Source organism: Peromyscus maniculatus, chromosome 8 (genome assembly GCF_049852395.1).
Source record: "Peromyscus maniculatus bairdii isolate BWxNUB_F1_BW_parent chromosome 8, HU_Pman_BW_mat_3.1, whole genome shotgun sequence".
NCBI lineage: Eukaryota > Metazoa > Chordata > Mammalia > Rodentia > Cricetidae > Peromyscus > Peromyscus maniculatus.
This window is the reverse complement of record NC_134859.1, coordinates 81,378,098-81,502,500: the sequence shown is the minus strand read 5'-3', so window position 1 is coordinate 81,502,500 and position 124,403 is coordinate 81,378,098. Positions and strand designations below refer to the sequence as shown.

Below are 124,403 nucleotides of genomic sequence, written 5' to 3'. Positions count from 1 at the left end.
GGAATCAGAGGCCCTGGGAGTGAAGTTGCAGGCTGTTGTGAGCCGCCATGTGGATGCTGGGAACCAACTCCTCTGCAACAGCAGTAAGTGCTCTTAACTGCTGAGCCATCTCTCCAGGCCTAAGATTGTTTTGTCTTATTTATTTTGAGACAAGGGCTCATGTGGTCCAAGTCTGCCTCTCACTAGTTATTATAGTTGAGAATGACTTTGAAATCCTGATCCTCCTGCCACCTCCACCCAAGTGCTCAGATTACAGGCCCACAGCACCTTGCCAGGCTTCTTACGGTAGGTTCTTGCTGCTGCCACCACAAATGCCCACAAGCTGTGGCTTAAGACCTCACAATGCCTTATCTAACAACCCGAGGTCCAAGGTCTGGAGTGGCTAACTCAAGACATCAACAGAGCTGTGTCTCTCCTAGGGGGCTCTAGGAAGAATCTGTTCTGGCCTATCTGAACTTCAGTCTGTGGCTTCTCCTGGCCCCAGGCTACAAGGTGTGCTGGCATTGGCCAACAGCAACATGCCCTCTGACCCTGGCTCTTCTCTCTCCCTCCTTAATGAGTTTGTGATGAAAAGGGTCAGTGGATAATCTGGGATAAGCTTCAGAGCCTTAATCACAGCCGCCAAGTCCCTTTTGCCTTATAAGGGAACGCATTTCACAGCTTTCTGCAATTAAGATAGGCACATCTCTGGGAAGTCCACAAGCTGCTTAAAAGAGAAATTCTAGTGGAGTTGAGTGTTCTGGGCCTTAACTATAATCCTTTTCATCTGTGCAGGGTTTAGAAGCCTTCCATATGACACTTTTTTTCCCTCCTTGAATTGATCCTGGGAAATCAATGAGGTAAGTACTGAGCCTACACTGTAAAAGAGGGAACAGTACACAGGGGTGGCCCTGGGCCTGGCCACACAGCTACAGAGAGACCCAGGTTTGGAGCTCTTATTGTTTTGTCTCCTTAAATATTTACTCATTTATTTTGAAGCAGGGTCTCAGTGTGTATGTATGTCAGGCGGGCCTGGAACTCACAGAAATTCTCCTGCCTCCACCCCACCCCCAAGCACTGGGGTTAAAGGTATATGGCACCATGCCTGGCTAATATTTTGTTTCTAAAAGATAATACACTTTATAAATTTCATGTAGTTGTGGTGTGTGTAAGCGCACACACACCAGGATCGCTGAGGGCAGTCTGCGGTGGTCAGGGATTTCCTTCCACCACATGGAGTCCAGGGAAGGGACTCAGACCCTCAGCCATGGCGCGCTAGCACCGTGTGGTTGAGAATGATCATGTTAGGGCCACAGGTACAGCAACTTTGTGCAGCGTCAAGAATGGAAGCCAAGACTTCATGTATGCCAAGCAAGCACTCCACCAACCAAGTCTCACCCAGGCAAGCACTCTATCACCATGTGATATCCTATAGATCACTATGTGATATCCTATAGATCACCGTGTGATATCCTATAGATCACTGTGTGATATCCTATAGATCACTATGTGATATCCTATGAGGATTTCAGAAGTTTTGATTCAGTTCCTCCACCCACAGTTCCCAGCCATTTGCTTCCAGAACAATGTGCCCTTGGTGCATCGGGGTGTTTCCTCGGGTACCTGACAACCTTCAGGATAAAGCTCCCCAAAGTGAGCCTGTTTCTGTTCCCATGGCCTAGATGTGTCCTCAGCAGGCAGGCCTGAAACCAGGAGGGTGAGATGTGGGCAGAAAAGCTGTTGTTTTTGGATTTTTTTTTTTTTGTGTGTGTGTGTGTGTGTGTGTGTGTGTGTGTGTATACCCTTGGCCCAGAGCCCCAGAACTGGGTGTCCGTCCATCTGAGGCGTGTCCTCCACAGCAGCTGAGGCTGGGACCCTGCTTGCCTGGAGCACTCTTCTTCTTAGAAAAGCCTTAGTGAGAATCTCTCATAATCACTCCAGTGTGGTTTATGGTTTTGCCTTGGGTGCTACTACTGCATGGGAGGAGAGCTCTCCCGGCCCCACAGATGCTGGGGGAAGCTGCCACGGAACCTCCTGATGCCTCTCTGAGCACCTCTCCCCCACCCTACCCACCACGATGATGGTCTTTGTGTGCCTTCCCTGTTCCGGGAACTGGGTTACATTGGATCTGAGCAGGGCCCTGTTCCCTGGTGCATTTGCCTCAGTGGAAGGAGATGGGGCCCGTGGAAAGGCGTGTGACAAGGAATCAGAATTGATTTGTGGGGTGGGAGAGGCGGTGAGAGCGATTTTGTGGCAGACAATGTCTCCAGCTCTAAAGATGAGTTCAGACGGGCAGAAGTGAGATACAAGCACAGGCCTTGACCAGGGGGTCCATGAGCCTCACCCTCACTCACTCTAGGTGGCCCCCACAAAAGGACTGATTGTTAGGTCTTTCCAGCTCAAGAATGGAAGAAGCATTATGGCATGGTGGCACTCATCTGTAATCCCAGTCCTGAGGAGGCTAAGCCAGAGTCACCTGTGGTTGGAGGCCAGCCTGGACTACAAGGCAAGAGTCAACCTGAGCCACATAGCAAGATCTTGTCTAAAGGAATTAAATAGATAGATGATTGATAGATAGATAGATAGATAGATAGATGATAGATAGATAGATAGATAGATAGATAGATAGATAGATAGATAGATATAGAGAGATAGATGAGAGATAAACAAACAAATAAATAAAAAGAAAAGGTAAGAGAGGAGTTTGAGCCTGAGAGTAGTGATCAGTGTGTCATCTCCGAGGCCGAGTAAGTCCACTCTGGAAACGGTGTCCAGCTGTTTTCAGGGCTGAGCATACCATAAGGTTCCCACTAAGCAAGGGTCTAGTAAGGAGGCAGTGGCCTGATGTCAACTTTAACGAGGGTGGCAACCAGATGTGAGACCAGCTGTGGAGAGCGAGTGAGCTCTGTGTGTGGGTGGCCATATGGAGGGAGGCAGGAGGATAATCAGGGAGTGGGGCGAGCATCTGCAGAGACAGAAGTGGGGAGCCGGAGGGCAAGCCATCTGTGACAGGCTTGAGGTCAGGCTACCCCGGCTCAGGCTTTGGGAAGTGACTGTCCCCGGGCAACTAATGATGCTGTTGGGTGGATCCCTATCCAGGGAGGCTGTTTAGCCTTTGGAAAGAGCAGCTGACAAAATACTTTGCACTTGGCCGGGTAGAAATACATAGGGACATGAAGTAAGCCTTGACATCATCTGACAGCCCAGTCACCAGCTCCCCCTCCCTGGGCTGGAGGAATTTGCTCAGGGTTGGCACCTGGGCGGAGGCTGAAGGAGCCTCACCCGCTAAATGATGCTGCTGTGCCTTTAACTGGCACTTCCTCACTTCCCCTCTCTGGGCTTTGGCACCTGTCATGTCACTGCCCTGGGTGCCTGCCCCCCAATCCTGTCTGCTGCACTCTCACTGGTTAGTCCCCCTCCTCAAACTGTGTCCTCTACTGCTCATCTGCTCTCCTTCTCCAGTCCACATGACACCCCCCACCCCCCCCCCACCCCCCCACCCCCGTGATCATGTCTGCCCCTCTTCCCAGGATGTACAACCTGGTTGTTTGTGGGTTTGGTTTGGTTTTCGAGGCAGGGTTTCTTTGTGTAGCCCTGGCTGTCCTGGAACTCACTCTGTAGACCAGGCTGGCCTTGAACTCACAGAGATCCACCTGCCCCTGCCTCCCAAGTGCTGGGATTAAAGGCATGGGCTACACAGAGAAACTCTGTCTTGAAAAACCAAAGAAGAAAAAAGAAGAGGAGGAGGAGGAGGAGAAAAGAAGAAACATGATTAAAAGAATAAAACGTGCAGATGAATGGATAATCAAAACAATCAATGAAATGACTCTTAATGATGTTCTACTATACTCATAGATTGGTGTCTAGCTCAGTCATCATCAGAGAGGCTTTCTCAGGCAGCTGACGGGAGCAGGTGCAGAGACCCACAGGCAAACATTTGGAGGAGAGTGAACCCAGGTTGGAGGTCTCCACTGGGTCCTTTCCCTTGGAGCTCAGGGAACCAACCCCAAGGAAGGAGGGAGGATGGATTGTGGGAGCCAGAGGGATCAAGAACGTCAGAGAGCATGCCCACAGAACCAACTACACAGAGCTCATGGGGGCTCACAGAGACTGAAGCGGCAATCACAGAACCTAAACGGGTCTGTGCTAGGTCCTCTGCATATATGTTATGGTTGTTGGCTTGGAGTTGTAGTGGGTAGCTGTTCCAGCCTTGACCTTGAAACACTGCCCCTAGAGTGACAACAGGTAACTGCCACACCTGCCTATGACCTGCCCCTGGGGCGTGGCTGAGAGGGAGCCCCTTAAGACTTGATGTGGTACTTGCTTGGCCCCCTTCTGGATACCTCATGGTCCTGGAATCTGGATGGGAGACCAAGCCAGAGTTCTCTGCTGGATGGTACCTCATCTCTCCTGGATCCTGTAACCAACCCCTATTGGCTGTAAGTTATCTCAGAAATAAACCTCTCTTGATTACCAGATAAATTACGTGGAATTGCCTCTTTTTTAAAAAAAAAATTTTTAAAGGTTTATTTATTTATTATGTATACAGTGTTTTGTCTGTATGTATCCCTGCAGGTCAGAAGAGGGTACCAGATCTCATTATAGATGGTTGTGAGCCACCATGTGGTTGCTGGGAATTGAACTCAGGACCTCTGGAAGACCAGCCAGTGCTCTTAACCTCTGAGCCATCTCTCTAGACCCAGTCACATAATTTTTTCTCACTTTTTAAATTTATTTTTCTATTATCAGCTTGATACAGTATAAATTCTTATCCTAATTGTGAAATCTTTCATTGAGGCTTGCCCAGTAATTGAGTAAAACCAAAACTTATTATAAGCCACAGTCATCCTAGGGTCCCCCCCCCTATATAGTCTCCCTGGTTCTGTGGGTTGTAGTCTGATTGTTCTTTATTTTATATCTAGAATCCACTTATGAGTGAGTACATACCATGTTTGTCCTTCTGGGTTTGGGTTACCTCACTCAGGATGATTTTTTTCTAGTTCCATCCATTTGCCTGCAAATTTCATGCTGTCTTTGTTTTTCTCTGCTGAGTAGTACTCCATTGTGTATATGTACCACATTTTCTTAGTCCATTCTTCAGTTGATGAGCATCTAGGTTGTTTCCAGGTTCTGGCTATTACAAATAGTGCTGCTATGAACATAGTTGAGGAATTGCCTCTTGAAATACAGTTATATGGTGTTTTTGTAGGGCTCTTGACAGTGGCAGTGAGGGGGCGGGGTCTCTGACTCTTTTGCCTGCTCTTGGGATCCTTTTCTTCCTACTGGGTTGCTTTGCCAGACTTGATGTGAGCTTTTGTGCCTGGAATTATTGTACCTTGTTGTGCCATGTTCTGTTGATGTCCCTGGGAGGCCTGCTCTTTTCTGGGGGAGACAGGGTGGGGAATGGATCTAGGGGAACTGGGAGGAACTGGCTCTGGTGGGGAAACTGGGAGGAGTGGAGGGAATAAAATAAAATAAAAACTTTATTATTTACAAAATAAAAAAAGAATAAGATAATTCACAAAGTAAGTTCAGAATAAACCTAATAAACTTGAAAACTGTTTAATCTCAATAAAAGTAAGTGTGCAGATGAATGGATAATAAAAATGTGGTATCCAGTGGAACATGGTTCAGCCATGAAAAGGAAAAGAACTGCCTGCTAAACAAAGCAACAGCAGAGAGTATGAGATTCCATTGACACACAACATCCAGAATAGGCAAGCCATTTAGGCAGAAAGTAGTGTGTGGTTGCTAGAGTCTGGAAGAGAAGAAAACGTGTGGTGGGTGTGTGACTAGTGAATACAGGGTTTCCTTCTGGAGAGTGAACATATCTTAGAACCAGATGTAGCGCTCACCCAATGCAGTGACTGCACTAAATGCCACCAAACTGTGCAGGTTAAAATGGCAAATTTTATGTCACCCCTGTTTGGCCACATTAAAGAAAATCAAATGCACATTTCCAAGAAGAATTTTAATTTGATCAGATTCTCAAAAGGTTAAGAAGCCCTGGTCTGATCCAACACTTTCATGAGGTACAGAGGAAGGGAGACCCATGGAAGGTCTCTTGGGCTGGTGGCAGAGCCCAGCCACCTGCCCACTTGCCTGGCCATGCATCCTGCCTTCCTCTGTCCTTTGATCCCACTGAAGCCTCCCAGCCGGGCTACCCAGAAGCTGTTGGAACTCCACAGACTTAAAAGGCCTTCCAGAAGCTGGGTGAGGATTGGAGTTACAGGAATGTTTGTCTTTCCGTGGACCCCCAAGCATCTAGAGTGCAAGAGGAGGCATTTCTCACTTTCCCCCATATTGCGTACAGCTTCTGAAGTAACCTTGGGAGTGAACGGGCCTGTCTCTGTTTAAGAAAGAACTTGTGTGAGTTCCAGGACAGCCAAGGCTACACAGAGAAACCCTGTCTTGAACCCCCACCCCCAAAAGAGCTTGCTGTTTGCTTGGAAGGAGGGTACTTAGCTGACTGCCTCAGAGGACAGAGGACTGTTCTTTATCCAGATGCCATTGCTACCTTGACCTAGACATCGTAGATGTGCCACAGTGTGGGGTTCTCCTAGCTGACACATTCATGTTTTTTAAAGTTATACTTTATTCTTTTGAGATAGGATCACATTGTGCTGACTAGGCTGCCCTGGAACTCACTATATAGCCTCGGGTGGCCTCAAACTCAATATTCTCTTGCCTCCTCAGTGTTATTCCAGACACACACCACCAGTCCTGCTTAAGGTTTATTTTAATTGACGAGTGATCATTGCATGTGTTTATAGGGTCCATGTGATGTTTTGATGTCCTCCCCATCGTCTTTCACTAGCTTGACTGAAAATGCACACGAATCCCCCCCCAACACTGAGACCCACTCTCAGAAATTTCTCCCTTTCTTGCTGATTAACCATACAATATAGTTAGGAATGCAAAAACGCTCCCTTCCAGAGCACTCCCTTGTCCCAAGTTTAAAAAAGACATACCTGGAAAAGTGCTTGCCAGAGATGCTGACCACAGCAAAATCTGTACACCAGTCACTGTAACCAACCCGGACACCTTGGTTGGTTGTTTTGTTGTTGTTGTTGTTGTCACTTTTCTCTCTCTCCATTCTTTCGCTTTTAGGTTTTTTCTTTCTTTCTTTCTTTCTTTCTTTCTTTCTTTCTTTCTTTCTTTCTTTCTTTTTCTTTCTTTCTTTCTTTTTTGGTTTTGTTTTTGTTTTTGAGACAGGGTTTCTCTGTGTAGTTTTGGTGCCTGTCCTGGATCTCGCTCTGTAGACTAGGCTGGCCTCGAACTCACAGAGATCCTCCTGGCTCTGCCTCCTGAGTGCAGGGATCAAAGGTGTGCGCCACCAACTGCCTGGCTTTAGTTTTGGTTTTGGTTTTGTTTTCTTAACAGGATTTTATGTGGCCCAGGCAGGTCTAATGTCCACTATGAAGCTGAGGATGACCTTGGACTTCTGATCCTCTTGCCTTTACCTCCCAACAAGGGAGTTATGTCTTCTTTTGATCCACTGGTCGACAACTCTCACCACCATGAGCATAAGATGGAGCGCCACCACATTCCAGAAGGGCTATTAAAAAAAAAAAACATTGCATAATTGAAATGACTGTCTGGTACCTACATACCTTCTTTTGAAAAACTATACGGGCCTCGGCAAAGGTCGGTGACAGAACACTTGCCTAGGGTGCAACAAGCCCCTGAGTTCAATTCCCAGGGTTGGAACACACCACCATCTTTACCCAAGCTCTGAGGAGATCCAGCACATCTGTAGTGTCTGTGTTTGGGAGGAGAAGACAGGAAGACTAAGTTTGAGAATAACATGGGTTTAAAAAAAAAAATCACGTCTTTAAAAATCAAAAAGAAAAACCATGAGACTTCTTCCTTAGGTAGGTTGTCATAAAGGTCACTGAGGGTGAGCCTGCCCGTTGGCTGCAGGAACACTTTCTTTCCTGCTCCTGTTGTTAGTCGGGGACTCCACAGTTCCTACAGCGGAAGCGAATTTCACCAGTGCAGATTCCTAGGCCCCATACCTCACTTCCATAAGCCCTTCACTATAATTGGCATCCCAGAGCCCTGGAAGACCCTGTGGGGGTGGAGGGGAGCTGGTGCCTGGGTTGGAGTAGGAGGACTGTCCTTGGAGCATGTATCAATTATGGGGAGCAGGATCTAGAGGAGCTTGTAGTAAAGTCCCGGGCCTGGAGAGGGGCCCAACGTCAGAAACAAAGCAGATAATTCCAGAATGCATTAGAGCCCTAGGTTAAAAAAAATTAATAATACAGATACACTTAGAAATTTAAAAAGCTGGGCAGTGGTGGCACACGACTTTAATCCCAGCACTTGGAAGAGGCAGGAGGATCTCGGAGAGTTCGAGGCCAGCCTGGTCTACAGAATGAGTTCCAGGCTACATAGAAAAACCCTGTCTCAAAAAAACCGAGAGAGAGAGAGAGAGAGAGAGAGAGAGAGAGAGAGAGAGAGAGAGAGAGAGAGAGAGAGAGAGAGAGAGAGAGAGAGAGAGAGAGAGAGAGAGAGAAGAAATTTGAGATAACAGGAAAGGACATCTTCACTGGGGAGGGAACCAACGGTGATATCTACATGCAAAGACCCCAAGTTTGGGAAAAATTAGGCTGGCTTAGGAAGTGAAGTCCCAGTGGCTGATGCGTGGGCAGGGCAGATGACAGGCGCGTGGGGCAGGCAGAAGGATCTGGAGCACCTACGACAGAAGCGGTCAAGGCGTGGTCAGCCGGGGGTTCAGGGAAACCTGAAGGTCGGCCAGCGAGTGGTGGCCAGGGGCAGGAGTATCTGCAAGGAGTCTGGGTAGGGGATCACACGGGGCAGCGGAGTCACTACTGTCCCTACTCCAGCCGCTGGGTCAGCTGCTGCAGCTACCCTCTGGCCTACCCAGACCTGCTGATGACGCCTTGGAGCTCTCTAGCGCCTCCTGTGACGTCAGGAGTCTGACCCGGGCATTCTCCGGGTCTGCGAGCGAGCGTGAGGAGCCGCTTGCGGCGCGCGGGGTCGCATCCTGATGAAGAAGGCTAATGACAAGCAGTCCCCGCCCAAGTTGCTCGGTGGGTGCGCGCCCCCGCGCGGGGCACTGGTTGCTATGGACGCCGCGGCGGCCGCTTGCGGGCGGGGTCGCAGGGGGGTGCCGCGCTGCGCAGTCACCCTGGGGGCCGGACGCGCAGGGCCACGCTGGTAACCTGGGGCGGCACCATGAAGGCCCTCAAGAAGGAATCCCGTCTCAAAATTCCAACCAGCAGGTTCTTGGAGGCCGCAGAGAGCGTCAAAGGTTGGCGCTGGAGGCCTTGGGTGCTCAGGAAAACCCGACAGGGATGCTTGGGCTGGGGTTAGGACACTACAGATTCGAGGGAGGGTCACTGAGACCGTGGGGGTACACCACACAGGGCAAAGGAGGGAGACGCAGCGCTCTGGACTTCGGTGGTGGTGATATGGCAAGTGAGGGACTAACAGAGGGACTTCCGGGATCAGTGACAGGGGGACAGCCTTGGACAGGAGGAGTAGGCGACCTCCAACTCAGTTACATCTTAGAGTGGTGCAGGGGACTCGCTGCGTTACGTGAGAGGCCCAAGAACCAGCGAGTACCTAATGAGGTTCTTGGGTATTGAAGCAGGGTCACCTAAGAGTCATGCTAGGGAAAAAATCCACTAGTAAAAAAAAAAGAAAAAAAGAAAGAAAAGAAAAAAAGAAAAAAAAAGACCACGAAAACCCTAACTCTGTTGGCTTCAAGTGACATTTATTTCCTACCTCTTGGCCTTTCCAGCTTCATGACAGATATTCAGTCTAACATGGACTAGTACCATGAGTGTTTCCATTTCCCATTTGCAACCTACTCCCCTTTAAAAAAAATCCTGCTGGGGATGGACCCCAGGGGGCATGTGCATGCTAAGCAACGCTCTGGTACTGAGTCATCCCTTCCCCTGCTTTCATTTACTGAGGTCTATCCTATGTGGACACTGGTAGGCACCTAGGTATCAATATTGTGTGACTCCAATCCTCCAGAAACACGATCAAGCGAAGACCCAGGGGAATACGGAAGGACTTAGAAAAGCAAATATGGAGGCCTATGGGAGTTAAGGCCCCTCAGAGCTTCTGAATTAGGCCTTTGTTGGTGGACTTAGAGGGAAGGGTTTTCTGAAGTAGATGACTTGTAGGATAGATTAAAGAAAAAGACAAATAAAAATATAAAAAGGAAGGCTTTGCTTCTCTGGGTTGGGAGAGCAGTGTGAATTTGTGGCCCAGTGAACATAGGAACCAGAGGACTCTGTGCAGGTGTGCAGGGGCCAGACCATGAAAGGGCTTCCCGTGCAAAGTCAGAAAGTCTTGTTTGGTGACCTTGTAGGCCCTGAGGGGACCCACCCTCCTAGGCCTGGTGCAGCACACTGTGAAGAGGGGGGCGGGCCAGGAGTCAGTGGAGCCCCCTGGGAGGCCCAGAGACCTCAAAAGACCCGAGTGGGTTTTTCTTTCTTTCTTTCTTTTGGATATGGCTTTTATGTTCCTTCATAGTATAAAAAAGCTGGTGCTGTTTCATGACATACTTTTAATAGTTAAGAGAGAAGGAGAGAGAGAAAAAAATAATAGGTTCCCTTTCCCAAGGGCAGCCAAGGGCTCTCCTAGCCACTGCCTCGTGCCTACCTACTTTCAGGGTAATCTTAATCAGATTTGTACTCTCTGCTGTAAACAGATCAAGGAAGGATTTTTTCACTGTGTATTTGTTTTTAATAAGGGAAGGATTTGATTTGTTAAATAGTCTTTGACTTAAGAACATGCACCAGAGGGGGGGGGGGGGAACAAAACCAGTGTTTCACATGGAAGGTCCCTTTCTCCTGAACCTTCTTAGAAGCCTCCCCAGTGTCCGGTCCACAAGTGTGATCCTGTAGTCTTGTGCTATGTGCCTCTGAGGTCTCTGATTCTTGAACATAAAGGCAGGCACACATGACTGGGGAACCTGTTTAGAAACCTGAACTACCTACCCAGGCCTGTGGCTCTCCTTGGCCTTGTTGCTAAGCTACAAGTAGCACCAGCTGCCCCTTCCATTACAATGACAGTTCCTTCTGCAAGGGACAGTTCCTGCCTTGGTTCCCTCAGCTCAACCCTCAAGTCAGTTTCCCCAAGACTTTCAGCAACACTGAGGAACAATGACATTTGTTCAAGAAGTAGAAAAAAAAATCAGATCCCCTCTTCTACCCCCTCCCTGGGTCCCCCTCTTCCTGACCCCCTCAATAACTCCTCTTGCCTTAGCTCCATCAGGGGTATTGCCCGACTGTCCCATTCAAAGAGGCTTGTGTCCGACCCCTGTCAGCACGGAGAAATGCCAGCTCCGTGGCTCACCAACAGCCCCACTCAGCTTGGGTTTCCAGAACAAAGCACATGGGCCTCAAGTTCAGTAGTGACACACCCCTACCCTGTGGGGTCCTCCAGGACACCCCGAACTGCCCCCAACCTAGGACTGGTCCTTCCTGCCAGGTCTGCCTCCAGTCTGTCTGTCTGTCTGTCTGTCATTGGATGGGTCATTCTGAAATGTCAGCACTCCACTCTCCTGTTGCAGGGGTCAGATCTCTGATCTGGATTTCATTTTTCCATTACACACACACACACACACACACACACACACACACACACACACACACACACACAGAGAGAGAGAGTTAAATTCATGCCCAAAAATATTCACTGAGCACCTTTGTTATTGTGGTTCTTTTGTTTGGGGATAAGGTCCCAAAGCCACCACGCTGTTTTCCTTCATCCTGATCTGCAGCCCTGCTTCCCCAGCAAGCTTCCCATGCCGTCATGCCACACACACCTGCCACATTCAGCCTTGCTCACACTGTGGCCTTACCTGTAACACCACCATCTGCAGGTCCATCTCTGCAAAGCATTTGTCCCTGTCCACCTCTTCCAGGCTGGATAGCTGTCATAGCATTAGGGTCCTCAACTCTGCAACTGGCATAGTTATTCTTTGAATATCTAATCAGATCTATTAGCATGCTTTCCACGCAGACATTCACATTAAGATCCCTGTGTGTTTGTTTCTTTCAAGAGGAACCACATTGTAACCTCATATACTGTCTTCTCTGTCCTTTGCAGCACATAGAACGTGGATGGTGTGCCAGGCATGGTAGCTCACATCTGTAAAACCAGCACTGAGAAAGCTGAGGCAGGAGAATTACCATGAGTGTGAGGCAAGCCTGGTATAGATAGTGAGTTCCAAGTCAGCCTGGGCTAGAACGAGACCCTGTCTCAAAAGAAAACAAAACAACAAAAGAAAGTGGATAGTCTCTAAGATGGACTTCACTTTAAAATGCATACGTCAGTTTAATGAATATTTAGTTAACCAGAGCAGGCCCCATCCCCCAACTGTGCAGAGTGGCAGCATTTATGGTAATGCACTCAAGATAGTTCAAACCTCAGACCAGAGCTTTCAAGGGCTGCTTCAATCTCAACCAATCAGGGTCTGTGTTGCTTGCTGAGCGTGGTGGGAACTTTGGCCCCAGGATTCTTCAGCAGTGTTGAAGGTTTGTGTTTATATCTATCTACCAGTAATTCTATACCCATTGGTGAAAGGCACATCTGGGACTGTTTAGTCCCTAGGGAAGATGTACACCGATCAAGGTGATGGGTAGAAGAAACAAATGTCCTAGAAAACATAAATAATGTGGAAATGCTTCTAACATTGGATGTCAACTGGCCTCAGTTCCCTCGTGGGTTGCCACCTGCTTTGATGTTTGTATAGAAGGGAAGAGAATTAAAAATTGGAACCTAAGCCCATCTAGATGGGGGCCAGTAATCTCAGGGCTCAGGTGGCTGAGGCAGGAAGATGGCAAATTCCAGACCAGCCTGGGCTTCAATCGGAAGATCCTGTCTCAGAAAGAAAGCTTGGGCACACGCCAAAGGTCGTGTTAACACACGCCTTCGATCCCAGCACTCGAGGCAGAGGCAGGCTGGTTGAGTTTGAGGCCAGCCTGTTCTACAGAACAAGTTCCAGGACAGCCAGGGCTACACAGAGAAACCTCTCACAGGAGAAAAAAAAAACAAAAAAGAAAAAAAAAATCTAAATTAAAACTCAAGGCTGCTGCATCTTCAGGTGTGGTGGAAGATCAGACCAAAATGGGGTCACACTGCTCAGCTCTGCGTGTGTCTGTGTGTGTGCACTTTGTGCAGAGACACCCTGAGCTATTTTTCCTGTGGAGGAGACGGACTTAGAGTTATGTTTGGAATGAGGTTTTTTTTTTTTTTAAACCACCTGCAATGTGGACATTTCCTTTAAAAAACAGTTTGACTGTGTAAACCAAAGCCCCGTGATGCTGTAGTGGTGTGGTCTCTGACAGATTAGAGAAGCACTAGATAAAACCAAAATGTTGTTCTAAACACCCTGACAGCTGAGTTTAGCTTCTCCTTTGATTGTTTTGTAGAGATGTTTACATCAAACCCTCCTCAGCCAGAGGGGGAAAAGATGAAATGACCAACCAGAGCGTCGAGGTGTACATCTAAAGGAGTTAAGCTACCTCTCTGGCGGCAGACAGGACGCGTCCTGGCCAGAGGGCCGCTGGCTGTCACTTAAGTGGCGTGAACTCTGATCGCTGCATTTTTCTGCAGTCGCATGGGCCACTGGTGGCATCTGGGTTCTCTGGCTGCAGTAGACCCTTAAATAATCTTGTCCTCAATCTTGGCCCCCTGGGCTGTTCCTGGCCCTGCCTGCCTCTGTCTGTCCTCAGGGTAGGCTGAAATCCCTCGCATGGATCACTAAGCTCTCGGTGCGTGACTCCTATTTCCTCCTGCCTTCCTGCCTCTCACCAGCTCTCACTCCACTCCAGTGATTTCACAGTGCATGCTTGGAGTTCCAGAGGGTTCTCCCTCCTCTCTGGCCTCTAGGCCTCCACACCGTTCCTTCTGGAATGTTTGTTTTGTTTTGTTGTAGGGCTTCTCTTCCTCCTTCACTCTCAGTAGGAATATCACCTCTTTATCGAAGCTCCTCTAACCTCCCCTGGGTTGGGGCCCCTGAGTGCCTAACTAGTGGTCCCACACTCAGTCAGCCTGACCATGCTGTCTCCTGCAACTGTTTGCACCCCAAACTGAAACTCTCTTCCCAGGACCTCACTATATAGTTCTGTTTGGCCTGGTCTCCCTGTATAGACCAGGCTGGCCTCAAACACAGAAATCCTCCTGCCTCTGCCTCCCAAGTGCTAGGATTAAACTTTACTTTCTTTTTAAAAAATTTGTATTTATTTTACGTATATGAGTGTTTTGCTTAATGTATATATGTGTACCACATGCGTGCCTGGTGCACACACCTATCAGAAGAGGGTATCAGATCCCCTGGGATTGGCATTACAAATGGTTTTGAGCTGGTATGCAAGTGATAGCAACCTAAACCTGGGTCCTCTGCAAGAATTACAAGTACCAGGTCGAGGGTCTTACAACGCTGGTTAAAACTGGCATTGTAGCAGAGGCAGGTGGATTTCTGTGAGTTTTGGGCCAGTCAGGATGACATAGTGAGACCCTGTCTCAAAAAGAGAAAAAGAAGCCTAGTGCCAAGCCACTGCATGTGGTGGCATACACCTGTAACCTCAATGCTTGAAAAATGGAGTTAAGAGCGTCAAGGTTATCCTGGGCTACATAGTGAATTTGAGGCCAGCCTGGGCTACATGAAACCTTATCTCAAAAAAAAAAAATCAAAATTAGCAGGACGGTGGTGTCACATGTCTTTAATTCCAGCGCTCGGGAGGCAGAGGCAGGCATATCTCTGAGTTCGAGGCCAACCTGGTCTACAGAGCAAGTCCAGGACAAGTAGGGTGGTACCCACCTTTAAGTCTAGCACTTAGAAACAGCCTTGGACATGTGGTGTCAGGAATTGAACCCAGGACCTCACTAACCTGGACATGCTTGCTAGGCAAGCACTCTACCACTGAGCTGCATCCTGAGCTCTCAATCTGTCATCTTATTTATGTATGAATCTATGCAAACAGCTCTTGGAACATATCTCTTTGCTTCTCTCCAGAAAAGAAGCGGACAAAGGCACCTGAGCAGCCCACTCCCCCCATTCAGGAAGAGCCTGAGCCTGTCAGCAATGTCTTGCAAGGAGATGACATTCTTGCCTTGGCCATTAAGAAGGAAGACCTGAAGAAGGTAAGGCTGAACACCAGGGATCCCTTCGAATACCCAGCTACTCTTATGGTCCATCCCTCCCTTGGCTTCCTGATCCCAAGGAGTCACCAATTCCATTTAAAAAAAAAATCCATCAAATATAAAAATACAATTTTTTTTTCTGAGTCAGGGTTTCTCTGTGTAGCTTTGGTGCCTGTCCTGGATTTTGCTCTGTAGACCAGGCTGGCCTCGACCTCACAGAAATCTGCCTCCCGAGTGCTGGGATTAAAGGCATGCGCCACTGCCAACCGGCTAAATACAAATTGCTTTAGCATCTAAAGGAACTTACAGGAAGCTAAGTTTTCAAATTTTGAGATTCTAGTGGAGCCACAAAATAGTGAGATACCTTGGGGCAAGTGCCATCATGCCCATTCCGCAGATAGGCAAGTAAGTTAGAAAGCATGGTTAGAAAGGAGCATAAGGCTGCTGAACTCCAGCGATTTCCCTTACCTGTCAGTCACCCTTACTTAATCTGTCTGGACATGCCAGGTGCCATTTCTTTCCCTCCACGTTGCTCCTAAATCTCAGGTCTGTCACACAGGCATTTCCAGGACAGGATATATGGATGGAGCTGGGGGAGCCAACTAATCAGTCCTCAGGAATTCTACCAAGAAACGGTGTGTGTGTGTGTGTGTGTGTGTGTGTGTGTGTGTGTGTGTGTGTGTGTGTGTGTGTGTGTGTGTTCCTCCTCTGCTTCTGCTTCCCAGGTAGCATTTTCTTCAACTTTGTTTCTTTTTAGCAACACATTCCTCAGTTAGTAGAAACAGAAGGAAAGCCTGTAGTTACACAGAAATTTATCATCCGTAAGCTCAAACCGAAGGACTCCAGCAGGAAGGTCTACCACTTGGTAGCACATCCTGCTCATCCTGACGCTGCCACCAAGCCTCTGGACTACTCTGGTATGGGTTCTCCAGACCTTGCATTCTTGGGTGGGTCGTGAAAGCCCACTGTCCACCAGACAGCTGTTTCTGTTTCTCCTCCCCAGGTCCCGGTGACAACTTCTTAAGCGGTGACCAGATCCTGCCTCACCAGATCCTGGGGAGTCTCCAGGACTTTAAAAGGATTGCAGTTGCTCGAGGGAATGCCCAGGTTTGTTCATAAAGAGCTGTGTGGCCGAGAGGAATCACTGAGGCCGCTTTGCTCCCCCGCAGGGTGAAAGGGGTGTGTGTGGAGGTGGAGGTACATGGGTAGGACTCAAGAGATAGGTCAGTCTCTGGGCTTAGGTGATAAGTGACCCTTTGGGAAGTCACAGAAGCCAGTTGCCAGTCTGAACAACCTCATGCTGAAGTGGGAATTTACTAAAAGGAATTCAGAGCTCGCCTTGTGGAACTCTGGGTCTGGGTAGACTGAACCCCACAAGGCAGCAGAGCTCTAGGCCCAGCTCCTCATCTCCCGTCTCTGAAGACTGGATTGCTGGAGGGAGATGTCCCCCACTGTTCTCTGTGCTACCTTCCTGTCACCTAGAAAACCTCTGTCACAGATCCTCCCCTTCTATTGGGTGTGGGTACTAGGGGCCCAGCTCAGTCACTCTGAGGGAAGTCATCCATTGGGAAGAGGAGCTACCCTAAAGGATGTTGACCTTTCTGGGCAGAGGGAACTGTCACTGTTCGTGAGGTCCCCTGGGTGGTTTTCTGTTCCTTGCCACCCCATTGGTCCTGAGGTGAGCAGGATGGAAGCCAGGGCCTGGGCCCAGGTCAGTCTTCCTCCGCACTTGTGTGTTCCAGCTGGCTAAGCTGATACACATCCGGCCCTGTGTGATGACTCTCATCTCAGCTAAAGACGAGCCAAAGCCAAAGGCCCCAAAGGAAGAGAAGAGACCTCCGTGGGCCCCACCTCTTCAGCACAACTTCCTGAAGAACTGGAGACGGCACGTCACTCTGTGGAAGAAGCAACAGGAAGCCCTCAGTGGTGAGCCGAGCTGACAGGGACCTGCCAGGCCTCCACCTGGCACAGAGGCTCCTCTGTGACTTCTCCCCCACCCGTCCACAGCCTGGACGCGTACTGACTAGCATTTGTGCCGTCGCTCTGAGAGCCCCTGGTTCTCGGGCCTCAGTGGGTCCAGAAATGAGCCGGAGAGTGGGCCACCCGATCCATAGCGCCAGAGCCTGCGGGTTCTGTTTTGGGGCAGTGGTCACATTCTTCCTTCTCCCTGTCTAGGGCATCTGAAGAAGCCAGTGAGTGAGTTGCTGATGCACTCTGGGGAGAATTACCGAAAGATCCAGGAGGAGCGGGAACTGATTGACCGTGCACTTCCAACCCAGCATGACAGAAAAGTGAAGACACTATTCCCAAGCACAGAGAGAGGGAGACAGGGGGGAGAGGCGGACCGCACATGGCGAGTGGTGCCAGCTGGTCTCCAGTTACACGGGTCGGGAGAAAACAGCCTGTCCATTACCAAGCACTGTCAAGCCCTTGGGATCTTCATGTTTCGGAGCTATGCACTTTAATAATTTAGCCTGTGGTGGTCCCTGGCGGTCAGTTTATCATAAGATCCTAAATGTTTGTCTCTGAAGGGCTTTGACTAAATATATATATATATATATATATATATATATATATATATATATATATATATATATATTTGTCTAACCAAGGCCAAAGCACTGGGCTGTGTTTCGGCACATCAGTGAATGCCTGGGTTGGGACCAGCTTACACCACCTTTCTGGTATCTTTTTTTTTTTTTTTTTTTTTTTTTTTTTTGGTTTTCTGAGACAGGGTTTCTCTGTGTAGCTTTGCGCCTTTCCTGGATCTCACTCTGTAGACCAGGCTGGCCTCGAACTCACAGAGATCCACCTGCTTCTGCCTCCCGAGTGCTGGGATTAAAGGCGTGTGGCCACCACCGCCCGGCTCTGGTATCTTGAAAACAAGAAAATAGTTAGATGCCCACTCTTCTGCCATTGGGTCCCAGTGGATGCCCCCACCAGCCTCTGACTGAGGTACGGAGGTGACCTCACTGTTCCGTCCCTCTTTGCCAGATTTTTAAGGCAGCCAATTGCTTCTGGAGTCCACTGGAGTATCTGGGAGATGAGATGACAGGTCTTCTCATGACAAAAACGAAATCTCAGCGTGGCCTGGTGGAACCCATCACACACGTCAGGAAGCCCCGCTCCATCCAAGTGGAGACTGGTGAGAACAAGGCCTGAACCCATTCACTTCTGCCCGATGAAGGCGGCGGAGGCTGCGGGGCAGTATGGTGTGGTCAGCGTGACTCTGACCCAAATCCTGGATCACACTTGGCTTTGAGCAAGTCCCAGACTCTACCTGGGATCCAGTTCCTTCCTCAGTGAAACTGATAGGAAGTGATAAAGGAGGCAGGGTAGATAGGACCCTGGGCATAGAGCTTCCACCAGCCCCAATGCAGCTACCTGAGTCCCTGGAATGTGACTAGTCTGCATAGAAATGAGCTGTCAGGGTAGACCAGTCAGTAGTCATTTCTATACTGGTTGCATTTCTGTATTGGTTGTGATAATAGTCTTCGTATATGGAGTTAAATGAACTATGTTACCATGAATCTCACTTAGAGTTGGTGAGATTTACCTTTTCAACATGCATCTAGAAAATCGGAAGTGACGCACAAGGCTTACATTTGTGGTCTCTACTATACTCCCATGGGGTAGCCAGGCTTTAAAGCCCACCAGCCTGTCCAGACTCACCCCCCAGCTGTGCTGGCTTTCTGAGTTTCTATGAGGTATTTGGCTCCCACTGTTCTGGATTTTCTATCATAAGCATTGTGAGGGGTTAAAAGAGACATTATATGCATCTAAGGGTTCCTGGCTCCCTTGCTAAGACTCACCAGAAGGGAGTTGCTGCTGTTACTGCAATCCAAAGATTTGGCTATCTGGTGGCTTATTTTGTGGGATTCCTGTAGACGGCTGCTAAGGAGGTAGAGGACCTTCCGAGACCTGAAGTGGAGCTGTCCTGCAGAGGCTGTATTCATTCCTCAGTCCTCCTCAGGAGTGCTGCTGGGATGGGTGTCCTCAGGGCCCTCAGGCAAAGGGTGGGAAGCGGGCATGATAGCAGTCTGTCCCGAAGGTCTTCCATCTCTACTCTAGGATTACCAGAGCAGAAGGATGCTTGGTACCGTTACACCTGGGACCGGAGTCTGTTTCTGGTCTACCGGCGCAAGGAGCTGAGGAATATCATGGCAGAACTGGATTTCAACCAGCAGGTTGCGAATGCCTTCATACCCTATCCTGAGGCGCTCCGGGTGACCTGCCAGCCAGCTTCACCCTGCCTCTGTTCCTCTTAGGATATCGACGGCCTGGAGGTGGTGGGTCGTGGGAAGCCCTTCTCGTCCATCACGGTGGAGGAGTATTCGCCGTTTGAGAAGAGCATGAAGAGCTCCTCTGAAGACACAGCGTTCCTGTGAGTCTGAGCCCCGAGGAGAGAGGGAGGCTGGAGAGCGCAGGCGCTCTGACATCCACCAGTGTTGGAGGGCAGGTTTTCCTTCCCGAAGTCAAAATCGGAGTGGCCTCACCCCAGCCTTGCCAGAGGCTGCCTCCCTGTCCTCTGATGCATTACCGCATGTCTGCCAGCTGTCTGCTGCCACCTTCTCCTTCCCCGCAACTGAATCCGAGTGGGGATTGCCCATACATCACTGTGGTACTTAAATGTCCTCACCCCCAGAACCCTCCACAGCTATTAACAGGGAATGGCCTTGGAGAGAGACTCAGCAAGGCTGACCAAGTCTCTAGATTTCCTGACAACTGTGTCCATAGTTCCAAGTGGTGTGAGCGCTCAGCCTCCAGGAAAATAAAGAATCGTTTTTTGGTTTTTTTGTTTTTTTTTTTTTCTTACAGAGACTCATTGACCAATGTCTCTGACATGGTCCCCATGCCTATTCTCGGCCCTTCACTGCTGTTCTGTGGGAAGCCAGCTTGCTGGATCAGAGGCAGTAACTCAGAGGACAAGGTAAACTGCCTTTTCAGCTTCATGCACTTGCAGGAAGGGCCTCCCTGACGGGCCAGGCCCCAAGGTGACCGTGACAGTCACAAGGAGTCCACAGTTTCTGATAGGTGTTTTTATCTGATTGCACATTCCACATGCCTGGAAATGGTAACAGCAGCACTAACTGAAGCAAAATGAGATCACAAGGCTGAAAAGGCTGGCAGCGGTGGCGCACACCTTAAATCCCAGCACTCAGGAGGCAGAGGCGGGCGGGTCTCTGTGAGTTCGAGGCCAGCCTAGAATAGAGCAAGTTCCAGGACAGCCAAGGCTACACAAAGAGACCCTGTGGTGGGTAGGGGAGAGAGAGAGAGAGAGAGAGAGAGAGAGAGAGAGAGAGAGAGAGAGAGAGAGAGAGAGAGCGCATCACTGATAATACCTAGTTTTCAACTAGCCCTCCAGCAGGCAAATAACCCCTTTTACATAGATGGGGCTAGATGGAGGTTTTAGGATAATATTTATTATTATTATTATAGTTTTTGTATGTGTATGTGAATGTGTGGAGACTTACACACATGTGCATTGCAAATATGTGTGAGCACAGATGTTGGGTGCAGTGCACCTCTTGTGTGAACGTCTTTGTGTAGGCCTGAGGCTGACAGAGCGTCTCCATCTCTTTCTTTCCACCTGTGTCCTGAGGCAGGGGCTTTCACTGAACCTACAGCTAATGTTGGGGTGAGTCTGGCTGGCCAGCTCACTCTGGGGATTCCGTCTTCACCTCCTATGTGCTGGGATAACAGGCAGACTGTCACACTCAACCTGGCTTCTGGAGATCAGATCTCCAGTCTTTGGGCTTGCAAACTAACCTCTGAGTCACCTCCCCAGTACCTGTTCTAGAACATTCTTCAGATGCTAAGGACCAAAAACAATACCGGGTGTCAAATACTTCTCTTCTTAGTGTTGGTGATAACCTCAGAGGCAATTACTGGTGTAGGGTTGACACCACTCAGGGTGACCAAGCCCAGAGGAACAGTGTCAACACTGGACTTTCAGAGAAGTCATAGGAAACAGGGATGACTTGGTCACCCGAGGGTGAAACTTGTAGCCAGCACAGTGCTTGTGCCTACTTCCTCCACAGCAAACCATTGGCATTGGTGTTCGCCTGACATTTGAGACCCTCGAAGGGGAGAAAACATCTTCAGAACTAACTGTGGTCAATAACGGCACTGTGGCCATTTGGTACGACTGGCGACGGCGGCCCCAGATGAATTTTTTCCAAGACCTAAAGAGAAACAGGACGCAGCGGTTTTACTTTAACAACCGGGAAGGTACCCCCAAGCTACCCTCCTCACCAGCTCCCCATTTGCCTCAGTGACCGGGACACTCCAGTGTTTGGTTAGTACCTACCGGTCTCTCCCCTCCTTCTGCCTTGACGCTCCCGTTTCTCTCATGAAGTGTGTGGTCTAACTATTCACATTTGTTGAGAAAACAAGAGAATTCTTGAGAATGCAGAGAGGGAGGAGCCGTTCAGGGAGCACAGACCTGGGGCCAGGATGACCATCTGTTCCTGACTGACTCGCTCTTTCCCAGCTGTAACACTCAAAGTCACCCATTCCGGGAAACCTTATGGTCCTGAGAAGCAGGGCTGGCTGGCTGGTGACCAGATGTGGGCTGGGCTGCAGTGGCCTTTCTGCACGTAGACTGGCGGTTCGGCCAGCTCCTCCATCACAGCCTCTGCCTCTGTCTCTCTCAGGTGTGATTCTGCCTGGGGAGACCAAACACTTCACCTTCTTCTTCAAGTCTCTGAATGCTGGCATCTTCAGGGAATCTTGGGAATTTGGGACCCATCCCACCCTCCTGGGAGGTGCTGTCCTCCAGGTCACTCTCCATGCTATCTCACTGACCCAGGACACTTTTGTCGAAGAGAGGAAGTTGCTGGAGGTAGGGGACTTAGAATGTCAGCCATGGGGGCAGCACATGGGTCACTCAGGGGTTCCTCCAGGGATCTTTAATTTTCCTATCTTGAGAGGTGATTTTTTTTTTTCTCACCACACAGACAGATAACTACTCTTGCTTAGGAAACAATACCCAGGCCTTTATGATGGAGAAGATGAAAGGACAGGCTAGGGCAGGCCAGCCAGGGACCCTACCTTGCAGCCCTGAATTAGAAGGGAACAAGATGAAATCCTGAGATACAGACTTCACAGAAGTATGTAGGGGTCCCTAGTGGGAGCTTCCACACTGGGACTGTGAGTCTCGGGTGGCTATGGGAGACCTTAGGGTGGGGCTGCCTTTTGTTCGTGGCTGTCTGCCGCTGTGCGGTAGAGTGGGACTGAACTGACAAGACTTCCGGCCCAGAGACCGCGACTTAAATAACCAGCTTCAGTACCCTTCTCATTGTCAGCCTCCCTGCAGAGTCAAGGTGAGAGCGGGAGGCTCTTTGTCCCTGTTCAGTCTCGGTGTGGTTTTCTTGTGCCCTGCTCTGTGGGATTCTATGGAAAGCTGGGCATTTATGTGGTACCCTACACACAGCTGCCTGCTTCAGGCTGGGGCTTGGCCCGTGCCAATTAGATTGTAACTTTGACAAAGGCCAAGTTCACTGTATTTGCTGACTCTAGGACCTGTGTGTGGAGAGAGATGCCCTTCGGCTGGGTTTCTATGACACTATGTGGCCAGGCCAGAGGAAAGTTCACTACCATCCTTAATGGCACCCAAACTGTGGACTCTGACTCTACGCCTTCTTCCAATAGGGGATTGGAGGGTCCAAATCCTGTGCGGGAGTGGCTCTCCTCTGGCACTGGCCTCTGCTGGTGTCTTTTACCTTTTTGAGGGGAACATGGATGTTTAGAGAGACCTGGAGATTTTTGTGTCTTGCAATAATAGGTGTCTGTGTAAGTCAGAGGGACTGACGTCCAGGTAGGAACTCAGACCCTACTCTAGAATGTTCTGACTCTCTCCTTGAGGATACATGGGCAGTGGAGAGCCCAGGCTGCCATCTTGTGCCGTCTTTCTTTCCCCAGAGTAAGCTGGCTGCCCACGAGGCTGTCACCATCGCACAGAGTGTGCTGCAGGAGTTGCTGAGGGGTGTCTCGACTCCAGAGCGTGTACCATCCCCCGTGGATGCCAATCTCACCGAGGAGGACTTGTTCCACCACAGGAATCCTCGGGTATGGGTTGGCCCTGTGCACTCTGGGTGGTTGTAGTAGCAAATCCTTCCGCATGCCGGAACCTGTGCTGGGCACATCTTCCACAAGTAATTCGCCCCCTCACAGCGATCCTAAGAGAGAATGAGCGTGGTTTATACCCTTACAGGATGTAAATATGGGAAATGAAGGCCTAGAGGAGTTAAGGAATGTACCCAAAATAGTTGACAAGTGGGCGGATGCTTAGTGAGACCAGAACATCATGTGATTCTTCATTTAAACCTTGCCTGTCTTGGGAGGCCCAAAGGCATGTGCCTCTGTGTCTGTGTCCTCCCTCACCTGGGCTGCAGTTGCATTACCAGCATCAAGTGGTGCAAAACCTGCACCAGCTGTGGCAGCAGTGTTCGCTCCTGCCGCTGAAGACTGACGAGGCCAGGGCAGGTCAGGAGGATGCCCTCAGCCCCAGAGCCCGGCCGGGTCCACTGCCGGTGGTGTTCGTTGACAAGGCCCAAGCAGACCTCGAACACTCCATGAGCAGCCGGAGCAGCCGGAGCAGCAGGAGTCCAGTCTTGGATGCCTCACAGCTGCAACTGAGGCAGGAGTCGGAGACGCTCAAGGAAACCCGGGAGTCCTTCCTGTCTCAGAAGACTGGCGTGGGCAGCAAGAGTTTTCCACGGAAGAGCATCATGGAGGAGATCCTGGTGGAGGAGAGTCCTGACAGGGAGAATACCAGGAGCCCTTGGGAGCTGGAGAGCCTTCCCCTGCCCAAGTGGAACCTCTGCCTGGAGGACTTCAGAAAGGTGCCCCTAAGACTCTGGCGGGGTTGGTGGAGAAGGTCCCTGGGTGTGTTGCTCCAGCAACTTCCCTTGGCCCGTGGGCATATAGATGAAACCCAAGGGCCCAGAAAAAAGTAGTCTCTTGAGTCAAAACTTTTTTTTTTTTTTTTTTTTTTTTTTAAAACAAGGAGCTTCTTTGAAAACTGAGGTTCATGGGAATAGATTTTTTGAGGCAGGTCACTGGTTCCCAGAGAAGGCATCCTCTATAGACTCCATAGCTTCTGTTCCATGTAGCCAGGTCCATTGCTAGAGAAAACACAGGGACCCTTGGAGTTCTTCTGGTCCAGAATGGTTGCCCATGGTGTCCATGGCCCTAACCAGGCAGTGATTACCTTTCCTGAGGAGATCCAGAGAGAGGATGCCCTCATCCGGCTCAACAAGGCAGCCGTGGAGCTGTGCCAGGAGCAGAAGCCATTGCAGTCTGATCTCCTGCACCAGATGTGGTAGGTACCCTCCTGGGGACCACCCCAGATCTCCTCCTTCCCTTGGTAGTGCCTGGCCAGGGGCCCTGGGAAGGTAGCTCCGGACGCCAGGATGCTAAGAAATGCTGCAAACATCTCATACTCTGGAATCTGCTAGAGCAGCCTCACAGCTGCCCCTTGCTCCTCTGGGGAGCAGTTTGCCTCCCCGACCCCATTCCCTCCCCCTTGTCTTGTTCCTTCTCAAGCAGAAGAATGGGGGCTGGGGTGGGAGGGGGCAGGGGACACTTGAAGGGAGAGGGAGCCTCACAAAAAGCTTCACTTGTCTGTGTCACCGAGCGGTCACCTGTTTGGACTTAGGTGGATAGGTTTTTGAAAGGTCCAGAACACAGCCTCAGGAGCCTCATGCCGGGAATCTTGTGCAAGGCTCAGTCAGCCCTTCCCATGGAGCCTGACCGAGTCTAGCCATCACTCCAAGCTGGAATTTAGACTCTCAAGCAAGACTGAGTTCATTCAGGCTTCTTAATACCAGTCCTGGTCCTTGTCTCTTGGTTGCCACCACAGGGAAGCCAGATTTCCGATGTGAACACTTGCATGGTGTCAGGGAGGATTGGCTGCTTGGTAACATGGCATTTTCGTGGTAGTGTTTCCCCTGTGCTGGAGTCTTCAAAGGGAGGCATCCGAGCCTCCGAAGGTTCGAGGACAGATGAAGAGTGATGGCTTTTCTCCAATGTGTCTTTTCCTCTAGTTTGCAGCTGTGGCGAGATGTGATTGACAGCCTGGTAAGCCAGTCACTGTGGCTAAGGGCTCTTTTGGGATTGCCTGAGAAGGAGACCGTTTATTTGGATGTTCCAGAAGACCAAGGTCAGACATTGTGAGGGCTCACCTCATGTAGTCTTCTCTTCCTCAGCCCTCTGCCCTGAAGGCAGTAATACCTTGACTGTTTAACCCCTTATGGTAGGTACTTGAGTCCCTAGTGGTGGGTCTCATCCAGCTTGGTTTTTGTGTTTTGTTTTGTTTTTTTTTTTCATCCATCTTTGTGTCTGTTGCCAGGACTTGAGACTCAGATTCTACCTTGGTGGAGTCCCCTTGTTTAGCACGCTGAATCACAGGGAGTTTAAACAGAGTGGGGCTGGGACTGAACTGTCTCTTGCCCTGGTCACACAGCCTTGTTCCCTAAGGTCACGTGGAGGGCTGGAGGAAGTCTTCTCCCTCCCCCCCACTTCCTTACCCCCTCTGCTCTCAGCCTGCAGGGATTCTCTATTTTCCTCATCACCCAGCTTACCTTGGCATAAGCCTGGGATGTAGACCAGGCCATGTGTTCGCGGGGGTGGGGGGGTGGGTGGGGGGGGGGTGTGTGCTTCTGGATGTCTCCCACTTTCCCCCTCTTAGGTCAAAAGTCCCCCACAGTCGTAGAAGTGAAGGTGGCGGTGAGTAAAGTCGGGAAGGAGGAGCGGAAAGGGGCCACACAGGAAAAGAAAGTGCTGGGCGCCAGAGACAAAGAGGAAAAAAAGGGGGCCAAGGCATCAGGGAAAGAGGTATGTGCGGCTGTGATCTGCACCCCGATGGGGCTGGGGAGTGCTGGGGGGGTGGGACATGGGAGGGGGGCGGTCGCTCCAGGAGAGCCACCGGAGAGAACATCAGACCTCCCTCAGGAGCTGTTGAGGTTGTGTGTCTCCATTTCTCCACGCAGGATCGCCTGAATAGCAAGAAACTGAAGGCAAAGGATGACAAGAAAGTGGTGAAGTCTGCAAGCCGGGACAGGCTCTCCTCAGAAGACCCTACCCCTGACAGCACGGTCCCTTCGCAGGAGCCCATAGACCCCCTGGTCATGCAGAAATATACCCAGAGGTTGCATGCTGAGGTGAAGGGAAGAGGGGGCTACCATACCTCCCAGCCCTCACCCCTGCATCTCTCCTTCCCTTTATTCCACTGAGGAGCACCTGCATTTACCTACAAACAAACAAACAAACAAACAAAAACCAGAGAGAAATGAAGGTTGGCCAAGGAAGGGTGCCTTAGGCAGAGGAAGCAGCTGATGCGGAGGAGGAAGTGGGCCAGGAGAGTGGCAAGGAAGAGAAGCTGCAGACAGGGCATGTGGGTGGTCAAGAAGGCCTTGGCTGGCCCATGTGAGGCCTCGCCTCGGAGTTTCCTCTGGGTGACCCCGGAAGTCATTGAGAGTGATATGATCGGACGTAGGGTGCCTCTAGCTGTCCTTTGGAAAACAGACTCCCGGGAACACACCAAGGGTGAAGGCCTTCCCTTTGTAGAGCTGCGTCCACCTCCCCACAGGTACACACTGGTAAGAGGTGTGTTTCCTGGGAGAATACCGTGGAGGGTTGTCTTAGTCCTCTTTCTGTTGCTATACCAAAATACCACAGATCAGGAGATTTATAGGAAAAGTTTATCTTGGCTCACAGCTCTGCAGGCCAGAAAGCCCAGGGGTAGGGCACTCGTGCTGCTTCAACTCATGGTAGAAGGCAGAGGGGCAGCTGGGCTTGTGTGGAAGGTACACAAAAGGAGACTTGTTTCCTGACAACCGCCAGGACTCACTGTGGTGAAGGTATTAATTGCTCGGTGCAGGTGGGGCCCTCCTGACTCAAAGACCTCTTAAAGGTCTCCAGATTTCTCAACACTCATACCGGAAGCAGATTTTAACATGAGCTCTGGAGGGGGCAATGTACATTCAAAGGAGAGCCAGTGTGCATTTGCTGAAAAGACTTCATCGTGATCTGGTCTTAAGCAACAGGTCCTCAGAGATGCCCCAGGTCATCTTAGTCTTTGGTTACTATGGTTTTTTTTTCAAGGTGTGTGGGAGGTCTACAAAACCACGCTGACTAAGTCAGCATATCTAACAGGGATGCTTTGTCTTTCCCTGATAAGGCATTGCGAATCTGGGCTTGCATTACTGTGCACTGTGGGACCACCCCAGGGTCTCCTTTGACCAGAAATAGTTTGCTGCTGCCTGTGACATCATTGAGTCTTCTGATGGCTGATGGGCTCCAGAAGGGAGTTTTGGGGCGCTGGGGACTCCGGGGTATAAACACTTCTTCGACTCTATGGTATTAAGAGTCAATTTTCTTAAGCTGTGTGGTCCAGCCGCAGTGGGGGGGGGGGGCTCAGTCTTGGTTTTTGGAACCTTCAATATGTAGAGCTATGATCTTACAGGAAGGAGAGTTGGCTTCTGGAAAACCAACACAGAATTGGAACTGATTCCCAGACCCACTCCAGATCTGAAAAACAATTACATGCAGCAATACACTATCCAACTTTGGCATTCTGCTCTCCGTATTTCCTCTTTTAGTAAGGCTGGTCCATCGGTGCCTTCTGCAGGCCAGCCTTGGCCTCTGATGTTTATCCCATTCTTGCAGGTCTATGGGCTGCTGGATAACTTGGTTACCGACATGATGATCCTGGCTGATGAGCTCAGCCCCCTAAAGAATGTTGAAGAACCTTTGCGTTTTTGCAGCTGATTCCTGGGCCCACGGTTCCTCCTGGGAAAATGGTTAGAAGAAGTCAATAAAGAATCTTTAGGTTCCTACACCCGTTGTGCCTCTGGGGACGCTGGGTCTCAACTGTGTCAGGTGATGGTCTAGGACCTCCTGTATCCCACCTGCCCGCATGTGGTTCTCAGAGCCACCCACATGGAGGGAGGCGATGTGCAGATGACAAAGCAGGAGAGCAGGTCAGGTGACAGGGCAGATCGATGCATCTTTGGAGCAGTCGCTGCCTGCCTCAGGCCCACACTTTCAGGGTCATGCTTCCCGGATCCAGCTCAAGTGGCCTCACACAGTAGGGACCGAGTGAGGGACTAGGAGGAGAAGCAGGGCTGATGGAATCTGACTTTCTGGAGTCTTCTACTTCAGCTCACCTCATCCTTCAGGATGGCACTTGCCAAGCTCTTTAAACCCCGGAGGAATTGGGGCTGAGCCCAGACCCACCCCAGGTCTGAAGAAAAACAAAAGTACAACTATTTGCAACAGTCCAAGAAACTCTCACATGTACAAATTTCCTCTCCCCATCTGCTCTCTTTAGCACCCTTGTCCTAAGCAGACGTTAGTCTTTGGGGCTCTGGTCGGCTTCATCCCTTCCGCCAGTCAACTCCTCTGGCCCTGAGCCATTTTCCTGCTACAGTGAAAAATGTAATCTCAGCCGGACACCGAAGGTTGTAAATTCAAAATCAGCCTGAGCTACATAATGACTTTGAGGCCAGCCTGGGCTACACGGGGAGACAATGTCTCCAGGAAAACAGCTTTGAGAGTTCCCACTCCTTCCTGGACCAAGGAATGTGGGCCTTGTCAAATGGGTGAAGGGTAACAGCTGGGCAAGACAGGCAGCGCCTGCTCAGGTCATCCTGGGGCTTCTGTTGTAACAACTGCAAACAACTTGTGGGCTGGGGGGGTCTCTAGGAGCCACGGAGGATTAAGGGCAGCCGGTAGCTTGGGAGTAGCCAAGTCCTGTGGGATTCATACTGACCTCATGAGCCTTCAGCACACTCCAGGTGAGATGTGGAAGAAGGAGTTTGAGAGGCGGCAGGGCCCTTCCAGAGCTGGAGAGGCAGAGTCCTCAGGACCCTTGTGGTAGCAAGGGGAAGCCAGCTGGGAGCAGGAAAAGACAAACCCCAGGGGGTGTTCTGCCTTCTTGTTTTACTGTCGCCCTGACTAGGAGGGGTAGGGCGTGGTGGTGGTGGTGGTATTGGAGTTGCCTCCACCCCTACCCCATTCCCCTTCTAGCTGAGGAGGTAGTGGAAAGGTTAACTCCCGGCAGGGTGGGCGTGGATCAGCTCCAGGTCTGTACCCCTGAGGTCACCGGCAGACAAACAAGCAGGTCTCCTCCCCTGAAGGCACCGCCCGCCCGCCCGCCCGGCCGGCCGACAGCAGGAAGGGGTTAAACACGCCCGGCCCGTCATCCTGTGTCCTGTTACTGCTGAGGCAGACCTGCCTGGCCAGCTGAACAACTTTCCTCCCGAGACTGCTGGCCGGCAGGAGTCGGAGAGGCAGCCGCCGGAGGCTGAGCTCCAACCCGCTGAGGGACCCTGCTGTCCTTCAGAGGGCCCTGGTGCCTCTCGGTCGAGGGTGGGGCTCCCGAGGCCAGGGTCTATGGTGGATGGCTCTGGAGCCGCTCCTGAGGCTGTGCCATACCCTGCAAGTCAGAGGGTCACTGCAGAGCCTGCTGGGGCTGGGGCGAGGGAGCCCACACTGGAGGTAAGCTCCCTCCCGCGCCGCTTCCGCCGCCGCCGCCGCGGTGGTGCCCTGCATGAGGGCGGGGGCTAGAGTGGGCTCAGGACTTAGTCTCTCTCCCAGGAAAGGCAGGACTGTGGAGGACCTGGAGGCTTCTTACCTGCAACCCCCCCCCCTACCTTCCTGCTCCCTCCGGAAAGGGACAGGGACGTAGGGCCATCCAGAGGTTCTTGGTGGCGGTCCCCTCAGATCCTGCATATCTCTGTGTTTACACCGCTAACCTCAGGATGCCCCCTTAGTCCACTCCAGTGCTCTACCGGACACAGCCAACTCAGATCTGATGAAGCCAGGCAGCCTGAGGTTAGCTACCATCCAGTCCCACATCCCTCTAGCAGCAGGAAGGATATTGCCACTCCCCCATTGCTCACTCTGGGCTTGATGGGGACCCACGATGGGGAGGGTGCTGGCTGGTGGAGGTGCGCACATTCTTTGGCAAATTCGTGCATGTGATTGGTTCTTTCCATCTCTCTGAACCTCCACCCTGGGGATGCCATCTGCTTCCTCACTGCTGACTTTTAGGAATTTCTCCATCCCCCACCCTGGCACCCTTCTGGACTTGTGTCCTGAGAAGTTCCACCACTCCAATTCCTCCTTGGGGACCCGTGTGGAGGAGGGAGTCTCTACTCTATGTCCCCACCCCCAGACCAGCCTATGCTCCCTCTCTGCTAGTACCCTCCTGCTTTCTTTCCATCTCTGAAGTGGCCTCCCAGGTTCTGGCTTCTCAGTGTCCTTCCCTCCACCTGGCAGGGTCTGGCTCAAGGTCACTGCAGTAATTCCATACCCGCTGCCCGGGGCTGCCGCTGCCGCACCGTCTTATCGGCAGCTGGGTTTGTGTTTCACTCCCTTTTTATTCCTGGGCATATTGTGTTCGATAAAACCTTCTGCTTGTAACACCGCTGGCAGGGCTCCCAGGCGCTCCTCCCGCCTCCCTTTCCTCTCAGCTTCGTGCATGCCCTGGGACCTCACCCTGGCCCTCTTGCTCCTGTGTCCCTACTGTGTTCAACTCCACGAGAGCACAGGAATGGCTGGGGTGGAGGAGGTTCAGGCATCTCCTTTTGTTTCCGGTCCCTTCCTTTCCCCCAGCTCCAGCAAAGGTGTGCAAGCAATGTCCACCTTGTTCCTGAGAGAGGAAAGTCCACGGAGGGTCATGGGGCCTTCAGAGAGGGTCCCTTCCCGCGGAGGCTGGTTGCACCCACCCTGGCAAAGTAGGAAGGCCTGGGAAGCCAGGCCCAGGTAGGGCTCTGGTGGAGTCAGGATGTCTGCTCTGACTGGTTCTGCCAATTCCAGCAGCCAGCAGGGAGGAGCATGTACACCAGGGCGGGCTTTGGGCACAATTATTCCCATCTTGACTGCCACTGCCAGCCCGCCCTCCCACTGGGGAGGTGAATACAGGTCTGAGTCACTAGCGAGGGGGAGGGCAGGAGTTAAACAAGTTGTGGCTGTGGCATTCCCACAGAAGGCCGGCTGGACAGAAAGACATAAGGTAGGCAGCTCTACGGGCCAGGGGGTCCACTTTCCACAGACTCCCATCCTTCGGCTCAAGATCGGGACCGGCCAAGGCCTGTGGGTACTTTGAACTGAGCCAATCATTCACCTGCGGGTGCTGGAAGGACAAACTTCCCATACTGCAACTCCTGCCCCCACCTCTCAGGAGGCTGGGACAGCTGAGGTCAGGCCGGAGGGTGATCTGGGGAGGCGTGATCTCTATGGTGGTGGGGGGCGTTCATGGAGAAAATGGAGGTTCTGCTGACCCAGCTTCTGTGTGTGTGTGTGTGTGTGTGTGTGTTTGTACACATGTATTCGTGTGTAAAACTGTATTAGTGCCATGATGAAGGCAGGAGGCTCCTACTTTGGGTTTCTGGCAAGGCCTTGGGGGACTCTCCTCTGCCTCCCGAGGCTGTGGAAAGACATGTGGCCGACCGTCCCTTTGAATCTGCGTCTATGGGACTATCAGAGGTCTTCTGTGTGCCTAAGGCCTTGGTAGTTTGCGTGGACTGCCCCTGCCCTCAGGGAACTTCCATTCTGGCTGAAAAGGTGGTTCTGAAACAAGTAATTAGATGGATTAATTAACCAACTAGGTGACGTTGACGATAAGTATTGAATTAGTCTCAAGGAAACAGGTGGTGTTCATCTCAGCCCTGCCACCTACATGCCCTTTGACACAGGCGGGTACAGCACTCCTGGGCGCGTGTGGCAGAGGCCAGCAGGTGCACCCCTGATGCTCACAGATTCCTCACTTCGCTGGTCCCCTCCATCTCCTCACCCTTCTCTCTGTGTCTAACTTAGTGCCACCTCCTCTAGGAAGGTGCCCACTATCCTCTTTGCTTGTGCCTTCTTTACCTCTGAGCACGCCCACCGTGGGCTGTGATCGCCGGACCCTTCCACTTGGTTGTGGGTGTTCTACAAGCATGTGGCGGGGCTTGGGGAAGACCCCCAGGAAATGGGCGTTGAGTGAATTAAATTATGAAGAATGGCCATCAGAGGAAAGAGTGAAGGGCTGAACTGGAAAGGTTGAGGCACAAATGGAGGAGGAGACAAGCGTGAGTGGGGCAGGAAACTGACATTCCTGGTGGTCACTTTATGATCCTTGAAGCCACCCATTCAGGCGGAGGGAGGACTGCCCCCACTTACCAGCTCTGTGATGTCAGAGGAATAATCATGGACTCATTCTTTGAGTCCCACCTGTCCCCCTATGTGACTAGAGATAGGGCATCTCAACATCTTGGTCTGGTGGTCGTATGGACAAGCATGCCAAACAAACAGGGTCCATTGAGCAGTGGGTACAGTAAGAAAAATAAAAGTTAAGTGTTGGCCAAAGCCATTCCTGGCAGCAGGGACTCTCTGGCCAGGTCCTACTCGGTGAGTGAATGAACGGTGAGGAAGCCACCGATCCTGAGTCCCAGGTCCTCTTTTTCTCAGCCCCATGTGGAACCCAAGGACGCAGCCGCCCTGCTGAAAGCACGGCGGCCCATCCTTCGAGACAGTGACCTCAAGACGGTGGCCCTCAGCCCTCTACCTCCGGCGGGGGTGGGGGCTGCCCACCTCCAAGTCCCCGACCATGACAACCTCTGCGCTCCGACGCCAGGTGAAGAACATTGTTCACAACTACTCGGAGGCCGAGATCAAGGTGCGCGAGGCCACCAGCAATGACCCCTGGGGCCCACCCAGTTCCCTCATGTCCGAGATCGCTGACTTGACCTTCAACACAGTGGCCTTTGCTGAGGTCATGGGCATGTTGTGGCGGCGACTCAATGACAGCGGGAAGAACTGGCGACATGTATACAAGGCTCTGACACTGTTGGACTACTTACTCAAGACGGGCTCGGAGCGTGTGGCCCACCAGTGCCGTGAGAACCTCTACACCATCCAGACGCTCAAGGACTTCCAGTACATTGACCGCGATGGCAAGGACCAAGGCGTCAATGTCCGTGAGAAGGTCAAACAGGTGATGGCCCTGCTCAGGGACGAGGAGCGTCTGCGGCAAGAGCGAACCCACGCCCTCAAGACCAAAGAGAGGATGGCCCTGGAGGGCATGAGCATTGGCAGTGGGCAGCTGGGCTTCAGCCGGAGATCTCGGGGATCCCCCTCCTCCTACACCTGTGAGTAGACCCGAATGGTATGGCTGGAGAGGGTGGTGATGGTGGTGGTAGCCCAGCCACAGTCCTGGCTCTGCAGCCCGCAGCCATGAATGAGAGAGAGTCCCTACCCCAGAAAGGAGGCTGGGAGGACCCATCCAGATAAAGAACGTAATGTGAAAAAGCACCATGCTTGCACACAGTAGGTGCTCGGCAATTCGGATGAGATAATGGCATTATCAATTGCTTGTCCTTGTTATTAGTTAGCTGTTGAGAGGGTGGCAGGGAGGTCGAAATGCAGCCTCTGGAGTTGCATACCATTCATTCTGTTCCTTCCAAGCTGCGTGGCTTGGGCAACCAGCTCTTTGTAAAACAGAGGTACACTTACCTCCCTCTATTGTTTGATCTGAGAACTGAATGAGACAAGGCCCAAGAATGCCCTTGACCCTTTTACTCAAGACACCTGATGTTTTTGTAAATCCCCACCACTCAAGAGTATTGTCCTTGAAAACAAGGGTGGCTGGTGATGAAACATCCTTCCTGATGGCTTGCCACAGTGGTGTGGAGGCCTTTGTGACCTTAGGAATACCAGAATGGCCCTCCTCCATAAAGCCCATGATGGCCTGCTTGGGGCTCCGAGGCTGTGATTTTGTTTGATTGGCAGATCCCTTCCTCTTAATCCCCGTGGCCCCAAGCAGGCTAGGGTCCCATTGGAAGAGTTCAAGAGCTGATGTCAGGGACCTGCATTAAGTTCTGACTTAGGGCCCTGAGTGGCCAGGCACCCCCTGCACTGTCTACTCCCTGCCAAGGTGACCCTGGCATCTGCCTTAGCAGTGGAAACCCACATGGGCTGCCCAGTGCACTGCCTGGCTCCCGGGAGCCTGAAGAGCCAGTCTCCTTTGGCTCCCTCTCTGTGAGGCCCAGCTTCCTGGCAGGCAGAGGAATGTGGGGACCGTGGGGACCGTGGGGACCGGTGTGCTCACGGGAACCACTCTTGTTGCAGCTGCATCCTCGTCCCCGCGCTATGCCTCAGACCTGGAGCAGGCCCGGCCCCAGACATCCGGAGAAGAAGAACTGCAGCTGCAGCTGGCCCTGGCCATGAGCCGTGAAGAGGCTGAAAAGGTGAGACCTGGGTCTGGACAGGATGCCTGCGGAGGAAGGAAAGGGCTCTGGTACTCACCAGCCTCCACCTGGGCTCTCCACCCTGGACCCGAGACCCACTCGAGCTCCCAAGACAGCAGAGGGCATGCCGATGTTCCTGATCTGTCCCTGTTGTGGACTCCGACTTTCGGTGTTCTCAGGCAGGGCTCAGAAGAGGGCGTGTGTAGCTGGGGTGTGTGTGGTGCACCTTAAGGGGTCTGCTCTCTCTTTGTGGTTCGGGAGAGGTGTGTGCTGAGAACACACTCTGAGAAAACTCTGGGACTACAGCTCCCTCCCGCCAGCCGTCCTTTGGAAGGACAGGGACAACACCTCTGATACCTCATCATCTTTCATTATCTCTGTGGATCCAGGCAGACCAGGCAGGAAACATTTATGTCTCTTACATGGGTGGGCTAGAGACGTTCTCAGGGTACCTAGAAGAAAAAGATAGGTGAGACCTGAGACTGCACAGGGTGGCTAAGGAGCAAAAAAAGCAGGTGGGTGCTCACTAGCCTCTGCTAGGGAGGCTGATTCTGAAGCTGCATCTCAGGCCCAGGCAGGGAGACAGCCACTCTTTCAAAGCCCATCCCCTGGAGCAAGGGGCATCTTACGCTTGGGCAGGACTGTGTTGGCCCTCCGGCCCCGGGGTGGGGAATACCGGGCCAAGTTCACTCCTCTCTTCCTCCCTCACAGCCAGTCCCCCCAGCCTCCCACAGGGATGAGGACCTCCAGCTGCAGCTGGCTCTGAGCCTGAGCCGGCAGGAGCACGAGAAGGTAGAACAGGGGCAGAGTCACCTGGGCCACAGGTGCCAACCACGATTTTGGTGCTGGTGAAGGCATTGGTGGCGGATCCAGGGGCACTCACTAATCAGCTTCTCTGTGCTGCGCTAACGTGGGTGCCTCCCACCTGCTCTCTGCTGATCTCCCCCCGCCCCCTCCCCACCGCATCACCTGCTCATGCCCTACCTGTCCCTTCGGCAGGGGGCGAGGTCCTGGAAGGATGATGACTCTCCCGTGGCCAACGGCGGCACAGAACCCGCTGGCCGACGTCGACGGGACAGAGAGCCTGGGAGAGAAGAGAGAAAGGAGGAGGAGAAGTTGAAAACGAGCCAGGTAGACAGTGGGCTGAGGAGTGCGGGCTAACGGGGTTGGCATCTGTGCAGTGCACAGAGCGGAGCTCGCTGCAGGCACCAGGTGGGAAATGAAGGTGTGGCGCTCCGCAGGGGCTGGTGACGGAGGTGACATGAGGTGGCATATCAGAGTCATGATGGAGACTCCTTGGGCTTCCTGCCACTTAATGACTTGGGACATTCTTACTGGCCTCAGTTTCCCTTTTTGCACAGTGGGTGTTTGGGACAGTTCCAGCTCTCATACAGTAGGATCATGTGATAGATACTGTGGGTCTGGACCAGGAGCTGGTTCAAGCACATGGTGCTGAAAATATCTCAGGTTCCCTGAGAAGGGGAGCAGGTGGCCACTGAAAACAAGATCACCTTCCCAGGCTATTCATTCTGTCCCTGGGGAGCCTCTCTCTCTTCTTCCTCTCCTTGTCTGTGGTGGCCAGTTTCTCTTGGGTACTGGGCTAAAGAAGTAGACTCAAAAGAAAAAAAAAAAATCATCTGTCTTGACTCCCCCTTTCTGCTGGCCTGGGATCTAACCCAGCTCAGCCTCTCTGACTATGTAACTCCGGACAAATCATTTCCCCTCTCTGGGCTTCAACTAGTTGGTTCATCTGTAAAACGGGTACATTACCTACCTCACAGCGATGGTATGAAATGGGGCACTACATGGATGAGGAAACGTTGTATAAATGGGAAGTGCTGATCAGAGGTGAGGGGTCATTAAAAGATGCCTGTGGAGTGAAGAAAGGAGGGGAGTGAGCTGGCTTCTGGTCAGACCTCCCCTCCCTCTGCGCCCCACCCACCTCTGAGCCACGGCTGACTCTTCCCTCCACAGTCCTCCATCCTGGACTTGGCTGACGTCTTCGCACCTGTCCCAGCCCTGCCTTCCACACACTGCTCTGCTGACCCATGGGACATCCCAGGTGGGCACACAGGACTTCAAGAGCCCCACCCCCCACTCCCGCGCGCCCCAAGACTGGCCTCTGAAGAGTCCCTTCCTTCCAGCCACTCGCTGGCAAATCACCTCCTCTCCAGGGTCACTGTGCTGCCTCTAGAATAGGGTCTTGCAGTAAGGGCCAGGGGTGCACACCTGCAGATCTCAGCTCCTGGGAAGCTCAGCAGAAGATCTAGCTGCCCTCACTGGCTAGCCAAGCCCTGACAAGGCCAATACTCCCAGGTTTGGGGGTCCAAGTTCCTAGGTTTTGTTTGTTAAACATGGGCTCGAGAGAGCCGCTTGCTCCCAATTTAGCATCCCACGTGTGAAGTGGGTACCACGCCACCCAACCTGGGCTGGGCAAATGGGAAGGGCCCTGGACAGAGGGTGGGGGAGTGTTGAGATACTATCTGCTCTATCTCCCTCTCCTTTCCAGGTCTCAGGCCGAACACTGAGCCGAGTGGCTCTTCCTGGGGCCCTTCTGCAGACCCCTGGTCTCCAGTTCCCTCTGGAAACGCCTTGTCCCGAAGCCAGCCTTGGGATCTGCTTCCTACCCTTTCCTCTTCTGAGCCCTGGGGCAGGACCCCAGTGCTGCCCGCCGGACCCCCCATCTCAGACCCCTGGGCACCAAGCTCCCCCAACCACACACTCCCCAGCACTGGAACAGACCCCTGGGGGGGCTCTGTGGAGACCTCTGACACCTCTGGTAAGTGGAGGGCACGTGGGTGAGAAGCTGGGGACTTCTGGGTCCCCTGCCCTCCAATACCGAGGACAGTCTATGGTGAGAAGGCCATATCCCAGACCGTACCTTTCTTCTAGTTGACTCCATTTCCCTCTTCCTCCTGGCTAGCTCTAGGTGGTGCCTCATCCTTCGATCCATTTGCCAAACCTCTAGAATCCACAGAGCCCAAGGACAGCCAGGCCCTGGCCACGGGGAAGTCCAGCAGCCCTGTGGGTGAGCAAGAGGCCAGGGGCTACAGCTATTTGGTTTAGGGGGGACTCCAGGGGCGCCTCTGCCCTCTTCCTTCCCCACCACTGAACTGATCCCCTTTCTCTCAGAGCTAGACCCATTTGGAGACGCAAGCCCCAGCTGCAAGCAAAATGGCATGAAGGAGTCTGAAGCCCTTGACCTGGGTGTGCTGGGGGAGGCGCTGCAGCCAGGAAAGGAGGCGCGCCCCTGCCGGACTCCGGAGTCCTTCCTGGGCCCCTCTGCCTCTTCTTTGGTCAACTTGGACTCACTAGTCAAGGCACCCCTGGCTGCAAGGACCCGGAACCCCTTCCTGACAGGTAGAAGGCCCTGGCCAGGCGTCTGGGACCCCGTTGGGCCTCCCCACTTTCCGCCGTGGCAAAGCCCTTATCCTCTGTTCTCTCGCCCGCAGGTCTGGGTGCTCCGTCCCCCACTAACCCGTTTGGCTCGGGCGAGCAAGGCAGGCCGACCCTGAACCAGATGCGCACCGGCTCGCCCGCGCTGGGCCTGCCGCCGGGGGGACCCGTCGGGGCGCCCTTGGGCTCCATGACCTACAGCGCCTCCCTGCCCCTCCCGCTCAGTAGCGTGCCGGTCGGAGCGACCCTCCCTGCCTCCGTCAGCGTCTTCCCGCAAGCCGGAGCCTTCGCCCCGCCGCCCGCGAGCCTGCCTCAGCCGCTGCTGCCCACGTCCGGCCCGGCGGGGCCGCTGCCCCCGCAGGCTGGCACCAACCCCTTCCTCTGAGACGCTTCGGCGCCTGCGCGCGAGGCCCCGCCTCCTCGAGGGCGGTCGTGCAGGTTGAGCGTTGATCCCGGCCTCTGTGGACCCCTGACCGATGCTGAACGAGCTAGGGACTGACCACATCTAGGGGACGAAGACTACAGCCGCCTAATAAAGACTGGAATCTACGTCTTCAGCTCTTACCAAGTGGACTTTTTGAGGGGTGTGGCAGCTGGGTCCGGACCACAGCACTGATTACCAGCTAAGGCGGAAACTACTTGACAGTGAATTCCCTCATCTCAACCCTCCATCCCCATCTCACGTCGGCCTGGTGCCTTCCTTCCCTATGCTCTCACTCATTCAGGCTTTCATTCACTGTCACACACGGGATACTCCAATAGTAAGGGGTAACAGCCTTTGCTCATTCTTTGATGCGCTATGTCTATGTACCTTAGGCAGAGAATTTCATGTAATCAATTGTGTTGCAAGGAGCCTCCGCAGTTATACTGTTACTCAGGACTTCAGCGTTTGTAGGGCCCCACCCAAGCTAAACATGCAGCGCTCCTTGTCCAAAACTGGGTTAAGAATTTCAAAACAGAGTTGGATGGATATGGTGACACATACCTGTAATCCCAGCACTTAAGGAGGCTGAGGCAAGAGGATCCTGGGTTCAAAGCCAGCCTGGGCTCAATTTCTTTCTTTCTTTCTTTCTTTTTTTAAAGGCAAGGACAGGAGAACAATACACTAAGGGCCCAACCCTCCCAAGTGAGGTGACACTTGGGAGGTCTTTCTAACTACTCCTGTTTAATAGCCAACTGAGGCTTTGAGAGGTACAGTGGCATGCTCAGAGCCACGCAGCAGGAGTGACATGGGGCCGGAATTCAGAGTCAGGCAGGCCGGCTCTCTGAGCTGGACCAGATTTAATTCAGCAAACATTGACTGTCTTGGACAAAATGCTGGGCTCACCTAGGGGGAACCAAGGAGGTCTGAACCCGCATCTCCCAGGAGCTAGGAAGGCAGCAAGGTAGATGTCCCACTAACACTGGGTGTGGCTGCAGCCTCGGCAGCCACAGGAAGCCCCCTTCTCGTATGTCTGACTTCGTCTTAAACCCAACTCTGCCCCCCCACCCCCCCCCACCCCCGGCCGCTTCACCAGGGCTGAAGGGAGCCACCTTGACCACCAGAGGTCTGGCCCTCTGGAGGGTTGTTGTTGCCGCGTTTAGGAAACCAAAGAGAGGCAGGTTCTGGGATTCTGCCCTGGGGGTTACCATGGTTATCCATGTGTCCTCAGGACTCAGGGTCTGGCCTGGCAGGCAGCCTGGTGCTGGCCCCTCTCTCTTTGGGGTCACAGAGTCCACGTGGACTTCCTCAGCCTGGACCACCACCATTGGTGGAGGTGGTACAGTATCACTGTCCCTCCTAGGTACACACACGGGCAGGAGCTGTTCTGCTGGGAAAGGGAGGAAGGGCAGGAGCAGCTGCTTGGAAGTCGGCTGGGTCTGCCGAACTCTGCTCCAGGGCTGAACTTAATGATAATCGCTTGGTAATAAGTGGTTAGGCGCTCTTGAGTAAATGACGTCACCTCTCTGTGTCTCTGCCTCTGTTTCCTTGCTTGCCAGAGATCCTTCCTCGTGGGTTTGCTATGCAGGTGTTTCCAGGCCAGTGACCATTCCTCCCCTTCTGGCTTCTGCCCCACCCAAACCCAGAAGGTTCAATGCTTCTTGGCCCCAGGCTTCTGCCACCACCCCCCCATACCTCTGCCCCTCCACCTCCAGAGCCCCGAAGAACAGGTTGGTGGCCTTGCTTCCTGAAGTTGCTAAGCTCACCTTCCTCCCCAAGGCTGGCACTCTGCTCTGCCCTGTCTGGGGCACTCCCCATTCCCAGCATTCTTTCCCCATGGCTCAGCTCTCACCCCAGTTCCATATTAACTCCCTGATTCGGGCCTCTCATCCATCTCCACGCTGCCAGCACCCCAAATCCTTAGCACTCATGGCAGCGCTCTTGCTCCCCCTTGGGAACTGCTCTTCTGGAGCCGAAGTATGTCATATAGGGCAGCCCCCACCCCTTCCCCACCCCCACCCCCCACCACCACCACGTCTTTTGCTGCCATCCTCAGACTCATATCAGGAACCCTGTCTCTCCTCTAGGCCTCTAGGTCTTCAAATCACTTTCTTCCAGCCAAGTCCTGCTCGCCAATATACAGCCTCCTTCCGTGGCTTCATCCCTCTGGAAATCAAACCTATTCTCTTCCCCTCTTTCTTTCGTAGCTGACGGGCTGCCTGCTCTCAGCCTGATGTTACTGGGACAACACTCACCAGGGCCAGCTTGCTAAAGCCAGGGGACATTTGTCCTTTCTTTAGGCACTTCATCCTGCTCTTCTGCAGTGTGTGTGTGTGTGTGTGTGTGTGTGTGTGTGTGTGTGTGTGTATGTGTGTGTGCACATGGGCACATGTATATATATCTTAGGCCAGAGGACAGCCTAAGATGTCATTCCTCAGGTACCTTCCACTTTGGGAGACAGGATTTCTTTTTATTTTATTGTGTGGTGTGTGTGTGTGTGTTGCTGTTTTGGCTGCTTATGTCTGTGCACCACACACATAAGTGACAGTTGTGAGCCACCATGTGAATGCTGGGAATTGAACCTGTGTCCCCTGGAAGAACAGCCAGTGTTCTCAACCATCAGGCCATCCCTCTAGCCCTAAGCAGGGTTTCGTATTGGCCTGGAACTTTGCCAAGTAGACCAGGCTAGAAGGCCAGTGAACTCCAGAGATCCATCTAGCTCCACCTCCCTCTCGCCATTGCTGAGATCACAAGTACATGCCACTGCTTTGGTTGCTGTTTTGTTTGTTTTGTGGGTTCTGGGGATGGAACTCGGGTCCTCAGGCTCTTGATTGACTGAGGCACCCCTCCACTGTGCTCTCTCCACCCCACTTTCCCCACCACCAACTTTTTCAGACAAGGTCTTTTCTTGCAGCTCACGTTTGGCCTTGAACTCATGCTCCTCCCGTCTCAGCTTCCAGCCTCATCTTCTCCCTTAGCTTCCTGAGCACTGAAATGTGCAGGTGTGTGTTACTGTGCCTAGCTGCTCTTCAGATCCTTGTGGCTCTGCTCCCGGGCTGCAAACTCTCTGAGTTTATGCATGGGCCCCTGCCTGTCTGTGCTGTCGACATTGAAGGTATACGGGCCTGAGCTCTCCGCTCCCAATATGCGATTTCCTTAATGGCTGTCTGTATAGAAAATCCTTCCTTTCTCCCAACAATCTCCCCTCTATCCATCAATCCTCTGTGCCTCCATTCTACCCAGGTGTCTCAAAGGCATTCAGACCAATAGGCCCCAAAGTGACCTCATGACCTCCTCCAGCTCCATACTCTTCAGAGAACGGCCTTATCTCTGATGCCCTCTCTCTTCAAAGTCAGAAGACCCTCCTTCTGTAGCTTTACCCCGCCCCCTGACAAGCCTCCTGTCTCCCTTGGGTGCTGCCACAACCTCCTCACTACCCTCGCTTCCACCCTTTCTCCTTTCCAGTGCATTCCCTACCAGAGAGAAGCGGAGGAGCTTTGCAAAATGCAGACCTAAGGGGCTGCTCTTCTGATTCAAGCCCTCCGACAGCTCTCTTGACCTGTCATCAAAACTCCCTTTCTTTCCTGAAGTGTGACTCTGTACTGGATCACCCGGGTAGCATGGGACAAGATTCCATCCCTAGCAAGCCTCCCTTTCTCAGAGTTCACTCTCTCCCCTGGTCCTACCCACCTCCCCAACCTCCCGCGATGGCTGGTTTTATGTCAGCTTGACGCAAACCAGAGTGATTTTGGGAGCAGGAAAACCTCAACTGAGAAAATGCACCCCCACCAGAGTGGCTTGTGGATAAGCCTGGGGTGCATTTTCTTGATTGATGGTTGATGTTTGAGGGTCCAGATCACTGTGGACAGTGCTACCCCTGGGTCAGTGGTCCTGGGTGCTGTAAGAACACAGGCTGAGCAAGCTATGGAGAACAAGCCAGTAAGCAGCGTTCCTTTATGGCTTCTTCTGTGGTTCCTGTTTCCAGGTTCCTGCCTTGAATTCCAGCTCTGATGTCTTGGGTGGTTTTGTGTGTCAACTTGACACAAGCTAGAGTCATCAGAGGAAGGAGCCTCAGCTGAGGAAATGCCTCCTTAAGATCCAGCTGTAAGGCATTTTCTCATTTAATGATCAATGCGAGAGGGCCGCCCAGCCCATGGTAGATGGTGCTATCCCTGGGCTGGTGGTCCTGGGTCCTATTGAGAAAGCAGGCTGAGCAAGCCAGAGGAAGCAAGCCAGTGAGCAGCACCCCTCCACGGCCTCTGCATCAGCTCCTGCCCTGTTTGAGTTCCTGTCCTAACTCCCTTCAGTGGTGAACAGCAAGGCTGAAGTGTGAGCCAAATAAACCCTTCCCTCCCCACTTGCCCTTTGGTCATGGTGTTCCATCACAGCAATAGAAACCCTAACTAAGACACCTGACTTCCCTTTGAGGATGGACTGTGATGTGGAAGTATAAGATGAAATAAACCCTTTCCTCTCCGAGCTACTGTTGGTCATGGTGTTTCGTCACAGCAGTAGAAACCTAACTAAGCCAGTTCCTGTCTGTGTTCATTACCTACCTTTTTTTTTTCCCTTTTTTTTTTTTTTTTTTTTTTTTTTTTTTCGTTTTTCGAGACAGGGTTTCTCTGTGTAGTTTTGGTGCCTGTCCTGGATCTCGCTCTATAGACCAGGCTAACCTCGAACTCACAGAGATCCGCCTGCCTCTGCCTCCCGAGTGAGTGCTGGGATTAAAGGCCTGCGCCACCTCTGCCCGGCCATTACCTATCTTTTTACTCCCCGCCCTCCAGCCGTGCTGGCCTTCTGCTGTTCTTCAGGCCCGACTCCAAGCCACAGGACCTTTACACATTCTGTTCCTTCCGCTACTTCTCTCACTCACTGCAAGTTCTCTCTCGTTCTTTCTAGCTACCACACGAGTAGGATTTCCTCAGCAGGGCTTTCCTCCTTGTCCCGTCTACTGGATCAGGTCTCTTGCTAGATTATACCCACTCGAGGCGCTTGTCCCAGGGTGCGGTTGAATATTGACTAGCCACAGTCTGTGAATAAGCGGTAAGAAGGAGCACACTGGTGTCCACTGCCCGGCAGAGTAGACGGCAGTGGACACGCCACTGAGTAAATAAAGTGAGTGAAGCAAGCGCATAGAGCGTGCAGTAGGACGCATTGGCTCAGCGTCATCATTCAGGGAGAGCTTCCCGAAGTGGGTGGGTTCTAAGCAGGACCTTGAGATGGGCAGACTGAACCAGGCAAATTGTGCTGGCCGAGCAAATCCTTCGACTGGAGCCTCATTTTTCGCTTGTAAAAGGGGCAAGGGTTAGGCAAAATGATCGGATGCTGGGATCTCACGCCCTCCCAAGGGCGAGGGTAATTTTTCCCGCCAGCACTCTAAATCTAACCCATTTTTTTTTTTTTCCTATTTTAGGCGCGGAGCCTGATGGATCGTAAAAAGCACGGCAGGTCTGTATTTCCGCGCTCTAACGCCGGGCGGCGCTCCGAGACCAGCCACAGGGCCCGAGACTCGGCGAGGACCGGGTCCCGGGTCCGCCCCTCGCCAGTACCGCCAGCACCGCGACCCGAACAGGAGCAGCCACACTGTGAGAGCAGACCTGACTCGGCCCCAGCCTCCCAGCCCCTCAGGTATGAGCAGGTCACCGCAAGATGCCTTGCGCCTGTGGGGGCCCTTGATCCATCTCGCAGGCACCCGTCTGTGGTGTCTGCTCAGATTCTTCTGCATAGCTGGTCCTCTCCAATACCATCTGCTCCTTGGTTCCCGCAAAAAGGCTTCTTTCTGCGCCTCCCCTTATCTGCTGCAGGGCTGGCTCAGGCTAGCTCTGGGGCTACCCTAACACCACCTCTCGGTGTTAAGCCTTTCTAGAATAATGTGCTGTCCAAAGGCCCTTCCCTTGAAGGCCCATGCATTTTGCCACCGTCTTACATGGCTGCACTGGCCCGTTATCATTTAGCCGTGTTCCCAGGACCACTCTCTCAGGTTGAACCCCCTGAGACAGGCCTATTTGATTCTGCGTGTTCTGTGTGGAGTACAAGACCTGGTCCCACAGAGTGCCCTGTGTTCTCTTTTTGGTTGTGGGCCTAGCAGTCTCTGCTCACTTCTTCTGGTTGTCCCTCACCTGGCCCAGTCCTGGACCTAGTTCCTTTTGACCTGTCCAGACACCGGGGGAGGGGGGGATAACTATTTCCTTGCACAGGTTCCCCACATGCATGCTAGGGATGGCTGCACTTCAACCACCCCAGGGAGGGGCCCTCCATGGGTGATAGAACCCAGCTGGAAGGACCATTCTACTCATTGTGACCCGCCCTGACCTCACAGACATCCTATCTACTGCCCATCCAAGAAGCTGGGGGAGCCTACCCTGGCAGGGAGCCCCTAATGAGCCACCTTTCCTCACCACCCCCAAAACATAAGGGGGAGCACAAAAGCCACAATCTCCCCCGTGGTTCAGAAAGGTGGACTGGGCTGGGGGTAGGAGTTCCCGAGGCTGGGTGGAGTTGAGCTGATTGGGGTGCACCAGGGAGAAGCGGTCCTCATTAGCGCGACCTCTCTGCCCGTCCTAGGGGTAGCTCCTCCCGAGAAAAGGACCGAAGTGCTACAGTCAGCAGTTCAGCGCCCATGCCCGCTGGAGGGAAGGCTAGCCGAACCAGCTGTGCGCCGTCAGCACCCGAGAAGACCCCCAACCGCCTGATCCACGAGAAGTCACCATACCTCTTGCAGCATGCCTACGACCCGGTGGATTGGTGAGTACTGTTCCAGGGCTGCCCTTGAAGCCGCTGGGGTCCCAAGCTCCTCTGAGACTCCCCAGGTGACTGAGTGAGGCCTCTTCCTGTCGGACCTAGGTACCCCTGGGGACAAGAAGCCTTCGACAAGGCCAAGAAAGAGAACAAGCCTATTTTCCTCTCAGGTATATACTCACCTTTCCCAGTGTGGGCTTCAGTGACGGGCAGCAGGTTAGGGAAGGTCTTCTGGGTCTCAGGGACCTTTTCCTGCCCTCATGGCTCTCTCCCATCTTAGTGGGCTACTCCACCTGCCACTGGTGCCATATGATGGAGGAGGAGTCCTTCCAGAATGAAGAGATCGGGCACTTGCTCAATGAGGACTTCGTCTGTGTGAAGGTGGACCGAGAGGAGCGGCCAGATGTGGACAAAGTGTACATGACTTTCGTGCAGGTGAGCCAGCTCCTGCGGCAGTCTACACCTGTGCGTGACAGCCCCCCTGACCTTGGTGTCCCCCCTCTCTCTCTCAGGCCACCAGCAGTGGAGGGGGCTGGCCAATGAATGTGTGGCTGACCCCCAGCCTTCAGCCTTTTGTGGGGGGCACCTACTTCCCGCCAGAGGACGGCTTGACCCGCGTCGGCTTCCGAACAGTGTTGACGCGAATCCGTGATCAGGTTGGTGGATAGCAGAGAGGGGAGATGCCCGAGTCCAGGCCGAGGGGCCCCAGAGCCTGCAGCACGTGCTGACCTCCAGGTGTGTGCTCACCTCCTGTAGTGGAAACAGAACAAGAACACCCTTCTGGAAAACAGCCAGCGCGTCACCACAGCCCTACTAGCCCGATCTGAAATCAGTGTGGGTGACCGGCAGATGCCACCCTCCGCGGCCACCATGAACAGCCGCTGCTTCCAGCAACTGGATGAAGGCTATGACGAGGAGTATGGCGGCTTTGCAGAGGCCCCCAAGTTTCCCACACCTGGTCAGTGACCTCTGACCTATATGATGGCCATGTTGACTTAGTTAAGTGGCCCAGTGACCCTGGCCTGTCTTGTGTGGCTGAGCGGCTCAGTTCCTTGCTGGTCCCCTGTGGACCAATAATGATATTCTGACCTCTGACTGGGGCAATGGCCTGTGTCCTCTGAGTAGATAGTGAAAATCCCGTCATCCAGTCAAGACCGCCGGGCCCTCTCACCCTCTTCTTCCCGCTCCACAGTGATCCTGAACTTCCTGTTCTCCTATTGGCTCAGTCACCGGCTCACCCAGGACGGCCCCCGGGCTCAGCAGATGGCCTTGCACACGCTGAAAATGATGGCCAACGGAGGCATCCGGGACCATGTGGGGCAGGTGAGGGGGAGGCCAGGTTCCCTGGAGGGGCAGCAGGACTGGTGACGGAGGCTGAGATCAGCCTAGCCCCGCATCCTGCCTGGCACAGGGCTTTCACCGCTACTCCACCGACCGCCAGTGGCACATCCCCCACTTTGAGAAGATGCTCTATGACCAGGCACAGCTATCGGTGGTCTATTCCCAGGCCTTCCAGGTGACTTTTGCCCCTAACCTCAACCCTGGCTGCCAGTCCCAAGGCCTTCCAGGTAACAGTGGCTTCCTCCTAATTTCAACCCCTAATTCCTTCTCACATCCTGGATACCTGGGCTTCCCCCACCCCACCCCGGCTTTCCTGGGAGAATGTGCTCCATGAATCCCAGCTGCCCCAGCGCCCTCTATTTACAGCCTCCATCCCCCACAGATCTCTGGTGATGAATTCTACTCGGATGTTGCCAAAGGCATCCTGCAGTATGTGACCCGGAGTCTGAGCCATCGGGTGTGTGTGCACTGAGGCAGGCGGACCTGGCTGCAGGAGGGCTCAAGGCCTCCGTTGCCTTTTGGATGGTGACCATCCAACTCTCCTATCCCCACAGTCTGGAGGTTTCTACAGTGCGGAGGATGCAGATTCTCCCCCAGAGAGGGGCATGAAGCCCAAAGAGGGTGCTTTCTATGTGTGGACAGTCCAAGAGGTCCAACAGCTGCTCCCAGAGCCTGTGGGAGGCGCCAGCGAGCCACTGACCGCCGGCCAGCTCCTAATGAAGCATTATGGACTCAGTGAAGCAGGCAATATCAGCTCCACTCAGGTGAGGACCTCTGGGGACACACGAGAAAGACCCCAGGCCTACCAAGTACAGGGGCTCCTTCCGACGAAGGCTGTTTTTCTCAGGATTCCAAGGGGGAGCTGACTGGCCAGAATGTCCTAACAGTGCGGTATTCACTGGAGCTGACTGCAGCCCGCTTTGGCCTGGATGTGGAGGCTGTGAGCACATTGCTCAACACGGGGCTGGAGAAGCTCTTCCAGGCCCGGAAACATCGACCGAAAGCACACCTGGACAGCAAGATGCTGGCTGCCTGGAATGGTGGGGCGACCCTCTCTGAGCACTGATTCTATTTGCCCCTTCAGTCTGCCCAGTTTTTTTTCTTCCTAGGCCTTCTTTTCTTTATTTTGATTTAGAAAGAAATAAGCGGAGACTTAGGGTCTAAGTAACCTGCCTGGGCTAGGCCTTTGGAGGCTCAGGTGTGTGGTGGGGGTTCCCCGCAGAGCTTTCGATGGCCTCTTACCACCCCTGGCGCCTCTTTTCCTCCAGGCCTGATGGTGTCTGGCTTTGCTGTGACCGGGGCTGTCCTGGGCATGGATAAGTTGGTCACCCAAGCCACCAATGGCGCCAAGTTCCTCAAGCGGCACATGTTTGACGTGGCCAGTGGCCGCCTGAAGCGAGCGTGCTATGCTGGCTCGGGAGGAACTGTGGAACACAGGTAGGACAGACCAGGAGGCCACCTCCTTGTGTGATGCCAGTTCTTGTTCTTCCCCTTCAATCGACCCGTCAGTCACTCCCCCACCGTGGGCACACTGACTACTCAGTGGACCCCTTGACTCTTTTGGGAAACGGGCTAACTGTAGCCACAGGAGAGGCGGGTGGGTGTTGCGAACTAACAGAGAGAATGTATGGAAAGCGTGCTGTCTGCATATTCCTAGGCCTGTCCTCAGCCTTCCCTTCTCTCCTGTACCCCTAGTAACCCACCCTGCTGGGGCTTCCTGGAAGACTATGCCTTCGTGGTGCGGGGCCTGCTGGACCTGTATGAGGCCTCCCAGGAGAGCTCCTGGCTCGAGTGGGCGCTGCGTCTGCAGGACACACAGGACAGGCTCTTCTGGGACTCCCGAGGCGGTGGCTACTTCTGCAGTGAGGCTGAGCTGGGTGCAGACCTGCCTCTTCGTCTGAAGGATGGTCAGTGTGGCTGTGGGCCAGCCTTGGGTCCCGGTTCTAGTCAGGGCAGGGCATTTCCCGAGGGAGACATTTGCGCAGCCTTGCAGCGAAAAGCTGGCGTGGGGCTTCTGGCTTCCCGTCTTTGTTCCGTGTGACTTCGGTGGTCTCCCGTTATTTCTGAACCTGCTTCTTGATATACAGGTGAACGTAGTGGCAGTTATTCCTCCGAGTTGATGCAGAGGTGGTTCTAGCTGGCCTGTGAGCATGCAGTGGTCTTTGAAACCCACAGATTCATTTGTTAAACAAGAATGCCTTGGTCTCTGCCTGCAGGAAGTTTACAGTGTTGTGGTGGAGATAACCAGCAATTAGTGCAAAATGTAACACCACCTGAGCACTGGAATGGCAGTAAACCTGTGACAGGTGTCAACCAGGAGGAGCTGTGTGCTCATGGAGGCACGTTGGAGAGAGTTTAGGCAGAGGAGATAGTCTGAGAGAGAGCCCTAGGGGGACAGGCTGAGTGATGAAAGACCGAGAGACTGGGGGGTGGAGAGAGATGCTGCTGCCCGCTCGGTAAGGAAGTGAGGACTCTGGGGGTTAAGAGGGCTCCGACCAGAGGAGAGAGATGGCTCAGTGGTTAAGAGCACTGACTGATGTTCCAGAGGGACCGGGTTCAATTCCCAGGCTGTCCGGTGTCTGTCTGATCACACCAGGATAAAATTAAAGGGAAAAAAAAGGGGGGGGGAGAGTTCTGACCTGCTCTGGCTTGAATGTAAAGTGGTAGAGAAGAATAGGAACCGGGAAATCAGGATGACCCACTAAGAGGGCCTTGGTGTTTAGTCTTGGAGGAACTGCTGAAAGCAGCCAGGGATGGGGGACAGGGAGGGACTGGGGCCTCTTCAGGCAGCAGCCTAGAAGGATGTGTAGGTGGATTAGAAGAGATGAAGGAGTTGGGTGATGCCTGCCTGGCCCCAGCAGTCAGTAGCTGGACAAAGGCATCAGTAGTGGGGTAAAGAAACTTGGATACCCACAGTTCAGAAGGACACAGGGTCTGTAAAAAAGAAACCATCAGACCAACACCACATGTGCTTCCCCATCCTATCTCTGGACCTCCTAACCCAGATCCAGTCTCGGGGCAGAGCCCTAAAGACCCAGTGACCTCCCTTCCCGCTTATCCTTTGCAGACCAGGATGGGGCAGAGCCCAGTGCCAACTCCGTGTCAGCCCACAACCTTCTTAGGTTGCATGGTTTCACCGGCCACAAGGACTGGATGGACAAGTGTGTGTGCCTGCTGACAGCCTTCTCTGAGCGCATGCGTCGTGTCCCTGTGGCACTGCCTGAGATGGTCCGTGCCCTCTCAGCTCAACAGCAGACTCTCAAGCAGGTAGGGAGGCGGTGATACGTGGACCGAGACCCAGGCCAGGAGGGAAGCTGGTGATGCAGCAGGGTCTGAGAGCCAAGAGTGGAGTTCCGGGGCTGTCCCCAAAGCTCACTTACATGTGTGCAGGCACTTATAAGGCCAGGAGTCTTTGCTCTGTGGAGTGGAGATATCTGTGGAAGGGTAGTGTCAGAGGAGACAGGCCTCTCTGGCCCAGGGACATGCCTGTGAGGGCTTGTGACTGGGCTGTCCCGAGTAAAAAGGCAAAGTGGAGGGGCTAGATGTGGGTGGTTGTGTGGCTGGTGAAGTGTTTGAAAGGCTCTGATGAATTCTGTTCCTATGTGCTTTATTGCTATTTCAACCCTTTAGTATACACACCACACACACACACATGCACACAGAGAGAGAGAGAGAGAGAGAGAGAGAGAGAGAGAGAGGGAGGGAGGGAGGGAGGGAGGGAGGGAGGGAGGGAGGGAGGGAGAGAGAGACTCACTATTTTTCTGATTTGTGAGCTGGTGTGTGTCAGAGTGTTTGCCTCAGGTTCACCTATGAATACTCGTGAGTGCCTGTATGTGTGTATGCGTGCAAGTATGTTTGTGTGTATTTATATGTGTGGCGTCCACTTCTCTGGGCGTCTTCTGTGCATGTATGTAAATACTCTATGCCTCTTGGTGTGTTGTGTGCCATCCAGTATATCATCTCCTGAGCACCCTCCCCCCATATTTGTATACCCACTACAATGTGTGACATTGCCACTTGTGTGCATTCGTGTGTGTGTGTGTGTGTGTGTGTGTGTGTGTGTGTGTGTGTGTGTGTCTACTTGGTGAGCATTGAATCTGATGAATCCTCTTAGTGGTGGCTAAGGTGAGTCCTTTCCCTTCTTAAGAATACTGGGTGGGTGGAGGAAGGACAGGGAAGTCTTGGCAGTTCTTGGGGTCTAGTTTCTCCCTTTCTGACATTGGATGATTTTTCTTGTACTGACCAGATTGTGATCTGTGGAGACCCCCAGGCCAAGGACACCAAGGCCCTGTTGCAATGCATCCACTCCATCTACATCCCTAACAAGGTGCACATCCCTGGAAAGTTGGGTTCACCCTCTGCCTCTCCTCGCTGAGTCTCCCTACTCAGCTCCCAACTTCCTTCCTTTTGGAGGCTTAGGGGAGAAGCCTTGTCCCATTGGACTGTGCAATGACTGGTTCCTTCTCTCAGGTGACACTTTCTGCTCTGCCACTACCCCAGGTACTGATTCTGGCTGACGGAGACCCATCGAGCTTCCTGTCCCGACAGCTGCCCTTCCTGAGCACCCTTCGACGAGTAGAAGACCAGGCCACAGCCTACATATTTGAGAACCAAGCCTGCTCCATGCCTATCACTGAGCCCTGTGAACTACGAAAGCTGCTACACCAGTGACTGCCCAGAACCCTTGGAGCTGGGCCGGAAGGCAAAACTTTTCAGCTGCTCAGAGACTCAGGCCTTGCCAGACTATGCCAAACCTACAGCCACCTCGGCGAACCCTGCCACCAGATGATCACAACCATCTTCATGGCTCCCCCATGGGCACCTACTCACCATGAAATAAACCTAACAGTGTCCTCTGGTGACCTTGGGACTCTAGCCTCTCTTGTGAGGGAGGACCCTCTGCTCTAGCCTGGGACCAGCCCTTCCTCTGAGAGTCCCCGCTGTCTCCTCCGTCTCCTCACATTGCCCTTCACCTTCCATGGGTCACTAGACTGGTCTTGCCTCTGTCCGTGATTAGTAAGCTTGAATGTAACTGAGTCAGTGGACCAAAAGCAAGTACAGGAACCAGAGTGAGGACCAGGTGTGTACTGTCCCAGGAAGGGAAGCCCCTGGTAGGAAGTGACCTGCCATCTTCCCCCTGGCCCCTTCATTTAAAGCTAGGGCAGTGATGGGGGCTAGTATGGGCTTTAATCTTCAACAAAAAGACAACATTTTCATTCACTGTAGTGTACTGTAGAAACTGCTATGACCAGAACCAAGACATTCCTTTTGGGGTACCCGTTCAACCCTAGCATCACTACAGGAGGTCATGTTCATCCTCTGCTTCCAGAAGGATGGTCTGGGAAAGGGCTGTCTTGCGTGCGGAGCATCTGTTGTGTTGGAAACCCTTTCCCAAATCCATCTGACTCCTGCTACAGAGAAGGCTGGCACCTTCCTAGGACCTCCTCCTGTCCTCTCAATGTGGGGAGAGATGCTCTTGAATCCCATCCTTGGCAAATGAATCTTCCCAGAAAACTCCACGTAGTTGCCGTCAGGGAAGGAAGCTGGGAGACGTGCTTGGGATGGGCAGGTATAGAATGATGGGGTTGTGAGATTGTGAAGAAGCTATTTCTTTGAGATCTGCTGAGTTTGATCATCATCCTAACCTCCAAGCCAAGCAACACAGATAGCTGGAAGAAGCTGCCAGAGAGACAAGAGAGATGGATGGGGGTGGAGGGGACACATTGCTAAGGGGATGTCCGCAGCAGCAGGAAGAAATGGAGCAGGAAAGACCCTAGAGACAGGGCATTGTCTCTCACACACACAGCTACACATGGTCACTGAGACCAGAGTTGTCTCAGTCTGGGCAGCGGGCCCTTTGGTGCAAGCCACCAGCCCATCTGGAGGGGATTAGCACTCCGGCCAATGAGGTCAGCTGGCCCCTTTCTTGATGGATCCCACTCAGCCTTGCCAGCAAGTCAAAGACTGGACACGTGGAGCCTGCCTTGGGGGGGGGGGCAGCAGGAAGAGAGAGTACAGCATGGTGAGACACAGGTGGCCTTTTTGGCAGCCCCAGCACTGGATTTGGAACAATCTGGGCAGTTCATGTAGTTAGTCCCTTTGCCACCGTGGTCCCAGCGACCCTCATGAATGAGATGGTGAAGCAGGAACCATCAGCTTTCTAGGGCTAGCTAATGGAGGGCCCGAGTGGGTAGGAGTCTAGCCTGACACCCTTGAGCATCCCAGGTTCTCCCTGGGGTCTTCAGAGTGACAACAAAGATGGCCGAAGCTGCTTCCTCCTGCCAGGAGGTGGAGGCATGGTTAGGAAGGAGGGTGCCTTTGGTGCCCCCCCCTTTCCTTTTGCATCTCTCATTTCCCTTCTGCTATCAGGCAGGCACAGGGCTATGGAATCTTGTAAACAGATTCAGAGGAAGGAATTACTTCTCCCAGGAAGGCTGGGTTTTCCAGAGCACAGGCGGAATATAGCCCTTACTGGAGGTGAAGCTGATTTAAAAGTCCCACAACACCTCTTCCTCTTTCTCAGCAAGTGCCACCTTAGCCCCCCTTCACGCCCCCTTTTCTGTCTTCGGGAACTGGGGTAGCTGTGACCTAGGGTCACAACACACATGGATGGCCTCATGGTTTGGGGGTTGTCATTTCATTTCTCTGAGCCCCAGAAATGGGGGTCCCATTTAATTCCCAGAGGTGTGGAGGTGACCCAATGGGACGCTTGAAACATCCCCTAGTAAAGAGTACCACAGGTGGGTGACTGATTTTGTTCTTATTAAGGGAACCAGTAGGCAGTAGGGGAGGGGCAAAGGCCAGAGGCTGCAGGAGAGGCTTGCTGAGCAAGGCACATATGGGGTACTCCAGCAAACTCAGAAGACAGTTTGGACCATACAGGCCTATCTAACTTGGTTGGAAAACTGAGACACAAAGGAGCTTTTTTTTTTTTTTTTTTTTTTTTTTTGAGACAGGTTTTCTCTGTGTAGTCTTGGCTGTTCTTGGCTGTCTTGGAACTCGCTCTGTAGATCAGGCTGGCCTTGAACTCATAGAGATTCATCTGCCTTTGCCTCCGAGTGCTGGGACTAAAGGTGTGGACCACCACCACCACCACCAGGAACATAAAGCTTTTTGTTTCCTTCCTTCTACTTCCTGGTTGAGATTGTTCATCTAAAAGAAATTCATTAAGTGCCCACTATGTATGTGTCAAACATTGGGCTAAGGCATGGCTCCAGGAGCACAGCCTAGGGACAGAAATAAATCTATACTCATCATCTCTGCATAGACTTCGCACTGAGCGTTCCCACCTTTGACTGACACAGCACTGTGTCCTCAGCTCCTTCTACTGTTAAGACCCTTCCTGAAAGAGGGGCCTGGAGAGATGGCTCAGTAGTTATGAACATTGACTGCTCTTCTAGAGGACCTGGGTTCAATTCCCAGCACCCATATGGCAGCTCGCAACTGTCTGTAACTAAAGTTCCAGTGGATCTAATTCCCTCACACAGACATGCAGATGGAACACCCAATGCACATTAAAAAAACAAAAAACAAAAAACAAAAAAACAAAAAAACAAACAAAAAAAAACTCCAGAAGGAAAGCCAGTAGGAAGGGATGGTGCCAGAGCGGAGACTTGGAGCATGAACATGAAAGGCTTCCCATCTTCTCTTGTCTTCCTCCTCTCTTCCACCACTTAGGTAGCATATAGGGTTCCCTGATGCCCTAGGCTGTCCTAGATGACAGATCTCCCCCATTTGCAAACCCAGGGAAGTAGGTCTCAATTTCTCCAGCTGGAGCCTGCTTGTCTCTTTTCTTAGTATGTTCCATAACAGGGCAACCCAAGGATGAAGATGTGGAGCCTCTGGCCACTGGAGAACTGTGGGGGCTGGGCAAGCTTCTGGCCTCATATAATCCTCTCTGCTGCAGAGACTGGGTTATGAGAGTCCCTACCTCTAGTTGACAACCCTAGGGCTTCAAGGTGGTGGCTGAAGGGCAAGCCCACCTGATAGACTGAGGACACACAGGAGGGAGGGAAGAAATGGTCAGGTTGTAAGAGCAAGCCTTAAATAGCTCCCCTCTCCCAGAAGAGGGCCCCGAGTTCAAGATTGGCGCCTCTCACTCAGAATGAGAGCAGAGACTCCCTCCAGGAGAAACAGGCACTTAGGGGATCTGCTCATTAGCATGAAATGCAAATAGGCCTGGCCTCATTTGCACAACTCGACGCTGGGATTTGGCGAAAGGGCAACCAGGAAGGTGACAGCGGAGCAGCAGCTCTGCCCTCTTCGCCCCACCTTGTCAACTGGCGGGAGTAGGAGCTGAGATGGCCCCAAACCCATGTCGTGGTGCCCAGAGGTCTCTGGGGGATGTGTGGGTTGTACAGCTTTGCCAGGGAAGATTATCTGGGAATCAGGGGCTGCAGGAGGTGATCCAGTCCAGTCCTCAGCTTTTTCCGCGGTGGCTTGTGCTTTCCTGGACCACCGAGACTACGAATCCTGTCGCTTCCATCGTATACACCCTATGCAGATTGTGGAGACGTTTCCCTGCGTCTAACCTCAAACACTTCCAGCCCACCCTCCCCCCACGCTCAGAATTCCGGTGGCATTTGGGTCTCTGACACCCACAGCCTTTTGGAGGCACCAGTGGCGTGAGGGAGCTAGAACTGACTGAGCCCCTGAACACAGGGAGGTGAGGCAGGGCGAAAGCCAGGGTCTCTGCTTGCAAGTACACGCCTGGAAAGCAGGCTAGCTCAAGTGCCCCTCCTAACAGAGTAGTGGAGGAGAGTTGACTCTGTGGAGCATTCTTCTCTCAGGCAGACTTAAGCCGTATTGGGAATCTGAGAAAGGGGAGAAACTGAGGCACAGAGTGGAGCTTTGCATGATGAAATTGGTAAAACTCGGTTCTAGGAGTCATTCCGTTCCACAACACTCGAGGCCCACAGTGGCCTTGACAGGTGGTCTCCACTTTGGGGCTGCAGGTAATCCAGGCTCTGTGGTCTGTCTGATGCCACTCCTGAGGACTACGTTTTTCCAGAATGAAGCCCCTGAGAATAGTCTCCACCCTGCAACGATCTCTAGAAGCAGGAGATGACTCTCAGAGCATCAGCAAGAAGGGTTAGAGTTAGGCCAGGGTCAGCGTCTTAGAAGTGGACCAGGGATCTGGACCAGTAAACCTAAGAGGCTGGTGGAGGACACTCCTAGACCACACCCACCTCTACCTTTTTAGCCTCGCCTATTTGCCTCAGCCTGAAACAGCGGGCATTCCATTTTTCTTCCCTTTCCCGAGACTGGCTCCGGGTTCAAGCGTAGGGTGGGTGGTTAACCAGGTGGAGAGCCTAATTTCGCTGTGGGAACCCGGTAACATTCCTAACTCTTGTGACTGTCTCCCTTCTTTTCCAACCCTGCTTAGAGCTAAGTCCTGCCTTCTGGCTGCTGTCCAATTCGGGGGTCCTGAACAAGAAAGCTGTCAGAGGCCCGTAGGGGCTACCCCAGGACTCAATGCCAAATTCTCTGATTTCTAGAGGCTCCCTCCAGGGGCATCCCAAAGACCCCCGAGACCAATAGAAAAGTGGGTTCGGTCTGGGCAACTGTCTGATTGGCCCCAGCCTTCGGGAGCGAACCCAGGGGCAAGAGGAGGGGAGAAAGGCGGTCCTGGTTTTGGGGTGGGAACCGGATTCCAGCTGTGGTTCTCTCCCCCGATATCCCCCTCCCGCACTGGCACGGCGGCTGACCAATAGAAGGGCGGCTCTGGACCGGTGACGCACGGCGATTGGCTGTGAGGTTGGCTGGGGAGAGGCGGGGCCGAGGCTTGAAGTTGGAGTGAGGGATCCAGCTGTGGTGTGCGCCGGGCTGCTCGCCGCCGCTTTCGCTCGCTCGCTCCGCGTCTCGGCCGGAGGAGGAGGCAGTGGCGCCGGCGACAGCTACGGCAACGGCAGCCACGGCGGCGGCGGCGGCGGCGGCGACATCTCCGCCTCCACCCCCGCCCGGGACGGCCCCCCACCGTCTCCCCGCCCCTCCCGGTCCTCTAACCCGCCGCGGGGCGGAGGAAGGAGCCGGCCCCCACCCCCTCCAAACCCACCCCCAAAGAGATCCCTCCTCCCCTCCCCCCGACCGCCTCTGGCGCGGAGCCGGGACGATGCTGACCCCTTAGATCCTGCTCCAGCTGCGCCGAGGGAAGAGGGGGCGCCCCTCCCCGGACCCTTGCCCTCTGCCGGGTGGCCCCTTTCTTCCTCCCTCTCTCGGGGGCTGCTTGGCCGAAGGTAGCGCCGATTCGGGCAACCGGAGCCTGGGCGCGAAGCGAAGAAGCCGGAACAAAGTGAGGGGAAGCCGGCCGGCTAGTCGGGGAGCCCCCGGGAACCCAGGGGAAGCGGGACTCTCGCCAGGCGGGGCTTCCCTGCGACCCGGCGCCCCGAGGGCAGCATGCCCCTGCGGGCAAGGGGAGCAGGGCTGAACTGGCCCTCCTGGGGGCTCAGCAAGCTCTCTAGAGCCCCCCACATGCTCCCCCGCCGGGGTCCCCCAGTTGCTTGAGGACACCTCCTCTGAGGGGCGCCGCTCGCCCCTCTTCGGACCCCCCGGGGCTCCGGCTGGACAGAGGATGGACGAGGAGGAGGATGGAGCGGGCGCCGAGGAGTCGGGACAGCCCGGGAGCTTCACGCAGCTTAACGACCTGTCCGGGGCCGGGGGCCGGCAGGGGCCGGGGTCGACGGAAAAGGACCCGGGCAGCGCGGACTCCGAGGCGGAGGGGCTGCCGTACCCGGCGTTGGCCCCGGTGGTTTTCTTCTACTTGAGCCAGGACAGCCGCCCGCGGAGCTGGTGTCTCCGCACGGTCTGTAACCCATATCCTTCTGGGCACCGCGATGGGCCGGACTAGGGGGTCCACAGGGGGGCGGGTCGTGTTACCGGAGGGGACCGAAAGCCAGGTGAGTTGGAGAAGTGAGCCTGGACTGTGGACAGTTGAGAGGGGCACTGCTGAGGAGGGGAGGGGGCGTCCGAGTAGAAGCGGAGACTGGAGCAGGTCTGGTGGGTACCCCAGATGAGCCCCACCTCCGAATCCACACACCTCAGTCTTCCTTGGGCGGGGGTGGAGGGGTAGAGGATTGAAATCCAAGCTAGGAAAAGAGAGGAGACGTGACCCTCTGGTACGCAGCTGGATGCTCTACAGATGTGGGCAGAGGAGGGTCGTCATCCTCCAGATGTGGGCAGCTTCAGGAGCCTGGGCTTTCTACTCCTCCAGCTCGCCCGCCGCGGGTTAGCGAGCTGGGTTTGGTTTTCGAGTTTGGGGGCAGGGGTGGAGAGGAAGCTGCGGGGACGGAGGAGGGGAGACCGCAATCTCCTGGGGTTTCCTTATGCCCCCGCCCCAAAGTTTGCGGCGGATTCTAGGGTCCAGTCGCCCAACCTGGTCCTCAAGGCTGAGGTTTTTACTGACCTAGCGGGAAATGGGGGGGCAGGTCCTGTTACCCCCCCCCAACACCCTCCCAATCCGCGGGTTGGAGGCACAACAAGGAGATTTCGGCGGCGGCTGATGTCAGGGGTGCAGAATGAGAACAAGATGTGGTGAAGGGGGAGCTGTCTGCCCCCAGAGCTGGACTGTAGCCCCTTTCAGAGAGAGCCCAATGCGGCCAGCGCCCTCCCCGCCTCAATTCTTTATCTGATGTCGGGTGCCTAAGGTTGGGTTGGGGAGTTTTGCGCTGTTTTTTTTTTTTTTTTTCTTGTGGGGGGAGACCGACAAGAGCTCCGGCAAGTGGGGGATGGGATTAAGCTCGTCCACACACTACGCCTTCCCTTTCACAAATCAGAGTGTTCCAGCTGATGGCAGACCAGGTATGGGAAACCGCAGTCATCTGAAAATCTGAAAGTGTTGGGGGGACCAGGAGACTGCCAGTGTGTTCACTAAGGAGGACTGAGGTCGGGCACCCCAAGCCTACTCTGTGGCTAGGTTTTGGAAGTGCATGCCCCACATTCCAGGCAGATGAATTTTGCTCTTCACCCGCACCTCTTCCTAGCCTGGAGCGGTCAGGGAGCCCCTACTCCTCTAAAAACCCGTAGCACAAAGCACAGGCTTGACTGACGCCCAGCTCTGGGGTACCAGAAAGGTGGGGGCTGGCTGGCACCAATATCCCAGGAACCCCTAGTCTCTTTTGGCTCTCTCTCCTTCCAGCCCAGAGGTTCTCTGGGACTCAGGGTGGGAGACCCCAGTTCTACCCTGTAGCCCCTGGGAGCCCAAGCGGGGCTCTGCTTTGGAGAGGACAGGGGCAGTGGGAAGCTTGTGCCGCCTTCCCTCTGCAGCACCGACGCCTCTAGTGCGCAAAGCAGGATATGAGCCCGAGTCCCCCACCCCCTGCTCTACCCTCTGTGAGTCTTCAGGAGCGCCCCTAATCATCCTTCCCGATCCTCTGCCCCTTCTGTCCTTCCTTCCTTCCTCTGAGCTGAAGAAAGGAGAGCAGCGGGCCCTGAGGTCTGTGGTCTCTCCAACTGCTGCTAACAGACAACACATCTTGAATGGTGAGCCTCCATCCCAAGGTCCCCTTCTCCGTGGCAGAGCTGGAGATGAGAAAAGAAGCCCTCCTCTCCACTCCTAACCACATTATGAATGGGAAAGCCCCAGCAGTGCCTGCCTTCTCGGCCTCAGGGGTCCTGGGGTAACTGGAAGATCTTGTCTCCTCTCCTTCCCAGTGCCCCCTAAGAACAGAGCTCTTGGCAAGCATCTCTGCCCACTTGCCCTATCTCCAGGTGGAGGATCTGGAGGTAAACGCTTTCCTGGAAGGAGATAAGAGCCTAGGCTTGTAAGAGGGGAGAGAGGTGGGACTCGAGTGTTAATCTGGAGGCTGGGGAGCAGGCCCAGTCTGGAGGGGGGGGGGTCTTGGTTGTGTAGAACCTATGTCCCTATAGCTAGACTAGCTAGCAGGTCAACTGAGGGTAGGCTGAGAACAATTTCTGGGTAAAGGGGGTTGCCTGTACTGTGCTCCCCATCGTTCCAGTTCCAGTCCTATCCAAGTGACAAGGGCCACTGTATTTCCACTGCCAGAGAGGGGCTCTGAACTACCCCCGGAGCGTCCCCCTGTCCTTTCTCTCTTTTTGGTTTCTGCGAGGCGTCTGTTGGCTCCAGGAGTCCCCAATGTAGGTCATGAAGACACTGGTCCTGAGGGACTTGAGGACAGTCTTCCCACCCCCAGTTAACTGAAACTAGCCAGCCTTTTTCTTACTATACTTTTCCTTGGCCCCCTCCTCTTGCAGCCCCATTAAGAGGCCAGATTTCCTAGAATGAAGAGCTAGATGCAGGTAGGAAGTGTGTGTTCGTGTGTGTGTGTGTGTGTGTGTGTGTGTGTGTGTGTGTGTGTGTGTGTTGGGGAGGAAGGACAACAAGAGGTAGAATGGACACGAAAGTGTATGTTCCTGTATTGGGGAGAGCAGAGACCTGGGCCCCAACCAGCTCTCAGGCAGGCCACAGCCTCCCAGGTTACAGGGAATGCTGGCCTTTGCAGTGTGTTTCTTACAGTGTGAGGGCGTGCGTTTCCCCTCCCGGGAAGGAGTTCCTAAGCATTCCCTCTCGGGCTGTTGTGTCACATCTGGAAGTTTGTGTAGGAGTTTCTCCAAGCTCAGAGCCCAGCACAGCTTTTTCTCATTTGGAAATCACAGGCTGGCATTTGGGATGCCGAGAGAGGAGGGGTGGGAGGGGGCCAGGGAAGGAGAGGGGAGCCTGCCAGGAGTTGGGGGGAGGAGAAGGGGGAGGCCTGAGAGGCAGGAGTCCTAATGGCTTCCAGAAGTGAATGTGAGTGTGAGGCTGTGTGTCACTGTGTGTGTCTGAGTGTGTGCCTCTAGAAGGGAGGAGGCCCTAGGAATTTCTGTAGTCGTCTTCCTTACCATTGTCCCAGTGCCCAAGTGTGCCTATGTTTCCCGAGGGAGGATTCTCCACTGGGTCTTCAGAGGAAGTGTGTGTGTGTGTGTGTGTGTGTGTGTGTGTGTCAGAGGCGGGGAGGTTATTTGAATCTCATATGTTCCTCGTCCCCTTTCCAAACCCTAGCCCATCTAGAGAAGATTCTGGGAGAAGGGCTAGAGGAAAGAATAAAGTGGAACTGGGGGCAGGAGATCTTCGGCAATCTGTCCCAGATCCTCCTTTCTTCTGGGTCATATAGACTCCTTTGCACGCACTCTGCTCCACTGCTGGGGGACTCCCCATCACCCCGAGTGCCAGTTGGAGCCATTCCTGGGATTACCCCTCCACCCTGCCCCCCTTCTGCTGCTCCCGCCCCAGCTCTCACCCCTCCCTGCCTGCCTCAGTCGGGATGGCGACAGACACACTGCTCACACACACAGACACGCACATGCTCACACACACACACACACACACACACACACACACACACACACGAGTCACAGACATTTGAATCAGATTTCTGGCCTATTTCCCCTCCCAAAGATTCCAGTGGCGTTCTCTCTTGTGTCTCTGTGTCTCCTGTCTCTGTCTCTGGGTGGGGCTGGCTGCCTTTCGGGCAGGCTTCAGTTTTCAGTTTAGTTGGAAACCTCTCTCCCCACACACCCACACACCGGAGCTGGGGGTGCACAGGGAAACAGACTAGTTAGAGGGAGGGGGCCTCTGTTGGGGAATCCCCTTTTCTGAAGGGGAAAAAATGAGCACAGGCCCTCAGACTGAACCCCTGAATCTTCCTCCACCCTAGGGAACATTGGATCCCATAGACCACCAACCTCTCTGTGGCATGGGTGAGGCAAGGACCTGGCCCCCAACCCCCAACTCTTATTAGAAGGCCAGAATTCCTGGGTCCAGGCCAATTTCCTCCTCAGTGTTCCTTAGTCTCACATTTCCAGACTTCTGGGAGGGAGGGAGGCAGCTAGAAGACCTGCTTGCTGTCTGGGTTCACACCCCAGGCTCAGGGCCTTAGATCTATAGTTGCCAGGCTAGGCAAAAGCTGTGTCTAGATAAAAAGCTATGGAGAAGACTCATTTGTGGATATAACATGCTCTATTTCCCTCTCCCAGGAAGGAGAGGAGGGGGAGGGAGGGTAGAGAGGTCCTCTTCTGCCATTCTCTTTTTCTCTGCTTTTGATGGTGGGCTGTGGGGAGGAGAAAGATCCTCCCCTCTCCTGCTCCCACCCTTTGGGATCCACTCCAGCCCGGACAGTCACCATAGCAACAGTAGACATGTGACCGCACAGGTCTCTCATAGTCACTATGGCAACCAGTGTCCCCCGTTCCCTTGGTTACCATGGAGATCTGTCACATGGTTTCCCCCCAACCTGATAACCTGTGGGTCTCCCTGCTTTTCTTTCCTTGCATGGACAAGAGAGCAGTCTGGGCAAGGGGAGAGCATGTGTAAGGGGGGGTGTCTCTTTAATCACCATGGCAACAAATCCACACCACCTGGTGACACATTCTCCTGTTGTTATGGCAACAGAAGAACATCACACAGTGACATACTGCCATGTTCCCAAGGAAACAAGCCCCACCCCGAGAAGGGTGAAAGACCCTCTTAAATAGTCCTCTATTCCAGTTATTCTAGATTTTATACTTATCTACAGTGAAGGGGGAGGTAGAGTGCTAGGCGTGTACCTGGGTGCAGGCTGGATTGCCAAGGGGCCTGCAGAAGGGAATTTTGGTGAAGAGCCTGATGTGGAGTTGTCTGGGGTCAGATTCTGACTACCAGAGGCCCCAGTCTGAGCCTGTAAAAAGTAGGCACCGGAGAGGGGGCCGTCTCCTCTGTGGGGTCAACTCTGTTACGCCCCATATCACTGTGACTGATTTGTCACCGCAGAGGGGAACATCAGGAAAACCTGAGTGGGGAGGCACATCTGGCTTCTAGATCAGCAGACGACTGACTGATGCATTAGTTCATTCATTCATTCACTCTTCCCATGTACCCATCATCTGCTATGGACTACACACTGCACTGGGCTCTGTGTGTGGGTACTGTGAAGGATGTAGCTGAGTATCCTTACCTGCCAGGAGCCTAGAGCCAGCACAGAGAAGAGCCAAGCATATGGATGACTTCACTCAGTAGAGTCACTGCCATTAGATGTCCCAGTACATATCCTGGGACCCTTCTTCCCTACTATTGTTCCCGCGGGCCCTCCTGGGTGCTGCTTCCCCTGCAGAGAGGAGTGGGTTACTTGGGGAGCAGAGACCAGTTATTAAGGGTAATTGTGTCCTTTCCTTCCAAGTGGTGGCTTTCTCCCTGTTTTCCAGAGTGACCCCTGGCTGACCCCCATTCTGGAGAGAGATCCGTCGGCTACACTCAGGAAAACAGCCCCATAGAAACACTTCATTTCCCCCTCTCACCTACTATCCCGCTTCAAACCCAGGCTTTTATTTTATTTTATTTTATTTTATTTTATTTTTACTCTTGTTTTTTTATTTAAGGGATGGATATGAGGGAAACTGGAATGTCTCAGGATTTCTAGGGTGCTAGGCACAGGAGGTGACAGCCATGTGCACCCAAGAGAAGAGAGACTGCTGACAGGAATGAGGAGGGCTTTGAGGTGGTTGAGGGAGAAGTCAGTGTTGGAGATTCAGCACAGTGATGGGGGCCATCCGGGAGGATGGTTTTGGGGTCTCTGAATCCTCCTGATGATCTCTTCATGCCTGGTGGAAGCCTTCTCGTCTCAGAAGCAAGGCTAAGACAGGAAGGGTCCGTGGGCTCTGGGGCCCTGAGTGGACTGGCAGGACAGACAGCCACCACCCCTTCCTCTTTCCTTCCTAGACTCTGCTTTGCTCTTTCTGCCTGGCTCCTATTTTTCGATGAGGAAGCTAGGCTGTCTTGTTGTTCACCTGTGGGGTCCAGGGCCCAGAACCTTCTTTATCTAGAGGTCATCTTGCATATCCTCGTGCCAATGGGCTGCAGGTAAACCAAACCTCTCAACAGAACTCACCATGCAGAAAGGCCCGGGACAGAATTCCCTCTGCCCCTAGCTACTTGGGTCTGGGTTAGAAGGTACCAAAGGTGTGGCGGTCACCCGGCCACGTGTATGGTGCCACTATTGCCCACTCTGCACAGCTGAGGCTTGTACCAAGTACAGGGTCTGGCACGGGTCTTGATTCCAAAAGGCGTGAATGTGACGAAAAGGCTGAGGATTTGGAGAAGCCAGGGAGCTGGTGGTCGGAGAGAGAGCCTTGGGCTCCTGTGAAGTGCGAGGGGGGGGGCAGAGTTGCAGATGTGGGCTTTCCTTCTGGTACCAGGGCTATCCCGAGTCCCTGCCTGCTTGGGCAGTCATGGTGCAGGGGAGACAATGGAGTAGACCATGAGCTTGGAAGCCTTCGTCTCGTCTTGGCTCCTTGAGCAACTTTGCCATATGACTTGGCTTCAGCTCTCTGGGTCTTGCTGTCCTTGGGTTGTGGGGAAATAAAATGATCCACCCTGGATGCTTCTTCACGGGGCTGTTGTGAGCAGCAATGGTGGCATTGTGTGAAAGTGCGTGGTAAACTGTAAGGCAGGCTTAATCCGACTGTAGGTTTGTGTAACACATTCGCATACATTATCTCACTTGCTTCTCACATCTCCCCAGTGCGGTGGGGAGAGGAGGATCAGATTCAGAGCAAACTCATGGAGCCTGGCATTTCCACAATCAATTCTATTCCCTACATGGCTTGTGCAAATAGTCAGGGTATTTACGGCCTCCTCTACCTTACAAATGAGGAAGATGGAGCTGGAGAGAGAAAATGACCATGGGAGGCCCGGCCCCTTCCACCTCACTTGCAGTGTTTCCAAAGGCATTGGGAGCTTAATTGACAGATCGCAAGTGTTAGGTATGGCATGGGAGGCACCTTTAACTCAGGCTCTGGATAGCTGTTTCCTTGACCCCTGGCACCTGGTTCGAGCGCATCAGCATGCTGGTCATTCTTCTCAACTGTGTGACTCTTGGTATGTTCAGGCCATGCGAGGACATTGCCTGTGACTCCCAGCGCTGCCGGATCTTGCAGGTGAGTGTGTGTGTGTGTGTGTGTGTGTGTGTGTGTTTCTGTCTGTCTTGTCTGTCTGTCTGTCTGTCTGTCTTGTCTGTCTGTCTGTGTGTATTAGAGGAGGGGTTGAGTGGTTCTTGGATCTTAAAGCCCTGAATTCTGGTCTGCTAGAAGCCCTGATCCCGCTGGTGGGCACTGGGTGGGGTGGGTGCGTCCCCCATTCTCCTCAGTTTCAGCAGCTCCTCCTCCCCACCTTAGGCCTTCGATGACTTCATCTTTGCCTTCTTTGCCGTGGAAATGGTGGTGAAGATGGTGGCCTTGGGCATCTTTGGGAAGAAATGTTACCTGGGAGACACTTGGAACCGGCTTGACTTCTTCATCGTCATTGCGGGGTGAGGGCTAGGGCTTGGGTTAGGGTGGGGGAGCCTTGGGCAGGTCTCCTGCCTGTCTGGCTGTCCACTCTGCTGTTCCTTTTGGGTCTGCTCTCCTCTGAGGAGACTGTCATTGCTGGGGGTGCCCCTGCCCCCTAGACAGAGAGCTGATCTTCAGCTTCCCTTGGTGGAGGAGAGGGAAGAGTCCTAGGTCATCCTGCCACCTCACAGCAGGATTCTTCACTGGCCTCTTTCACATGGAGCTGGCCCGCAAACTCAAAGGGCCTCCTTCCCGGCCCCTCCCCACAGGATGCTGGAGTATTCGCTGGACCTGCAGAACGTCAGCTTCTCAGCAGTCCGAACAGTCCGTGTGCTGCGACCGCTCAGGGCCATTAACCGGGTGCCCAGTGAGTGACCCCTTAGCCCTGCCCCCTGGACAGAGGGCCCTCAGAGGAAATGCTTCATGACCTGACCATTTGAAGCTGAGGCAGAGGAGGGCACGGTCGGGACCCAGTCAGAGCCTCTAACCCTGGTGTTATCACTAGGAAAGCTACCTGGGAAAAACCTCTATTCCACTCATTTCAGCCAGGCTTTGATCCAAAGTCTTAGAAACACCTCACATGACCCCTTTCCAGGGGAATAAGGGTGGGTGGGGACCAGAGGAGAGCTCATCAGACCAGCAAGAGGAGACACAAATTGTTAATGGTCTTTTTGGTTTTCACTGGTGTGACGGTACTGGCACGCAACACCACTTCTCTCAAGACAAGGCCACTCCACGCCTTACCCTCCGGCTGTGGTTGCGTTTCTCACCCCCCCCCACCCCCACCCCTTTCCAACTCTTGCAGTGACTGCTGAGACCATTATCTAAATTAAACCGCATTGGTTTCTGGAGCCAGCAAAGGTTTGGCAGCTTCAGCTCCCCTGACATTCTGCCCCTCCCCCTTTGCAGGCCCCCTTTGCAATTCCTCGGCCTGCATAAGCTGCAGATGGTCCCCACTGGGGCCTCAGGAGGGGGCGCTGTGCCTTGCCTGATGCTGTAGTAACTGTGTGTGTGTGTGTGTGTGTGTGTGTGTGTGTGTGTGTGTGTGTGTGTGTGTGAGAGAGAGAGAGAGAGAGAGAGAGATTCGGTTACCTCTGGGAGGGCAGAGCTGCTGAACGAGGCCCGGGGAGTGGGGGGGGGGGGCATGCTCCATGTTAACAGGAGATCCAGAAGAGGGGCGTGGCTGGCCTCCTCTCCCAGGTGACAGTTGCTAGATTGATGGACCTCAGACTAGCTCCTGCTGTAATTCCCTTAATGCAAGCCCTGAGGAATTGATCTCAGTTGGAGCTCTGAGGAGCTGAAGGAGGGTGGAAGGAACTGAGGGGACAAGGACCGGCCGGCTGGCCAGGGAAGGGTGGCTGTAGTCACCAGGAAGGTTAATCAGTTGCTGTGTTAGTGTTTAAAACCTTTACCCCTGAGGAAGCAGGGCCCACACAGGGCACTCTTTAGGGGTCAAATGGGCCACCAGAGGTCCATCAGTTTGACAAGGGCTTGCTTGGGGGGTCTGGGTCTCCTAAAGGCTAGTTCAAGTATTTGGGCTATTGAGTCCTAGGCCTGGAGTGAGGATGGAGAATGGATCCCTAATGGGGCTTTTATTTGGGATTGGAAATGCGGTGCCTTTGTCCACAGAGGGAGCGTTAGCTGTTAGCTGCTATACTCCCAAGAAGACAGAGTTGTATCTTCAGACCCTGATTTCAAGATCCGGACCCAGCAGGGAACAGAGATGCAGGGCTGGGGGCTGGGGGTGGGCTCAGAAACCTGGTAAAGTGCTGGTCATCTTGGGTGCCTTCCAGCCTTCCTCCAGGAGATCTGTCTCAGTTTCCCCAGTGGCCCCAGGGGCCATCATTTAGGAAGGTCAGGTGACTGTGGCTGGTGAGAGGAGGAAGTGGGAGGTGTGTGTGTGCGCGCCTGTGCCTTGGGAAGCAGGATTTGGAAGCACAAAAACCTAAATTTAAGTCCTGGCGCCTACATTTAGCAGCTCCCATCCTGAGCCTCTCACGTCACTTCTGTGAGCCTCAGACTTCTCATCTGTAAATTGGGGGTGATATCATCAGCCCCGTGGGGACAATGGGAGAGTAAGGTGGGACTCAGAAATCTGAGAGGGCTTTGGAAACCACAGTTCCTCTGGATAAGGGTTGGCACCATACAGCAGTTCATATGGGTGGACCGAGGGGGCTTCAAGGGTTACCTGGGAGATGTAGGCATATCTGTCCGTCTCTCCTCCAGCTTGAATTGGGTCTTCTCAGCATCCCTAGTGGGCCCTTGTGGGAAAGACTGCCAGGCCTGTGCCAGGCCTAGCTAGGCGAGCCTGGAACCCTCAGCATGGCTCTTCTGCCTCCACAGGCATGCGCATCCTCGTCACATTACTGCTGGACACCTTGCCTATGTTGGGCAATGTCCTGCTGCTCTGTTTCTTCGTCTTTTTCATCTTTGGCATCGTTGGTGTCCAGCTGTGGGCAGGGCTGCTGCGGAACCGATGCTTCCTCCCTGAGAATTTCAGCCTGTGAGTGGTGGACCGGTGGGTGATGGACTGGGGGGCTGTGGACCTCTCTTAGTCCCTGGCTTCCTGTTGCCATGGATATAGCTGTTCTCCTATCTGGCATGCATTTGGCTCTCAAACCTAGCTACACATTGGAATAAACTGGGGCATTTTAAAGCCCTGATGCCCAGGTATGCCTTCCAGAGATTCCCGTTGCATTGACCTGGGGTTCAGCTTGGATCTAAGCATTGAAGAAGCCCTTCAGAAGTCAGGCACAGTGGTGTACATCTTTAATCTCGGAACTCTGGGGAAAGGGTTGGGTGAATCTGGGTTTCAGGCTGGCTCAGTCTACATAGAGAATTCCAGGTCAGCCAGAGGTACATAGTGAGACCCTGCCTCAAGAGAAAGAAAGAAAGTGGGAGGGGGGAAAGGGAGGGAGGAATGGGGGGGGAGAGAGAGAGAGGGAGGGAGGAAGAGAAACTCCTTGAGTGCTTGCCTAGCATGCACAAAGCCCAGGGTTCAATCCCCAGCACCCCATAAACTGTGTGTTGTGGTGCACGCCTGTGATCCCAGCGCTCAGGAGGCAGAGACAAGAGAATCAGGAATTCACAACCATTTGGCTACGTAGAGTCTGAAGCCAGCCTGAAATACATGACAAAGGGGTGGGGGAGGGGTGGGGAAATAAACTCTTCCTGGTGATTGTGACTTGCAACAAAGTTGGAAAACCAGTTCCGTGTTGTGGTCCCCTGGACTCTGGAGTTCCCGACCAAGCTCTCCTATCCCTCACTGCTCCTTCCCTTGTCCACAAAGCCCTATTCTGCCCAATCTCCTCTCCCACTTTAGGTCTGGCTTCCTCTGTGTGCCTCAGTGTACCCACACCAGTCTTTTCTTGGCTCCTCCGTGGAGAACCCTGCTCCCCAACTTTGCCTCTGTCTCTTCCCTCCCCCTGCAGCCCCCTGAGCGTGGACCTGGAGCCTTACTACCAGACAGAGAATGAGGATGAGAGTCCCTTCATCTGCTCCCAGCCCAGGGAGAGTGGCATGCGCTCCTGCAGGAGCGTGCCCACCCTTCGTGGGGAAGGTGGCGGTGGCCCGCCCTGTGGCCTGGACTACGAGGCCTATAACAGTTCCAGCAACACCACCTGCGTCAACTGGAACCAGTACTACACCAACTGCTCTGCAGGCGAGCACAACCCTTTCAAAGGCGCCATCAACTTCGACAACATCGGTTACGCCTGGATCGCCATCTTCCAGGTGGGGCCGTACGGGCCTTGGGGTGTTCCCCCACAACAGTCCCGGGACACAGCCCAGACTGGGAGTGCTCATCCTTGGGGTTAGGGTGGTGGCCAGGGCCTTGGTGGAGGAGGCGGAAGGAGGCTTTAGGGGTCCCAGCCAGAGTCAGCCGTCTCTCTTGCCTCCTCAGGTCATCACCCTGGAGGGCTGGGTCGACATCATGTACTTTGTGATGGATGCTCATTCCTTCTACAACTTCATCTACTTCATTCTCCTCATCATCGTGAGTGACTCCTTCAGCCTTCGTGGGAGAGGGAGATAATGGGGATGCAGAAGGAGCAGTGACTAGAGGGGACGTTCTTAGCTCTCAAGTCCTGTAGAGGTGGTGGCGTCTGCCATGCTGGGGAAGGATAGGGGGTGAGTCAGGAGACATCCAAGGTCAAGGCCAGACTCCACTGCTACTACCGTTAGGACCTTTTGTAAGGCATCCCCTTTGAGGCCCCGGCCCTGCGATAGGCTTCTGATTCTTTACCCATAAAGTAGAGGGTTCTCAACCCACAGAGCTGTCATCACCTTCTCTAGGGGTGCCCAGAAATGGCCAAGTGTGGTTCTGACTTCATGAGCTCTAGGGGAGCACTGCTGGCATTCTGTTGGAAAAGAGAAAGATGTTAAACATCCTGAAACGCTTGCAACAAAAAAAAAATTGTACACTCAAAATTCCAATCAGTATTGAGAAATACTGTGAGATCTCTTATTTCTTCCAGCTCTGAAATTCCAAGGCTTTCTGAAAGCAGAAGACAGACCAAAGCAGTATCGTTTAATCATTTTAATCACTACCAGTCATAGGAGATGCTTTCATGGCTACCACTTATAGCTGATATTTATTGGGCACTTACAGTGTGCCAGCCACTGCTCCCCGAGGCTTGGGCATTTCATCCTCACCATGATCTCATTGCCACCTTTGTTTTCCAAGCAAGGAAAATGACTTTCCCTCATTTATCTGCCCCCGCCAAGTGCCTTGTCTAAACTGAGGATCGGTCTTGCCGGGGAGGGCTGTCAATGCTGGTGTGGCTCTTCTTCCTTACATGCTCCTGTGATGTGGCCACTTCAAGGATGGTGGCCTCTAACTTCTAAGTGAGAACTCAGAGCTCTAGAGGGTTGGCCACTAGTCCAAGATCATGCAGGAAGTCAGGGCTAGCGGTGGGAAGTCAGCTCCAAGTTACCAACTCAAAATCTAGTCCTTCCATTTTCCTATGTCACCAAGAGCCCAGTGAAGAGCCAGGTGGAGGGTCAGATACTGAGAGAAGGAGATTAGGAATGAGATTAAGAAGCTGGGGGTGGTGGCACACACCTTTAATCCCAGGACTTGGGGAGGCCCAGGCAGATAGATCTCTGGGAGTTTGTAGCCAGCCTGGTCTACAAAGTGAGTTCCAGCATAGCCCTGGTTATACAGAGAGACCCTGTCTTGAAAAACCTTAAAATAAAAAAATAAAAAAAAAAATAAACTATGAATAAGATTACGATCACTGAGGACTAGCTTCAGAGAAGTGGGCACAGAATGAAGCTCCTTCTGGGGAGAGAGACAATGTGTAGGCTCTGAGAAAGGGCGTCTTCCCTAAGCTACCACAACTTTCCCAGGTGTGAAAGAATGACCAAGCTTGGAGCAGAGCTTGGCTGTGGACCTTTACCACCCCTGACCATTACCACAGTGGTGAGGCAGGTACTTCAGGGTAGCGCTGGCTCATCTGATCTTTGTTGCTGTTCTCAAGCTTGCTCGGGTGGGGGAGGGGCAGACCAGGACATCAGGGGCCTAGTTTCCACCCTCCCACACACCTCCTGAAAATTCTTTCCAAACAGCTCTCTGGAATCACACTAGTGAAGCTAATTATCATAATTACTAGGACATGAGCTAGAGAAAAAAAAGTCCGCTTTGTCACCACAAATATTTATTTCCATCATTCAGGCTTGTTGTCTAAAGCAGTAGGTTACTCAGGGTCCTGGGGGAAACTGAGGCATGGAGGTGGGGACTGGGGAAGGATGGGCAAGTCAGAATGACGGTTTTGTTAGTCTATAAGGGTCCTTCTTTTCAGCTGGGGATACTGAAGTCCTGTGGTTAAGTGTCCCCCAAGATCGTGCAGCTAGAATTGAAATAAGTGGGAGAATTATGAGTAAATCTCAAAAGGTTTTAATCCGAGTTGAAGGTTCTCTGTCTCCAGTAGTACATTCATTTCTACGGCATTCTCTCCAACCAGAAACTGGGGAGATGCCTTAGCGTCTCCATGCATACGCGTTTAAAGGCTGGGAGATACCAGCAAAGCATGCTATCACCAGCAGTAGCAACACCCTGAACTTCCACAGGGTTCAGTGTCAGCCTTACTTAACTTGATCTGTGTTAGCTGAGTGATGGTGGGCTAATTGCTTGACCAGTCGGAGCTCCAGCTTCTCCGCTGCCCAGATGGCCAGTGCCAAAGTGTCTGCTCCCCAAATTATCATGACAATAAAAATGGGAGACTGCCTGGACGATTGCAGACCCCATGCCTGGCCCACAGTGAATTCATTGATCGGGGCGGCCGGCATCAAGATCTGCTTTTCTTCAGGACATCTCCTCTTTCTGCCCCCACCCCTGCAGGTGGGCTCCTTCTTCATGATCAACCTGTGCCTGGTGGTGATTGCCACACAGTTCTCAGAGACCAAGCAGCGGGAGAGCCAGCTGATGCGGGAGCAGCGTGTGCGATTCCTGTCCAATGCCAGCACCCTGGCAAGCTTCTCCGAGCCAGGCAGCTGCTATGAGGAACTGCTCAAGTACCTGGTGTACATCCTCCGCAAAGCAGCCCGCAGGCTGGCCCAGGTCTCTAGGGCTGCAGGTGTGCGGGCTGGGTTGCTTAGCAGCCCAGTGGCCCGTGGTGGGCAGGAGCCCCAGCCCAGTGGCAGCTGCTCTCGTTCACACCGTCGTCTATCTGTCCACCACCTGGTGCACCACCATCACCACCATCACCACCACTACCACCTGGGTAATGGGACGCTCAGAGTTCCCCGGGCCAGCCCAGAGATCCAGGACAGGGATGCCAATGGGTCTCGCCGGCTCATGCTGCCACCACCCTCTACACCCACTCCCTCTGGGGGCCCTCCGAGGGGTGCGGAGTCTGTGCACAGCTTCTACCATGCCGACTGCCATTTGGAGCCAGTCCGTTGCCAGGCACCCCCTCCCAGGTCCCCATCGGAGGCATCTGGCAGGACTGTGGGTAGTGGGAAGGTGTACCCCACTGTGCACACCAGCCCTCCACCAGAGATGCTGAAGGATAAGGCACTAGTGGAGGTGGCCCCCAGTCCTGGGCCCCCCACCCTCACCAGCCTCAACATCCCACCTGGGCCCTTCAGCTCCATGCACAAGCTCCTGGAGACACAGAGTACGGGTGAGAGCGTGGGTGGGTGTGCTGGGACCCCACAGTTGGAGGCTGGGTGGTAATCTAGAAGCGTAGGGGTCCGGAGTCTGAGGATCCAGGGCCCAGGGCCCAGGGCCCAGTTTCTCATGCTGCTTCTTGTAGCCCTGGCACCTTCAATCAGTTCCATCATTTCTTTTGAGTCCTAACCGTTTCATGTGTTCAAAATGGGGACTATGATTATTGTATTACTACAGTGTAGGGAGTAAATGCTAGCTGTCACACATGCGCACCTACCGTGTGCTGCATTCCATGCCTTTGGCCATACCATCTAACTACGGCTGCCTGATGTGTGCCTGTCACATGCTTTGCAGACAAGATCTGCTTGAGTCCTCCGGACAGGCTGGTAATTAAGCTTGCGTGCACCCTTGCTGTGTGCATAAGAAACAAGGTGGCTAGGGGTGTGGGTGAGTGTGACCTCGAGACCGTCTGCCTGACTCTGCAGCCCACTCTGCATCCTTTGTCCCAAGGCTCAGCGGGGGAAATGGTGTGTGACTGTGGCAGTCTGGTGCCTCACAAGGTGACTGCTGTGAACAGAGAGACCTGGAGCAGGAGCAGCCCAGTGCCGAAGGCGGCCAGCCTGTGGGTGGGACGTGGGTGACCTGGGGGAGTGTGATGCTTGCCCCCTTGTAGGCTGGCTACCCTTGCAAAGACAGCCTGCGACCCACGTTTCAGGGAGGATGTGGTGATAGAAAGTAATGGGATATGTGAGATGTCCCCTGGGAGGGTGTGTGGAGACCAGACAGTGTCAGTACAGAAAACAGAGTGAAAGGTTCTTAGGCTAGCTCTCTCGCCGGCCCGCCATGGGTCGTGGAGGACCAGTCACATCTCACACCTAGGCCTCCATTTCCCACTGTGTAATAGGTGGGATTGAGGCTGTCACTACTGTGGGAGCTAACGGATGGCCTGTGGTATACAGACACATTCAGGCGGGGGACATGGCATTTTGTGTCTACTGGAGGTCAGGCCTTGAGCCAAGGACCTCCTCACACTTGCTTTACCCGAGTAGTCTCTGAGGTGTCATTCATTTCTCATATTCTGTGACCAAAACAGGATTTAGATGGATAGGGATGCCTTGGAACATGTCCCTGTGTGTATTCAGAACACATCTGGTATACTATGTGTGCTTGTGGGCATGAAGGAAGTGTGGGTTCCATGTGTGCATGTGTACATGAGGGTACAAGTGTCTGATTTACATGCATTTGGGTATAGTTCTCCTTCCTGGTGTCTGTCTGCACATGTACATATATATGTGCATGGGTCTGGTATATAAACATTGGATGGCATGGGAGTGTTTGGGTACACATGTGCTTGCTGTGTGTGTGTGTGTGTGTGTGTATGTGTGTGTGTGTGTGTGTTGTGGTATATAGATTGCATGTGTTCACTATACATATGCACAGTATGTGCATGTAGTGCATATGTATGTGTATCTGGTATGTGTGTCTGGTATGTGTGGGTGGGTCCCAAAGATCCCCTGGGAAATGCTACTCAGCACTGTGTGGGTGCAGGCCTGCACTCTCTAGGGAGGGGAGATGGTCTAGGTTCCTGGCAGAAAGTTCCTAGGGCATAGGCCATAGCTTCATAGGACATAGCTGTACAGGAAGGATCACAGAGGACATGGTGGCTGCCTCTTTACCGCAACCCTAGGATCCTCAGAAGCGACCATCAATAGGGTGCTATTGACATTGGGAAAGTCTGTTATTCAGGAACACCCCATTCACTAAGTGCCTACCACAGCCATCACTGTAACCCCAGCCCCTCTCTCACAGGCTCCCCATCTTCCTAGGGCAGGGGAGCGCCTGGTGGGCGTCCTGATCCTCTAACACACACTCTTTTGTTCCAGGAGCCTGCCATAGCTCCTGCAAGATCTCCAGCCCTTGCTCCAAGGCAGACAGCGGAGCCTGTGGGCCAGACAGTTGCCCCTACTGTGCCCGGACGGGGGCAGGGGAGCCAGAGTCCGCTGACCATGAAATGCCCGACTCAGACAGTGAGGCTGTGTATGAGTTCACACAGGACGCTCAGCACAGTGACCTCCGGGACCCCCACAGCCGACGGCAGCGGAGCCTGGGCCCAGATACAGAGACTAGTTCTGTGCTGGCTTTCTGGAGACTCATCTGTGACACATTCCGGAAGATCGTAGATAGCAAATACTTTGGCCGGGGAATTATGATCGCTATCCTGGTCAATACACTCAGCATGGGCATCGAGTACCACGAGCAGGTAAGAATGCAGCCCAGGCTGGCTCCAGATAACTGCTTCTTCCCTAGGGTTGATTCCTCTTTGTGTGGAAGTGGCTGGGAGGTGGAGAGATGAAGTGGTGGGTGGGGTCTCTAGAGGGTAAGCACAATGATTGCTATATGCTTTCTGAATGGAAGTCGCCCAGGCAGGTGCCGGTTTGTTCTGTCTGGGAAGGTTTCTCAGAAGAGGGAGGCTTTATGTGCATAAGTAATGAGCATCACATGTGTCAAGAAAGCCACCAGAAGAGACTTGGGTCTTTGGAGAAGGCCAGGCAATCGGGAGATGTGCTAGCTCAGTAAGCAGAGGGTGATTGACAGGCAGGAGGGCCACTCAGGTAGAAGTGAGGGATTGGCGGTGTTGAGTGGATGTGCCTGAGAGAACATCAGGGTGCAGCCGCAGGGCAGTCTCGGCTTGGTCTCAGGTTAGAGCCTTGCTGTGAACCAGGGTGCCTCTGGGTAGATAAGAGTGCCCAGAATGGCCAGACGGCTAGAAATCAGCGAGTTGAGGAGCTGCTCCAGGAAGCGGGGTGTTTAGTCAGGAGAAGAGGTTCAGCAGGGACAGTGAGCTGTCTTCAAATATTTGAAGGACTGTCGTGTGGAAAAAAGAAGCTTGTTCTGTGGGTCAGCAGCTGCCAGCTATAGATCTGGGCTGAGAGGGGGAAGCTACCTCCAAGCTGTGCAGGTGGAACGTGTAACCAAGGCGGAAGGGGGGGGGGAGCACACTGGCCTGGGCTGTCTAAAGAGGCTGGCCAGTAGCGATGCATGTGGGTCCTTCCGTGCTTTTCTCTCTTACACTGTTCGTCTGGGTGCTCTTGCCAGCCTGGGGCAGCAGAGAGAGAACTGGCCACCAGAACCTCTCTTTTCCTGGTTTGGAACTGAGCATGCGCCCCTCCCCACCCTACCCCCGTTCCAGATCCCCATGCTGAGACAGAGGCATGGAGAGCTTGTGACAGCCCAGCACGATATAGGAGAAGTATCTCAACCAGTAGGGGCCTAGCCAGGGTGTGTGAAGCCAGCAAAATGTTCACTTTTCAGAGGGTTTCGAAGCCCCGCACCCTCACCCCACCAACCTCTGCCCTGGAAATGTCATGAGCATTTGGCTGTTACTTAAACGGCCCTGTCTGGCCAGGCACACCCCCGTTTGTCACATCTCATTGGCTCCATTCTCTCTCCTTTGAAGGACCCAGTATGGAGCAGCTAGGCTATGCACTGTTCTTCTCCCGTGTCAGCGAGGTGTGTGTGTGTATGGGTGGTGGAACCACACACCGGCTGCGGTGCCAGTGGGTGGCCATGCATGGCACTGGGTGGGCGTGTTGTGTCTGGGCTGCGTGGGGCGTGGGCATATATGCACATGCTGGCTCTGCCAGCCTCCCTGCAGAGAGGTGCGCTACTCTGCCAGGTGGCTGGGGGAGAGTGGGGACAGCATTTTCTCCTTCTGTGACCCAGCAGAGGGCAATCCCCTAACCTCTACCACCTGGGATCCCCTAGCCTGAATCGCCACCTCCTCTGCTTCCCTCCGTGTGGGTTGTGCCGGTCCCGCTCTCCCAAGGGAGCAAGCACATTTTTGGTGCCCTCCCCTCTCCCCTGGGGGGTGGGTGGGTGGGATTGCACCCAGCAGTCCCTGCCCGGCCAGATGCTGCTGGTGGAGGCTTTGATTGCACTGGGAAGAAGCTGAGTCACACAGGCTGAAGGCAGAGGAAACTGCAGCAAGAGGGCTTCCAGTTAGATGTCAAGAAGGACGCCCCTTTTGGAGTGGAAAGAAAAGCCATCAGCTGAGGTGCTTCCAGCATCTCCTTACCCACGTTCCCGAGGAAAGAGGAGACAACCCTGGCTCCCCGCTAGCCCTCAGTAACCAGAAGCCTTCATTTTGAAGAGCTGGCAGCAGCTGCCGCAGGAATAAGTTTGTCCTGGTACCTGGTTGCTGAAGGCCCCATGAGAGTGAGTGGGAGTCCTCAGCAGGCTGGGCAGATGACTGGTTGCCGCCTGGCAAGCTCAGAGGGTAGGGAGGGTGGCATAAAACTCCAGAAGCTGCCATGGTCCTGTGCTTGCAGGCACTGTGGCGTGAATGTCCCACCATCTGGGCCCCTGAGCAGGCTGGAGGGGGTGGTGGAGGGGAAGGAGAGTGAGCAAGGATGCAGGGCTGAGAGAGAGTGACACAGAGGGGCTTAGAGGGGAGACGGGAATGGGACAGATGTATGGAGGGAAAGATGGAGACCCAGGGGGAACGGGACAGAAAAGACAGAGACGACAGAGATGTGGAAGAAAGACAGAGACATGGAGGGTACGAGACGGAGACAGAGGTTTAGAGAGACAGGAAGACAGAAAGGACACTGAAGACAGAGACAGAGGTCCAGATGCAAAGGAGGACAGGGAGGGGGCAGGCACGGGCTGGGCGCTCCGGATTCAGATGGAGCTGACTGCAGGGAGGTGGAGCTGACTGGAAGGAAGGCTCACAGATGCGGCTGCGGTGGCTCTTGGGCCCCAGGCTCCTGCTCTCCCCCATGGGGCTCTTAATGAAGCAATTGCATCCATCAATTCTGGTATTGATCTGCTTGGGGAGCCCTGCAGAGGGCATTGCTGAGAACGTAGCCCCAGCCCTCTTCTCCAGGTGCTAGCTTCTACTACGGCCGGCCGTCTACTTGGCTGGCTACTCAGTTTTGCATCTGGGCACAGTGTCTGTCCCTTCTACCTACCTCTTGATGGGGAAACATCATTTTGTTATATCCCCCAGACCCCCAAGGCTGGGATCATGTTCACTATAACATTCCCCTGCCCCTTAACCACTTGTCAGCAGTATTGGTGTGCCCAGAAAGATCAGTGACAGGAACAAGGTCATAGGACACTGAAGAGTACCTGAGCAAGAAAAATGATATAGTGTGACTATAGGATGAGCAAAGGCATGTGTCGCATCAACAAGGGCCAGTATAGGGAGTCTAGAATGGTGAATTATCCATCCATCCATCTATACATCCACTTACCCATCCATCCATCCATCCATCCATCCCATTTTATTCCATCCATTCATCCACTCACCCACCCATGCATCCATTCATACATCCACCCACTCATCCATTCATCCATCCATCCATTCATCTACCCACCCACCCACCCACCCATCCATTCACCCACCCATCCATCCATTCCACACACATATTCTACGTGTCAGAACTGGGTTTATGCAGTGGTGCTGAGAAATGTTTATCAAGTAGCCCTCAACAAACAAAATAAACCAGGCCTGATGGCGCTGGCCTTCCCAGCTACTCAAGAGGCCGAGGCAGAAAGATTGAAAGTTCAAGGTCAGCCTGCACAATTTACTGAGATTCTGTATATAAAAAAATTAAAATATTTACTTACTTATTTTATGTATATATGTGTGTGGTTGGGTGGATATTTGTGCATCATGTATGTGCAGGAGCTCATGGAGATCAGAAAAAGCGTCAGATCCCTGGGAACTGGAGTCACAGATGATTTTGAGCTGCTGTGAGGGTGTTTGGGAGCCAAACCTGTGTCTTTGCAAGAGCAGTAAGTGCTCTTAACAGCTGAGTTGTCTCTCTAGTCTTCAAAAAAAAAAACCTTTTAAGTAAAGGAAGGCTGAGACTATAACTCTGGAGTAGGGTGCTTGCCTAGCACACCCTAGGCCCTAGTTTCAAACTCTAGTACTCCAGAAACAAACAATCCCAACCTAACTTGCCAGTTTCCATGGTGTACATGCTCCCACCACAGCCAAGTTCCTGGATGTGGAGTTGGAAAGGAATGGACCCTGAGCTGAGTCTGAAGGTCAGGCAGGGTGCAGCCACCCAAGGATGCAGCAAAGGGGAGAGCCGGAGGTACCAGACACTGAAACCTAAATGCAGGCATTCGGAATGAGTGGGCACTGGATATGGGCTGCATGAACAAGCAACGAGAGATTAAGGTGGGGAAAACTCAGGCCAGATCTTGAGAGGCTTGTGTTGATAGATTCTTAGCAAAGATTTTCAGCAGGTCATATGACCAGCTTTGTGTTTTATCAGAAGCTTCCTGGAAGCCGTGAGGGAGAAGGGGAGGAGAGAGAAGGGCTGGCTGCAGTGGTCCATGATCTATTTTCATTCCTGGAGACAGAGAGGAGGGGCCTGGGGAGAGCCCACAGGTAGCCAAATCTTCAGACTTAGCACCAGGTAGCCATTAGGAGAGGGAACAGCAAGGGTGACCCCAGGCTTCCAGTGGGGAGCAGGGGCTCGAGATGATATCTGGGGTCCAAGAAGTGGCCCTGTCCCCTGTGTTCCATCTGGGTCCTCTCTGTGAGTTGGGGTCTTGGAGTCACAGGCTGTTTGTCCCTTCTTGGTTCTGAATCCAGTAAAAGCAGGTGCTAGCCACTTGTTTTGGAAGCAAGATGGCGGCATATAGGCCTGGGGAAGCTGAAGAACAGAGAGAGTCTGGGGTAGTTAGCCTTTCAGGCCAAGGGAGGACAGGATAGAGACAGTTCTGCTTGTCACTCGTGTCTGGACCCATCCTGTCACTGCAGATATATGTCCAGAGAAGGTTTCTATTTATAAGTGATTGCGGTTGGTTCACAGTAAGGGAAGTGAGGGGAAGATGGGGGTGGGGTCCCCATGTGGTATGCCTGGACTGTTGAAGGGGACACCGACTCCTTTTTTGGTTCTGTTGAAAGCTGGGGACACTCTTTCTTCAGACACGGACATGCCACATAGATATTCCAAAAGCGGCATTTGAGGGCCAGGCTTTATGGATGCCTTCTACCTGGGCCTGGTCCTTGGTTTCCAGATTGTGGACCAGGGGCTTTGGACCTAGCAAAACTTTTCTTTGATGCCTGACCTAGCCTCATAGTTTCAAGGGGTCTTGGATGAAGGGAGTAAAAAGGGTACTGGTTGGAGCTTTAAGGCTGTGTCCTTTTAGGCATCCCTGGCTGTCTTGGGCACAGCCCGCTGGGTGAATTCTAGGATGTGAGAGGGTGGGGGCGGAGCCGAAGTCCCCAGGTGGTGGTGTGTCCTTGTTCCCTTTCAATGACAATTCACACCCGAGACCAGGAGCTGGACTCCAAGGGGCAAAGGAGACGTGTCCACACCTCCACAATAGGTGAGGAAGGTAGTATTAGAAAGGGGCAACATGAAGGACCCTCCAGCAGCCAAGCTCGGAAATGCACTGGATTGGCGTAGGGGCACAAGGTGATCAAGCCAGGAGTAACAGGGATGGGAAGGGCTCCGAGGAAGCCTGGGCCGCCAGGAGGTGCAGGCCTGGTCCGGGAGGGGCAAGGAAGCTGTTTCTATCACTCAGATGACAGGCAGTGAGAGCCTCTCGTCAAGGGGATGGCACAAAGAGGCCAGGGCGGGCATGGCTGGGGGCCCACTGGCAGGGCCTTTGGCCCTGGCACCTGCCTGTCGGGATGGATGAAGGGCAAGCGCGACTCCCAGATAACTCCGAGGTTCCAAAGCAGAATCCCCAGGCACGGTAGAAGCGTGGGAAGAGGGGGAAGGAGCAGGTCCGAAGAGGAGGTGAAGGCTTTGTTTTGGACGTGTTGAGTTTGAGGTGGCTGCGGGCCATGCCGAGAGGGATATCAGGCAGGCGCTGGCCGTCTGGAGGAGAAGCCGGGGACTTGGAGGACGTTTGTTTAGTGTCCTCTACACCCCAGTGACAGCTGGAGGGGGGGGGAGTGATGGCGGAGGGGGGGCATCTAGGGGAGGGAGTGGACCTAGAGGAACTCTATAGACGACTGGCTGAGGGGAAAAGAGACCGCTGGAGAAGGGTCTCCTAGAGAGGCAGGAGGTGGCCCTGCATGGGACCCGGGGGGCCAGGTGCAGAGCAGGAGGGGCCGGTCCTGCCTGGATGTTGCTAAGGCAATTATACCAGAAGGACTGGAAAGATCCTTGTGGCGGGGACGGGGTGGCGGGGGGAGGGGACACGGCTTATAGGTGTGTGTGCAGAGAGCTTCTTTCTGTTCGGGGGGGCAAAGCAAGAAAGTAACACATGAGAAATGACAGGGCCGACGGATGCAGGGGGGTCCTAGTGCACAGGCAGAGGAGGGAGAAGAGGAGGGTGCAGGCTGGGTGCGGGAAGGAACCGGAAAGCGTGGCCACATTAGGGACAGAAGTGAAGAGCCACACGGGAACAGGTAACTTCGGATCCAGCAGGACACAACCCTGCGGCCGCCCAGCAGGCAGGGACCGTCTGGCCAGCGTAGCCTTGTTCGTGACTGACTGCTCTACTCAGCAGTTCAGCATACAGCTGAGCGGCAGGGACACGGGCACTCACCTGGACCAGGGACCCGCGGCAGGAGCCCTCTGAAGTCAGTAATTGGCCTTCAGTAGCTTTCCAGGGGCTCCAGGCCAGAGGTTGACCAGGAAGAGCTGGACAGACTTCCCTCCCTCCTCATTCCCTTCTTCCCCCCTTCCCTTCCTTTTTAACTTCTTTTTGAGAGTCTCACTATGTAGCCCAGGCTAGCCTCAAGCTTGTGGCAATACTCCTGCCTCAGCCTCCTGAGTCTGGGGTTACAAGTGTGTGTCGCCGTGTTTGGTTGGTACGGTGTTGGGGATCGAACCCGGGCTCCACGTATGTTAGGCAAGCACTTTTTTTTTTTTTTTTCTTGGTGAAAGGTGGGTTTTCCTATAGCCTGGGCTGGCTTAGAACTCAAAATGTAGCTGTAGCTGAGAATGACCTTGAACTCTTTATCCTTCTTCCTCCTGAGTGTACTGAGATTACAGGCACGGGCCACCATGCCAGGCTCAAGGCTCCAGAATTTTAAGTGGCAGGGGCCTGGGTTGCTGTCTTGAAGCCGGGCCAGCACTGGCAGGGCTGTGCCTACCTGGCTTGTATTCAGCTGGGAAACTTCTAGTGCTGGAGAGATGGTGGAGGCGATAAAGCCAGCTGCTGGCTGCTGGAGCACAGGCGGAAATACAAAGAGGGTGCCGGGGGTGAAGTGTGCCGAGATGTGATATCCAGGCTGAGAAGGGAGGGGCAAAGCCGTAATCTGTATGTGGCCTGTGAGATTGTTGGGGAATTCCTTACCACCCCGTCGTCCCCTGACTGCTCACATCTTCCAGAATACGTGCCTTCTCCTGACTCGGGCATCCCTGCAGCCTGCTTAGACCCTAGCTCCTGGGAGCTCGAGCTGGGAACATCAAAAGCAGGGCTGAGACTAGCTGAGGAGTCCAGATGGGTGAGCAGAATCTTTTAGGATCGGTGGAGCTGCTAGGTGCTGAGGAGATGGACTGGGCATGGACCGCAGACCAGGGGCAGCTTGACCCAGCCCCTTCTCAGCTCTGGTCTGGCTTCTCCACCTTTCCCTGGGAAAGGCGCATCACTGTCTGTCAGAACCGGCTCTCAGGCCTCCAGCCGGGACAGCTGCAGTATCTCCTAATTGGTCTTCGTCTCCCCTCCAAGCCATCTGCATCCAGATGACTCCTCTTAGTACACAGCCTTGCACAGCTCCTCCCTCCCCGCAGAAGCATCAATGGCAGTGCTGGGGGCCAAGGCTGGTCCAGCTTGAGTTGTGGCTGGAAGCCACTGTCCTCGTGGGCCCTGCAGCCTCATCCTAAATGTACCATCTTTCCCACTCTCAACATTTTGGGTCTTGAGTATGGCGCCCCCCCACCCCCACCCAGCCACACACATGTTCCTTTCTCTGCCCTTCATGCTAACGATGTACCCAGCTGGGGCTATTCCCATGGATACTCTTCTTGAGTGGCCCCCACCTGTACCGGCCCACTGACTTCAACTGGCTTTGAGCTCCATGTTGCTCCTAGCTTTTCCTCCCGCTGCCGCCGCTGAGTCTGTCCTGGCGCACTCGAGGGCTCTGTCCACTGTCTGCACCCTCAGGGCCACCTGAACCTGAGCCTGGGCCTGAGCTTCGAGCCTTTGCTGGCTTGAACTCACCTGTCCTGCGGAGAAGCCGCATCGCAAGGTGGTGACTCTCTGTATAAGACAAGAGGTTCCAGGAAGTCTGAGCTGCTAGACGTTCTAGCTGCTGCTAGGAAGAAAGGGACTTGCCCAAGGTCTCACAGGTAGAAAGGTTCAGAGTTGGCAGGCCCGCTGACTTTGGGTTCAGCCCCACCTTTATATCAGGAATGTTCTGTCCACAGAGGGCACTTTAAAGCACGGTCAAGGGAGATGGTATGGTAGCCAGCAGCTGACCAGGTTATGCTTGGTCCCAGCGATGATCAGGGGAGGGCAGGTTGGGAGATGGGCAAGGAAGGATTCCAGCCAGCATCAGCACAGAGCAGAGGCCCGGGCCTCAGCTGCAAAGGCTCAGGATTCCAGCCACCTCTAACACATGTATCCACCGGGCCCTGAGCTCTAGGAAGGGCAGGGAGTGCTCAGCCACCGGAGACCTGAGAAAGGGCATCTGAAGCCAGGAAGTCCGTGAGGGGAGTCTGGAACCTGCCACCGGGACTGAATGGGCTTTCTCTCAGAGTGTGATGGGATTGGTACCGGGAGACATGTGCTCCAAGCCCTCTCCAGAGAAGCCCACGTGACCTCCATCAAGTTCCCACCCCTCTCCAAGCCTCAGTTTCTCCAGGGCATCTCCTGTCTCTCTATCCTTGTTTGGTTGGGAGTGTAGAGGAAAATGAACTCTAGGAGGTCCGTAGGCCACTGGCGCAGTGCTGAGTTCTAGCAGACCTGACTCCACCTCTGCCCCTTTGAGCGGTTAGAATTATGGCTGCAGTCTCTAGGGCAACTGTGTTACTAAGATTGTGTCTGTGTCCTGTCCTGCGCTGGCAAAACATTCCCAGCCTCCGATTTAGTAACTTGGACAGACCTGGTTTTGGGAAAGAAAGGTTTTTTGCTTGTTTAGTTTTTGTTTTTTCTTCCATGGATCAGGAGATGGACTACTGGGTTCTGAGGGGAAAAAGAGGTCTGGCCCTTATGTGTGTGCAGGAGAGTGGCAAGGCTGGGTGCCTGGTCCACTGTCTACCTGGACCAGGCACCCCAGCTTCTCCAAAGCTGCTTGGCAGAGTGGGGTGGGCTCTTCAGCCTTTGCTGCCCCACCTCCCTGATGGAGCCCGGTGATACAGCCCTCCAGGGGTCCCCTGCCCCTGCCTCCCCTCTGAGCCCTTTGCTACATACTGATAAACTGTTAGTATGTGCCCTTAGGCTATTGATGAGGATTGCCTAGGGCTCCAAGGATGAACCCTGTGCACACAGAGTCACTGTCCTGTTAGGAACCACTGTTGGAGCAAACCCGTATATATCAAAGATATGGTGCTCGCAGGGCATGGTGGTCCAGGACTCGGGAGACTTCGGCTGGAGGTTCTTCAGCTCAAGGCCAACCTGGACTGAGCTACATAGAGAGACCTCCCGCCAACCCCAGTAGATACACTCTCAGCCCATGCACGGGGTTCTTCCTAAAGGCAGGCCTGGGTGGCTAAGAGTCATCTGAGCCGCTGTTGGGGGAACTCTTTTGGTCCTCCATTGCTCTGGCAGATCTTGATCGAGTATTTTTTGTTTTTTTTGTTTGTTTGTTTGTTTTTTGTTTTTGTTTTTTTTGTCTCAAAAAAACTCTTGAAAGCTACTATGCTTTCAGCTTGAAAGGAGTTTTTGAAGTACAGATTGAATTACCTTATATTCATTTAAAATGTTTGGGCCAGGTGGTAGTGGCGGAGCTCGCCTTTAATCCCAGCACTTGTGAAGCAGAGGCAAGCATATCTCTGTGAGTTCGAGGCCAGCCAGGTCTACAGAGCGAGTTCCAGGACAGCCGAGGCTACACAGAGAACCCCTGTCTTGAAACCCCTCCCCCTGAAAAAAAATGTTTGGGACCAGAAGAGTTTTAGATTTGAGAGTATTTCCATATGCATAATAAGATATTTCAGGCATGGGGCCTAGGTCTGAGTTCATTGATGGTTCATATACTCCTTGTACACACTGCCTGGTTTAAAAATCATATATTTTGAGAATACTTGTGCTTTTGTTTTGTTTCATTTTTTTGGTTTTAGTTTTATAACCAGGCCTTTATTATATAGTCCTGGCTGGTCTGGAACTCACTATGTAGAGCAGGCTGGCCTTGAATTCACAGAGCTCTGACTGTCTGTGCCTCTGGATTCTAAGGTGTATGCTGGGATTGAAGGTGTATGCCACCCTGCCTAACTGGTATACTTGTTTTGACTGTGCCATGTCACGTGGTCGGGTGGGAGTTTCCACTTGTGACATCACATCGGTACTCAGGAAGTTGTAGGTTTGGAATTGGAGATGCTCAATCTGTGCACTTCCTGTGACTCCAAATCCACCCATTGTGATTGTGTTTCGTGCTGCTTTCGTGTCTGCGTGTGCTACACACACACACACACACACACACACACACACACACACACACACCTCTAGAAGGCGTGTTATGTGCTCAGCCCCTCGTGTCTGCATTCACGGGCTCCTCACTGTCTCTGGCTTTGGTCCCTTTCCCTGGATCTTCCTGCCTGCTGTCTTAGAACCCACCCCCACTACCTCTTAGCTTTTTCTGCTGCCCGGTAGCAGAGGCAGAGGAAGGTTGTTAGGTGGGTCAGAAGCCTGTGAGGCACCATACCTGTGTGTTCGAGGCTCAGGGAGGAAGGCTGGGTAAGTGGGGCAGGGCTCCCTGACAATGGCTCCCTGGTCACTGGATTTTGGAGTGCAGAGCAGGGTCAGAAGAGGTCTGAGCCCTGGGCTTTGTCTGCACTCAAATGGCCTCCTCCCTGCTTTCTGCCCTGTGCCGACACTGGAGGGGCCGAAGGTCCTGTCTTGGAGTGACCCTATTAACTAGATCTGCTTGTAGTGTCCTCTTGGGCCTCCACTCTGAGCTGGTGAATCAAATACTCGATCAAGATCTGCCAGAGCAGTGGAGGACCGAAAGAGTTCCCCCAACAGCGGCTCAGATGACTCTCTGCCACCCAGGCCTGCCTTTAGGAAGAACCCGGTGCATGGGCTGAGAGTGTATCTACTGTGACCACCCCCCCCCCCAGCGTCCCAGCCCATTAGTGAGAGGTCCTTTCTTTCCAGCTCTCTAACCTCCCTCCCAGCCTGGTCACACAGATTGGGGCCATTAAGGTACATTTGGTTGCGCCCAGGACCTGGCTCCACGCTTCGGCAGCCAGACGAGTCATCTGGGTAAACAGGAGGAGGTGTCTGATAGAATGAGGGCCTCATTTGGCTGTTTCTTTCCTTTTTTTCTCTCTCTCTCTTTTTCTTTCTTTCTTCTTCTTCTTTTTTTTTTCTTGGTTTTTTGAAACATGGCTTCTCTGTGTAACAGCTCTGGCTGTCCTGGAACTCACTTTGTAGACCAGGCTGGCCTCGAACTCACAGAAACCCACCTGCCTCTACTTCCTGAGTGCTGGGATTCAATGCATGCTCCACCACCGCCCGGCTGTGGTCGTTTAACTCGGCTTCTTGGGCAGCTACTGTGCACCTCGGGCTTTTGGTTTGTTGTTCACCTGCCAGGTGGGCAGTGAGTCCACTGAGCTAATCACGTCCCTATCTGCATCCCTGCCCTCAGCCAAGTCATGCGCCTCCCTTCTCCCCCTCCCCAGGGCCCTCCTGGGAGACCCACTCCCCTTCGGAGTTCATTACCAGTGCTCCCTCCCAACAGCCTTTCTCTGTATCGTCTCCTCTCTTCGTGCCTCCATCTGAATCATATATTTTAGCGCCAAGGCAGGTTCTAAGGTCCCTTGTGGTTATTCAGCCGTTTAGTGTGTATACAACGTGTTTCTAGCCAGACACAGGGCTCCTGGGAGGTGTGTTTTTTACAGCTCTTTCAATGCCTGGTACATTGCTAGGCATACAGCAGGCACTTGGTACTGGAGGGAGGAGACTAGTGAGCTGGAACAAGCAGATGAGATGGCTTTTGTCATCTCTTCTTCCGAGGGCCTCGCTAGGATGCATCCCTGACCCCATCCCAGACCTTGGGCAGGAGCAGAAAAGGAATTACCTCTAGTGTTTTACAGTTGGCCAGAGAGGTTGGGAATCTTAGTCTGAAGGTCGTGGAGTGAGCAGCAGGATAGGGTGAGGATTATTCCTGGTGTCATCAGACGCAAGCTGCAGATGCATCCTCATTCTGGGGCTTGCCCTCCTGCTTGTTAACACACATGTGACCAGGAGTGTGTGCATTTGCAATTTATCTGGGAGAAAGCAGATGAACAATGCATAGCCTTTGTTATTCGGAGCAGGCTGCTAAGCTCATGGCGTAGCTGTGGGATATGGGCTGCAGGACTGGGTGTGTGCACGTAAAGCCTTGGCCACAGCTCCTATTGAGTCGTTTAGTGTACCTTGCCAGCCTGGGCCTCAGAACAGGAACTGAAAACTCTTAGACCTCCTAGGAGAAACAGCAGAACTCACACAGTAGCCCCTAAAAAAAACTTTAGTCTCAAGACCTGAGATGCAGTCCTGGGAACGATCCCAGGGTGGCTGTCCTTGAGTGCCTCTCTTCTTAGATGCTCCCTAAGGTTGCCTTTCCTGATCCTCCTCTCCCTGGGGCCCCATGTTCAGGAGGGCTGGGATGTGGGGCTTGGGGATGAGTCTGCTACATACACCGCTGCTCTCTAGCCCGAGGAGCTCACCAACGCCCTGGAAATCAGCAACATCGTCTTCACCAGCCTCTTCGCCTTGGAGATGCTGCTGAAGCTGCTCGTATACGGTCCCTTCGGCTACATTAAGAATCCCTACAACATCTTCGATGGTGTCATCGTTGTCATCAGGTATGGCTGCCCCCTCCTGCCTTTGTCTGAAAGAGTGTCAGCAGGGATGGCTTTGAGGGAGAGACATGGCCTCAGTATTCCATCCCTTTCTCTTCCCTCTGGGTCTCACCTTGCTTTCCTAGAGCCTGGGCCCCCTTTTCCATCTGCATCTACCTCTTGTTCCCAACCCTGCCCAGGCCTGGGATGGGGGAGGATCAGAGGGTTGGCTCTCAAGTGGAGTTGGAGGAAGAGTAAGACGCAGCCAGCTTCCTTGCTTGCAAAGTGCTTGGAAACCGACTCAGACGCCCAGCAACTTACTTTAGGGTTTCCAAGACCTGGAAAGAATTCCATCCCCCACCCCCAAGCCCAGGGCCAGAACTCTTTTATTGGTTTCTGGAATTGGCTTTAGATTTCATTAGAAGAGAACAAAGCACGCATTCCATAACTTGATGCTCTTGCATTGGTGGGATTTAGGGAGAGGGCTGCCTGCTGCCCGGGATGTGATCTCTGGCTGAGAGGGGAGGAGGGTCCAGCGAACTGGAGCTGTCACCTGGATTTTCGGCCCCTCTGAAGTCAGAAGGGTTGTGCATGACCCTTCTCCAAGCTGTGCTGGGCGGCTGGGTCTCAGGTGTCATGGGTGGGTCCTCGGAAAGGGAAGTCAGGAGACAGGGGTGTAGGAACTCAGGGTGCCTGCCTCCCTCCCGCAGTGTGTGGGAGATTGTAGGCCAGCAGGGAGGTGGCCTGTCGGTGCTGCGGACCTTCCGCCTGATGCGGGTGCTGAAGCTCGTACGCTTCCTGCCGGCGCTGCAGCGGCAGCTCGTGGTGCTCATGAAGACCATGGACAACGTGGCCACCTTCTGCATGCTGCTCATGCTCTTCATCTTCATCTTCAGGTGAGCACACTGCTGGCCAAGAGGGGGATGGGGCTAGGGGCAGGAGCACCGGACCCTGACCCTGTCTGGGACTTCCTGTGTCTCCAGCATCCTGGGCATGCATCTCTTTGGTTGCAAGTTTGCATCCGAACGGGATGGGGACACGTTGCCAGACCGGAAGAATTTTGACTCCCTGCTCTGGGCCATCGTCACTGTCTTTCAGGTTCGAGGGTCACCGGGCAGGGGGTGAGTTGGGGAGGTTGGGTGTCCAGTCAAGCCCTGACTCCTGTCCCCTGCCCACAGATTCTGACTCAGGAGGACTGGAATAAAGTCCTCTACAACGGCATGGCCTCCACGTCGTCTTGGGCTGCCCTTTACTTCATCGCCCTCATGACGTTTGGCAACTATGTGCTCTTTAACCTGCTCGTCGCCATTCTGGTGGAGGGCTTCCAGGCAGAGGTAACCCCCTCCCCTGCCCATCTCACCCTGCTGAGGGCAGTCTCCTGACTCCCAGGAGGGATGACTGCCTCTTCTTCCCTCTGCTGCTGACTATGAGGCCTGGGAGATCCCGGAGGCAGTAACCGCTGGACTAAGCCGGGGTGGGCCTGGGGTGGAGGGTGCTGGGCCTTATGAAGCCTGTCATCAGGGGCGGGACAGGAGATGGCTGTGTGGGTTATACGTTGGCATGTTATAGGGTTCTTCTAGTCGGCTAGGCCCTTCCCCAGAAAGACAAGCTGAATTTGGGGACCTGTGTAGCTGGATCCCAGAGCACGGGCCTTTATAGGACGTGTGGGGAGGACCCATCTGGGCTGAGGGGTGTGGGAGGCTTGTGTGCAAGTCATCTGAGCCCAGGCTGAGCTGATGAAGATGCCACCAGGGCCCCAGGCAGGGCTGAGCTGCCCAGGGTGAGAAATGAGCCCAATTAGCTGCGGGCATGGCAGAGATGAGAGTCCTATTTCCAGCCTAGACTCCATCACCTCCGTCACAGGCAGCGTCATCAATTAATATTGATTCACATTGATCCTGCCCCGGCTGCGCCAGGGCACAGCTTCTGTCCCAGAGGCCTACCTCCTTCTCCCTCAGCTCTGCCTGCCTTCCCACCCAAGCTCTCCTCCCGACTCCGTCATCCCAGCACCTCAAACAGGGCAGGTTGACCCAACCTAGAAATGCACCAGGTTGGGCCTGAAGAAGCTCTTGGTCCAGTTCTCGCTGGGTGACCCGGATGGAAACTCCCGCTGCGGCCTGGTCTATAAATACCCAGCACACGGTGGAAAAACAGAAATCTATTTTCCGACTCTTTCCCAGCCTTGCAAGGGAGGGCTGCTCCCCCTGGGCCGGGTAGGGCTGACGGGGGGTGCGGGTGTTGGGCACTAGTCAGTCAGTGGTGTGCAGGAGCGTCTGGCCTGCACTGGCCTTCTCTGCTTCCATTTTAATTGTGTGGTTATCCATTACCACATTTCCTCCCTGCTGGGTGGCAGCAAAGGCAGCTTGAGGTGGGTGGAGAAGGCTTTAGGGACGGGTGGGTGGGTCCCTTGCAATGACAGAGGGCCGTGGACACCCTCCTTGCCATAGGACCCTTCTTTGAAGTTTCCCTTGGACCTGAAGATTTGAGAGGTACCGCAGGGTTTTCCCAGGAGCCTCATGACTGGTAGTTGCTAGCTGCCTGCCAGGGTGCAGAGCTGAGTGGGGATGGGTCTCTTTATCGCTTTAGTTCCTTCCAAAAGCAATTTGTGATGGCTGAGTTTACTCTCAGGCAAAAAAAACCCAAAAAAACAAAAACAACCAACCCTGAAGGAAGTGGAAAATACCCTAGCCTTTTCTCCCTCATCTAGCTACCACGGCGGACCTGGGGTGTCCAGTGTAGACAGCCCCTTCCCCACCAACTGGTTTTCACAAGCACCTTGTTAAATTGAGTGCAGCTGAGCTGGCCTGGTTGCTAGGCAGCGGTGATGTCTGAGTGTGGGAACAGAGCTGCCAGGCCCTTATGTCTGGCCTGGTCATCCTGGCCCTGCTGGGGGCCTGAGAGCTTTTCCAGCATGGGAAGGATTGACAAGGGCCTCACAGGAAGTTCCCTCCTACTTCCTAGTGTAAGTGCCCTTACCGGGAGAGTGTCACCCAGGGCCTGGTGCCTCCAAGGGTTGGGTTGCTTCAGGTAAGGTGCGCAATAGAGGAAGGATTTCAAGGTTACACCTCCTCCGTGGGGTGGGCTGTGACCCTGAGGGGCTGGACCAACTGCTCCACTCTCCTGCACGGGGTGTAGGTCAATGCTGATGACTTGGGCACATCTGGAGCCACCTGCCCTTACCTCTGTGGGGTTTCAGTAGGCCCCATGGTCCGGCAAGGGAGGCTAGGTTTTGGGGTCGTGATAACCTGAAATACTGTTTTGTTTTTATGAACAAGACAGCCCACCTCAGTGGAAGGAGCAACTGCCCCATTTTGGCGGAGCTCAGCGGGAGACCTGAAGGGTAGCCCTCCCGCTGACCTTAACATCCTGCTAAGAGTGGGTAGGGGGTGGCTTAAGGGACAGAGCCTGCTTGGCTGCTGATGTTCTGATTCCCAGGGGGTAGTGCCCTGAATTCCTGTGTATTTGTCATCCATGCACTTAATTAGATGAACTAGCAGCAGGCCCTGTGTGTAGCCATTAATTGATACTAAACAACATCATGGCCGCCATCCCACTGTTACTTGTCACATCTTATCCTACTCCAGGCGTGTGCATCCATTCTGACTTGAAAGGACTTGGGCTGGGAGTCTTAGAAATGACGAGACCGGACTCTGCTCCTCACTGAGGCCCTGTCCCCAGCTTTTATCCACTTTTCCATACCCTCTCTGCTCAGTCCTTGGAACTTGCACAGACACCTTGGTTCAGAGAGAGGGGAGCTGTGTTCTCAGTTGGAGATGTGGGGCACAGCCCACAGTCTCTAACCCCTCACGCACAGTGTGGGGCAGTTTCTTTAACTTCTGTGACCTCATGTGCCTACCCTGCAAGAGGCTTGTAATGGTGCCATCTCCCACCTTGCAAGCAAGTGAGCTATGTTCATAAGCAGTTTAAGGCTGGGTACGGTGGCACACACCAGTAATCCTGGCACTTGGAAGGCAGAGGCAAGAGGATCATGAGTTCCACTCCAGTCTGAGCCATGTAGCGAGGCCTTGTCTCAAAAAGCCAAGAGCCGTGGGTGTGACTCAGTGGTGGAACATTTGCATGGCACGGTCAAGGCCACGGTTTTGATCCTTAGTTCCACAGAGAAGCACAGTGGCTGCTCTTACGAGGATTACTGGAGGACTCGATCCTTCCTGAACTCATCTTCCCTTTGTGGCCTCTGCCTTCGCCCTTCGGATTCCTTCAGGTCTGGGGGCCTGAGGCTGAATTCTAGAAGGCTGTCCCGTCCCACTCTCCCGACCCCATGTCTCTCGCTTCCTTCTCTTCATCCTCTTGGGACACTGCTGATCTTTGAAGGGCCGAGCGCCTGCCTGTGAACTGCAGCCCTCCTCCCCTGCCTCCCCCTCTCCCTGTAGGAAATCAGCAAACGGGAAGATGCGAGTGGACAGTTAAGCTGTATTCAGCTGCCTGTCGACTCCCAGGGGGTAGGTATGCGATCACGGGTCGGCATGCCCCTGTGCCCACTGCCCCTCCAAGTCTGCCCCTGTGTCTCTGCTCCTGTTCACGCTCAGCTGTTGTGTGCAACCTGTGGTCGCCGTGGTGGTCATTCGGTGTTGTGAGGTTCGCTTGGATTTTACGTCCCTTCCCCTCCGCCCCGCCCCGCCCCGCCCCGCCCCGCCCCGCTCGAGGACATGGAAGGGAGGAGCTTCTTTGCCTCTGCCCACATCAACCCGCAGAGGGCACATTCCCATCCAGCCCTGCCAGGCCTGTGGATGGGCCAGAGAAGGAAGGGACTTAGAATCCTCTGTGTGCACATGTACGTGGGCACCGCATGTGTGCCTGCCTGCACCTGGGTCCTGAAGGAGTCTGAAACATCCAGCCTCAGTGGAGTTAAGACCTGTGGTCATAGAACACACTCCCTTATTCTTTCTCCCTTCACCCCTTGCCATGAGTCTCCACTGGAAACCCCACAAATGCCTCAGTTCAGGACAAGTCCTTGGAGGATGCAGGGAAGGGGTATAGCTCTTGCCATACTGTGACAAAATGTTACACCCACCTTTGAGCCTCCGACCACCAGTCATTGAATTAAACCCTACCAGCCATCTCTGAGCACGTCCCCCCTTTTGGCTCCTCATGCCAAACCTGTACTCTGCTGTTTCCTGCACTGGCACTAGAATTTGGGGCGAAGCCAGGCTTCCCATGGGACCCCATAGGGCTGTGCATCCCTAGCAGCCCCCTGGAGATCCCACTTGATAATTAAAGGCCTCGTTAGGGATGTAAACTGAGTTAATGAAAATGATCCCCTGAGATGCCAATTATCCAATATTTATGCGCTTATCAAAAGTAGCAATCAAGTATTTTTTAATAACTTCTTAAGGAGGAGTGTATAATTACTGGGAAACCTACTGACCTGCTAAGAAGGAAGGGAAAAAAAAAAAATCGATCCCAGAGACAGAGAAGTAGAAATGGGACCAGGAAGAAGCTGGAGCTTGGGGAAGGTGGAGGCCAGAGGTCAAGGGGCCATCTTTGGGCTAAGTGGCTCTGGCTTGGGTCTTTCTGTTTCCTTCGTGGATCACAGGTATGAGGTCAGGGAAGGACAACAGGAGGAGAAGGGAAGGGGTCTCGAGTAGGCTTTTGGAATCGAGGCTGTAGTGACCACTTCACCCCGGTTCTCAACCCCCCTGGCCTGTGCCACCTGCCCATCCAGCCACCCCTTCTCCCCTCAGCTGGTTTTAGTGCCAGGCCAGCCAGGCTGCTTGTGCTGTGGGCTTGGTTATCCATGGCCTTTCGTAAGGTTTGGCTGGTGGGAGGCAGAGGCATCAGCCATGGGAAGCCCCAGGCCCCCAGCCTGGGTGGTCTGGCCTGTCTTCATGCATGCCTCATATCGTGGTTGCTGGTTCCTGTGGTCTGTGTGTGGTATGTTCATGTGATGAGAGGGAGACCTTGGTCCATGCCGGTGACACCTGCCTGGCCAGGGTCCTAATGGTCCACTCTTCCCTGACCCTAGGGAGATGCCACCAAGTCTGAGTCAGAGCCTGATTTCTTTTCACCCAGCGTGGATGGTGATGGAGATAGGAAGAAGCGCCTGGCCTGTGAGTAGTGGTCCTGAGGGTGTAGCCTCTGGCCCGGGACCTGCCTGGAGATGGACTCAGGATCTCCCCTCTCCTCCTGCAGTGGTGGCCTTGGGAGAGCACCCCGAGCTACGCAAGAGCCTTCTGCCACCCCTCATCATCCACACAGCTGCTACGCCAATGTCACTGCCCAAGAGCTCCAGCACAGGTGTGGGGGAAGCCTTGGGCCCCGGCTCCCGCCGCACCAGTAGCAGTGGGTCGGCTGAACCTGGAGCTGCCCATCATGAGATGAAGTCACCGGTAAGGGATTGCATGTCAGTGCTGCACTGTGGGAGATGAACGGGACAGCAGGATGAGGGGATGGAGGCAGGCAGATCCAAGGAAACAGCCCCTGGGATGTGGACTGGACAGAGATGGGGGTACACATTTCCCCTTTAGACTTAAACCCTAGTTTAGCTCCTGATACCATGCTAGATTCTGCTGAAGATATTGTGAATGATGTCTTTGCTGCCCTGCGACTGTGTGAGAGAGAGGTAGCATCCTCACTGCTTCCATTTTACTGATGGGGACCTCAGTCTCAGGTAGCTGGGGTGACCAAGCTAGCTTCATAATGCAGAAGACTGTGCTTAGACTGCCATTTTACTTATTTTTATTTTTAAGTCTTTACCTTTAATTTATTATTATTTTATTTGGCATTTTGAAATAGGGTCTTAACTACATAGCCCATGCTGGTTTTGAACACATGACCCTCTTGCCTCAGTCTCCCAGAGCACTAAGATAAGAGGTATGCATCACTCAGCCAAGGCTTTATTTATTTATTTGTTTTGCTTTTCTGAGATGGGGTCTCCCTATGGAGCTCTAGCTTCCTGGAATTTACTTGTAGACTAAGCTGGCCTTGAATCCACAGAGCTCCACCTGCTTCTGTCTTCAGAGTGCTAGGATTATTGTATATGTTTATGTATTAAAATGTGGTGTTTAGTGCATGCAAATATGAAATGACGTGATTAAGCTAATTAATGAATATAGCACCTCACATACTTTATTGTGTCATAACATTTGAAGTCTACTTCTGTTAGCAAATTCAGTGACATTAGGTCATTGCTGACTACCAGGCCACTATAGGTGTATTCTTTTGCTCTGATTGACATGTTGTACCCTTGGTCCAATAGCTCCCCGCCTCCCAAACTCCGTGAGGCACCCACCATTCAGCTCTTCTATACGTTCAATCCTTTCAGAATCCAAACCGAGATCATGGGGGAATCTGCCTCTCCGTGTCTGACTTATTTCACTTAGTATCCTTTTCTCCAAGGTCGCCCACGTTACTGGCAGTGACAGGATTTCTTTTACTCCATTTTAACTACTTGTATTTAAGTGTGTGTGTGTGTGTGTGTGTGTGTGCATATGTGTGGTGTCCAATGCTGGATGTCTTTCTCCATTGTTCTCCACCTTATCTTTTGAGACGGGGCCTCTGGGTGAAACTGGTGCTCACTGACTGTCCAGACTGGGTGGTCGGCAAACTTGGGGTGTGCGCTTGACTCTGCCCTGACCCAGTGCCGAAGTTACAGCTGTGCTCAATCATACCTGGCTTTCGTGCCTGGGTGCTGGCTCTCTGAACTCAGGGCCTCACGCTTGTGTGGCAAGGATTTTTGCCCACTGAACCACCTCCCCAGCCTCCTTCGTTTTTTTTTTTTTTTTTTTTTTTTTTTTGGTTTTTCGAGACAGGGTTTCTCTGTGTAGCTTTGCGCCTTTCCTGGAACTCACTTGGTAGCCCAGGCTGGCCTCGAACTCACAGAGATCCGCCTGCCTCTGCCTCCCGAGTGCTGGGATTAAAGGCGTGCGCCACCACCGCCTCCTTCGTTTTAAAGGCTGAGTGCTGTGTGTTCCATATGTTCCTTTTCTTTAAAAAATGTTATTTCTATTTTTAATTATAAATATGTGCATGTGTGTGTATGAGAGAGGAGAGAGAGAGAGAGAGAGAGAGAGAGAGAGAGAGAGAGAGAGAGAGAGAGAGAGAGAGAGAGAGAATGTGTATGCATGTGAGAGCAGTGTTCTCAAGAGTTCAAAAGAGCAGGGCTTATCCCCTGGAACCATAGTTATAAGCAGTTGTGAGCCTCCCGATGTGGATGCTTGGAACTGAACTAGGGTTCTTTGAAAGAGCATTGCGTGCTCATAACCACTAAGCCATCTGTGTACCCCATTTTTAAAATCCTCTTGGCCGGTGGATACTTCGCTGTTGTGAACAGTGATGTAACGAGAGTGCAGCTGGGTTTTGTGCATAATGATGTAGAATCCTTTCTGTGTGTACCTATAGTTGTAGATTTGCTGGACTATACAATCATTCTATTTTTAGATTCTTGAGGATCTTCCATATGGTTTTCCACGGTAGCCATACTAATTTATAGTCCCACCAACAGTGTGCAAATGTTCCCTTTTCTCCGCGTTGGCTTGGACCGTAGCTATTCCAACAGGTGTGAGGCTCTTACTGTTTTAACTTGTATTTGGGGGGTTTGGAGGTGGCTTCGGTAGAGGAAGCGCTTGCCACACAAACCTGAGGGCCTGGACCTGATCCCAGTGCTCCTGTGGTGAGATGGGGCAGAGACAGGGGAATCATGGAAGTTCAAAGGCTAGCTGGGTACATAGTGATAAAGAATAAGAGACCTTATCCCAAGACAGGGGGGAAGCTGAAAACCAACACCTGAGGCGTACTGTCACACACATACACACACACACACACACACACACACACACACACACACACACACACACACAAGTGAAAAGAAACGATTAGCATTTCCCTGATGATTAGTGATACTGAACACGAAAGTGTGTATTTGCTTGCGGTTTTTGTCTTCTTTTGAGAAATGTTTGCTCAGGTCCTCTGTTCACTTTCATCGTTTTTGTTTTCTGAGACAGGGTCTCGTGTATCGGGCTAGCACTGAGCTTGATGTGCAGCCAAGGGTAGTCTTGAACTCCTGGTCCCTGTCTCTGCTTCCCTCCAAAGTGCTGGGATTGCAGGCCTGCATCATCACACCCGACCTTCAGCTGGATTGCCTTCTGCGGCGGTTCTCAGCCTTCCTGACGCTGCGACCCTTTAATACAGTTCCTCATGCTGTGGTCACCCCCAACCATACAATTATTTTCATTGCTACTTCATTAAAATTCAACTGCAATTTTGCTACAGTTATGAATCATAGTGTAAATATCTGTGTTTTCCGATGGTTTTAGGCCACCCCTGTGAAAGGGCCATTCAACCAAAAGGGGGTTGCTACCCACAGGTTGAGAACCACTGGCTTTGTTTGTTTGTTTGTTTGTTTTTTGCTTCTCAGTGATAACAATACTCATCTCACCAGCTAAATGAAAAACAAGTGCTATTGTTGCATCTACTTCGCAGATGAGCAAACGGAGGCACCAAGAGAGGCTTAAAAACTGGCAGGTTGAAGCAGGTTCTGAACTGAGGCGTTGGATTGCAGACCCCTGGTTAACATCTCTTCTCCCAATGTCCATTCCAGGGAGGCTCACAGGATAGGGGTACACATGAGCAACGAAGGTCCTTGCAGCCTCAGCTGAGATCATTTCTCCTCTGCTCACTTTGCAGCCAAGTGCCCGCAGCTCCCCACACAGTCCCTGGAGTGCGGCAAGCAGCTGGACCAGCAGGCGCTCCAGCCGGAACAGCTTGGGCCGGGCCCCCAGCCTAAAGCGTAGGAGCCCGAGTGGAGAGCGGAGGTCCCTGCTGTCAGGAGAGGGTCAGGAGAGCCAGGACGAGGAGGAAAGTTCAGAAGAGGAGCGAGCCAGCCCAGCAGGCAGTGATCATCGCCACAGGGGTTCCTTGGACCGTGAGGCCAAGAGTTCCTTTGACCTGCCCGACACCCTGCAGGTGCCAGGGCTGCACCGCACAGCCAGTGGCCGAAGCTCTGCTTCCGAGCACCAAGACTGCAATGGCAAGTCAGCTTCAGGGCGTTTGGCCCGGACCCTGAGGCCTGATGACCCCCCACTCGATGGGGATGATGGGGATGATGAGGGCAACCTGGTAAGATTCCCGTGGGGGCACAGTGACCCCTCACCCCTGATCTTGAGAGAGGACAACCTTGCCCAGGCAGCGGTATAAGGGATTTATCACAAGGAATGCCCTGCTTGCAATCTGACCTCTGAGCAGCCTCTTTCTCTCTGCTACCCTGCAGAGAGAGCCTCAAGCCTTCATGCTTGTGTCCAGGGCTGGCTGCTCTCTGCTGTCCTTGGTGGATATGAATGGTTTCAGGCAGATGTGTATGAATCTTTCATGGCCCTCCCCCTGTGACTCAGGAAGACCCATCACTCATCTCTCTAAACTGATGTCTCCCCTCCCCTCCTGTCCCCCTTTCTCATCTGAACCTCATCACCAGCCTTGACTTACAGCATGTCCTCAGCCTCTTACTCCTCCCCCATCCCCTTCACCACCCCCTTTGCCCTGAAGATGAGCACAAGGACAGGGATGCAGGATGCAGGGTTAGCACATGAGAAGGGTCCACGTCTCCTCTGCCCAGGTGTATCTGAGCAGACAGCTGTGATGAGTACAATGTTTGATAATTGATGCCGTTGCCAGACCCAGCGGGGAGGGAAGGAAGAAAGGAAGGGCTGGGCTGGAGGCTGGGTGGGAAGAGCACAGAGGAGGATGGAGGCCGGAGGCTGGGGATGCTGGGGAGGAGGGGGAGGAGGAAGGAGGGGAGATGTATAGGGAGGGTTGGTGTATAGGGAGCCAAGAGGTGATTTTAGAGATAAAGGTAAAGAACAGGGCAGAGGTGGGGAAGAATGGACCAGGTTCATTCAGGGCTGCTGCTGCGGAGGAGACGAACTTTGACGGCTTGGAGTCCTGGACCCGCTCACACCCCGAATGTTCCTTTCATAGAGCAAAGGGGAACGGTTACGAGCCTGGGTCCGAGCCCGGCTTCCTGCCTGTTGCCGAGAGCGAGACTCCTGGTCTGCCTACATCTTCCCTCCTCAGTCAAGGTCTGTTGTGTCGCTCTCTGGGGATGCTAGCCGTGGGGTCCTAGGGTGAGGCGGCAGGGACCCGTCTGCAGGTGCCTCTCCTTCCCAGCCTTTACTTCTGTCCCCGGAGCAGGTTCCGCCTCCTGTGTCACCGGATCATCACCCACAAGATGTTTGACCACGTGGTCCTCGTCATCATCTTCCTCAACTGTATCACCATCGCCATGGAGCGCCCCAAAATTGACCCCCACAGTGCTGTGAGTCACCAGGATGTAAACACTTCTGTTGAATTCTGCTGCGTGCCAGGTTCCTCCTGGGTTAGCAGTCAGAACAAGCAAAGGAGACGAGAAAGCTCAAACTGTCTCCAGTCTGCCTAAGGTCACACATCACAGACAGGACAAGGGGACAAGCCAGGGCTTCCTTTGGGTCTGCTGGACTCTAACACACAAGAAGCCTCCTGTGTCCTCTCCTGACTCAGTTTCCCTTCTACTGTCATATAACAGCCCAGCTGGGTACTTCCTTGCCTTCCTATCTATCTATCTATCTATCTATCTATCTATCTATCTATCTATCTATCTATCATCTATCATCTATCTATCTATCTATCTATCTATCTATCTATCTATCTATCTATCTATATCTATATCATAGATAGATAGAGATATAGATATATACCCCATTGTTCTTCTGAGCCCTGTCCTGAGATGAGGTGACATGTAAAATTGACCCTGTGTGAGCAGAGCGGTACTGCTTTCCCTGTGCCTGGCCAGGAGTCTCAGTGAACTGTGAAGTGTGACATTGCTGGGGGACATCTCACACACACACACACACACACACACACACACACACACACACACACACACACACACACACCACCCACCCCAAGGGTAATGCAGAGCTGGATGGAGGAGCTACACTTTGTACCTTGAGGTCCTGCCAAGTCACAAACAACTAGGCTTGGGGGGGGGGGGGCTTAGGAGGGCAGGAGGCACGCTGGTCACTTCTGCCTGACTGTCAATCTTTCAGTGCTCAGAACAGCAGGGGCCAGAGGCTTTGGTAACCAGACAACTCCCAAGAGCCTCTGTTCTTGGGATGGGCCCGACTGGCTCTGGAAGCTGTCTCTCCACCTGGCATCAGAAGATGTCTCTCCCACTGGCTGCAGCTCGGGTTCTAGAAGGGTGACCGGGGTGACCCTGTCTCCCCGTCCTGGCACTCTGTACCACTTGCTCGAAGGTGGCCAGAGGCCCCCTCACCCCTCGCTGCTCTCCCCATCATTGTTCAGATTTCAGTGCTGCTGGGACTTGTCTTTCACTAGGGTGGGCTCCAGCCAGGCCAGGAGAGGGTAGAGAAAGCCTGGGAATTAGCGGGGCCTGCCCCCCACCCCAGGACTAGGTGGGTAGGTGAGAGAGTGCCAGCACTGGGGACCCCTCCCCTGGGATGCTGCACCCTCTATGACTGCCTGGTGTCCCCCCAAGACTCCATACACCCCGACACTGTCTCTCTACCTTCCCGCTCAGTTTCTCTGTCCCCAACTCTGTCTCTCCCTCTCCTCCGTCCCATACACACACATACACACACATACACGCTCAATACTGCTGGCCACTCTCTCAGTCATAAGGAATGACCTCAGCCCATGAACGCTCGGGCAAAGGGTCACCAACGGCCAGCATAGATGTGGTTCCTAGGGTGGCACAGTCTGTATGTGCCATGCCCCCCCAGCCTGCCTGCTGCACCGTTTCTGGGGTTCACAGCAGGAAAGCGAGTGAGTTGGGTAGAAGAACGGCAGACAGGGCTGGAGAGCAAGTTAAATCCTGCTCCAGTTTCAAGAAAGAAATCAAGGACCTGGGGATTCAGACAGCCGCCTGTCGCCTCTACAGCACACAGCTGCGGTTCTTCTGTTCAGGGCAGGGGCGAAGCTTTGCCCAGAGCCGCAAGTGAGGTTGGAGGTGGCCCTGTGGTGGTGGTGGTGGTGGGGGACGGACGGACAACTCCTTCAGTATCAAACACCTGGAGCTGTTTTGACTTCTTCATGCAGAGCAGACCTGATAGGTGGTTCCCACCTTCTCTCTGCTGCAGGAACGAATCTTCCTAACCCTCTCCAATTACATCTTCACCGCGGTCTTCCTGGCTGAAATGACAGTGAAGGTGAGTGAGGAGGAGGCGCAGCACCGGTGTGGGCCCTCTAGTCTCCAGGGGGTGTGGAGAGAAGGGAACCGGGAGGGGGTAGGAAGGTTGGCCACAGTGGAGGGCAGGGTCGGGGATTGCAGGGAGAGTGGCCAGCGCCAATGACGTGGTGGTGGTTCCCAGGTGGTGGCCCTGGGCTGGTGCTTTGGGGAGCAGGCCTACCTGCGCAGCAGCTGGAATGTGCTGGATGGCTTGCTGGTGCTCATCTCCGTCATCGACATCCTGGTATCCATGGTCTCCGACAGTGGCACCAAGATCCTTGGCATGCTGAGGGTGCTGCGGCTGCTGCGGACCCTACGCCCACTCAGGTGATGCCCCTCCCCACCCCACAACTTTAATAACCAACACTCCTGCAAGGGAACGAAATCCCTTGTACACTCTACCTCCTGGCGATGACCTCACAGGTAATTCTGTGTTGCACTCCAGACAACACTCGGTCAGGTCACTGTTCTGGTCATTTCCCTCCAAGACACACAGTCAGTGTCAGCTCTGGACATGCCTTTCCAGGGTGGCACACTCTTCTGTCACAGCCCTGCTGTGACTCTCTCGGACAGGAGCACAATATAAAGGATCGTATGCCCCTGTGGCCTCCAGCTGAAGCTTTCCCTTAGAGTCCCCTCAGGGTGATGTTCTTGCCCTCCCTGTGAGTGACACATCCTCCTACCATTGCCTTCTGCACCCCTCAGGGATCATCCCTGCTAACACGCCTCCTAGCAGGGGACCTGCCTTCCCCAGTCAGGAAGTTCCAACCTCCTAACTCAGAATTTCTCCGGCGTGGGGAAGATACCAAAATAAGAGTGCTATTTCTCTGTAATGATCCATCTCCTCTCCCCTGTCCCTCCCTGCATGCCCCTACTACTGTCTCCTGGCTGTGTGTCTGTCGGCACCCCCACCTCATCACCCTGCAATCCCGGATGATGCCTCCCTGGGGTTGAGTCCTCTTCACTCCCAGCCTGATCAGGAAATACACTTGATAGCCTGAGAGAGGCGGTGGAGATGTGGGAGCTTCGGGTGCCTCTTTAGAGACTGCAGAAGGGGGACGTCCTCGGGGTGTGGGCTCTGTGACAAGGGAGAGAGGGAGGAGAATCCCAGCAGGGCAGAGGCTATGGGAATGCCTGGGTATTCACCACCCCTCCCTCTGCTCTCCAGGGTCATCAGCCGGGCCCAGGGGCTGAAGCTGGTGGTAGAGACGCTGATGTCCTCTCTCAAGCCCATTGGCAACATTGTGGTCATCTGCTGTGCCTTCTTCATCATTTTTGGCATTCTGGGGGTGCAGGTGTGCGGGGGCCGGGTGGCCTGGGGAGTCTGTCTGGGAAAGCCTGAGGAGTCCCCCCCATCTCCTCTTGGCCCTGGGTCATGCTACTGCTGCCATCGTTCCAAATGAAAATAAACATCCCTTCCCTCCCGGGGGCCTAGGCTTCAGGCCCCTTTGCCTGCTGGGAGTTTTACAGAAAACTGGGAACCCTGACACCTCAAAAGGACCCAGTTTCCCGGAGGCTTCAGGACCATTGGTAACCCTAGCAGCTAGTCCGTCGTCCCTACCCACTGTGTCTGATCACACATGTTGATCTGCTCCCGGATTCCCTCCCTTCTTTGCTTCTCTGAGCTGGGTGGGCCGAGTGCCAGGCCTGGGGAGCCAGGGCCCAGACAGCTGGGCCAGGTTAACGGAGTGCTGCTGGCAGGCGGGCGGGCGGGCCGGTGTAGACCCTAGACAAGGCAGGAAGTGGGGGCTGCCTGGGAAACCTGGCTTCTGGCCCAGAGAAAGAACTTGGCTCTGGAGGAAAAAGAGCCGTAGCAGCCTGCAGGGTCCCGCAGACACCCCAGGGGGCTGGGGAGCCCCTCTGCCCATCTTTGTCTTCTCAGGTCCCCACTCCAGCTGCAGGGTAGACAGCTGGGCAGGGTGGGAACTCCCGGGTGGCTGCTGCTGCTCCTCTCCCCTCCTTCCTCTTTCTGCTTCTAGAATGCCCACTATGCCCTGGGGAGGGGCTGTTCCTTGGTTTCCTAGAAATCCTCTAGCCTCCAGGCCACATTTACCAAAGCTGTACAGAGCCTCTCTGCCCCACCCCCATCCCACATGTGGTCTGGTGCCCACCCCTTTCCCATTTCCCTCGGTTTGGGAGTGAGCCATTGTTGATTCCAGTCCCATGGGTTTATGTGTGCCCTAAATGGTTCCCTCAGGCCCCTGATCCCCCTGTCCTTCAAATCCCCTCCTTTCCACCCCAGCCGTCATGGCCTGGGATATCCTGGAACAAGAGTAAACTTTCTAGAAGACAGAGCTAGATTTAAGACCTTTTCTGCCAGCTACGGTCTTAGTGAGTGAACGAAGGTCTCTTGAGCATGTTTTTCTCTCTCTAAAGTGGGGCTTATAATCTACACACCTCATAGTTACTATGAGAGTTAAATGCCCTAACTCAGTGTAACCCTCAAACTTGAGCATCCATCAGCATCACCCGGGCTTCTTGTTAAAAGACTGTGGAGCCCACCCTGGCACAGCTGACCCAGGAAGTCTGGGTGGGCAAAAGGAGCATTGTTCTCAGGTGACTTTTGGACTTCCCCTCCCCACATCCAGGGCACCCCTGGCCTGCTCTTGGTAGAAAGGGAATGGTTAACTTCCTCCTTCCACTTTGTCCTTCCTCTCTGGGGACAAGAAGAAGGTCCCTAGAGGGGAACTTCCTGTCAGGGTTTCTGACTAACCCCAGAGATGAATAGCCCCGTCACCCGGGGTGTGCTACATCCCTGGACTCAGGGGTAAGGTAGGGTTGGGAGGCCCGGGCTCACTCTCTGCCTTCCACATGTGTGTGTCCAGCTCTTCAAAGGGAAGTTCTTCGTGTGTCAGGGTGAGGACACTAGGAACATCACCAACAAATCAGACTGTGCTGAGGCCAGTTACCGATGGGTCCGGCACAAGTACAACTTTGACAACCTGGGCCAGGTGAGTGACAGGGTTGGGAAGGGGAGGAGCCCAGAGGGCGGGGGACACGCATCCGTCCCGAGGAGTGTGTACCAAGTCAGCTGGAGTGGGCAGCCACAGAGACTGGCCTTCAGCTGGCTCCCAGAGCTAGTGTACCCACACACCCCAGTGGACAGACCACAAAGGCCTGTAGCTCACCAAAGATGAAGGGATAGAGGCTCAGAGGAGGCAGGGGGCTGGACCAGAGCCAGCAGAGAGCACACATGAGGTTGAGAGCAGGTTATTAATTTTTATATGAACCCTGGCTCCGTCTTCATCAGCGCAGTGACTTTAGGCAGCTGACCTATAGGAACCTCCGATTTCTCATCTGGCGAATAGTTCACATTACTGTTTCCTTGAGGTTTCTAAGTGTGTAGCGTATGAAGTGAGTATGTGCTTACGTGATCAGAGTTCATATTTTTCAGGGGATCCCTTTTCCTCCCCGTTTGTGGAAACAGATACATGAGGAGTGAAGTAGCCAGGCTGGGCAGTCCAGGGTGGTGCGCTTGCCTACCCTTCACGGAGATGTGGGTTCGACCCTATTACTGCCAGAAAAGAAAATGAAGGGGCTGGGTTTTGCTGATTTGTTTTGGCTTCTAGATTCCTAGGGCCTTAGGAGCCTCCCAGCCTAGATAAGGCCAGAGACTTGGTTATCTCTCGTAGCTTCTGACCAACCATGGGGTCCTGGGACAGAGTGTTCTCCTGGGACTTGGAGCAGGGACCCCAAGATGTTGCCAGGACGTGCTTTGATGGCATGTGGTGGGTAGTTCAGCCATACATTCTAGGTTTCAAACAGTCTGTTATTTTCTCTCCTACCCCACCCCCCACTCCCCAGGCTCTGATGTCCCTGTTCGTGCTGGCCTCCAAGGATGGTTGGGTTGACATCATGTATGATGGGCTGGATGCTGTGGGCGTGGACCAGCAGGTAAGGTGGGGGTGGGAAGGACCACTCCTGGGTTCAGGTCATTCAGCCTGGGCTGGTTGCCAAGAGTAACCAGGCAAGCACAGGCCAGAAGAACATGCAGCAGCTTACTGCAGGGCTGCATCTGTGGGCCTACAATAAGTTTAATTTTTGTTTTTTCAAGTGATGGGCGAACAGTTAAAAATTGGTAAATTTGGCATGAAAAGTCTGAAGGTCTGAGAATACTGGGCTCCCATCCCCTCAGGGCAGGAGTTAGCAGGCACAAAAGAAAGCTACTAGATAAAGAATAGCCATTCTTGCCTGATGCCAACTCATACCAACCACTCACCTGTCAGATCCCTGAAGCTGTTTAATTTTGTGCAAGTCCAGCCAAGGTGGGCAGCCCCTGAGATGGTCCCCATCAGGCTGATGTGACTTTTGCACAAGTCCAGCCAAAGTGGGCAGCCCCTGAGATGGTCCCCATCAGGCTGATGTGACTTTTGTACAAGTCCAGCCAAAGTGGGCAGCCCCTGAGATGGTCCCCATCAGGCTGACGGGACCACGTGGCCTTCCTGCTCCCCACCAGCCCATCATGAACCACAACCCCTGGATGCTGCTGTACTTCATCTCCTTCCTGCTCATCGTGGCCTTCTTCGTCCTGAACATGTTCGTGGGCGTGGTGGTGGAGAATTTCCACAAGTGTCGGCAGCACCAGGAGGAGGAGGAGGCGCGGCGCCGGGAGGAGAAGCGACTCAAGAGGCTGGAGAAAAAGAGAAGGAGTAAGGAGAAGCAGATGGCCGGTCGGTAGTCTTTCCACGTCTCTCTGGGTCATGCTTGACCTTGGCCTTGCGACGGCAGGGGGTTGGGAGCTGGGGTTGGGGGCTGGGAGAAGTGCTCCCGCCCCCCTCCACATCTCCTTTCCTCGACAGCATGTCCGTCCGCCTTTAGAGCCTGCATGAAGCAGACCAGGTCAGCTCCATGGGGAAGGAGCTGTCCCCCCCAGGAGGCTCCCTCGGTCTCGGCCTCATACTCCCCAGAGGATGCCAGGGAGAAACTGACACTCAGCATCTCAGTTGTCTCTCAGAGGAGGGACATCCACCTGACCTGACATCACACCTCCCTGTACTGGTTGGTGTCCAGTGACCCAGGGATTAGTCTAGGTACCAACTCAGATCAACACAGCCTTGCCCAGCAAGTATTCTAACCTCCGTGTGTGCTCAGAGTCCATAGCTGCTCAGCCAGGGCTCAGGTGAACCTGCAAAGAGCCGGTAGTTGAGAATGAACTTCAGAACCACAGCCCTTTCCCTTTTCCCCAACAAAACTACCTGGCTCCTTGGTGGTTGGTGGTTTTCTTGCCAAAGAAGAAAGAAAAGAAGAGCCGGGCATGGTAGCACAAGCCTATGATCAAGTCACTCAGGAAGCAGAAACAAAAGGATCACAGGCCCAAAGCTAGTCTGGGGTACATAGTGAGTTTGAGGCCGGCTTGGGCTAACCATGAGACCCTGTCTCAAAAAGCCAGACAAAAAAAGGAAGGGTGAGAAGGAGAAAGAGAAAGGATAGGATTATGCTCATAGGAAAGCTGAATAACCGCTCTTTGGCCCAAGACCCCCTCCAGGCCCTCACCTCCTCTCCCAGCACCTCTTGCACAGGGTGGGTGAGGCTTCATGCCTCTCGCCTTCATGCTGTGCCGTGGACAGGCTGAGACACATGGGAAAGACACATAGAGTTGGGAGGAAGAGGAGTAGCTCCGTGGCCGCTATGTTTCTGGCGTGTGTGCAGGTGTGTGTGTGCACCTGGCTCCCATTCAGGGCTCCTGTCTGTCTGGTGCTCTGTCATCTCCTTGCCTCTCTCAGTAACAGCCCACGTTCCTCCACGTGTCTCTGTGTGTGGGTTTCGAAGCCTTTGTGTGTCTCCCTGTGTCTCTCCCTGTTTGGTCTGTGGGTTTCCCTCCTCTCCACCCGCTCACAAACCGTCTGCCTTCCGCCGATCAGATGTGTGCCGCGCTCTGAGTTTCCCTTTGGTGTGTGGAAATGTGAGTACCACCGAGTGAGTTAGGGGCTCAGTGCCTCTGCCCCCTTGTGCCCTCAGCTGCACCTCCCACTGCTGCCCGTGGCAGGTGCTTGGAGGAAGGGGAGAGCGTGGAGGTACAGACAAGGATGAGAGTGGGGTGGGGCCAGAGATGCTCCAGGAGGATGTGGAGGGGGACTCTGGCCCCCCAGTCGGCCATGAACAGGTGCAACTCTGTATCTCTCGCATCCACCCATCACCCTTGAAAGGCCCCCCTCTTCCCAGCTCTGGGCTGGGGTCTGGCCTTGGCATCCCTGTAGATTCTAAAGCCGGGCAGGTACCCTGTCCCCAGGGCCACACTCCCACTTCAGCTCCACCCACTGCACACCCCTGGCAGTGAGCTGCCTCAACAAGGCATCTGCAGATGGATTTTTTTTTTTTTTTTTTTTTTTGGCAGGAGGCACTGTGGCCCCTGCCTGACCAGCTGGCTTCTGGGGTCTGTAGCTGTTCAGGTGCAGCTGAGGCCACAGTGGGGGTAGGAGTGGACATCTGTTCTGATGACAGTCTGCCTGCCCCCTTCCAGTACCTCCCCACCCCTGTGCCCCTGGAGAGTTGCCTTCTTCAGGTGCCCCAGTCTGGGGTTGGCATTCAGAATCAATTGCTAGTGCTCAGCGTACCCCCATTTGTCGGCAGAGTGAGGGTTGGAGCTGAGGGGCCCTGCCCAGCGCACCTGGTCCGGTCAATGACCAATGTCGTGTTTCGTTCTTTTAGATCTAATGTTGGACGATGTAATTGCTCCCGGCAGCTCAGCCAGCGCTGCGTCAGGTACTGCGTCTGGGGTGTGGGTTCATGCGTGTGGGACATGCTCTTTGCTCCCTCTCCATGGCTCATTGATTCTATCCTCTTAGGGGTGAAGGGCTGGGGGTCCTTGGGGCCCCCCCGAGAGGGCAGAGCCTGAAGCATTGGGTCTGCGTCGTCCCCCATCCCCTCCCCCCCCCCCATAGGCCCATGATAAGCTGGATGGAAGTGAAGTGGGTCCTGTCCCCCTCTGGCTTAACAGTTCTTGGAGGATCCAGGTCTTCTGAAGAGGTCCCGGGATTCTGCACCTCCTCTCTCTTCTCCTGTCCTCACCATTGATTATTAAGCTGCGCATCTCTCTGCCTTCTCTTGTCTGAAGGGGAGTCTTTGATCCAAGGGAGAGGATGAGAGGAGCAGTGAGGGGAAGGATTTGTTTTAAAGATGTAGCAATGAATAATTGAACCAACTCATTAATAGTCAAGCAATCGCGGTGGCCACGTCGTCGCTACAAACATCAGGGGTTGGGAACGGAAAGGCTGTGTTAGCGGCGAGCTTCTCCCCGCAAAAGCCAGAGGTTTGAGAACAAGTTGAGTCCTTCCCTCCAAAAGCTGTGTGTGTCTCTGGGAAGACTTCCCAGTGCCTGCTCTTCACCCTGTGCCCCACTCTGTCTCCCAGTCCCCGCCCCCCATACTAGTCCCAGATGGAGATCGGGAGGATCAGAGTCTATGGCAAGGGCTGTGGGTCCTCATCACATTCCCTGATGGTTCCCAAGCTGTTTATCCGAGGATTCCCCTTCTGGCCTCTCCCACAGATCCTGCAGTTTGGTAGACTGTCTGGAGTCGGGAGCATGTGGATAACGGCTTTGTCTCACTATTTTTTTACTAATCAAAGGCACATTTAATTGCTGATCAGAGCTTCTGAGCCGCAGAAGGTCACACACGAAATGACGGTGAAGAGAGCTGTTGTGTCATTAAATTAGTCTTTGGGGTCTTCACATGAGCGAAGGGATGATTTCTTTCAAGCTTTGAGAAATTTTTATTGAGAATGAAAGGCCCCCCACATGGCTGCTTTCTCTGTTGCTGAGGGCTTGGGTTTTCAGCCTGGGAACCACTGACTGTATCATTCCTCACTGCCCAACTCAGGCAGGTGCCATCCTGGGGAAATGGGCTGCTGCGGGGGGTCTGTGAGGGCTCAGAGACCTACTCAAGGGGCCTTCTGAGCCTTGGCAGATCATCATCTCCTGTTGCCATGGTCCTGAGCTGTGGTGTTTGACATTGAGTAGCATCCCTCAAGGGGCTCAGGAGTCTCTGGCTGGTTTGGCTCTCTATTGCTAGGACCCCCATGTCTCTGTGTCGAATTGTTTTCCAAATTTCTGACATGGTAGGGGGTGTGGGGCAGGTGGGGAGAAGTAGTCTTTAGCGTAACCCTTCTGAGATACTGGGCAGCAGATTGGTGTGGAGACTGAAGAATACACAACTCAACTTCACCCCTGAACACCACCCAAACACCCAGCTGGCCCACTGAGGCTCTTCTCCCCAAGGAACTGTCTCATTAGTTGGCATGTGTAGGCGCAGCTGTCAAGGTCCACCATACCTACACCACAGCACACACTGGCGGTCTTAACCTGCACCCCTACCCAGGGGTCCCGGCTTGTTCCTGACAGCATATGCATACTCTCTTTGGTTGTAGCAATGAACTAGACTCCGAACAGGGCCTCGTAACATCTCACATCCCTCTTCTCAGGGCCTGGGGCTCATCGGGGTCTATAGCAGAGCTTGCCAGACTTCAGTGTGAGTAAGACTTACATGGAGAGAAAGGACAGGGCTTCCCGGGACTCACCCTAAAGGTCTCCCACAGGGATCTTGGCCCTGAATTTCTACTGGACTCCCAGATGCTGGGGTGCTGGTATGCCAGCCTATCTCCCACAGTGACTGGGGCCAAGCCAGGTCTCTAGTCTGAGTTTTCTGAGAGTCTTTAAACCCCCTTTCCGGCTAAAACACCTTCACCCCCCTTCTGCTGCGGCCAGGAAAGGCGGAATGGAAAAGTTGGATTATGGAGACGCTGGGCCTAAGCAGACACAGGTCTGAAGGGAGAGACAGGGGCTACCGGGTGACAAGACCAGCCCTGTGACACTTGACCCCCAGCACCGGCTTCACTTCCTTCACCACCTCTGGCCTCCATCTCCACCTACCCCCTCCTTTCTTCCCACCAGGCCAGGACCCACAGCAGCATGGCTTTTACTGGGGGGGGGGGGGGGGGGGGGCCTGTATCCCTGCCGAAAGCCTATTTCCTACCACTGTCCTTGGCAGACTCGCTGCCCTGGCTGTGCCTTGGGCTCCCTGTGACCCCTACTAACTGTCGCTGTCCCTCACAGCCCCTCCAGCTCTCTCAGCTCTCTTCATTGGCCCCTGGACCTCCCCAGGGGCCTGGTGCTCGTCTCCCACAGTCTCACTGGGCTCTACTCTGCCAAAGGCAGCTGGTTCTAGTAGGAGGCAGGGAGGGTCAGGCTGGAGGCTGGGGTCTCGCTGTCTCATTCTGGTGCTGGGCCACTTACTCTCTGGGTCTCTCTGGACGGCAGAGGGGCTGCTGGGGGACAGGCCGCTCTAGCTGGTGCTCTTTTGACCTGTGTTCTAATGGAGGGTTTCCTGGATGCCTGCCAATCAGGGCTGCGGGCTCAGGTAGAAGGATATTTGGAACCTGTGGCCATGAACAGATGCCCTGCCTCAGTCGTCATTCCCTGCCCCGCGCCCCCCCCCTCCCCAGCCACCCCCCTCCCCGAGTTACCTGGAGGGTCCCTGGCGGCGGCGGCGGCGGTGGAATGCAGCCCCTCCCCCACCACTCAGACTCCTGAAGCAAGGCTGGAAGGCAGAGATGTTGGTGATGCCTCTATTTGGCCATGGTGTGCCCACAGTAGTCAGGTTGGGGTAATATAGAGGACGAGGGGACTTCTCCCAGCCTCCCCTCGACATTCTCTCAACTAATAACGGGGCTAATAAGGAGCCGCTTCTTTTAACCTAATTGTATTCAAAACATTTTAGTTAATTCTCCATTCATATTTTAGCATAATGGGATCGGGTGTTCTCGGCATTTATGGAGATTAATGCAGAGAAAGAGTTCCGGCTGCTAAAGTAACACAGGGTGACTAGCGCCCTCTGGTTCTCATGGTACTGAAGGAAGCAAGGAAGGAAGAAAGAGGCCCTGGCTGGCCCAACCACCCTCCACCATCGGGTGTGGATGACCTGTGGACTCATGGCATCCCCTGCCTCTGGCCTTTCCACTCCCCATTCTCTTGGGTGTCAGGAGGGCCGCCTGAGCAAAGTCACACCTGGCAGGGCCATCTCTGAAAACAGAGAGATGGTCTCAAGCACCTCCGAGGTGCACCTGGCCTTTTCGGGTCTGTGCCCCTGGTTATCCACACCTCAAGGCCGATGTGGAGACGGGTCGGGTGGGCTTGCAGAGCGGTTCGCGCAAGCCCAAACCTGCCACTTCTGGGCACGCTTCTTCCTTTGGCTTTTGGTGGGGACTCACCCCCAAGCCACTCCCTGCCTCAGTTTACCTCTCGGTGAAGGGATCCTCTGCATGGGAAAAGATAGTTGTATTTGAGCTGGCCTGGGCCCAAAGCTTTCTGCCACTTCCGAGCCAGCTGGTTCCTGGCATGGGCCTCAGAGGCTGTAGCCCTCACTGGCTGGCTTCTGCCAAGGCCTCCCAAGAGGGGAAGGGCTGTCTGGGACCTGAGGCTGGCCATGCTTTCCCAGGGGGGGCTCTCTTCCCTCTGTGTGGCTTCCTGTGAGACCAATCTGTTGGCACATTTCCAGATAGCATGTCCCCCACCTTGGCCTGGCCCTTACTTCAGCACCTGGAGGAGGACCCCCTGAAATCTGCCCCCAGATTTCTCTTGCCTGCTTGGCAGGATAACCCGGCACTGTGACTTTTCTAAGTGGCCGGCTAATTACAAGCGTAATACTGTGCCTGTGACAGATCTCAGACAGCACTTCCCGCCCAGCCTGCAGTGGCAGGACCACCCCAATACCCAGGGTAGGCTGGGTACTGCCTCATTAGAAACTGGGTGAGTCTGTGGGTGGCACCCTCCCAACTCGAGTCTGGAGCCCGGGGCCTCCCCTCTACCTTCCCGACATGAGGCTGTGGGAATTGTCCTCCGGGGACCCTGTGGTAGGTCATCAGGCAGCCAAGATGTCCAATTTCCAATCTCCGGTCCTATCGCAAATCCCAGCTCCGTGTAATCCCTTTGGCGGCCCCGGAGGCTGAGCTTGGAGAAGGCCTCGCAGCCTTCGCCTCTGTGGCTGGAGCTCCCTCTGAGCACGATTAGATGGGGTCTTTCATCTTATTGATCCACCTTGCTGCTGAACATGGAATCAAAGGTGTTATAAGGAGCTGGCACGATTTAGAAGCTGCCCGGGGATACGGGCTCACCCAGGATCTAATGTAGGGGAGGGGCTCTGCATGTCCCTATCCCGTCCCCCCCACCCCCCCCTGACTGCAGGCAGTAGAAGAGATGCTTGGCTGGGGACAGGCCAAAACAGCCGTCTCCTGCGAAGGGCAGCCGGGGTGGGGGCGATGGGGATGCTGGTGACATGGAATGTTTCAGCACTGGGGTAGAGGCTGGCGGCAGGGAGGGGCTGCGGGTGGAGGGGTGTTGCGGGGGCAGGGCCTGATGTTTGCTCTGTCCTCCTTCCTGCCCCACCAGAAGCCCAGTGCAAGCCCTACTACTCAGACTATTCTCGCTTCCGGCTCCTTGTCCATCACCTGTGTACCAGCCACTACTTGGACCTCTTCATCACTGGTGTCATTGGGCTGAATGTGGTCACTATGGCGATGGAACACTACCAGCAGCCCCAGGTGAGAACGAGTGATGGGCCAGCAGCCTAGGGACCTCCCCCAGATGAGGCAACAACCTGACCTGTAGCCTCTGTGTGTCAGGCAAGTGTGGGGAACACTGCATGGGTCCTTGTACCTGTAGCGGTCTCCTTAGAGGTGGGTATCCCCTTTGTTGTATAGATGAGGACACTGTGGTTCTGTCGGTTAATTGTCTTGACCAAGGTCACATGGCTAGGCAGTGGGGGACCAGTACATTTTTACTGAGCATCTAGTATGTGTGGCTCTGAGCCTTGGAAAGTGAAGAAGACAGATAGATGGACGTTTGCGCTTCGAGACTTGGATTCTAGTAAATACTCAGCCCCCAAACTCATCTGTTTCCAGTCATCCCTCTCCTCGACCTTCCAGCCCTCAGTTTCCCCATCTGTGCAGGGAGGAGGTTGAGCTGATAAGGTACAAGGCTCTTTCCAGTCTCGGTGCTCTGTGCCTTCTGGCACAGTCTCGTGTGTTCCTCATCACCTCTCAAGGAGACGTTAAGATTTGAATTGTCATGGGGTAGTGGCCCGTGGTCAGCCATCGTGGGAGGAAATGGGGAGAGCAGGCTTCCTTAGCCTCACCCTACTTCCCAGTTTGGGGAGGTGTGGTGATGGAGGGGTGGGGCAGGCTTCAGCCTTGGGCCTAAGGAGACCCTGCCTCTGGCCCCCACCCCTGCCAGATCCTGGACGAGGCTCTGAAGATCTGCAATTACATCTTCACGGTCATCTTCGTCTTGGAGTCAGTTTTCAAACTTGTGGCCTTTGGCTTCCGCCGTTTCTTCCAGGACAGGTAACAGAAGAGAGAGGTCTGGGAGCACTGAGAGGAAATAGAGGTGTGTCTCCTGGGGGAATACCCAGAAGGCTTTGAACCTAAAGACCTTTCCTAACTGTGTGAGTCCAGCTGCCACCCTTGGAGATGGTGATGGTGGTCAAGGATCCAGGGCGTAAGGGCTGGGAGGGATTTGGGGGTCTGACAAGGCAAGGCTTAGAGGGATTTAGCAGCAAGAAACCACTGTGTGTGAGCTTGGAGCCAGACTGCCTGGGTTGGGTTCGAATCCTACTTCTACTACTAGTGACTGGTGACTTTAGGTGTGCCTCAGTTCCCTCCTCTGTGAAGTGTAAACTATCACTCTCCGTATCAGAGCTGTGATACGGATATAAAAGTTCTTAAAATAATGCTTGGTGCAAAGTAAACATACAAATGCTGGAAACAAACAAAGACAGATGAAGCCAGGTGTCGCTGCTCAAGCTTGTAGTCTCAGATGCTGGTAGGCTGAGACTGGAGGATTGCTATGAATTTGAGGTCAGCTTGAGCAACATAGCAAAACACCATATGGAGGGGGGGTTAATAATTAAAAATGAAAAGCACAGGCCCTTCCCTGTTCTACTTTTCTGTGCCACCACAGCACCCTCCCCCACACCTCTTTCCCTGACTCAGGGAGCGACATTCCCGGTTGATTTTTCCAGGTGGAATCAGCTGGACCTGGCCATCGTGCTTCTGTCCATCATGGGCATCACACTGGAGGAGATCGAAGTCAACGCTTCGCTGCCCATCAACCCCACCATCATCCGTATCATGAGGGTGCTCCGCATTGCCCGAGGTAGGTCCGGCTGTACCGCTTGTGTCTGCCTTCCCACAGGAACCAGCTTGCCGGGGGGAGACAGAGAGAGTTGGTTATGGGGATGGCAATGGCTTCCCAGGGGCTTTCCCCCCAGCCCCTGCCATAGGTAGGGGTTTGTCCAGCATGAGGGGGTTGGGGTGTGGGTGGACCCTCCCGTCAGCTGCCGCCCAGCCTGGCTCTCCCGGCTCTGTGATGGGAGGACCCGGAGGGGGCCGGCTCTTGACCCTGTCCTGTTCTTCAGTGCTGAAGCTGCTGAAAATGGCTGTAGGCATGCGGGCGCTGCTGGACACGGTGATGCAGGCCCTGCCCCAGGTAGCTGGGAGGTGGGGTGGGCAGAAGGGAAGGGTCCTCCTGGGGAGGAGGAGGAGGAGAAGGAGGAGGAGGTGCCCTCCAAAAGGGCAGGGGGCTCAGGGAAGCTGACTGGAGAGCCAGCAGCGTCTTTTCCATTTCTTTCCCTCTTCTCCAGGTGGGGAACCTGGGACTTCTCTTCATGCTATTGTTTTTCATCTTTGCAGCTCTGGGCGTGGAGCTCTTTGGAGACCTGGGTGAGTTGAGGCTGGGGACGGTGGAGGAGTCAGGGCTGGAGACCAAGGGGGGGTCATGGGACTAATACGGCTTCTCTCCTTTACCCTCTTCCCCCAGAGTGTGATGAGACACACCCCTGTGAGGGCTTGGGCCGGCATGCCACCTTTAGGAACTTTGGTATGGCCTTTCTGACCCTCTTCCGAGTCTCCACCGGTGACAACTGGAACGGCATTATGAAGGTGAGAGGCCACAAGATGGAGGCCCTTCCCAGGGCTGCTCCAACACAGAGAGGCCACCCCAGTCTCTGACCTAAGGTTCTTTGAGAAGATGTATTGGCCACGAATAAAAAGCACGCCCCCTCGTTGCACGCGTCAGAACGCTCTGGACTCTCTCTTCTCCGGACAGGCTCTGACTCACTCATACTTGCCCCAGCAGCATCAAATACCTTTCTGTCCTCTGGAAACTGATCTCCCTTCCCATCCAGGTCCTTCTCCCTCAGCGCTCTGATTTTCCACAACAGCCCCACCCTCCGCCCTTCCCACCCTCAAGCTTCTGCCCTTGACACCTTCCACAGGACACCCTCCGAGACTGTGACCAGGAGTCCACCTGCTACAACACAGTCATCTCCCCCATCTACTTCGTGTCGTTCGTGCTCACGGCCCAGTTCGTGCTGGTCAACGTGGTCATAGCGGTGCTGATGAAGCACCTGGAGGAAAGCAACAAAGAGGCCAAGGAGGAGGCGGAGCTGGAGGCGGAGCTGGAGCTGGAGATGAAGACGCTCAGCCCGCAGCCCCACTCCCCGCTGGGCAGTCCCTTCCTCTGGCCTGGGGTGGAGGGTGCCAATAGCCCGGGCAGCCCTAAGCCTGGGGCTCCACACACCACGGCCCACATTGGAGCAGCCTCGGGCTTCTCCCTTGAGCACCCCACGGTGAGCAACAGTGCCCCTTCGAAAGGGCCAGGGCCGTGGGGCAGGAGAGGGGCGAGGGAGGGCAGGGCAAACAGCAGCTCGTTGAGGGTATAGAGGGCCCCAGGGCTTCTCCTCCGTCCTCCTGGCCCTCTTACCTTCATGTTGAGGGACTAGCTGCCACCTGCCCTTTCCCAGAATGGCTGCCCCTATTCACTGTGTACGGACGGCCACCCTCTAGCAAAGTGGTGGCAGACATGCTAGCTCCTCCAGCCTGGTGTGGCTTCCCCTTCTAGGCGTTAAGCTCAAGGCTAAGTTCTCTGTTTCCTTCCTATTTCTTTTTTTATCTTTACCTGATTGTCAAACCTCTTTCCTACCCCCCTCTCTTACCTCCTTGACTCCCTTCCATCTCCCTATCCTCTCCTCTCCTCCTTGTCTCTCCCTCTCCCCCTGTGGACCCTGATCATTCTCATCTCCCATCTCTCCTTCCTCCTACACCTTCCTCTTCCCCATCTCTCTGTTGCTGTGTGTTGTGTATGTGTGTGTGTGCGCGTGCGCGTTTGTGTGCACCTGTCACATGGGTTTCACCTCCACTCGTTCTGTCTACCCCTCCCCGATCCCCTGCCCTGACACTTCTCATCGTTGCCCCCTCTGACCCCTGCTCCCCTGGCTCTCCGGCTCCCTTTATGGGCTGGTCCTCCCAGGACAGACAGCTGTTTGACACCATCTCCCTGCTGATCCAGGGCTCCCTGGAGGGGGAGCTGAAGCTGATGGACGAGCTGGCAGGCCCAGGGGGCCAGCCCTCTGCCTTCCCTTCCGCCCCCAGCCCGGGCGGCTCCGACCCACAGGTTACTGTGCCCTGTCATGTGCCCCTTCCTCTGACCGTGCCAAGCTGTGCCATGCTACGCTGTGCTTCTGGGGTGGCTGGGGCTGTTGCCTGCCCACTGAGGATCTAGAGCAACTGCAGGGCCACAGTCGAGCACTGAATCGGGCCGGAGGCAGTGGGGGTAGGGGCGTGTGTGCTCCAGGCTCTGAAAGGTAGAGAGGAAGAGATCTCCCCTTTCAGGGGAGAGGGAAGGCTGGAGAACGGGCTTGGGGAGGTGCTTCGTAAGAAAGAATCTGGGAGGAAGAAGAGATGAGACAATGGGACTTTGGGGGTAAAGGAGGCTGTGTCAGGTCCCGGGGGGGGGGGGGGTTAGTGCCTCTGAGGTTAGTGCAAGTGACTGTGGGACCCATAAAGGGACCAGTTCTAGCCAGCCTGTTTCTTCTGTAGTGTCCAGAACCCACCCCCACTCCCCTGTTGGCCTTGTAAGTACAAAACCCACTAGACGTGATAAGAGCTGCCGTAGGCCTTTTTCCGACCTAGGAAGTAGAGGTCACCTCTGGGACATGAACAGGAAGCAGGCCTGACCCCCTCACCAGATGCCACCCCTTCCCGCACACCTAGGGTGCTCTTCCACAAGCCCAGCTTACCCCGAGCTGTTGCTTTCTTGGTCCCTCCAGCCCCCCGTTCTCCTCCCCTCGGCCCAGGACTCCTTCAAGACCCCAACCCCAAGCCCAGGTCAGGGGCTGCCAATCTGGAGTGGGCTAAAGGGTGTCGTCTCCAGCTGGAGCCTTGCCGCACAAACCCTGCTGGGCGAAGGCGCAGGCCCACAGGTTCCTGGGCAGCCTTTTGCCTGGTAGAAAATAGACAGTGATTTTCACATGATAAAGACCCGTGCTGCTTCTTGTTAGGATTCAGTCTCAGACCTGGCAGTGACCTAGAATGATCAGTGGGAAAAGGAATACAGCCGGTCCCTTCCCCAGCCCCCCCCCCCGCACCCCCATTCTAAACTAGGCCCACAGGAAAGGTGGAGGGAGGGAGGAGAGTGCCACAGGACAGTGGTCAGAACAGCCCACTCACCCGGACACCACTCACCGCCCCCAATATCTCACCCGTGTTGAAGCTCCTAGGTGAGCTAGCCGGATGATGTGGTGGCCCGAGTGCGCCCCCTTCAGACTAGCTGGGAGAGCACCTCTCAAGGCCCACATTGGAGAAGGGGGAGCTGGTTGCAGGCAGGCGGAGGAGGGCCCACGAGGGGAGAAGCTGGAATCTGGGGGCAGGCCAAGTCCTGCTAGGCTTTTGGAAGCGGAGAGAATAGGCAGAAAACAGCCGTCAGATTGCCGGCATTGTCCCCGGTGCGGCGCCCCCACCCCCACCATGCCGCTCTGTCTGCAGAGAGGAGACGGGGCTTTGCGGGCCTTTCTTCGTTCTTTTTGTGTTCGGTATCATCTTTATGAGATTGGAAGCCCTCTCCTCCGCGCTCTCCCTGGGTGGCGGCAGTGTGGGAGGGGGCTGCTAAGATGCCTGGGGTATCTTTAGAATGTGTTACTGTGTCTCTTGGTCTCTTTTGCTTCGCCAGTGTTTGCTCTGTCTCTTTGGTGCCTGCTACAGACTCTCTGATCAGAGCAGGGGGTTGAAGTGGGAGGGGGAGGAGGTGCTGTGGGTCGATTGGGGCGAGGGGCGGGGAGCGACATGGGATACCTTCCTCCCTGCTTTGTGGAAAGGGGAAGTGGGGGCTGCGAGTGTGCCGCGCGCGTGCGTGTGCGTCCTGGTTTCTCATGCCTGCTCATCTCTCTCCTGTCTAGATCCCTCTAGCTGAGATGGAGGCTCTGTCTCTGACGTCAGAGATTGTGTCTGAACCGTCCTGCTCTCTAGCTCTGACGGATGACTCTTTGCCTGACGACACTCACACACTCTTACTTAGTGCCCTGGAGAGCAATGTACATGCACACATCCCTTGCTGCTCCCCCCCAGCCTGGGCTAGGCTGGCTGCAGGGTTCCAGATCCTCTTCCCACTCCGTGCCCTAGTCCTGCCCAGAGGCATTCATTCACCTGTGGGCACAAAGTGCCCCAGCCTTTGCTGGCATGAATTCTCCCTCGAATGAGATAAGATTAAACCAAGGCCCTGCTCAGAGGGTTACAGGGGCATCAGTGGTGACAGGGTTATTTCAGGAATGACAGCCCAAAACAGAAGTGACTGGGGAGCCAGCTTCTGTGTTTGGAGCCCTGTACCAGCCAGCCCTCCCTCCCTGCCCCCTCCCTTTGCCCTCTCCCTCATGAGACCCATGTCCTGGGTGAGAGCCACGTCTCTGCTGCTACCAACCATGTCCTTCCCCTCTGGGGACTGTTCCTGTCTCCTCTCGCTGTCCCTATGTGTCCTTTGTGTTCTGTCCTCAACAAGCTTGGTGGCGGCGGCGGGGGGGGGGGGGGGGGGGGGGTGTTCTTGGGTGTACATTGACCTTTCTACCCTGCCTCAGTTTCCCTCTGCCCCTCTGACAGTGAGCAGCCCCCTCCTCTTATCATTTGTCTTCTGTCGTGAGAGCCAGGCCAGCTGAGGCAGGATCTTGATCAGAGGCTGGGAGGGTCCCTAGAGGTTGTGGCTCGCTGAAAGAAGTGGGTCCTGGGATTGAGATAGAAGGGAAAGACTCAGACTGTACTCAGCACAGCCATCTTCCACTGGCTGGGACCTGTCACCGGCTGAGCCCACGTGGGAAGAAGAGCCTTACAGCCCTCCCTGAGAACTGGGAATGGGGAGTCCAGGGAAAGAGGTTCTAAAGGGGGAGAGAAACTCTGGGATCCGGCCTCGGGTTCCTGTTCTGGGGTCCAGGGCTAATCACTGCCTTTCTTTGAAACAGGTTTCCCAAACCCACTCCCACCCCAAATCTGTCCACGGAGGGAGTACTGAGTCCCCAGGGCCCAGGCCTTGCTACCCACCTCCACCCTCCAGAGTCTCTGTGTGGTTAAAGATCTGGAGATTAGGCTGGGCCACGCCCCCTTGTGCTCACCTGTTATTTAACCTACGTGAATCTAGCTCAGGCCTGCCCCCCCATCCCCCCCACCCCCGTTGATCCCCGGGGTAACTTTCAGATTCTCTAAGAGGACCACACACAGGCAGTACTGGGGGGCTGCTCTCTCTTCTCTCATCCCTCCTAGTCCCCCACCATCCCCAGCCCAGAGGCTCACAGGGGATCCTGTGGGCATGCTCTCAGGGTGGGGTCTCTCCACCCCTTTCTCCCTATATGTAGAAACCCCTTGTCTGTCTTCCCATCTCCTACCATGCTCATGCCTATCACCTTGGCCTAGGAGGGTGTGGAGGTGGGCGTGGGTAGGTGGGGGGCAGGGCGGTGGGTCTGGTCGGGGAGGCCCTAGTTCCTGCTGCCTAGCTTTTCCTCAGTTATCAAACCCAGCTGCATGCTCTTCACCTCATGCCCTGATCCTTTTGCAGATGATACCCCACCCCGAGGAGGTGCCGGTCCCCCTGGGACCAGACCTGCTGACCGTGAGGAAGTCTGGTGTCAGCCGGACGCACTCTCTGCCCAACGACAGCTACATGTGTCGCAATGGGAGCACGTCTGAGAGAGCCCTAGGACACAGGGGCTGGGGGCTCCCCAAAGCCCAGTCAGGTACCGAGGCTGGGGGCAAACCAGCTTTAGCTCACACAGGGAGGTCCAGCCTTCCCTAAGACCAACAAAAGAAGTGTCTCTCATTTTGAGGAACACCCCACCCCACCCCACCCCACCCCCGAGCTAAAGAGAAATACCCAGACTGGAAGAAGTGGCTTTCATCCCAAGGCAGTGAGGGGTAGAGGCCCTGAGGGGGAGGAAGGACGGAAGGGAGGCCTCACAGACTCCTCTCTACTTCACCTCTCCATGCTCCTTCCCCACAGGCTCCATCTTGTCTGTTCACTCCCAACCAGCAGACACCAGCTGCATTCTACAGCTTCCCAAAGATGCACCCTATCTACTCCAGCCTCACGGGGCCCCCACCTGGGGCGCCATCCCTAAACTACCCCCACCGGGCCGCTCCCCTCTGGCTCAGAGGCCGCTCAGGCGCCAGGTGAGCAAGTATGAAGGAGTAACTCTGGGCGCCGGGGTAAGGCTCTCGATGGGAACTCCTATGCTGTTGGTGACGACTAGAGTGGACATTTTCAAACTTTCAGCAAATGTGTACTGTGTGCCAATGATACAGCAGCTCTATGTATTAGGGACATGGTACTGGGTAAAGCAGAAATGGCTGGAGTTTACCTTCCACCCCATGCACATACCTTGTTTCACCGAGGAGGCCTAGGGTCTAGGGGAAGAGTTGTTACCAGGGCAACAGACATCCAGTAGAGGTGGTACCCAGGTACTAAGGCTCCCAATCCCAGGCCCAGAGTTTCCCCCAATTCTTCACACTTGGGGCTAAATTCAGGGACACAAGGCAGCGTTTAAGTGTCTTCACTGTTGGCCAACCCTGGGGTCCACCTTCCGTGAGCCAGAGAGTGGCTCACGGAGGCAAGTGGGGCTCGGGTGCCTTGTGTGGCTCTCTGTGGCTCTGGAGCACAAGATACATGAAGATCTGCTCAGCCCCAGGCTCTTGGGGAGCAGGTGTGGTCCCCTCATCCTGCACCCACTCACCCAGCAGATTCTGGCTGCTAGGCACTGAGACCCCGTTCCTGCTCTCTGAGCTCAGTCTGAGAATGGAGGCGCCCGCGCCGTCAGATCACCGCAGCCACAGGTTCTAGCTGCAAGGTGCTTGCGTGGGTTGCAGCGGGGAATCCAGAAGAGGCAAGGGTTAGTTTTATTTGAAGTGGATTGCCAGGCACTCATCACAGAAAACCCATGCTCAGAAGAGTGAGGGACACTTGTTGGGAAGGGTATTCAAGGCCAAGGGAATACCTGCCTTGCTCTCCCTAAAGGCTAGAGGCACAAAGAGGCCAGCTTGGGAAGCAGAGTTCTTTCTGGCCTCCCAGGGCCCAAAGCCTGAAGCGTTCCTCCTGCAGGATTTAGGAAAGTGGAGCACAGAGGACCCGAGAAAAGGGTTGGTGGTTGAAGTGGGAGAGACATGAACCACAGAGCTCAGAGGGCTCACGGCCCCCTTCTCTCAATAAGAGAAGTTAATAGGGTGGTCCTGCAGCTTCGTGGGGGGGGGGTCTGGAACACCCAGCCTGACAGAAAGATTATAAGACAATCCATGTTGGAAATCCCTGCGTTGAGCCCTGCACCCACTCCCTACAGGCAGCAATAAGGACTGACTCCCTGGACGTGCAGGGCCTGGGTAGCCGGGAAGACTTGCTGTCAGAGGTGAGTGGGCCCTCCTGCCCTCTGACCCGATCCTCATCCTTCTGGGGCGGGTCGAGCATCCAGGTACAGCAACGGTCTGGCAGCCAGAGCAAGGTCTCCAAGCACATCCGCCCGCTAGCCCCTTGCCCAGGCCTGGAACCGGGCTGGGCCAAGGACCCTCCAGAGACCAGAAGCAGCTTAGAGCTGGACACGGAGCTGAGCTGGATTTCAGGAGACCTCCTGCCCAGCAGCCAGGAGGAACCCCTGTCCCCACGGGACCTGAAGAAATGCTACAGTGTCGAAGCCCAGAGCTGCCGGCGCAGGCCTGGATCCTGGCTAGATGAACAGAGAAGACACTCCATTGCGGTCAGCTGCCTGGACAGCGGCTCCCAACCCCGCCTATGTCCAAGCCCCTCAAGTCTGGGGGGCCAACCTCTTGGGGGCCCTGGGAGCCGGCCTAAGAAAAAACTCAGCCCACCCAGTATCTCTATAGATCCCCCGGAGAGCCAGGGCCCTCGGCCCCCATGTAGTCCTGGTGTCTGCCTCAGGAGGAGGGCGCCATCCAGTGACTCCAAGGATCCCTCGGCCTCGGGCCCCCTTGACGGCACGGCTTCCTCACCCTCCCCAAAGAAAGATGCGCTGAGTCTCTCTGGTTTGTCCTCTGACCCAACAGACCTGGACCCCTGAGTCCTACCCACTCTCCCCGACACCTTTCTCTACTGGGTGCAGATCCTAGCTCCGCCTCCTGGGCAGTGTTTCTGGAAAGTCCCACGTGCACAGAGAGGCGCTTCGCCCGCCTTCTTTAGTGGCTGGGGGATCACAAGCGGGACTTCCAGAGAGTCTGAAGAGAGCACAGCCCTGGCACCACCGCCTCCGAGAAGAAAGAGAGAGAGAGACAGAAGAAGCCCAGTCTGGCAGAGGCTCCCGACACCAGGAGCTGTTGGGAGAAAGCAATACGTTTGTGCAGAATCTCTATGTATATTCTATTTTATTAAATTAATTGAATCTAGTATATGCCGGATGTACGACATTTTGTGACTGAAGAGACTTGTTTCCTTCTACTTTTATGTGTCTCAGAATATTTTTGAGGCGAAGGCGTCTGTCTCTTGGCTATTTTAACCTAAAATAACCAGTCTAGTTATATTCCCTCTTCTTGTAAAGCACAAGCAGGGACCGTGAGTGCATTACAACCCAACAGTGGCCCATCTTCAGTGGAAAGCGAGAACCATTTTGGAAACTGTCATGTAACTTATTTTCTCCTTTAACCTCGTCATCGTTTTCTGTAGGGGGAAAAAAAAGAGAAAAAGAGAAAAAAAATGAGATTTTACAAATGAAATGGAACCTTTTTATATATACATACATACATATCTATATATCTATATATCTATATAAAATAAAGTAATTTTCCAAAATAAAAAGCTAATCACAGTCCAGAGTAAAAGCAAAGGGGATGATGGAGAGTTAGGTGTGATCAGATGGCCATGGGGTGTGGGGAGTGGGTGGTGGGGAGGAAAGAATCGGGGCTGCCTTTGTGTGTGTACAGGGAGGGGGGGTGCGTGTGTGTTTGTGTGTGTTGAGTGTGTGTGTGTGTGTGTGTGTGTGTGTGTGTGTGCGCGTGCTTTGGTATGCATATGAGCTGTGTGTCTGAGAGAGGAGGAGCTCAAATGCCCATCCCGAGACGGCCTCCATCCTTGCCCCTCCCCACCAGCATGGGAAGAAGAGAACCCTGTGCCTGGTAGGGCGGGGTGGCAGGGGCTTCTGTTTTTCTATCAAAGCTTTATCGCATCCTCTGAGCCAGGCAGCTCGGGGAATGTGAGTAATTCCAGATTAATTCTTATTTCTGCTGACAGCTATCAGCCGCACATTGAAAGCTGGAAATTGGCATAATGAAGCTGTTTTGGTTAATGGGGCCAATGGAGGCTGGGAGGCAGCCTCAGCTGCTGCGGATCTAAAGCAAAGGGCTGGTGGGGGAGGGGCAGGTGCTTCTGGGTTTTCCTGCCCCAGTCTTCCACCCTGGCATTTGCCACACTTTGGCTGGGTGGTGACCTGAGGTGTCTCATCTACCTGCCCTCCGATATGGAGATTAATCTGTGTAAAGAGAGCAGGTTGTCCCCTCCCAAGGATGAATGAGATTGTGGGGATCAGGGCTGGAGACATCTGATGAGGATGCAGGGTTGGTGGTGGCCAGAAAACTGAGCTAGGAAGCCGACTCCCTGAGGGGTGATGAATGATACAAGCAAGGTGCTTACATGGTCTGCTGCTGCTTGCCCAGTGGGAGGGAGCTAGAGGAGAGGGAAGTGGGGGGAAAGGCCACCAGGACAGGGGGGCAGGGGTGGGGGGAGCCGCCTGACCTAGAGTCGCCTTGCTGGTGCTACTGCTGGCGATAGTCTCTTGGTTGAAGTCCTAGTACCAAGAGGGAGTAACTATAGACACAGCCAGCCTCAAACATCTGTCCTATTTCCATTCCTTTGAACATCCCTGCCCCTCTTAAGTCAGCTCTGTGTGCCTGCATGAGTGTGTGTGTGTGTGTGTGTGTGTTCATGCTCTGGAGTAGAACTCAAACCCAAGCTTTTTCCGTGTATTTGAAGCAGCACTCTTCCTACCACTGAGCTGCACTTCCAGCCCTGGATCGGATTCTTGAAACCTCAGCGACATCCCTCACTCACAGCCCCCATCTGCACCAGCAGCTGGGGGCCCAGTGCCAGGCTGCTGCTGGTTGCCGGTTGCTGGGAGGCTGGACCTGCAGGCATCCATCCTCTGGCCTATTTCCTAAGCCGAGAGAGCTTTTCTGATTGCTCTATTGGGCAGAAATGATACCACTCATTGAAGCAAACACCTGGTTTGATCTTCCTAGGGTGTATGATAGTGCCAAGCTCTAATCCCTCTAGCCCACTCGGCTGAAGAAAGGGGGTGCTTGTAGAAGCTGGCTTTTCTTTTCTTTTTTTCTTTTTCTTTTTCTTTCTCTCTCTCTCTCTCTCTCTCTCTCTCTCTCTCTCTCTCTCTCTCTTTCGGGGGGAAGCTGTACAAAATTCCTAGAGTTTTGCCACCTGGATCTGGAGATTAAGCTTTTAGATGTTTGTAAAATTCTATAGCTGTCTGTGCCTTAGAGATAGGAGGTTTGGGAAGGGGTTGTTCTGGGATTCCCCCTTCTCTTAGTGGTTAGAAGAGTCTGGGTCGAGGGGAAGCAGAAAGCTGAACCCTCTCCCCCTCTCCCCTCACCCAGACCTCCCTCACCCCCTGCCCCCCCCCCCACGCCTCTGTGAATGCACAGCAGTGCAGTAATGCCGTAGTGTCGCATGAGGTAATACATAGCATGTCTAATTCTTCCTAACACCCCCTCCCCTGCTTCTCCCTTCCCAAGAAGGACTAAGGAAGCTTGCTTGGGGTCACACTGAGCATGCTTTAGAGTTGCTTTCCAGAGATCTACTGTGAGCCACCCGGCGAGAGGACAAAGCCCCCCTCTCCCACCCCACCCCATCGTGGACCTGAGCATGTCTCTGGCAGGAAGCAATGTCTACGGGGCATCTGCTGTGGGCATATTAATGGCAGAGTCAAGGTGGGTATTTTTTTTTGTTGGGGGGGAGTCTTGTAACCACTCTGCCAACAGTGTGAAGTCTTTATCGGCCAGACATGGGGACGCTTGTCTGTAATCTCAGTCCTTGGGAGGTGGAAGCAGAAAGATCAGGATTACAAGGTCATCCTTCACTGCATAGTAAATTGGAGACCAGCTTGGACTCCATGACACTCCCTGTCAAAAACAAACCAACAAAAACCATCAACAAAACAACAGCATCGCTGATAAAAAGAAACCCTCATTGCGAGGGTTTGGAAGTGAAGAGGCTGCTGCCCGAGGAGGTTGATGATCTCCGGGAATTGGGGCTCGGGAGGCAGCAGGTCTTTGGTTAGGACCTCCAAGGCAGGCTTGGAACTGCCCAGGGGTTTCTGAGATGGTGCGTTTGGAAATGAGAACATCTATCTCCCTGGGTGTTTTGTCTCCATTC

At 54.0% G+C, this 124,403-nt stretch overlaps 4 protein-coding genes and 1 long non-coding RNA gene across 30 annotated transcripts; 4 read left to right on the top strand and 1 right to left on the bottom strand.

Moving 5' to 3' along the window:
• The first annotated feature begins 8,906 nt into the window (after positions 1–8,906).
• Positions 8,907–27,955, top strand: Mycbpap (MYCBP associated protein). Of its 3 annotated transcripts, XM_076543182.1 has the most exons (20): positions 9,056–9,256; positions 12,437–12,500; positions 14,984–15,111; positions 15,869–16,028; positions 16,115–16,218; positions 16,854–17,037; positions 17,287–17,402; positions 18,106–18,256; positions 19,183–19,298; positions 19,380–19,495; positions 19,930–20,041; positions 21,153–21,342; positions 21,768–21,955; positions 23,035–23,181; positions 23,508–23,957; positions 24,315–24,436; positions 25,161–25,276; positions 25,805–25,950; positions 26,106–26,276; positions 27,784–27,955. In XM_076543182.1, exons 6-20 carry the CDS (start codon positions 16,887–16,889, stop codon positions 27,883–27,885), a joined length of 2,394 nt encoding a protein of 797 aa, XP_076399297.1. In that variant the 5' UTR covers positions 9,056–9,256; positions 12,437–12,500; positions 14,984–15,111; positions 15,869–16,028; positions 16,115–16,218; positions 16,854–16,886; the 3' UTR covers positions 27,886–27,955. The 3 variants fall into 3 exon arrangements, with proteins under 3 accessions (XP_015863603.1, XP_042138580.1, XP_076399297.1); XM_016008117.3 differs by lacking the exons at positions 9,056–9,256; positions 12,437–12,500 and adding an exon at positions 8,907–9,035; XM_042282646.2 differs by lacking the exon at positions 12,437–12,500 and having other exon boundaries at positions 9,028–9,256.
• Positions 27,956–29,334: 1,379 nt separating this feature from the next.
• On the top strand, positions 29,335–38,302 carry Epn3 (epsin 3). Of its 3 annotated transcripts, none has more exons than XM_006971952.4 (10): positions 29,380–29,616; positions 32,572–33,251; positions 34,231–34,349; positions 35,061–35,141; positions 35,349–35,480; positions 36,324–36,411; positions 36,859–37,128; positions 37,273–37,377; positions 37,482–37,709; positions 37,802–38,302. In XM_006971952.4, the coding sequence occupies exons 2-10, from the start codon at positions 32,711–32,713 to the stop codon at positions 38,128–38,130; spliced, it is 1,893 nt and encodes a 630-aa protein (XP_006972014.1). In that variant the 5' UTR covers positions 29,380–29,616; positions 32,572–32,710; the 3' UTR covers positions 38,131–38,302. The 3 variants fall into 3 exon arrangements, with proteins under 3 accessions (XP_042138583.1, XP_006972014.1, XP_076399301.1); XM_076543186.1 differs by lacking the exon at positions 29,380–29,616 and adding an exon at positions 31,001–31,135; XM_042282649.2 differs by lacking the exon at positions 35,061–35,141 and having other exon boundaries at positions 29,335–29,616.
• LOC107402803 (uncharacterized) lies at positions 33,664–38,167 on the bottom strand. The gene is made up of 6 exons (XR_013041857.1): positions 38,057–38,167; positions 37,231–37,371; positions 36,124–36,219; positions 35,334–35,433; positions 34,707–34,801; positions 33,664–34,375 (listed from the first exon to the last, which is right to left on the bottom strand). It is a non-coding gene; the product is annotated as an uncharacterized LOC107402803 (long non-coding RNA).
• Positions 38,044–51,107, top strand: Spata20 (spermatogenesis associated 20). 7 transcript variants are annotated; one of them, XM_042282647.2, is made up of 17 exons: positions 38,044–38,513; positions 43,580–43,794; positions 44,731–44,910; positions 45,010–45,074; positions 45,185–45,339; positions 45,417–45,560; positions 45,661–45,862; positions 46,097–46,227; positions 46,316–46,420; positions 46,628–46,702; positions 46,800–47,009; positions 47,093–47,285; positions 47,514–47,682; positions 47,941–48,152; positions 49,313–49,512; positions 50,492–50,572; positions 50,746–51,107. In XM_042282647.2, exons 2-17 carry the CDS (start codon positions 43,592–43,594, stop codon positions 50,914–50,916), a joined length of 2,496 nt encoding a protein of 831 aa, XP_042138581.1. In that variant the 5' UTR covers positions 38,044–38,513; positions 43,580–43,591; the 3' UTR covers positions 50,917–51,107. The 7 variants fall into 7 exon arrangements, with proteins under 7 accessions (XP_042138581.1, XP_076399299.1, XP_076399300.1 ...); XM_076543184.1 differs by having other exon boundaries at positions 38,160–38,367; XM_076543185.1 differs by lacking the exon at positions 38,044–38,513 and adding an exon at positions 43,279–43,361.
• A 5,562-nt stretch (positions 51,108–56,669) lies between these two features.
• On the top strand, positions 56,670–121,414 carry Cacna1g (calcium voltage-gated channel subunit alpha1 G). 16 transcript variants are annotated; one of them, XM_006971956.4, is made up of 38 exons: positions 56,670–57,057; positions 64,038–64,149; positions 64,387–64,520; positions 64,809–64,906; positions 66,883–67,042; positions 67,971–68,271; positions 68,441–68,533; positions 70,880–71,663; positions 73,534–73,910; positions 86,423–86,574; positions 87,261–87,446; positions 87,534–87,648; positions 87,729–87,884; positions 90,942–91,010; positions 92,534–92,618; positions 92,701–92,897; positions 96,193–96,624; positions 97,480–97,580; positions 97,693–97,816; positions 99,636–99,704; positions 99,867–100,051; positions 100,893–101,019; positions 102,550–102,675; positions 103,529–103,618; positions 104,181–104,373; positions 106,373–106,426; positions 111,105–111,256; positions 111,948–112,057; positions 112,735–112,868; positions 113,131–113,201; positions 113,356–113,434; positions 113,532–113,653; positions 113,989–114,342; positions 115,023–115,166; positions 116,947–117,081; positions 118,587–118,764; positions 119,028–119,197; positions 120,358–121,414. In XM_006971956.4, exons 1-38 carry the CDS (start codon positions 56,816–56,818, stop codon positions 121,087–121,089), a joined length of 7,143 nt encoding a protein of 2,380 aa, XP_006972018.1. In that variant the 5' UTR covers positions 56,670–56,815; the 3' UTR covers positions 121,090–121,414. The 16 variants fall into 16 exon arrangements, with proteins under 16 accessions (XP_006972018.1, XP_006972020.1, XP_006972019.1 ...); XM_006971958.4 differs by lacking the exon at positions 116,947–117,081; XM_006971957.4 differs by lacking the exon at positions 106,373–106,426 and having other exon boundaries at positions 104,181–104,394.
• The last annotated feature ends 2,989 nt before the right edge of the window (positions 121,415–124,403 follow it).

Excerpts from the sequence above, each read along its gene's own strand:
- Epn3 (XM_006971952.4), top strand. The coding sequence starts at position 32,711 with ATGACAACCTCTGCGCTCCGACGCCAGGTGAAGAACATTGTTCACAAC. Across the intron at positions 33,252-34,230 it reads ATCCCCCTCCTCCTACACCT|CTGCATCCTCGTCCCCGCGC; the intron begins GTGAGTAGACCC and ends CTCTTGTTGCAG. Across the intron at positions 36,412-36,858 it reads TGACCCATGGGACATCCCAG|GTCTCAGGCCGAACACTGAG; the intron begins GTGGGCACACAG and ends TCTCCTTTCCAG.
- Spata20 (XM_042282647.2), top strand. The coding sequence starts at position 43,592 with ATGGATCGTAAAAAGCACGGCAGGTCTGTATTTCCGCGCTCTAACGCC. Across the intron at positions 43,795-44,730 it reads CCAGCCTCCCAGCCCCTCAG|GGGTAGCTCCTCCCGAGAAA; the intron begins GTATGAGCAGGT and ends TGCCCGTCCTAG. Across the intron at positions 45,075-45,184 it reads CAAGCCTATTTTCCTCTCAG|TGGGCTACTCCACCTGCCAC; the intron begins GTATATACTCAC and ends CTCCCATCTTAG.
- Cacna1g (XM_006971956.4), top strand. The coding sequence starts at position 56,816 with ATGGACGAGGAGGAGGATGGAGCGGGCGCCGAGGAGTCGGGACAGCCC. Across the intron at positions 64,521-64,808 it reads TTCTTCATCGTCATTGCGGG|GATGCTGGAGTATTCGCTGG; the intron begins GTGAGGGCTAGG and ends CCCTCCCCACAG. Across the intron at positions 64,907-66,882 it reads GGCCATTAACCGGGTGCCCA|GCATGCGCATCCTCGTCACA; the intron begins GTGAGTGACCCC and ends CTGCCTCCACAG.
- Mycbpap (XM_042282646.2), top strand. The coding sequence starts at position 9,181 with ATGAAGGCCCTCAAGAAGGAATCCCGTCTCAAAATTCCAACCAGCAGG. Across the intron at positions 21,343-21,767 it reads TTACTTTAACAACCGGGAAG|GTGTGATTCTGCCTGGGGAG; the intron begins GTACCCCCAAGC and ends TGTCTCTCTCAG. Across the intron at positions 23,182-23,507 it reads TCCACCACAGGAATCCTCGG|TTGCATTACCAGCATCAAGT; the intron begins GTATGGGTTGGC and ends CCTGGGCTGCAG.